At 43.6% G+C, this 121,896-nt stretch overlaps 4 protein-coding genes across 5 annotated transcripts; 1 reads left to right on the top strand and 3 right to left on the bottom strand.

The window, feature by feature from the left end:
- The first annotated feature begins 1,594 nt into the window (after positions 1-1,594).
- On the top strand, positions 1,595-45,956 carry LOC310632639 (GRAM domain-containing protein 2A-like). Its single transcript, XM_083349953.1, has 14 exons — positions 1,595-1,906; positions 11,115-11,243; positions 12,157-12,238; positions 16,116-16,185; positions 19,269-19,372; positions 20,676-20,774; positions 21,057-21,128; positions 22,010-22,078; positions 22,809-22,854; positions 24,027-24,098; positions 25,182-25,266; positions 25,886-25,993; positions 35,622-35,687; positions 44,190-45,956. The coding sequence occupies exons 1-14, from the start codon at positions 1,851-1,853 to the stop codon at positions 44,203-44,205; spliced, it is 1,074 nt and encodes a 357-aa protein (XP_083206079.1). The 5' UTR covers positions 1,595-1,850; the 3' UTR covers positions 44,206-45,956.
- A 1,737-nt stretch (positions 45,957-47,693) lies between these two features.
- TEKTIP1 (tektin bundle interacting protein 1) lies at positions 47,694-56,198 on the bottom strand. The gene is made up of 4 exons (XM_083350153.1): positions 56,088-56,198; positions 53,425-53,654; positions 50,117-50,242; positions 47,694-48,305 (listed from the first exon to the last, which is right to left on the bottom strand). Exons 1-4 carry the CDS (start codon positions 56,183-56,185, stop codon positions 48,160-48,162), a joined length of 600 nt encoding a protein of 199 aa, XP_083206279.1. The 5' UTR covers positions 56,186-56,198; the 3' UTR covers positions 47,694-48,159.
- Positions 56,199-66,753: 10,555 nt separating this feature from the next.
- Positions 66,754-93,002, bottom strand: FZR1 (fizzy and cell division cycle 20 related 1). Of its 2 annotated transcripts, none has more exons than XM_083349827.1 (14): positions 92,944-93,002; positions 90,029-90,195; positions 87,838-87,963; positions 86,540-86,603; positions 85,763-85,890; positions 84,369-84,451; positions 81,927-82,110; positions 81,519-81,584; positions 80,364-80,466; positions 78,875-79,059; positions 75,393-75,626; positions 73,566-73,670; positions 72,160-72,252; positions 66,754-66,890 (listed from the first exon to the last, which is right to left on the bottom strand). In XM_083349827.1, the coding sequence occupies exons 2-14, from the start codon at positions 90,095-90,097 to the stop codon at positions 66,849-66,851; spliced, it is 1,482 nt and encodes a 493-aa protein (XP_083205953.1). In that variant the 5' UTR covers positions 90,098-90,195; positions 92,944-93,002; the 3' UTR covers positions 66,754-66,848. The 2 variants fall into 2 exon arrangements, with proteins under 2 accessions (XP_083205953.1, XP_083205954.1); XM_083349828.1 differs by lacking the exon at positions 92,944-93,002 and adding an exon at positions 90,610-90,627.
- Positions 93,003-98,576: 5,574 nt separating this feature from the next.
- On the bottom strand, positions 98,577-116,958 carry HMG20B (high mobility group 20B). Its single transcript, XM_083350823.1, has 10 exons — positions 116,804-116,958; positions 113,666-113,752; positions 112,266-112,371; positions 111,061-111,264; positions 109,289-109,409; positions 107,407-107,453; positions 105,422-105,500; positions 103,904-104,119; positions 101,558-101,690; positions 98,577-100,335 (listed from the first exon to the last, which is right to left on the bottom strand). Exons 2-10 carry the CDS (start codon positions 113,698-113,700, stop codon positions 100,323-100,325), a joined length of 954 nt encoding a protein of 317 aa, XP_083206949.1. The 5' UTR covers positions 113,701-113,752; positions 116,804-116,958; the 3' UTR covers positions 98,577-100,322.
- Between the last annotated feature and the right edge of the window lie 4,938 nt (positions 116,959-121,896).

The raw sequence follows: 121,896 nt of genomic DNA, 5'->3' as shown, positions 1-121,896 counted from the left end.
GTGGCATTATTACAAAGTCAGCTTATTGCCCTCAACAATCTGGGTCCTCATTTTACCTACCTCGGAAGGATGGAAGGCTGAGTCAACCTTGAGCCTGGTGGGACTCGAACCTGCACTAATTGCAGGCAGCTGGTGTTACTTAAGGAAGCATTAGCCCATTGCTCCACCAAGGCTCTTGCCTTTAGTTCGGTGTTTCTCAGCCTTGGCAACTTTAAAGTTCTGTGGACTTCAATTCCCAGAATTCCTCAGCCAGCCATCTTCAAGTTGTGAAGATTGAGAAACATTGTCAGAGTTTCTCAACCTTGGCAATTTTAAGATATACATAGCTGGCTGGGGAATTCTGGGAATTCTGGAAGTTGAAGTCCACACGTCTTAAACTTGCCAAAGTTGAGAAACACTGCTCCAGATAAGAGTTTCTTAAAATGTGGTTAGTAGGATCTTTGGAACCCCCCAATACCCTCTCAGGGATCCATGAAATCAACATTATTTGCCAGCCTATGTTGAAAAATAATATTAAAATCCCATCAAACAATTTTAAGAAGTGGTAGCAGCAGCAAATGTGTTAATTTGAATTATTAATTCAGTAAATATTGATAAATATAAAAGTGGGAGAGAGTTCTAAAAGAAAAAAGCTTAAGAGACGCTGGTTATATTGACACCTATAAAGATACTTTTCCTTGGCAGCCATATATATTTGTTTTTGTACTATGCTATAATTTTTTAAAATCGCATGGCTGGCTATAGAAATTAAATAAATGAACACATAATAAATATAAGAAAATAGAGTACTTCATCTTTTCATTTTCACAGTACCAACATTTCACAGCTCAATAGTAGAAAACCCATCACTTGAATCCACTCCAGCTGCGAAAGTCCTGCTCCCTACCTAAACTAATTTTCTCAGCTGATTCCTGGGATCTATAGAAGCAAAGCTCTTCACCAAATGCCAGATTCCTTATTTTTGGAATAGCCTGCTTCCTCATCAGATCGAACCAATCTTTCACCTTTCACGGAGCCGGATAATCACACTGATTCAGCCTAGCCTACCTCGCAGGATTATTGTTCTAGTTTGGGGGACGGGGGGGGGGAGAAGGGAAGAGAATGGGAAGAGGAAGCGCCATATGGGCCAGCCTAAGCCTTCAAAGGAAAACGCATGCTATCAATTTAATTAAGAAATAAATCAGATACCCGACTGCTAAGCTTGTAAGCCGCCCTGAGCCTTCGGAGAAGGGCGGGATATAAATGGAATTAAAAGAAATAAAAATAAATAAATATGCGTTTAGGTAGGGCGAAGCTACTAGCCTTCCTTTAAACTTCTTCTAAACCAGCGTTTCCCAACCTTTAGGAACTTGAAGATGCGTGGACTTCAACTCCCAGAATTCCCCAGCCAGCATAGCTGGCTGGGGAATTCTGGGAGTTGAAGTCCACGCATCTTCAAGTTCCTAAAGGTTGGGAAACGCTGTTCTAAACCACCAGTGGGCGTCATCGCCCTTTAGCAGCCGCCGTTTCCTTGCGGCCAATCCGGAGTCACACCTGGGGGGATTTTTCGCGTTTCCGCGTCGCGCTCCGGCTCGCCGAAGGCTGACCGGGCGAGACGCAGCCGAGCGACCGGAGTCCGTCCGTCCTCCGGCGAGCTGCGAGGGGCGCAAGATCCTCCCCGGCATTTTGGCGGAGTTCAAGAAGTTTTCCCGCCGCGGCGGCGGCGGCGCATCAGCCACGGAGGGAGGAGAAGGGGAGGAGAAGATCGGACGGTCCGGAGCAAAGCCAGAAGCTGCCCATCCGAGCCCCGCCTGTCTCCCCGGGTTACCGGCTCCGCGCGCCGGTCGCGCCCGCTGGGCCAAACATCCAGGATGGCGAAGCTGGCAATGGCCTTGCGCAGCAACAGCCTCACCTTGCCCGAAATCAGGTACCCCTCCCGCCGCGTCCCCCTTCCCGGCCATCCCGGTTCTGCGCCCTAGATGCCAGCCGGCCCTCGATCCGTCCCGTCCCGTTTCCAGTCTTCCCCGGAGATCGCCTGGCTGTCCTGGCAAGGGATCAAATGCCCCCGCCCCCTCCCCAATTTTAAGCCAACCCGACCCTGAGAAATTAAGCCAAGCTTAATTTCCTGTGCACCTGCCCCCCCCCGATAAACTAACCAGGTTTATTCCGGCTCCCCTGTAGTTTCAATCCGAACAAGGCCCCCCTTGAGGCCCTTTCGCTATAGCAGGGGTCTTCAAACTCAGCCCTTTTATGACTCATGGACTCCAACTCCCAGAATTCCTCAGCCAGTGTGCCTGGCTGAGGAATTCTGGGAGTTGAAGTGCATGAGTCATAAAAGGGCAGTTTGAAGACCCCTGCGCTATAGACTTCGGAGGAGCGCCCTCCCAACTTAAGGTAAAAGGTAAAGGTTCCCCCACACATGCGTGCTAGTCGTCTCCAACTCTAGGGGCCGGTGCTCATCTCCGTTTCAAAGCCGAAGAGCCAGCGCTTGTCCGAGGACGTCTCCGTGGTCATGTGGCCGGCATGACTAGACGCCAAAGGCGCACAGAATGCTGTTCCCACCGTAGTGGTCCCTATTTTTCTACTTGCATTTTTATGTGCTTTCAAACTGCTAGGTTGGCAGAAGCTGGGACGCGTAACAGGCACTCACTCTGCTACGCGACCCGCCAAACTGCCGACCTTCTGATCGACAAGCTGAGCGTCCTAACCCACTGAGCCACCACCACTCCCAACTTAAAGCTCCCCAATTAAAGAAACTCTTAGTGCTGAACCCCTGCGGTCCGATCCACCCATCCCAGCAAATTTATCCTATATGAAAGTTTTTTGGCACTCGCAAAGTAGGAAAGGAAAAATCCCATTTGTTTCATCCCACAAGGAGGCGCCGCTTATTATAGTTGGACTCACAATTAGAGGGTACCCCTTTTTTTAAAAAAAAAAAAACCCAGTTCAAGAGTATTTTTCCCCAGCAGGCTTTTTTGTGGGGGAGGAGGGGGCGTTTTGAGGTTATAAGTAAGTTTCCTTTTACTTTGCTAAGTGATGGTTTCATTTTCTGTTTTGTATTTGTTTTTAACTTTACTGCCTTTGAGAAGTAGTTAGATCTAGCTCCCTCTAGCGGAGATTGAAGCCTGATACCTACGTGGAGATATGCATGTAGTTCTCTTTTTTTATTGAAAAGTTTTACAATACATTTTTTTTTAAGGACAAAACACCTCCCCACCCCCTCCCCTCTCCCCAAAGCTTCCCAACTCCTCCCTCCCCTCCCCCTCCCCCCTCCCCGACTTCCCAGAGCTTAATACAGGGTATAAAAATACAAACAATCATAGTCTACCTTATGCAAATAACAATAAAATATTAAATCTATCGCACTTTAACTCCTGTAAAATAACTACAAGCAATTTAAATATCACATCAATACTCATTCAAATGCTAGATGAAACTTTCTAGTCCCATATTTATTCTGGATATAATCAATCCATCTTCTCCACTCCACAATATATCTCTGTTTTGAATGATGCTGTTTATTGCCGATTGATGGCTGATTTATGAGAGTGCCAGGATTCCGAGAATTCTCTAGTGTCTTTGGACTTGGCTTGGTCTAGGATGGTCATAGTTTCCCAGTTGAAACTGTGGTGAAGTCTGTCCATGTGTTTTGCAATTAAGAAGATGTAATTGTGCCTTCTGATTGCTAGCTGTGTTCATGGATGCTCCAACAGTCTTCTCTCTCTTTTGTCCTATATCAGGGGTGTCAAACTCAATTTCATTGAGGGCCACATCAGCATTGCGGTTGCCCTCAGGGGGCCGGGTGGGTATGGCCAGGGTGGGCGTGGTCTACTGGGTGGGCATGGCTAGAGTGCTTATGGCCTACTGAGTGGGCGTGGCCAGCTCTACATCGTTTGCATCAAGGGTGCCTATGGGGGCCTGGGACAGATCTGAGGGTCTCTGGCAGAAGGAGGGTCTCTGGGCCAGGGCCAAGGCAGCGGGGACTGTTCCCTCACTCTTTCCAGGATGGCTTCGGGGGCCACATGAAACCGCTTCGCGGGCCGGATCTGGCTCCCGGGCCTTGTGTTTGACATGTCTGTCCTATATAGTGGCTGTTACGGTCTTTACACTGTGTGTTTAGATTACCGTACTTCTATTTTTTTCTTCTCAGCACTTGGGTCTTTTGGTTTACTTAGGATGTTTTGGAGAACTATCTGTTCTCTTGACAACAGAACAGCAGGCTGTGTGTGTAATTTGCTGTCTTCTGGATTTATAACCAGAATATAAAATGTATATGCCTCCCGATTCTTAGCCACTCTGGGTAATTTATAAATGACAACAAATACAAAAACAAGGCAATAATATCAATAAGAAACAAAAAAGAGTAGAAAGGAAGCAGTGGTTTGCAATTGTCATGTTCTGGATTTTCTTTTCTTTTTTTTAAATTTCCCACTCTTGAGACCTGGGATTTCCTGGCATCCCATCCAGGTGTTAGCCAAGCCTAACCCAGCTTAGCTTTGTCAATATCAGCAATGTTTTGTGTTGTACTGCCTCTTCAGTTATTACTGTATTATAGTTATCTTCAATCTTTATTTTATGATTATTGATGGTGATGGTATCCATTCAGTCAGGTCTGATTGTTGGCGATTCTATGGGCCAGGTCTCTTCACATTTTCCGATTTTGCACTATTTCTTTGATTTTTTTCCCTATGCTCTGTCTGGTGTCAGCTTTGATAGTGTCCAGCCACTATGTTTTTTGGTTTCCCTTTACCACTAACTCTTCCAAACGTAATTGGAATTCCCAGTTGTGAGAATTAACTCCAGTGAATTCTTCCAATGTGACATGGACAAAGTAAGTGAGATAATTATTCAATATATTATAGGTCTTCTGACTCCCATTGACTTTAGGTGGTATACAAATGATTTAAAACATAAAAAAGACAATAGAGATAACAACCAACAAAAAAGGTTAGAGATGAGAGAATAACAAACTGGCTGGAATTTTGAAGTTCATAGTTAGTTGTTTGTTTGCATCGTGCCTTTATTATGTTTACAAATAGCTCAAGGTAGGGAATGTATCCAACACACTCTCCTCCTTCTATTTTCCTGACCAACAACCCTGTGTGGTGTGTTGGCCTGAGAGAAAGTGACTGGCCCAGATTCACCCAGCTGGTTTTCATGCCTAAGGCAGAACTAGAACTCACAGTCTCCTGGTTTCTAGCCTGTTGCCTTAAGCATTAGACCAAACGTATCTCTTCTGTTTTTTAAAAAAATAATTTCTAAATTGTGTTTCTTGTTTGGCCTCATGGCTGGAGGGAAAAGGCAAACAAAATGAAAGAATTGATTTCATTCACAAGTTGAATCCATCACTATTTTTTGGGGGGGGAATATAAGTATCTGTTGTAGTTAGAAAGTTTGTTAAAATTTCAAAGATAGCTCATGGCATTTTAATTTATTGGAGTTACATAAGTCAAATGAGTCTCCCTGTTCCTTGTCCAGAAGCTTCAACCCTTGACCACCTTGCCTCTGGGGCTGAGAGGGAGGGGCTGGCCCATAGTCACCCAGGGAGCTTCTGTGGCTAAGGGGAGACTCAAACCCAAGCCGTTCCGCCTGCTTTTAGCCCACCACATTCACACACACTAACTCTCACTGGATTAGATAATCCTTTTGTTTAAACCATTAGATTAGAGCAGTGTCTCTCAGTCTTTCCAAGTCTAAAATATGTGGATTTCAACTCCCAGAATTCTCCATGCTAGCTGGAGATTTCTGGGAATTTTTTTTATTTTAATTCCATTTATATCCCGCCCTTCTCCGAAGACTCAGGGCGGCTTACAAGCTTAGCAGTAGCCTTCATTCTATGTATATGCCTGCTTATTAGGGCTTTCATACACCCCCCCAAGCGGCATTATTACAAAGTCAGCTTATTGCCCCCAACAATCTGGGTCCTCATTTTACCTACCTCGGAAGGATGGAAGGCTGAGTCAACCTTGAGCCTGGTGGGATGCGAACCTGCACTAATTTGCAGGCAGCTGGTGTTACTTAAGGAGGCATTAGCCCACTGCTCCACCAAGGCTCTTGAAGACCGCGTATCATAAAGTTGAAAAACATTGCATTAGGGGTTTCCCATTCAACCACAAACCACTTTTTGCTATGCGTGTTTCAATTCTAGATCACAATAGTTATCGGTGCAATTTTACATGCATGCTTACATGCATACCTGGAGGCAATGTGCACGGGCATATAAAATCTGACTTTTTATTAGTTTCCCAGTGTGGGATGCTTGGAGCTTGCCAAAAATTGAGGAGCACTGACAAGTCAGAGCCTGTATCACCACACATAGCCCCAGATGGAAAAAAAATGTTAGCAGGTATTAAATCCCAGCTCCCAGAGTTTTCAGCTTTCACTAAAGAAAATCACTCATAACTTTGTTGTTTCCATACTTTTTTACTCTGAGAGTTATTATTTCTTCAGCACAACTGCTCTGCAGGAAATTCAGCTTACAGAATTCTATCTCATCAGGAAAGAGATGCCAGGCTGACTGAAAGAAGTGGGTTAATGTGATTTAAAATGTAGATAGTCCTCGACTTACGACCATAATTGACCCCAAACATTCTATTGCTAAGCAAGACAGTTGTTGCCTCATTTTATGTCCTTTTTTGCCATAGTTGTTAAGCAAATCTGGCTTCCCCATTGATTTTGCTTGTCAGAAGGTTGCAAAAGGGGATCACGTGATCCCAGGACACTGCAACCATCACAGATATGAGACAATTGCCATGAGGATGCTACAATGGTCATAATATTGCTAAGCACATTGGTTTGTGCTTAAATTGTAAGCCGCCCTGAGTCTTCGGAGAAGGGCGGGATATAAATGGGATTAAAATAAAAAATAAATAAAAAATAAAAATAAGTGTGAAAAATGATCATTACTTTTTTCAGTGCTGTTGGAACTTGGAACAGTCACTAAACTGTTAAGTTGAGGACTACCTGTATTGATTGATTGAATATATAACTTGAAATGTATGGATTTATTTTATATGTAGGGTTGTTTTGTTTTCTTAATAATAATAAATAATAAACCTTTATTGTAAAAGTACAACATGTGTACATTGAGATTAGCTGAGCCTCCCCCCGTGCTCTCTCCCCTCAACACACAGTGACAACAAACCCTCCATCCCACCACACTATGTGAAACAACTACACCACACACCGGCCTCCCAAGTCAATTCTGCATAAGATTATGTCCCATTTAAAAGCCTAACAGCCCACGGATAAAAGCTATTTTTCAGCCTGTTGGTACGGCTGGCTATATTCCTATATCTCCTACCGGATGGTAGGAGAGTAAAGAGATACCATCCAGGGTGTGAGTCATCCCTGAGAATCTTCCTCACTCTTCCAAGGCAGCGAGCCCTGGCGATGTCATCCAGTGGTGTCAGGGAACAGCCCACAATGTCTTGTGCTGTGCTCACTACCCTCTGTAATACTTTCCTATCCGCAGCTGTCAGACCAGCATACCAAACCACAATACCATACGAGAGGACGCTCTCTATAGTAGACCAGTAAAAGAGGGTCATTAGCTGTTGTTCTACCCTGTTCTTCCGCAAGACCCTAAGAAAGTGAAGCCTCTGTTGGGCCTTTCTAGCCACCTGGGTTGTGTTAACTTTCCAGGTCAGATCTTCACAGAGGTAGACTCCCAGAAATTTAAAGGAGGAAACTCTCTCTACACAGTCCTCCCCGATGTAAAGTGGGGCAGGTTCCTCCTTTTTTCTCCGGAAGTCTAACACCATCTCTTTCGTCTTGCCGATGTTTAGGTGCAAGTTGTTGTTACTACACCATATGGATAGTTTTTGTACCTCCGCCCTATATGCTGTCTCATCCCCACCTGTAATAAGACCCACCACAGTTGTATCATCTGCGAACTTGATTATCGCAGTGGATGGGTCAGATGATACACAATCATAAGTGTATAAAGTGTATAAGCTGGGAAACCACAAATATACATACGCTCTAGACACAGCTTAGTTTCTCCTGATAGGCTCAGAAGTAGAAAAGTCAAGACTGATGACTACATGGATATAATCATGTAAGGGTCTTTTTTTGGGGGGGGGAGGTCATTAATAAAGGAGTGAAGTGCTTCTGTCATATTTTGTGTACCGTAATATTTTTCTGTAATATTTTTTGAGTTCCTATTCTCAACGTCCAACCCAGTTTGGCCTTTCAAGATCAAACAAGATCATTTAGAAATTTTCTCCCGTTGAGCTTTGGAAATTAGAATCTGGTTACCATAAGCTTTCCCCAGTGTGGTAACCACCCCAAGGCGGCTGGGGATTATGGTGGTTGAAATCCATTATATTTTAAGGGTACCAGATTGGAGAGAGCTACTACAAACTTATTTAAGTAAACTACTCTGCTGTTTGTGTGTTTTGTGTGTCTGTGTGAGTGTGGCTTTCTCCTTTCATTTTCTTCCACAACAATAATCCTGTAAGGTAAATGGCTGAAAAAGAATGAGAGGTCAAAAGTCATTCCATTCATGAAATGGACTCCTTTGATTTGCCTATTTTTTGAAAAAAGCTTGCTATCAATTTTTAAAAATTGCATTTAAAATCAGAATCATAGAGTCCTTAGCAAAAATAATTTTCGGTTCCACAGAAAGATAGCAGCAAAAGCAATCACATCATCCCTTTTCACATTTTTTCCCCTGGAAAAATTCAGGTCCTTTTAAAAACTAAACAAGATGAGTTTTGGAACTGTAAACTTTTAAAAATGATCTTGAATGTACAAGTGGTTGAAACCCATGGTCGTTGTAGCTCAGTAAGAAGAGATCGCACTAGAGCTGACATACCCAGATTCTTTATTATACTATATTATGCTATGTTATCCTACGTGGTATCCATTTTTGGAGAGGTATGTGATGTCCCTGCATTGTTGAGCAGGGTTATCTAGCCTCCTACTGTCCTGGGTTCAGGGAAAAGGATGTTGATGCATTATTTATATTTGAGTTCCCATTTTAGCTGCTGTCGGTAATGGAAGGTTCCAACTCTTCCTGCTTATTTTGATCCTGTGATGGAAAAACACAGTTAAACCAAGATTGCCCGGATGTGTTGAGGCTGAGGTTCATTTAAATCCAGCTCTGGACAAGCTGGACCTTAACTCCCATTAGGAGCCATTTGACTGGACTAGTAGCTAGGGTAGTTGGAGATGGTAGGAATGGTTTCTTAATACTCTAGGACAGGGGTCTTCAAACTTGGCCCTTTCATGACTTGTGGACTTCAACTCCCAGAATTCCTCAGCCTGAGGAATTCTGAGAGTTGAAGTCCACCAGTCATAAAGGCCAAGTTTGAAGAGCCTTGCTCTAGGACAATGTTTCTCAATCTTGGGGACTTTAAGATGGGTGGACTTTAACTCCCAGAATTCCCCAGCCAACATGGTTTGGCTGGGGAATTCTGGGATTTGAAGTCCACCCATCGTAAAGTTGCCAAGGTTGAGAAACACTACTCTAGGAGGAGTCTAAAGTGTTTCTTTGATCAGACTTAATTGCCAACCAAGCCAGTTGGCGGAGAATGGCAGCTCCGCAAATGAAGTTGTACATCCACACCATAGCCAAACTTCCTTCGGGAACAGATCCCTTGGAGCTTGCCGGAGAATCTCAGGAATGTGAAAGCCACCCAACTGGGTGGATTTGTGTTTCAGATCCTGTTTTGTAAAGAATATCTCAAGCACTCATCCAACACTTGCAATTTCCAGTTAATAACTATTCCATCTTCCAAATTATTCAAAGGCTGGATTTCTTTTATCCCCTTTATTTGTATGGCATTGTTGATAATATTTATGCCTGTAAGCATGATGTGGTCTTTTTATTTTTAAAAGACAACTTTTTAACATTTCATATTGATCTTTGCACCATGAATATCTAATTGGGAAGTTCCAGCACAGGTTGTTCTTAACTTCATCAAAATTTGTACTCTTGGCAACTGGCATATATTTACAAGGGTTGCAGCATCCTGGGGTCATGTGATCATCATTTATAACTTTCCCAGCTGGCTTCCAACAAGCAAAGTCAATGGAGGAAGCTGGAGTTGCTTAACGACTGCTCAGTTCACTTAAGGGCAGTGATTCGCTTAACAGACATGGGGAAAAAAGATTGTAAAATCAGGCGCAACCTACTTAAAAACCACTTGGTTATCAACGGAAATTCTGTTCCTAGTTGTGTTCGTAAGCTCCATGCAGAGAGATTCCATTTGGCTACTATGCTTATTTAGCTATCATAGTTTAACAAAAATAGCAGTTTTGCTTCATACGCTCTGTTGACATTGACAATTTCAGCAGTTTTGGCCTTCATGAGAATATGTAACTTAATAAAGGTAAAGGTTTCCCCTGTCCAGTCATATCCGGGAGTGTTCCATAGGCCAGATGAAAAATTCATCTAAACCTGATTAAAAGCAAGACCAAAGGAAAGGAACATTCCTTTTGTGTTTAATCCCAAACAACTGGTATTCAGAGGTAGACTATTCCTGGGCATGGAAGTTCCCTAAGCTAATTGCTGTTTTATACTTTATTGAGAGCTAAAGGCCATGCCAAGTTGCACCCAGAAGTAGTTTTCTGTTCTTGTCATCGGCTCGGCAGCCAAGATCTCAGGGTTTGTATTGGGGCAAGGCAACCTATAAATACACAGTTAATTGATGGAAAGATAATTGCTTTGAGTTAATGACAGGCCAATGAGAAACTGCTTGATGCAGAGGATCAAAAGCTAAGCAAAACAAAACTGAACAAGGGCAGAGAAAAGGTGCTTCTTTTTCACAGCCGTAGAACTTTTCACTTTGCTATTTCAGCAGCACCGTGCAATTCGGGTTTTTTTAATAACTACCCAGGTAATGGCCTTTTAAGACTCAGTTAGGAATTCTGCTCTCTCCTTATTTAACTCGTTTTATCGTATTTCTACAGCCCTTCCCCCTTTCCTGGAGGCTCTTGTTCACAATAACAACTGAGCCTTAGGGGATCATCTGTGTAATGGGCGCAGTGGAAGCGGCTCTCTTTGAGATGATGGTGACGGGCAGTTACTCACCAGGATGACTCCGGATGAGGAATGCCAGTATCCACCTGTGTCTGGAGGTGAGGGAGGACTGAATGACACAACTGACCAAATGTTGTTGTTCTCCCAGCTGCATCCCTGACATGTCTGGAAAAAACCGAAAGAGCAAAAGGAAGATGTCAGAGCAGAAAAAATCCTACAGCTTGGAAGAATTTGTTGCCGAGGGGCTCCAAACTGAACACAATGCACTTTTGACTCGGTGAGTCTGAGTAGTCCTTCCAGAGAAGATCCCTGCCAATTGAATCAGATTATAACACCCATTAATGCCAGCTACTCCTTTCTGGCTGGAGAAAAATGGGCATTGTAGTCCAGCAGTGGGTTACTGCACTGGGGGTGGGGAACGTAGGATGAGTAGCACGGATGATCTCTCTAGTCCAACTTGGAGAAATCTAAGTGACTGTTCACATAGCTCACTTAATCCGGTTATTAGATTAATCCTTGCTGGATTTATGTGAGACACAGAAAATATACTAATCAAAAGGCCTGAGATCACAGTCTAGATAAGCCACAGAAAAACTAATAGGGAGAAATTTCCTGGCAGTGAGAACAACTAGTCAGTAGAACGACTTGCCTTCAGAAATTGTGGGTGCTTTATCACTGGAGGTCTATGGAGATTCTCAATCATCCCAAAGGTGCTTTTTCAAATGGCAACTGGACTTTGTTTTTCCTTGAAGACATTTCCCTTCTCATCCAGGAAGTTTCAGAATGGAAGAAACTTGTAGGATGAGAAGGGAAACGTCTTCAAGGAAAAACTAAGTCCAGTTGCCTTTTGAAACAGCACCTTTGGGACATCCATGGCTGGAGGTTTTTAAGAAGAGATTGGACCGTCATTTGTCCAGAATCGTACAGGATCTCCTACTTGAACAGGGGGCTGGACTAGAAGACCTCCAAGGTTCCTCCCAACTCTGTTGTTCTGTTAAAATCAGCCAAGCTTAGTGTGTTATGTGAGTGTAACCATTGGACCTGTCTAAAGGTATTGCGTGAACAAAGCTGGTTTGTTGAAACCTGCTTGGCACCTTCCACTTTTAACATTTATTCTGAAGAATTAGGGATTTGATAGGTACCGTAAATAAATATCTATTGATCCGTTTGGTTTCTACCTCTGCTTTTAGATCCAAAACATATGATGCATCTGTCTCCAAAGAGGATGAGAAGGAAACAGTTTCTGTTCAGAGAAAGGCTTCTGTCTCTAATGTAAGTTTGGGCTAGGTGACTTTCCTAGGGCCAGCCCCAATGATGATGTAACTGTTGTGATTCTACCTTTGCTTAGAGGCTTTGATTTCCCTGCCCAGATTTTCCAATCCACATGGGCCAGTTTTGTGCATCTGTAATGGAGAATAGAGGCTGGATCTGGAGGGGCAGATGTGCTGTATCCCTAGTAGCTTTCTCAGCTGTCGTTGAGGTTGGTGATATTCAAGATGCTGCAGACTTAAGTCTTGGGGACTTCCAACTTTCACACTAAGGCGGTTTTATCTACTGCTTACCACTGAATTACTTCTGGTTTGCCTGTAAATAGTCCTTCTGGTTTGCCTGTAAGTAGGACTACTTACAGGCCTGGAATTTTGGTTGTAAGTCATTGCAGTCATTAAGTGGGTCGCCATGTGCCCTGACTCAGTTTTACAACTGTTTTTATAACTGTGATAAAGTGAGCCATCATGGTTGTTAAGCAAATAATGGTGACGTAAACCACGTGGTCATTAAGTACGTTTTTGCCTGAAACTGCCAGAAACCAGCAAAATAAATGTTGCAAACCATGTGACCATGGGATGTTGCAACCAGTTGTAAATGTGAGCCAGTTGTCAAGCATTCAAAATGTGATCATGGGATTGTGGGGAGTGTGGCAGTCATAACTTCAGGGACATGTCATAAATAACTTTTTTGACTCCATCGTAACTTTGAATGATGATTAAATGATTGGTCATTAAGTGAAAACTGCCTGTATTTGGAAGACCCTACATTCTGCTTAAGACCAACCTAAAAAAACCTAGCAGGCAACTATCCTTGGATTCTTTGTCTGTGCTAGAGTAAACTCATTCCCCTGGAAATTTTCATGGTCATGGAATTTTAATCCTTTCTTTCAGCCCCCTTTTTTCTGGAGATTTATAACTTTATCAGTGCCTTAAAACGTTCAGTGGATATTCCTTAAATCTTTCTTGCTATATGGAAATGAATTTTGCAATTCAAGGGGTTTCAGAGTAGGAATACATTTGAATCTGGGCTGCACAAATCCAGATGACCACTAGATGGCTACGAAAATACACCCAACTCTTAGTGGGCATTTTGGATTGTGCTGGCTGTAATGGAACCTTGGCTTCCTCAGGCTTATTAGAGTTGCTATACTTTGCAGGTTGCCTGTGGTAAAAAATGTTTCCAAAAGCTGTTGAAAACTTGCTGCTTAGTGTGCTTTTACAGTAGCTTTAACCTAGTGTTTCTCAAACTCAGCTTCAGCCCCTAGAATTTTCTAGCCAGCTGGAGAATTGTGGGAGTTGAAGTCCATACATCTAAATTTGCCAAGTTCAAGCAATGCTGCTTTAACCTGTTGTTTTCAGAACTGATATAGCAATAGAAATCTATATCCAGCTTTTTCAAACTACATTCTATGGACTTCCAGGATTCTGTGTAAACTAAGAGATTCCACAGCTTGAAAATGTTTGACAACCCTTGACCCATAGAGTGAAAACCCCACACTGAACCTGTCTTTTAACCAGATTTATTTGATTAGCTTGGGACTCTGTAATCCCATTTGGAGGAAGGACAACTGATAGGGGTTGAGTGATCTACGTTATGCACAGTTCTCAAATCATGCTTTCATTGTACATGCTCAGACCAAATTTAAAGAATAAAAAATTATGTTGGTTTTGCTCATACATTTTCCCCAGACATACACATTCCTTTTAAAAAATGTGTAAATTATTATCATTATTGTAAATTAGAGTAATCTGGGAACAGAATATCCATAAAAATATTTTTAAGAGCATGGATTAGTAGGATGGAAGAGCTTGCCAAGTAATTTGTGGTCAATGTTTTCTGTGTTTGTGTATGAAAAGTTGATTAAGGCCAGAGTTGAGTTTCCACAGAAAATCTGAAGCAGAAGCACAAGCAGCTTTAATAAGAAACTTTTAATTGTTATGAGAATAGATCGATGAAGATTCTCAGTCTCCCCCTCTATTGAGGGAAGGATTTTCCACTTTAGTATAAATGGATTCTTCCCTCCTCTCTCTAGCCATCTCTCTTCCCTGTCCAAAATGTGAATATTATGGTCCTTAAAAGAGTGTGCTTTTTCTTTTAAATGAAGGTATATGTCATTAAGGGGTGCGATGGCTCAGTGGTTAAAGATGCCAAATTTACCAGCTGGAAAGCTGATAGTCAGGGTTTGAGACCCAAGCGCCACACGACAGGGTGAGCTTCTGTTATTTGCCCCAGCTCATGCCCACCTAGCAGTTTGAAAGCATGCGAATGCGAGTAGATAAATAGGTACCACTTTGGTGGGAAGGTAACAGCTGTCATGGTTCCAATAGATAGAGCCAAATTAATCAGAACCCCAAGCTAGAGTTTTCCTCAAATAACAGGTTTATTTGATACAAATATCGGTATGGTCAAAAGTGAAACCAAATCTAAAATTTCCTCCAAAGAGTTTCACTATTACAAAGTCAAACTTCCCACCCCAGTGTTATGCAATCAGTTTCCCAATAGAATACTTTGGCGGGCTTTCTAACATCTCGCCGAAACCCGTAGCATAACCAACAGAATGACCTTGGTTCCCACGGGACACAGAATTGTTTAGACTTGCAAAAATCCTCCACACTCCCTCCCATTCATGTGGCAACCTAGAACAAACAAGATGGCTTCAGCCAGGTTCATTGTAGAGTTTACAACAGCATTCCATGTGCCCTCTGCCTATAGTCATGCTGGCCCTATTATCATGGGGTTTGGGGCAATGCTGGCTCTCTCTTGGCTAAAGAAATGGAGATGAGCACCACCCCCTAGAGTCAGACACAACTGGACAGGGGAAACCTTTATCTTTGTCTTTATATGTCATTATGAGAATACCATCACTCATCTTGGAGAATATCTACTATGTGGTCACTAAGAGTTGACACCAACTTAATCAGTGTATCACACATTTGAACAGTAGGAAAGTTCAGAGCAAATTTAGTTTCCTTAAAAGGTCAATGGAATGTTTCTGAAATACTAAGTGTATATCAAAGAACAGCCCCAAAGATGCTTTTTCACGAGACAACTGGACTTTCTTGGTTTTTTTTGAAGATGTTTTGCTTCTCATCCAAGCTTCTTCTTCAGCTCTGACTGGAGGGTGGAGAATGGAAGGATTTATATTCCTTGAAGACAGCTGGTCATTTGCATTCTATTGAGGCCACCCATCAGGGTCACTTGAGTAGTACAAATGGATGTGGAGCCTTCTTGGAACTGTTGCAAGGACTGTGTTGTAGACTGGAGATAGATAATATCATATCTCTCCCTCTCTATGGAGAGGGGGCTGTTTAATTTTGACATAGATGGCCTCTTTGATCCTGACGACACAGATAAACATCCAGGTGGCCTCATTGTCTATCTAAAAGAATGCAAATGACCAGCTGTCTGCAAGGAGTATAAATCCTTCCATTCCCCACCATCCAGTTAGAGCTATTTTTCCCTGTTTGGGGTGTTTTGATTTTGATTTTTTTTAACAGACAAAAAGTTCAGGAATGGCAGAATTGGAAGGTGCCCCATGGAATTATTTTCACCCGTTTTCACAATTTAGCCCTGCTTCAATTTAGGAGTAAATAAATAATTAAGTAATTGGCAAGATTTGTAAATGTTGCAGAGGGTGTGAGGTACATTGAAATGAGTGGAAGGGACTCAGGAGTGAGTTAGCAATATTGTCACCTCCATGATAAGATAATTTGTTCAGTCTGATAGATCAGCATAAACATTGATGTTTTATCAAACCCTTCCTTTGCTATTGTTGAATTTTGCAAAATTGACCAGTTGCTTGGCAGACAGCATTCGTTTTGGTTTGCTTTTTTAAAAAAAGTTAAGCTCTGAACATTTAATTGCTTTCTCCCCTCTCAAGCTGGCAAAGCATGCTGTGAATTTCCACCGTGTCTTCAAAGATTTCTCTGAAGAGGGGAACCTCCTGGGAAGTAAGTGATTCCTGCAGGATGCCATCCCATCTCTGTGGTTCTTAAGTCTTGTCGTGGAAAAACCCAATGAAAAAGACAAGAGACAGCAGCACAAAACAATAATTCTTACTTTAAGATTCAGAGGTTTATTTTGCTAATAATTTGGAACATAGCAAGCATAATAACACAACATCACTTACATTACTAACCCATTGCAATGAGGACCATATGGCATAGCAGATTCCAAAAGGACAGCTATAGGCCAATGGCAAATCAATCAGCTTCAGTCCCAACCCTTTGTACCCTTTCTTGTTCCAATACTATAGTCAGATGGTCTGCTGACTTTTGCTGACTTCTGCTGACTTCTGCTGACTTTTTACTGACCTGCTGACCTTCTGCTGAACATAACTTTCCACATATACCCGTGTACAGGGCTTTTTTTCTCATAGAACGCTCAGAACGGAGTTCCGGCACCTTTTTTGGATGGAACCTTGTAGGGTAGGCAAGGCGGGTTGTATGACGTGTGAGTTCTGGCACCTTTTTCTTATACAAAAAAAGCACTGCCCGTGTACATTGGAACCCACATCCATCAGCTACTTTCAGTTCCCTATTTCTTACTGTTCCAGTCCTTATGTTCTAAACACATTTGAAACAAGCAAGCTCAGCAAAATCATATTAAATAAAATACAATTGCGAGCTGCAAAATTAAGCATACCACAGACTTTGGTTCAATGCTTTGTCCATGAGGCCTGATTCAGTTTACCTGGGCCTAAACCTTGCATAAAAGAACAATAGCCAATATTTTCATTTTCCACAGTCTCTTATATTGAGAAAGACCCTATACAGGTAGTCCTCGACTTATGACTACAATTGGGACCAGATTTTCCCAATGCTAAGCCAGGGAGCCGTGCCTGATTTTATGACCTTTTTCCCATGGCTGTTAAGCGAATCACTGCAGTTAAGTGAATTACAAGTTCATTAAGCGAGGGAAATTTTGCTGACTTCCCTCATTGACTTTGCTTGTCAGTGTTGTGATTCAGGGTCAGCCTGTGGGTTCGGCAGTTGGGTCGGACAACTCAGAGGAGGAGGAGGGTGTGTTGAAGAGCTTGCTGATGATGGCCTTGAGGCTCCGCAGAGCCCTCAGCCGGGCCCCTCCCACCTGGTCACGATGGAGACCCAGCTGTGTGAGCCTGACAGCGTGGATGAAGATGACCCACAGCTGGCCCTGTTCAAGGACGCCCGACGCAGGAGGCAATCAATCACGAGTAAACAGAGGAAGGCAATGGGGCACCTTGGAAGGAGGCAGAGAGAGGCCACGCCCTGAACTGTATTTAAGGGGAATGTGTGGGAGGGCTGGTTTGCTGAAGGCAACCGCTTGGATAGTTCCTGTTTCATAGCTCCTGTTTCATGGTTGGTGTCTTGTCTTGCTCTGTTTTATGTTAATAAATTTGGCAGGTTTTATTCCAGCCTCTTGCCGTTTGTAAAGGGGTTGTCCCTGCTTTTGCTGCAGGGCTGGTAGCAGGCTGGTACAGAACAGTCGGATGCTGGCTGGGAAGTTTGCAAATGGCGATCATGTGATCCCAGGACACTGCAACTAATGTAAATAAATTCTGTTTGCCAAGTGCCCAAATTTTGACCATGTGACTATGGGGATGCTGTGACTGTTTTAAGTGCAAGGACCAGTCATAAGTCACTATTATCAGTGCTGTTGTAACTTTGAACTAAACCAGGGTGGGCAACCACGGCTCTTTTATGACTCATGGACTTCAACTCCCAGCTGACTCAGGAATTCTGGGAGTTGAAGTCCATGAGTCATAAAAGAGTTGAGGTTGCCTACCCCTGAACTAAACAAATGATTGTAAGCAGTGGTGGGATTCAAATATGTGGAACAACCGGTTCTCTGTGTGGATGCCGCTTCCGGAAGTCCGTTCTGGGCCTGGGCAACAAAAAATTAGTTACCGGTTCTGCTGAAGTGCCAGCCGGCTAAATCCCACCACTGATTGTAAGTCAAGAATTACCTGTGACACATGGTGGACTGACTTCTCCAAGAACTGTTTCATCCACTCTACAAACACCTTCACAGAACATGTTAAAAGGAAGACATTGGTGTAAAATGGGAGGGGCTCTTTTCCAGATCTGCATTTGCTGTTTTTTTATTAAGATGGGACAGTGTGAACTGTGGATCTCTCTCTGTCTTTTTTTTTACATTAATCCAGATTAGTTCTTTCACTACAGCAAGAATCTCAACCTTTTCAGGTAGTGGATACTGATTTTTAGGCATTATAAAAATTGCATAAACTATTTTTTTTAAAAAAAATAGATTGCCTGAGATCTCATTTTAGCTCTCTCATAAGTTATCAGCCCTTTTTTAACTTTTATCAGTTTTAAAGGGTTACCAGTTTTTTAAAGCTTAAAAAAGAGCTGTGCTGGCGCCGTAGTTAGAGTGCAGTATTGCAGGCTAACTCTGCCGGCTGCCAGGAGTTCGATCCTAACCGCCTCAAGGTTGACTCTGCCTTCCATCCTTCCAAGGTTGGTAAAATGAGGACCCAGATTGTTGCTGAGTCTAAAACGCTTAGAGAGGGCTGTAAAACTCTTATGTAGCGGTATATATGTCTAAGTGCCATTGCTAAATGTTCTGGCTATATTTTCCTTTGGAAATAAACACGTGGAATTTAGCGATGCGACCAATATACTACATTGCCAATTCTCTCATAGTAGTTTTCATAGGCTTCCCACGTCAGAATGATGGAAGGTGTGTCTCACTGTTCTTTCTGATGTGGAATTTTTGAAATCAGTCTTTTTTATCCTAGCTACCAATCCATTGGAGGAAACAAAGTGCCTGTCCTTCTGTTGGCTCATTGTGTCCCCAAAATAAAGCATATTGTACGTTACAGTACATGTACGACACAGTGAATTTTAAGAAAGCAGCTAGGGAAGAGAGTGGAAACTTTGGGACCCGTATCATGGATTTTATGAATGAAACAGTCATCACACTGATGGAATATAATGTTCTGGTAGGTCCCTCCCTAGGCTAGGACAGCTTCCTATGTTCCTGAATTCCCCACCACCCTCATTAATCCCTAATTCCTTCTCTTATTTCGCAGCGTTTTCATGTGCCTGGCAACGGGAGATGCCTTATTATGGCCGCCTGTACATCGCTAACACTCATATCTGCTTCTACTGTAGTGTGCTTCGACGGGAAGTTAAGGTAAGTTTTTTCTGGGTTTTAGCAGATTAACAATAGTAGCACTGCCTCCAAATTTTAAGCTAATACAAGTAGTCCTTGATTTACAGCCCAAATTTACAATGGCTGCAATGAAAAAAAAAATGACTTGCAACCAGTTCTTACCCTTACAACCGTCAAAGCATCCCCATGATCACATTATGATCTAAATTCAGGTTCTTGGCAAACCGTGTGTACAGGTAGTCCTCGACTTACAAGAGTTCATTTACTGACCATTCAAAGTTACAACAGCCCTGGGAAAAGTGACTTGTGACCGGTTTTCACGCTTTCGACCTTTGCAGCATCTCCATGGTCACATGATCAAAATTCAGACGCTTGGCAACTGACTCGTACTTGACAAGCAAAGTCAATGGGGAAGCCAGATTCACTTAACAACTTCATGACTAACTTAATAACTGCACCGATTCGTTTAGCGACTTAATAACTGCACTGATTCGTTTAACAACTGTGGCAAAAAAGGTCGTAAAATGGGACAAAACAAATGTCTCATTCAGCAACAGAAATTTTGGGTTCAGTTGTGGCCGTGAGTTGAAGACTAACTACCTGTGCTTATGACAGTTGCAGCATCCTGAGGTCACATGATCACCATTTGCATCCTTCCCAGCCAATTACCGGCAAGCCAAGTTACCTTGTTAAAGATTTATCTTTAGTTTGCGTTAAAGAATTTCCACACTCGAGGCAGATTTGATCCTGGCTCCCACTCCAGCCCTTTCACCAGATAGTATGCAGGCTCTCTGCTTAGCCACGATGGCTTTGTGCAGGGTATAAAGGTAGTCCTCGACTTAAGAATACGAGTCCAAAATTTCTGTTGTTAAGCAAAACAGTTGTTGCTGTAAGTGGGGCTTGCCCCATTTTTTGACCTTTCTTGCCACAGTTGTTAAGTTAATCACTACAGTTAATTAAGTTAGTAATACGATTGTTAAGTGAATCCGGCTTCCCCATTGGCTTTGCTTGTCAGAAGGTTGCAAAAAGGGATCACATGACTCCGGCACGCTGCAACCGCCATAAATATGAGCCAGTTGCCAAGCATCTGAATTTTGATCGCATGACTATGGGAACGTTGCAAGTGTGTTGTAAGTGTGGAAGATGGCCGTAAGTCACTTTTGTCAGTGCCATTATAACATCGGACAGTCAATAAAGGAATGGTTGTAAGTCAAGGACTACTTGTAAACTCAATCACAGTCATTTCTCCCAAAGTCTGATGGGGAACAATAAAAAGCCGATCTATGCCACTGACTTCCTCCTCCCTCCCTTTTTCTCCGGACAGGTTATCATTCCAGTGGCAAATATCAGTGTCCTAAAGAAGGCCAACACGGCCTTGTTGGTACCCAATGCCATTTGCATCCGTACGTCTGAAGGCGAGAAGGTAGGAGACCTCTGTTCGCAAGATTACCTTGCCTGAATGGTAAAGCTAAAGACCAGTCAAACTTAGTTGTGGGTCAGGCCTTCTTTGGAAGAGACAATGGACTAAAAGTTGCTGAGACCCTGGAAATTGTTTTATCCCAGTTCAGACTATTTTTCCTGACTACTTCCATCAGGGCCTGCTGCATAAAACAGATGATCCCTCCCCCATCAGGAAGCAAGCTGTATTGTCTCTGAATTTCCTTTGTGCTGTAACGTCCTGTTTGTCTTCTACTCTCTATTGCAGTTTCTGTTTGGCTCCATCCGGCCCCGGGAGAGTGCCTACCAGCTCCTGCTCTCTGTTTGTAAACATCTCAAGGTAATTAAGCTCCAGACTGGAAATGTTGCTGAATAGCTGTCGCAGATGATTTTTGCAATCCTTCCCCATCCATCCATCCATCCATCCATCCCTCCCCACCCATCTAATCTGAATAGGCTTAGGGCTGTCAAGTATGGCTTAATTAACTTCCTGCACATCACAAGATGTTGGATTACGTGATCTTAGTGGTCCCTTCCCATGTCACAGTTCTAGGATTCTGTGATCTAAGTCCAGTTTATTTTAGCTCTGCTGTTGGGCACAGCAGGGAATTTGCTTTTTCAGCTGATTTTGGGTGGCCAATTATTCTACTTATTATTCTAACATTTTTTTAAATACAGGCAGTCCTTGACTCATGACCACAACAGAGCCCAAAATTTCCATTGCTAAGCAAGACAGTTGTTCAGTGAATTTTGTCCTGTGTTATGACCTTTCTTGTCACGGTTGTTAAGTGAATCGCTGCAGTTGTTAAGTTAGTAACATGGGTGTTAAGGGAATATGCCTTTCCCATTGACTTTGCTTGTCAAAAGGTGATCACATGACCCTGGGACAGGGCAGCTCTGATAAATACATGCCAGTTGCCAAGCATCTGGATTTTGGTCAAGTGACCACGGGGATGCTGCAATGGTCCTAGGTCACTTTTTTCAGTGCCATTGTAACTTCATTCACTTAATGAGTGGTTGTAACCTGTGATTCACACAGAGATGCTTGTGGTGATTTTTGCCTTGCTTTTCAAAATTATTAGGTAGTCTTAGATACCACAAACTGAGATGGGAGACTTTTATAATACCCCAAGATGTAAAGTCAAAGGTTGCTTCTGATATCTCAGGTCCACTTTGTTGGACCAGACTAATATTTCCTCTTTCTCTTTGTGCTGCTTCCAGGACAGCAGTCAGACTAGCAGTCCAAATGCACCTTCTATCAGCTCAGAGCATCTCCTGAAGGTACCCCTGGTGCGTATGTTCAAGGGCAAGGAAGTCACAAATAATATAAACATCCTCTTTCATACACTTTTATTATTATGAAATAAATGGTCATGCTGATAATACTTTATGGGATGATAAAGTATCAGGGGTGGAGAATTGTCGTTCTTTCAAGCACTACATTGCTTCCAATTTATCTTGGAGAGCCCATCTTACCTGGGCTGCAAAACTCTAGGTGGCCATGGGGTGGCAGCAAAGTGTTCATAAAAATCGTCTACACATCTTTGCTTCCATCTAGTTGCAGGGCGGAGGGGGGGAAAAGGCATTGACTTCCGATTTCTTTTTGAGAGAGTAGAATATGGTAGTAACTTAAGATCTCAACTTTTTTCTTTTATATAATAATATAAACTCGGCATTTCTACAACATCAAACCTTATCTAATCAGCAAAACCCAAAGTCAAAGTTTTGGTTTTTTCCACCACAAGCACAAAGTCCAAAAGCGGTTTCCAAGCAGAAACAAAATTAGTTGTGTTCTTTCTTTAATCAAAACAGTCGATTTGGCCATCTCCGCTAACTTGATTGGCTTATAAACACCCCCAGGGAGGTTCATTATAACTTCAAATGGTTGCTAAGCAACTCATCGTAAATTGAGGATTACCTGTGTAGATATTCCTAGTACAGTCCAATCTTTGAACAAAAAGCTACTGGATTATTCTGAACACGCTTCCCCCGATCAATCCCCATTCTTCTTTCTTTGTAGAACTCTAAGGAATTAGATGCAAATTACAACTTTCCAGAGAAAACAGGTGAGATTGCAGTTTTCTATTATTATTATTTTGCCACGTTTTCAGGCTGAATGAATAGATGGGAAGGAATGGCAAAAGTGTTTCCACCTAAAGGCCAGGTCACCTTTCGAAGCTTCTCTGAGTAGCTTTGTGAGACACACCAAAATCCCAGTCTGCCCCCAGCCTGTTGGTGGTTGATTGTGTCATCAAACTGGAATCAACTCATTGAGTCAGAACTGAAGAAGCTTCTTGGATGAAAAGTGAAACATCTTTAAGAAAAAAACAAAATCTAGTTGTTGTTGTTGTTGTTGTTATTATTATTATTATTATTATTATTATTAATAATAATAATAATAATAATAATAATAATAATAATTTTATTTATATACCGCCCTTCTCCCGAAGGACTCAGGGCGGTGAACAGGGCAGATGTATAAAATACAAAAAATACAAAAGTTAAAAAGAATTAAACATAATGCCCGAGGTAAAAAACAATAAATACAAATATTAAGAACAATAAAAAACCCAACCCACCCCCCATCAGGCCAAGCCGGCTTGTTCAAACAAATGCGTTTTCAGATCGCGTCGGAAGGAGCGGAGGTCGGGCGCCATCCGGAGCTCAACCGGCAACCGATTCCATAGCTCCGGGGCGTCCACAGAGAAGGACCTCCCCCTGGGGGCCACCAATCGACATTCTCTGATCGGTGGCACCCTGAGGAGGCTCTCTCTGTGGGAATGCACAGGGCGAAGGGAAGTTGATGCCGGCAGCAGGTGTTCCCTAAGGTACTCCGGACCCATGCCATGTAGGGCCTTGAACACCATTACTAGTTGCCTTTTGAAAAGCACTTTTGGGATAAGCAGGAGCTGGATGACTGAGAATCTCCATAGACACTAAAATTCAAAGGCATCAATGCTCTCTCTGTTCTGCTTTTCCAGAGTCCAACTTTTGCTTTCCTAGATTGTCGCAGGGAAAATTGAATAATGTCATAGACATATCATAGCATCTGAATGATCTTTTCCAAGCCTTTCATTGCTACCCTACCAAATGCTGGCCTGTAGCATTTTTTTTGGAGCATCGGTTCCTTTACTGCTGATCAGTGATTCTTAAAAAAAACAGAAAGTATCGACCGCTTTCATTGACAATTCTTAGGCTGTGTGCTGACTAGGACTTGGGTTTGCTTCTTATTTAACAGACGTGGCAGACAGGATCCAGATACCCTATGAAGCGTCTTGCGAACAGGAACAGCAGGTGACCAATCCGCAAAGTAAGTAGTAACCGATTCTTTCAGTTTTGAGCATTGTGGATGGGCAAATCTGGTCTGGATTTCTCGGTACAGTGGAAAATATTTGGGAAGTAGGGGGAACGGTCCTTAAAAAAAAAAAATCTGCCTCCAAGAGCCGCACAGGGTATAGTCATGGCTACATGATAGGGGTGGGCTAAATTGGGGGCAAAGGCAAAAGAAATTTACCAGAAGAAACTCTAGTAAATTGGGTTGCAGGGAACTAAGAGAAATAATAAAGATGGAAGATGCCTATTTTAGCTTGTATTTTAAAACCAAAACATTGGCCCACCAAAAACCAGTGGTTTGCTATAGAATTTCAGACACGTATCTTGGGAGATACAGCGCTGTAAAAATGGATCTTGGCTGCCCTAAATTGAACAAGTTTTTCCCAAGTGAACAATAACAACAATGGAGGGAAAAGACCAGCTGCCTTTAGATTAGTAGTAGCCAAAGACCTGCAAACTGGAGTAATTCTTAGATAGAGTTTAATCCTTATGATCAGAACTGGGACCAGAATTTCCATTGCTAAGCAAGGTGGTTGTTAAATGAGTCATGCTTGATGTTACAACCTTTTTGCCATAGTTAAGCGAATCAGCACAATTGTTAAAGTGAATCATGAGGTCATTAAGTTACTCTGGCTTCTCCCATTGACTTTGCCTGTCAGAAGCTGGCTGGGAAGATCACAAGTAACAATCACACAGCCCAGGATGCTGCAACCATTGTGAATACGTGCTGGTTGCCAAGCACACACATTTGGGTCAAATGACTGGGGGAACACGGCCGTGGTTGTAAATGAGAGGATTGGTCATAAGTCACTTTTTTCAGGGCAGTTGAACGGTTGCTAAACAAATGTTTGTTAATTGAGGACGAGCTGTATGCTTTGGTAAATTAATTCCTCTTGTGGTATTTAGCTCTATTCCTTGAGATGCTGTTTTCAGCCCGCTTGCTGGGTGTTGTCTTCCAAAATTAAGTAAAAATTGCCAGTCGTGCTGGTGTTGCTATTGTGTTGTAAACAAGGATCTGATTATCTTTGTCACCATCTTGTGATGAACTTTCCTTTGGCAGAGGCAGGGCAGACGATGAAGTCAGAAAGAAACCAGAGGACTCAACGGTGCCGTTTCAACACAATTATCATTATCTACCTCTTTTTGTGAGTAAACTTTGAAACTGTTTTTGAAGGGGCTATGGAGGCCATATGGTCCATCCATCTGCTTGGTGCAGAAATCCAAATTTTCAGATAGAAAACTACCTAACCTCTTTCTGAACATCCAGCAAAGAAAAACTCCCTGCCTTATTGCTTCATCAGGTTGAACTGTTGCATATAACTAGGAAGCAGTTTGTAACATTTAGCTGGAATTTGTTTCCCTGTACTTTAAAACTGACCTCTGGAATGCTAGGAACAGATTCCCGGACAATCTTTCCTATTTTTTTTTTTAAATTGTGGGTAAAGGAATGAAGGAAAATCGTTCAAATTTTATTTAATTTTTTTATGCCTCCCTTTTCACTGATTGCACTGAGTCTGGACAGCTTACAATATAATAAAAAGTAAAAAAAGGAACACAAAATGATTAAAATTAAGAGAATTTAAAATAGAACGCTAAAAAACAAATTGCTCTAGTCACTGTCGTTCAAGCTGTTTTGGAATCTGGATCTTGTACCTCTTTAGAAGTCAATACAAGGGGTTTCAGGGCTGAGCTAGGAATATCTTCAGAGGTTACTGCTTTTCCCAATGCTGACTTTTTAACTAGCTTGGTTTGCATCTCCCGTAGGGTCGTTCTCCTACTTTGTTCTTCAGGCTACATTGGTCTGCGTATCATCCAGCTGGAAGAACAGCTGACTTCCATGGGGGCTTGGCCTGAACTGGACCTTCAACATCAGTGAGTGTTTTGTTTCTTAATTTGTACAGAGATAGACAACGTATACAGCAGTCCCCCAACCCTTTTGGCTCCACGGACTGGCTGCAGAGGCGATGGTGGCAAGGAGGGGATGGTTTCACGCGTGCAACCTAAATCCCATGCATGCACAGATGAAGCTTTGTGCTCTGACCTGCCGTTTGCATGGCCCAGTTCCCAACAGGCTACAGAGCAATACCAGTACATGGACCAGGGTTTGGGGACCCCTGATTTATATCAAAGTAAAATTCTGACTAGTGACTAAAAAACACAAGTACTGTAGTTTCAAAAAAATGGAATGAGGCGGATGGTGTATCTAATGCATAAACATCATAAGTCTCCTTCCATAGAAGGGATATTTGCTGCCCCAAAGATTGCTTAGAACGGCCAATTTAATACAGTGATTAAGGAATCAGACCATAATTTGGGAGACCTTGAGTTTTAGTCCTGAATGGGCATGGAAACCAGTTGGGTGACCTTGAGCCAGTCCCTCTTTCTCAGCCCCAGGAAGAAAGCAATGACGAATCACTTCAAAAAAAAAATCTTGCCATGAAAATTGTAGGGACTAGTTCAGGTAGTTGCTGACTCAAAAGCATGCCTCACTCCCAAAGTCTTCAGAGATCATCTATACTAGCCCATGTTAGATAATAGGACCTGCTAAACCTTCATGCGACAGGTAGTATATGACTGACGACTGATCATTTAATGATTGTTCAAAGTTACGATGGGCTTTAATAAAAGCTGCTTATAATCTGTCCTTGAAGTTATGACTGCCCCTCCCCCGTGGTCATAGGATCACATTTTGGATGCTTGGAACTGGCTCACATTTACGACCAATTGCAGCATTCCATATCGCAGAAAACAGCACAAACTCCATTGGATATGCTGGATTCACTTCTTAATGACCACGTGATTTACTTAGCAACCAGGTGATCCACTTTATGATCATGGTGACTCACTTTATGACCAGTTGTAAAGTTGAGGCCGGTCACAAGGTAACTTGACTTACAATGGCAACAACCTATGACTGAAATTCCGGTTTCCATTGTGGTTGTAAGTTGAGGGCTAGCTGTAATTTTAACTTCTGTTTGAGGATCTCCAGAGAAGAGGAACATATCCTCTCATAAGGCAACCGATTTTACTAATTGGCAGCTCTTAAACTCACAGTCGGTATCTTCTCATATTTTTTCAGACTTTATTTCCCTGCGGTTATTGTCCTGAGTTCTGAACAGCAAAAAATAAGTCCACTCCTTCCTCCCCAAATGAGCCCCTTAAATATTTGAAGACTGCTATTGTATTTCCCCTCAGTTTTTCCTCCTGCAGATTAAACATTCCCTATGTCACATCCTCATGAACTTGGATTTCCCCCCCTCTGAACTTCCATTAATTTGTAACTGCCCCTTTTGAATTGTGCAATCCAAAACTGGGCATGGTCCATGAAGTAGGATCTGACCAAGGCAGAATATAATAGGATAACTCCTTTCTATAATCTGGATTCAATGCTCCCAAAATAGTATTTGCCCTTTTAGCAGCTCTGCATCACACTCCGGGCTTATATTCAGTTTGTGATTTGTTGAAACACCCAGATCCTTTTCATGTGTATTTTGTATGATCAGGTCTCTGCTATTGAATACTTGAACAGAACAGATTAGTAGAGTTGGAAGGGACCTTGGAGGTCTTCTAGTCCAGCCCCTGCTCAAGCAGGAGAACCTACACCATTTCAGACAAATGGTTGTCCAGTCTCCTCTTAAAAACCTCCAGTGATGGAGCACCTACAACTTCTGGAGGCAAGTTGTTCCATTGATTAATAGTTCTCACTGTCAGGAAATTTCTCCTTAGTTCTAGGTTGCTTCTATTCTTGATGAGCTTTGTTGTTGTTAGCTGCGAAGTCGTGTCCGACTCATCGCGACCCCATGGACAACGTTCCTGCAGGCCTTCCTATCCTCTATCATCTTCTGGAGTCCATTTAAGCTCACGCCTACTGTTTCAGTGACTTCATCCAGCCACCTCATTCTCTGTCGTCCCATTCTTCTATTGCCCTCAATCTTTCCCAGCATTAGGCTCTTCTCCAGTGAGTCCTTCCTTCTCATTAGGTGGCCAAAGTATTTGAGTTTTAACTTCAGGATCTGGCCTTCTAAAGAGCAGTCAGGGTTGATCTCCTCTAGGACTGACCGGTTTGATCGCCTTGCAGTCCAAGGGACTCGCAGGAGTCTTCTCCAACACTATAGTTCAAAGGCCTCAATTCTTTGGTGCTCAACCTTTCTTATGGTCCAACTTTCACTGCCATACATTGCAATTGGAAAGACCATAGCCTTCACTATACGCACTTTTGTTGACAGGGTGATGTCTCTGCTTTTTTAGTGTGCTGTCTAGATTTGCCATGGCTTTCCTCCTGAGGAGCAAGCGTCTTAATTTCTTGTCTACAGTCCCCATCTGCAGTGATTTGATGAGATTACTTGAAATTTTTCTTTTCTTTCCAACATTTCTCCCAATTAAATTTTATCCTGTTCATTTTGTCCCACGGTTCAGTCCTGCGTAGATCTTTTTGAACCTTCTCTTTCCCTTCTAAAATGGCAGCCACTCCTAGTTTTGTGTCATCTCTAAATAATGATCCTCTTAATTCCATTATTCAGATCATTAGCAAATATTTTGGAAGCTAAGACAGAATCCTGTGCCATCTTTCTTGACTGATTTCCAATCTGATGTGGAAGCATTTGTACCATTTCTCTGGGTGTGGTCATTAGCCAGCTATGAATCAATAGGAACCTCAGTCTAGCCTATATTTTACCATTGTATTTATCAAAGCAACATAAGACACTTTGTTAAATGCTTTGCTGAATTCAAGGTACACTGTGCCCACAGCATTCTTCCTATTAACCTAATACTATTGCAAAAAGGGAGATAAGATTAATCTGGCATAACTTGTTTGTGACAAAACCATGCTGGCCCTTGTTAATTGGTGAGTTCCTCTACAAATGTTCGCAAATATCCTTGTCTAGTGTAGACATCCAATCTACTGGTCTATAATTTCCCAAATCCTCCATCTTGTCTAGTTTGAAGCCAAGAACATCATCTCCAGTCTTCTGGCACATTGCCAATTTATCAGAGCTTACAGCTGGTAATTCAATTATTATCTTCAACAGATCCTTCAACACCTTAGACCAGAGATCTAAAACCTTGACAACTTTAAGACTTGTGGACTTCAGCTCCCAGAATTCCTCAGCCAACATAGCTGGCTGAGGAATTCTGGGAGCTGAAGTCCACAAGTCTTAAAGTTGTCAAGGTTGCAGACTCCTGCCCTAGACAATGTTTGTTTATATACTGGATGGTTCTGAGTTTCTGAACTTACGTGTACAGGTATAGTCCTTGACTTACAGTCTCCATTGAGTCCAACATTTCTCTTAATAAGCAAGATGGTTGTTAAGTGAGTTTTGCCCCATTTTACGACCTTTCTTGCCACAGCTGTTAAGTGAATCCCTGTAGTTCTTAAGTCAGCAACATGGCTATTAGGAGAATCTGCCTTCCCCATTGACTTTGCTTGTCAGAAGGTCGCAAAAGGTAATCGCATGACCCCAGGAGACTGCAACCATCATTAAAAAAATGCCAGTTGCCAAGCATTTGAATTTTAATCACATGACCACGGGGATGCTGCAACAGTTCTAAGTGTGAAAAACGATCATAAGTCATTTTATAAAATTTGTAATTTCAAACGGTCACTAAATTAATGGTTGTAAGTCGAGGACTATCTGTGTTGTCGATGATCCCAGAAGCCATTTTGAAATAGCTCTTTGTGTTAACAGGAAGATGCTGCTACTGCTTGCTCCCTATTCCTGTAATTGTTGGATGGTTACCTCAAGGAAAATTGTCTTATTTCTCTAAAGGAAGAATTAACTGTCTTAATTCTTCCTTTAAAGAAATCAGATCCCCGTAAGTTGTGTGGGTGGTAACACCTTCTCTTAATCAACTTTAACATAGTTTCTATCACCTTTAGCTAGATCTTTCTTGTTATATAACTATTGGCAGAGAGGCCTCTTCTCCTCCGGTTTGTGTGGCAAGGAGAGATTAAGATGGCCTGGAATGAGGACAATCTCCATCTTACATAAACTTGGCAGAGGAGAACAAAACCATCTTCTCTCATTTCGAAATGTGCCTCTCTCTATCACCATTCATCTCCCACATAAGAACAAATATCTTTATCCTTAAGCCGTCCCTATGGTTAAAGTGGGACGTGGTGGCTCAGTGGGTTAGGACTTGTCGATCAGATGGTCGGCAGTTTGGTTTGTTGAATCCCAAGTGCCGCGTAACAGAGTGAGCGCCTGTTACTCGTCCCAGCTTCTGCCAACCTAGCAGTTCGAAAGCACGTAAAAATGCAAGTAGAAAAATAGGGACCACTACGGTGGGAAGGTAACAGCGTTCCATGTGCCGTTGGCGTCTAGTCATGCTGGCCACATGACCACGGAGACGTCCTCGGACAAGTGCTGGCTCTTTGGCTTTGAAACGGAGATGAGCACCAGCCCCTAGAGTTGGAAACGACTAGCACGCATGTGCGGGGGAATCTTTACCTTTACCTTTTATGGTTAAAGTTTCTTTTCCAATGGGTTTGTACACCAGTTCCTCTTTCAAATCTGAGGCAATTACAGGCAGTCCTCAATTTAAAAGCATTTGTTTAGCAACTGCTAGAAGTTATTTTTTTTTTATTGAAAAGTTTTACAATACAGTTTTCCTTTAAAGAACCCCCCCTTCCCCCACCCTCCTCCCCCCCTACCTCCCCCCTACCTCCCCCCCTCCCCCCTCCCTCCTCGCCACCCTCCCTCCCCCCCTCCCCCCCTCCCCCCCCGACTTCCCAGAGCTAAATACAAGGTATATATATATAAGAAAGCAATCATAAACAACCATATACTAACAATTACAAGTTCTAAAATCCATTACTCTCTAGCTTGTATAGGATAAAACAAGCCTTAGCAATATTAAATATATATAAGAAACTAAAATAGAAAAAAGAAAAAACAAAGCGAAGGAAGACTTATTCGAATGCTACATAAAACTTCTTAACCCTATACTTGTTCTGGATAAACTCAATCCATTTTCTCCATTGCATAATATAATGTTCTTGCGAATGATCTTTCAAATAGGCCGAAATCTTCGCCATCTCTGCCAGGTCGGAAACCTTTAAAATCCACTCTTGTATAGTCGGCAGTTCCTCTTTCTTCCAATATTGACCTATCAAAAGTCTTGCTGCCGTAACTAAGTTCAGCATCAGCTTGGAGTCCACAACTGTATCGTCAACAATTATTCCCAACAAAAAAAATTGTGGGCAAAACTTTATCCTCCGTTTAAAAACCTTCTGCATATTCCACCAGACTTTTATCCAAAAAGCCTTAACCTTTTTACAAGTACACCATATGTGAAAATATGTTGCATCTTCATCACCGCACCTCCAACATTTAGGCTGATAATTCGGATACATACTTGCAAGCTTTTGAGCTTGTGTAAATTTTACATTCCTCACCCAAATCTTTTCCCAGGTGTCCATTGTAATAACTTCCTGAATGTTTTGGGCCCATTTTATCATGCAATCCTTAACCAGCTCTGTTTCTGAATCGATCTCTATCAATGCAAGATATATCCGTTTAATATGTGCTGGTCCCTGATTTCTAATTTGCTTTATCAAATTTTCATCAGTCATTACAAATCCATTTTTCTGGTCTTCTTTCCACCTGGCCCGTAACTGAATATATTGAAACCAAGTTTGAACAACCTTCTCTTCTCGCAAGAAATTATATGATTTCAGGCACCAAACATTCCTTTCCAAACTTAAAATTTCCTTGTAAGTAGTCTCATCGTGTTTGAAACCAGCATGTATATTTTCTATTGCGTGTTTTGGAATTGCCCACAATGGTATCTTGCTGCTTAACTTGTATCTGTACTTCTTCCAAACTCTCAGCAATGCCTGTCTTAAAATATGCATCCTAAACACGGAATCTACCTTCTTATCATACAACAAATATGCATGCCAGCCAAACAACAAATCATGGCCCTCAAGATTTAATAACCTCGGTTGCGTCAAGTTAATCCAATCGCTTATTCCTACTAATGCAGCAGCTTCATAATATAATTTAAGATTAGGCAATTTAAGGCCACCTCTCTCACGAGTATCCTGCATAATCTTAAGTTTAACTCGTGGCTTTTTCCCTGCCCAGACAAATTTATTGATACCACGCTGCCATTCCTCCAAATTAGAATCTTTCTTAAGAATCGGTATCATTTGAAATAAGAATAAAAATTTGGGCAGGACATTCATTTTCACTGCTGCAATCCGTCCCAACAAAGACAATTGCAATTTTTCCCAACTCTCCAATTCTTTTTGAATTTTCCCCCATAGTCTTTCATAATTATTTTTATATAGCTTTGTATTAGAGGGCGACAAAGTCACCCCCAAATATTTAACCCTTTTAACAATCTCAAATCCAGTTAATCCTTCTAAGAGAGCCTTCTGTGAAACTGTCATATTTCTAGCCAAAATTTTAGTTTTCTGTATGTTTACTTTAAATCCAGAAACCTTCCCATATTGTGTTATTATCTCCATCAGGTCCACAACAGAGTTCTCTGGCTGGGTCACTGTAACAACCAGATCATCTGCAAATGCTCTCAATCTATAGTCCTGATCTCCGACTTGTATCCCCTTAATTTTTTCCGAATTCCGAATCTTAACCAATAATATCTCTAATGTTAACACAAATAACAAGGGCGATAGCGGACACCCTTGCCTTGTGCCCTTCTCAATATTACATGCTGTTGTCAGGCTATTGTTAACTATAATACGGGCAGTTTGTTTTTGATATAATGCCCTAATCGGTTGTAGAAATTTTTCCCCAAAATCCATTTTGTCTAAAACTTTCAACAAAAATTGCCAATTCAATTGATCAAAAGCCTTTTCAGCATCTAAAAAGATTAGCGCTGCAGAGATCTGGTTGTGCCTTTCCAAAAACTCTAACACATCAACTATATGTCTCACGTTATTTTTCATTTGTCTACCACTAATAAACCCCGTTTGATCCCCATGAACCACCTGTTGTAGAACCCTCATCAATCTATTAGCCAAAACCTTAGCAAATATCTTATAATCTGTATTTAAAAGCGATATCGGTCTATAATTTTTAACTAAAGTAGCATCCTGGTCTTCCTTCGCAATCAAAGAAATAAAAGCTGTTCTCCAAGACGGTGGCTCCTTTCCCCCCTTCTGGATTGTCTGGAACAGTTCCTTTAACGGTTTTATCATCTCTAATTGTAAGTTTTTATAATAGGCCGCAGTCAAGCCATCCGTACCTGGTGCTTTATCCACCTTCAGTTCCTTAATAGCTGTAAAAATTTCTTCTTCTGTAATCAGCTGATTAATCCCCTCTTTTTGTACTTGCGTAAGAACCGGGATGCTAGCATTCTCCAAGTACGTATCAATATCTTTTGCATTAATGTCCTCTTTAGCATATAATTTCGAATAAAAATCCACAAAAGCATCCTTAATAAGATTCTGTTGAAACACGACCCTTCCTTTATACTCAATCTTATCTATATTAGATGCCCTTTGTTTTTTCCTCAGTCTATAAGCTAACCATCTGCCTGGTTTATTGGCATTGCAAAAAGTATTATGCCTAGCAAACCGCAGATTGGTCGCCACTTGATCAGCCATTAATTTATCAAATTGTCCTCTTAACAATCTAATAGCCTCCTTGATCTTCACATCCTCTGGGTTCAAAATCAAAGCCTTTTCTTTTTCCTTTATTTCATTCTCCAGTTCTTTCCTTCTATTCTCCACTACACGTCTATGTCTATTATTCATATGTATCAACACCCCTCTCATATAGGCCTTGCTAGCATCCCAAACCATATCCATAGAGGTACCCTTGTTCATATTAATCTCAAAAAAATCCTTCATCCGCTGTTTGCATTCTTCCACATTTCTCTGGTTTCTAAACAAATTCTCATTCACACGCCATGAGCGCCTGTCTCTTTTTTCCTTATCAATCTCCAACCAAACTGGACTGTGGTCAGAGATAGTTCCAATGGGTTTGTACACCAGTTCCTCTTTCAAATCTGAGGCAATTACAGGCAGTCCTCAATTTAAAAGCATTTGTTTAGCAACTGCTAGAAGTTATTTTTTTTACACTTAAAAAAATTAGTTACATCCCAGTCTACTCTCTCAGGAAAGTAAGACCCGTGACTCCAATTGGTTGAAGCAGAGGAACTATTACTGAGAAAAACTGGTTGCAATAAAGCCAGGCAGAATCTGGTGTTCCTGCGCAAAATACAAAACTGTTCTTTTCCTTTCCCACTCACTCCCCCCATGACCGGTCCCCCAGCCAGCCAATGTGGTGCCGGTAAGATGTTTTGAGAAACTCTGAAGTGTCAAACTGGTAACATTCCATTCTCACGGCAAACGGCCTTGAAGATTCTGGTACAAGCCGGTTTAGTGGAGAACTGCTCTTCTTCCATTGTCACTTCCCCCCTCCCTATTTCCCACATTTGAAGCAACAGCACCCAAGAAACCCCCTCCCTCCCCCCTTCTTAATGGCAGGACTCCAGCAAGGTGCAATCCGGTGATGGTGGACCTGACAATGACTGGTCCTTGCACTTATGACCATGGCAGCATCCCCAGGATCATGTGATTAAAGTTCAGACACTTGGCAACCAGCCTTTATTTACCGTGGCTTGTGGCATCCTGGGATCATGACCCTTCCAGCTGGCTTCTGACAAGCAAAGTCAATGGGGGAAATCCAGATTTGGGTAACAAAAGCGTGAATCACCTAGCAGTTGCAGCTATTCAGTTAACAACCATGACAATAAAGGTTGTAAAATCAGGTGTGGCTCACTTAACAACCCCCTTGCTTAGCAACAGAAATTCTGATCTCAATTGCGGTTACAACTCTCCACAGCCAACTCACTGCAGCCAAGTCGCCACAGGACAGCTGACCATGGGACAATTCAATGCTGCATTAATCATTTCATTCAAGCACTTTTATTGTTGGTGACCACATTTTTGTCAAAATTATTGTAACTCTTATATTTCTGGATTAACCTTTTTATTTTATTGATGGCTACCGTTCCATCAAAATTGATTTTACTTTTGTATTTGTTGAATTGTCCCATAGCGAACTGGCTGTGGCAAGTTGTCCTATTCCAGTTGTAAGTCGAGGACAACCTATATACTCTGAAGTAAGTCCCATTGAAGTCAGCAACTTTTTCCCAGTGCTGAACTTATGTGTAATTCTAAATTTCAACTCTTTACATTCCTCAGCACTAAAGATGCCAGTTTAAGTTCTTGGAAGCTGTTTTTTAGCAACATGTAAGAGGGCTGCATCTGAGATGGGTCTGCAGTCCAATGCTTAACAATGCTATTCTACCAAAAGCAGAGAGTTAATATATTATAATATAATGTTATAATATAATGTTATAATATGTCCAGCAAGGGCATCAAAGCATCCATAATGGGAGGGGGTGTTCAAAAAAGTCAAGATGGCAGCTGTGACCGCCTGACCGATGCCCCCTCCTTTCGTCTGATACATGTTTAAAAGATGTGGGCCTTTATAGTTGTGGTTACTATCTTGATTTTTTTCAGCCTCCCTAACCCCAACCATGAGAAGTATACAACTGTTTTGCGATCAAGGACCAGACTACAAAAAATGTTATGTACATTTAAGTGTTTTTTTAAATGAAGTGACATTAATTGATGAATGGTTAATTAGGTTGCTTTCCATGAATTTAATAACTTTTGTGTGCTTTATATCAGCCTAAACCTTTGGAGCAATTCGTGTCTCTCTCTCTCTCTCTCTCTCTCTCTCTCTGTGTGTGTGTGTGTGTGTGTGTGTGTGTGTGTGTGTGTTTGGCAGAATTATCTGGCTGCAGTTTTTGCAACTGATTTTAAAGAGCTTATACCCAAATGACAGCTGACGTGCAAATGTTTAGGAGAATATTTATCTGTTGGCCTCACTAGATAAACCAGTCCACGAAATCAACTCCACAAGATGGATAAACCTACCTTTATTGAGTAGCACTATAATAATAGCATGTTGAAAGTCTGATGGTGCTTTATCTGTTCCTCTTATAGTTCAGTGAATTAGGGTGTTGATGGTCTGAGCTGGTTTTGAACATTACAAAAGGCCTTAGCCTCTTCTCCCTAGGCAACCAAGCCTGCATATCTCTGTCAGGTCATCTTGCTTACTCTCTGCGTCAGTGTTTCTCAACCTTAACAACTTTAAGATGTCTGGACTTCAACTCCCAGAATTCCTCAGCCAGCACTATATAAAAGCAACGTCCCATGGTTCTTTTTAAAATCTGTTTATAAAATCTAGAAGAAAACCTTTGGTTTCAATTGTACAGTTTTAAAGAATTCGTTGAAGTAAAGTACAAATCTGTTCCTAATATTTATTAGCTTTCTTACATGTCCACCAAAGATGATAAAAGTAATTCCAGATTGATTAAATTTCCAACAAATATTTGACATAACCTTATATGACAATTTATCAACAGTTAAAATACAGGTAGTCCTTGACTTACAACCATAGGTTGGGCACACAGCAACCAGGCTGCTTTTAGGGCTGTTTGCAGTGTGCCATGATCACCTGACTGCATTTTACAACAGTTTTCAGCAAAGCCAGCTCATAGTGAACCATGAGTTTGCTTAATGACCATGACATTCACTTAATGACTGTTAAAAAAAGGTCATAAAATCAGGTGAGTTATGATCATCACAAGTTATGACCATGATGGGCAGAATCCATTATGGTTGTAACTGGAGGATTACCTGTACCAATGGTATATATATCTTACAAAAAAAACTTTAAAATTGTATTTCAGTGTCAGGAACAAACCCTTTCTCTGCTTATTCTTCCATTGCTGAAGCTTTAAGCTGTAGGCCCATTAAGTCATAGTAGAGTAGAGTAGAGTAGAGTAGAGTAGAGTAGAGTAGAGTAGAGTAGAGTAGAATAGAATAGAATAGAATAGAATAGAATAGAATAGAATAGAATAGAATAGAATAGAATAGAACAGAACAGAACCTTGGAGGTCTTCTAGTCCAGCCCCCTGCTCAATCAGGAGAACCTATACCATTTCAGACAAGTGACTGTCTAGCCTCCTCTTAAAAACCTCCAGTGATGGAGTGCCCATGATTTCTGAAGGCAAGTTGTTCCACTGTTAATTGCCCTCATTGTATTCATCTTTGTTAGTACATATTCTCATTCATAAAGACAAAATACTTCTCATCCAGTTTGAATCTCTGTCAACTGCACATAAGTAAACCATTGACAAATACGACCTTTCTGGTTCTTAATTTAGAGATGTCTAGACATCTTAAAGCTAAGAAACATTGCTCTGTAATATCAGAATAAATACCAACAGCCATCACTCGGTCATAGCTTTTTTCAGACACCTGTGGGTTTGAAAAGGTGTTTTAGAAGTCAGCCTTCCTCAAACTGGGGGGCAAAAACAGAAAATAAGGGAAACTGGGACATCAAAGGCTTGATTTTCCATCTTCACCAATTACCTTAAGGCAGAATTACATCACAGAGAAAGAATGCAGAGGCTGACTCTTGTGCAATCTGACTCTTGTGCAAAAGTATCTGTTTGCACACGTACCACTTTCTAGTTTTGCTTGAACCCATGCCATCTTCTCCCAGTTGGCAGCTGCATTAGTTAGCTGGGAAGAACATCCAAGCTGCAACAGTTTGGCTATTTCAGGAAACAAGACTTTGTTATATTCTACTTCACCTACCTTGCTAAAGCATCTCAGTTCTTTAAGTCCCCACTGTTGGTCTAGACTCAAATAGGAGGGTTCAAAATCCACTTAAGACTGTTGAGTGTCTATGTGTGGGTCCTGGGTCCTGGGGCAAAGTCTGCAGTTTTACAAGCATTAACAGGTAGATGGTGGAAAGATTAAGAGGGACTAGACTGCACCAAAGATGTTTGGCAAAACCTGTAGCCAAATCCACCCTTCTTGGGAAGTGAGCTTACCTGGCCATGTGGAGGCTTCTCCCCTGAATGTAGCAGAGCCTCTCCTTTCTACAGCAGTCTTTCTTGCAGAAATAACAAAACACTGGGCAAAGGACAGGTTGGGATGGATACTGTGACTGAGGAGGGAGAACAGTTATATACAGGTAGTTCTGGCTTATGACCACAATTGAACCCAACTTTTTCATTGCTTAGCAAGGTGGTTGTTAAGTGAGTTTTGATCCTTTTTATGACTTTCCTACCACAGTTGTTAAGCCTATCACTGCAGTTGTTAACTTGGTTAACATGGTTGTTAAGTGAATCTGGCTTCCCCATTGACTTGGCTGGTCAGAAGGTCGCAAAAAGTGACAAGATGAAATCGTCATAAATGTGAAAAACGGTCATAAATGACTTTTTTCAGTGCACTGTAACTGAACAGTCACTAAACAAATGGTTATAAGTCAAGGACTACCTGTAGTTCATTGTAGCAGAGAATATTTGCAGGGTTGAACTATGGAGTTCTTGGTGCTCTCTGAACTTGTTTGCTTGCAGATGTTTTTTCAATGCATCGATCAAGTTACCTAGTCAGGCAGTGAAATGTCTGCAAGTACAGTAAATAACAAAGCTCAGAGAGCACTATGGACTCCATAATTCATTTTTTGAACACTGTTTATATTTGGGTGGCAAGGAGGAAGTTGAATGCTGTGGAAATAAAGTGGCTAAGTACACGTGAGATGAAAAGAAGAAATAAGAATAAATGGGTGCTCAATCAATACAGACTAAAGAGGATAGAGGGACGCGGTGGCTCAGTGGGTTAGGACGCTGAGCTTGTCGATCAGAAGATTGGCAGTTTGGCAGGTCGAATCCTGAGTGCCGCGTAGCAGAGTGAGCGCCTGTTACTCGTCCCAGCTTCTGCCAACCTAGCAGTTCAAAAGCACGTAAAAATACAAGTAGAAAAATAGGGACCACTACGGTGGAAAGGTAACCGCGTTCCGTGCGCCTTTGGCGTCTAGTCATGACGGCCACATGACCACAGATCCTTGTGCGGTATTTGGTGGAGGGTGAGCATGCGGACCTGGCTTGTATTACCGAAACCTGGTTGGGCCCAGAGGGTGGGGTCCCTTTGGTTGATCTTTGCCCACCAGGTTTCCGAGCGTTACACCGGCCCCGGGCTCATGGTAGGGGCGGGGGAGTGGCGGTAGTTATCAGGGAGACCTTATGTCCGCGGGAGACCACCGTCCCTCAGATAGTCGGGTGTGAGTCTCTCTTTTTGAGGTTTGGTTCGGGGGCGCAGTTGGGCTTGCTGCTGGTGTACGTTTCGCCTAGTCACACAGCGGCAGCCCTGCCTGAGCTACTCGATGTCCTCTCCGGTTTGGTGATTGAGTTCCCCAAACTTTTAGTTTTGGGTGACTTCAATCTACCATCCCTGGGAGGGTCATCTGAGTTGGCTCGGGAGTTCATGGCTTCCATGACGGCCATGGACCTGACGCAGGTAATTTCTGAACCAACTCATGAGGGAGGCCACACCCTGGACCTAGTTTTTTTATCTGGACGATGGCAGGATGATCTTGGTGGGGGCTCTCCATTTATCATGCCCCTGTCATGGACGGATCATCACCTCCTGCGGCTGGTCTTCCGTTTTACCACCCCCCGCCGTGGGGATACGGAACCAATTAGATGGTACCGCCCCAGGCGCTTAATGGACCCTGATGGGTTCCAGGCAGTGCTGGGATCCCCACCTGCTTCCGTCGCTCACAACTCGGCGGATGCTTTAGTGGAAGCCTGGGAAAGGGCAGCCACTGAGGCACTGGACCGAGTTGTACCCTTGCGGCCCCTGACCCGGCGCAGATCCCAACGAGCTCCATGGTTCTCCGCGGAGCTCCGGGAGATGAAGCGTCGGAAACGGGGCCTAGAGAGCTGCTGGAGGTCCAGCCGATCTGAATCCGACCGATTGCGGTTAAGAACCTATATTAGGTCTTATCTCGCTGCGATGAGGGTGGCGAGGTGTAATTACTTCTCCACCCTCATCGCGTCCGCAGATAATCGCCCGGCCGCCCTGTTTAGGGTGACTCGCTCACTTCTTAATCAGGAGGTGAGGGGGGATCCCTTACAGGGTCGTGCCGAGGAGTTTGGTCAGCATCTGTCGGACAAAATCGCTCGGATTCGGACCGGTTTGGACTCCAGCTGGGCAGAGTCTGACGATCAGGACACGGGCGGTCTTGTCAATGTTATCTGGGAGGAGTTTGATTCTGTGACCCCTGATGAAGTGGACAGGATTATGGGGAGGCTGAGCTCCACCACATGTTTATTGGACCCGTGCCCTTCCTGGCTGGTTTATGCAGCTAGGGAGAGGACACGAGGCTGGTTCCAGGCGGTGATATCTGCTTCTTTGAGTGAGGGTAATTTCCCCACCGTCTTGAAGGAGGCGGTGGTGAGACCCCTCCTCAAGAAGCCTGCCTTGGACCCAGCTGTGTTGAACAACTTTCGTCCAGTCTCCAACCTTCGCTTTCTTGCGAAGGTTGTTGAGAGTGTGGTGGCGCATCAGCTCCCTCTGGTCCTGGATGAAGCGGATTATCTGGACCCGTACCAATCAGGTTTCAGGCCCGGGTACAGCACGGAGACGGCATTGGTCGCTCTGGTGAATGATCTCTGGAGGGCTCGGGATAGGGGATGTTCCTCTGTCCTAGTCCTATTAGACCTCTCAGCGGCTTTCGATACCATCGACCATGGTATCCTGCTGCGGCGTCTCAGGGGATTGGGAGTGGGAGGCACAGTTCTTCGGTGGTTCTCCTCCTATCTCCTGGGACGTTCGCAGTCGGTGTTGGCAGGGGGGCAGAGATCGGCCCCTAGGTCTCTCGTTTGTGGAGTTCCTCAGGGGTCGGTTCTCTCGCCTCTCCTGTTCAACATCTACATGAAACCGCTGGGTGAGATCATTCGTGGTTTTGGAGTTGGGTATCATCAATATGCTGATGATACCCAACTTTTTATTTCTACCCCAAACCACCCCAGTGATGCCCTCGCTGTGATGTCCCGTTGCCTGGAGGCGGTTCGGGTCTGGATGGGGAGGAACAGACTTCAACTCAACCCGGACAAGACTGAGTGGCTGTACATTCCGGCATCCCGGGACATTCAAATTGTTCCATCCCTTTCTATGGGGGGTGAGCTGTTACCCCCCGTGGATAGGGCTCGCAACTTGGGAGTCCTCCTAGATTCACGACTTACCTTGGAAGATCATGTAGCAGCTGTGACTAGGGGGGCTTTCGCCCAGGTTCGCCTGGTGCGCCAGTTGCGGCCCTATCTGGACCGGGATGCCCTGTGTACGGTCACTCATGCGCTCGTGACCTCTCGCCTTGACTACTGTAATGCTCTCTACATGGGGCTTCCCTTGAAGACCACTCGGAAGCTCCAACTGGTACAGAATGCGGCCGCGAGAGTTGTCTTGGGAGTTTCCCGGTACTCCCATGTTACACCTTTGCTCCGCGAGCTACATTGGTTACCAGTTGTCTTCCGGGTGAGGTTCAAGGTCTTAGTGATGGTTTTTAAGTCCCTACATGGCATGGGTCCGGAATACCTCGGGGACCACCTGCTGCCGGCGTCAACCCCCCTCCGCCCTGTGCGTTCCCACAGAGAGGGCCTCCTCAGGGTGCCTCCAGTCAGAGAATGCCGGCTGGTGGCCCCCAGGGGGAGGGCCTTCTCTGTGGGCGCCCCGGCCTTATGGAATGAACTGCCGGTGGAGCTCCGGATGGCACCGGATCTCCGCTCCTTCCGGCGCGGGTTAAAGACCCACCTGTTTGAACAAGCTGGCCTGGCCTGATGGGGAGTTAATTTGGGTTTTTAAATATTTGTATATTTTACTGTTTTATCTTGGGCATTAATTTAATTCTATTTTAACTTTTGTAGTTTTGTACTTTTATTATCTGCCCTGTTCACCGCCCTGAGTCCCTAGGGAGAAGGGCGGTATAAAAATTTAATAAAACTAAACTAAACCACAGAGACGTCCTCAGACAAGCGCTGGCTCTTCGGCTTTGAAACGGAGATGAGCACCAGCCCCTAGAGTTGGAAACGACTAGCACGCATGTGCGGGGGAACCTTTACCTTTACCTAAAGAGGAGGATGAGCATTAAAGAAATATGTTGAGACAGTTGGGTCATCTAGATATAATGAATGATGGTTAGATTGCAAACCTACATGAAGAAAAGGAACTATATGGGTGGGGAGAAAGGAGAACATCGAGTAAGTTGTGCTTGGACGGAGTTGATGAAATCCTCAGAGGTGTGAAAAAGAGCCAACGGAATAACGTGTGGACACTTTAAGGAAACAGGAAACACATTCCACTGCGGCTTTTGAGTGGCACCACAAGGAAGAATCTTTTTATGTAGAAGCGGCTTTCCGCTCTTTGGGGAAGTTGATTTCACATAGTGGCTTAGATGGGAAATTTATTTATTTATATTTGTGTTGTTAAAGAGCTTACAAAATCCACGTTGCTTCTGGTTGTTTTAATGCTGTTATTCTTGCTTCAAGTTGGATAGTGACAGCTCGATCTCTCAATGACTCAGTAGCTGTGGTTCTTTTCTTAATGCCTGATGCCCGAGAGTGTCTAAAGTCTCTAGACACACACTCCTGGTTCCTTTGAGCAAAGACTGCAGCATTCAAAGGATGCAGCTAAGTCTTTTCCTCCCTAATCACATATCCCCAAAATAAAAGAACAACAAAGTGCAAGGATTCATTTAGTGCTGTTGAAGATGGATGGCTAAAAGCGTTACTTGAATCTGGTATTGGACAGTAGGGAAAGTGGGCTTGTGGTGTGCATTTAATGACTGAGAATACATTTCGTTCTGTGTTCATCTGTGTAAAGGACTGACTTGGTATTATTTACACAACATGTTTAACTGAGTCAATTGTGGGTATTGCATTGCTCAAATCTAATCCAATTAATTAACTTTGGCAACTAGTCTGAGATAGCTTTGTTTGGGCCTGAATATCTGGGACTAAACTACTTCAGCTCAGCAAACAAAATGTTAAAATGTATACATGTACACACACACACAGAGAGAGAGAGCAGCTGTGAAGTGGCTGCCTGTCCTTTTTGCTTGAATCCCATCCTGAAATTCAGCCACACAAAAAGATGCTAGGTCTCTGAAATGTTTTAAACAATTTTTTTAAAAAAAGTATGCCAAAAAACCAGCTCTCTCTTGTTCCATGCATTTTGACTTCTAACGTTTCCCTGTACAAGAAGATGGTAAAGATGAAACATCTCTCTTTTAAGGGGGGATTGTGTGAAAAAAAAACCACCCACCTTTTCCTTTTCCTTTGACTTTTTTTTAAAAAGCCAGGGAATGTAGCCTTTATCACCTTGCACCTAGGTCAGGGGTCCCCCACCCCTGGTCCATGACACCAAGCCGTGGCATGCCATAAACTGAGCCACACAAACAAATGAGTCCCATTCGTGGAATGCAGACAGCATGTGAAAACGCGCCCCCCCCTCCCCCGGTCCATGGAAAAACCTCTCTCCACAGAACCGGTCCCTGGTGCCCAAAAGGTTGGGTCCTCTGACCTAGGTAATATTTTTGCGTGCATATATATGTGATATCACTATCCTATCCTGGATGTCTTGTCATACAAATATAAGAATTTTTAAGTCTTATCACTTGACACAATATGTTACCCTTAGTCTGCAAGATCTCACCACACTTCTTGAACTGGCAAGGTGCTTATTCTGGATCAGACTGTCGTTTAATGATTTATCCCCTTGCTAAGACCCCTGTGCTCGGCCTGTATAGGCGAATATTATCACTGTTAACAGCCCTTGCCAGATAGCAGAACTCATGAAAGTACCTTTTATCATCCAGAAGGACGTTTATTTGCATGCAGAAAAGATTACAGCAGACAAGGTGTGGTAGATGATAAACGCACGGTATTTCCTAGGTCAAAAGACAGTAATGACCCACAGTGTCTGCACATGTATCTGCCGGTTATGGAGGAGGAGAATCACACAGGGAGAAGAAGGAGGAAGTCCATCCCAGAAAGGGGAGGGGTGAAGGCACAGAGTCAGGAGAAGGAGGAAGCACGTCACAGAGTAGAAGGGGTTAGCTGACCAGGTCAAGATAGCATATTATAATTTCCCCAAACAACCACATGGTGGCAGCACAGTGCTCATGGTCTTTAGTAACTGTTGTTCTTATATATTTTCTTCCCCATTTAGATATAAGGCAAGCTGAGAAATAATCATGTTCCGGGCATCTATGCAAGGTGAAGCTGAAACTGAAATTCGGGTGACTGTTGCTCTTGCTGATCAAAACTTAAAGGAGACACAGAACTTTCCTTAGCTCTCAGTAATCAAGATCAACCACGCAAGACCTACATCGCTTCTGTTCGAGATTATTTTTTTCCCCAACTTCTCCAGAAATAGAAGGTTTCCCCCACAAGAAGTAGAGAATATAGAAATATGACTTTTAAAAGATGCCTGTGCACCAGGCAAATTTGGAGACTGACCCACTGTGGATCTATAGTGTGCCTTAAAAGGCCAAAATTTAGAAACTTTTTTACTCCCAACATTTTCCTGTAAAAGAAGGAGGTAAAGGTGAAACACCTCTCTTTTAAGGGGACTATGTGGGAAAACAGCAAATTTGTTGGAAAGACCATTTTCGCCATCACCACTACCGTCACTTAAAGGGAAAGTGAGAAAGGATATTAAAAGTTGCAACACAGTATTAGGATTTCTTTATGTTTCTCTATAAGCCCATCCACTCCATCTTCCACTATTGGGGAAGTGTTTGAGGTGTAGGTTATGACTTTTAAAGGCCTACGTGGCATGAGCTCAGGATACCATGCTCCTATAGGTTACCTATGGAACTCTTTACCCCATGACTTCAGCCTCTCTTACATGGACAGCCATCGAAAATATGTTGTGGACCCCATCAGCTAAAGAATTTTGACTGGTGGGGTCATCATCATCATAATGTTGGAAGGGACCTTGGAGGTCGTCTAGTCCAACCCCCTGTTCAGGCAGGAAACCCTATACCAGATATGTCAAACACAAGGCCCGGGGGCCAGATTCGGCCTGCGAAGTGGTTTCATGCGGCCCGCGAAGCCATCCTGGAAACAGTGAGGGAACGGCCCCCACTGCCTTGGCCCTGGCCCAGAGACCCTCCTTCTGCCAGAGACCCTCAGATCTGCCCCACTCCTGCCCAGGCCCCCATTGGCACCCTTGATGCGAACAATGTAGAGCTGGCCATGCCCACCCAGTAGGCCATACGCATTCTAGCCACGCCCACCCAGTAGGTCACGCCCACCCAGACCATACCCACCCGGCCCCCTGAGGGCAACCGCAATGCTGATGCGGCCCTCAATGAAATTGAGTTTGACACCCCTGCCCTATACCATTTCAGACGAATAGCTACCTTTCCCCCTTTGATTTTTTTTTAAAGGCCAGGGAAGATATGCTCTATCGCCTTGCACATGTGTAATATTTTTGTAACTAGTATAAAGGGGTGGTTTAAGAGGCTTGTGATTTCACCGACAGCTTTAATGTTGACTCTACCTCCAAAGTTCAGAATATTGGGGTGTTATTAATTTTTAAACAAAGCAATTGTGGAGCCTCCATGTTCAAACGTGATCTACCACAAAGTAAAAACTGTTAGAGCTGAGCAGGGAAAAGGCTGGCCCTTCAAATCCTGCTTGAGGTAACCTGTTAGCATTTCAGATAGAGAAGAATGGTCGTGGACCTCTGAGTTCTAGATTTAGTTGCAAATCTGTTAAAGATTGTTTTAAAACATCAAGGATTTTCCCCTTTCCTGTTCCCTGCCCTCCCCCCACCCCCATCCCCCTGACCAGCATTTTCAGGGATAAGTTGGATTTTGATTCATGTCAGATATCTTATTTTTAAAATATTAGCCGTTTGGGCATAAATTAAATCCAGTTATTTATAATGCAGAATAGCATTTCTCTTTTATTAAACTTTGCTGGAATACATTGTGTGAATAGCCTTATGTTAAACAGACCAGATTGACACCCTTAATGCATGTTATTGCTATCATTTTACATCAGTGTCTATATTGTGGAGCCGAAGTCATTACTGATATATTTCTGTTGGTTTTTTTAAAATCTAAATGTGGTTTAGAATTACTCTTAAGACACTTACAGTTTCAGGCAGAGAGATAAAGTGCCACTTATTTTAACATATAAAATAATAAATATGACATACGTATAGATCAGTATTTTAAAAACTTTTGTAGCTTTAAGGTGTGTGGACTTCAACTCCCAGAATTCCCCAGCTTGGCTGGAGAATTCTTGGAGTTGAAGTCCACACATCTTGAGGTACCAAATTTGAAAAACACTGTTATAGATCAAGTGGAAACATATAAGAAGTATACATATAATCATATAGTAAGCACCATGACAAAAGAGGAGTGATTATTTTAACATTATTATCCATTTTTTCTTTTGTCCTTTTTATCCTGGCTCCTTAACAAAGAATAGCTCTTGCTACGGTTTTAATCAGGATTGCAATCCCTGGTCTGAAACACTCTTGCTGCAGAAAGTCAAGTCGGATGTTTGAAAGGGGTAATAATCAGTGAGCATTAAAATGTTTAGAGCAGATCATCGTTTCCTTTGTGACTGTACTGCAAACTGCAAATATCATGATTCTTGGTTAAGTTTTAAGGAACCAAAACAACCCCTCCCCCAAAAAATCTAAATTGTGTCTTAAACTGTTTTCCTCCTAAAAACTGGCAAAAGTGGGGGGAAAATCAGTTCCATTAGGAAGGTTAGGATTGGTAAAATAGATTAAGATGCTTAAAAGAATCACAATGGGCTGGAAAGGCTGGTAAAAACCTATCTCAATCCATTCAAAAGACCAAAGTAGTCTTAAAATGGGCCACCAACATTCTTGCAATTTCACAGGATTTGCATTATTTTCATACCAATTACCAATACCAAAATATTACTAGTTTTTAAGCTGCCATATGACACAGAGTTCAGCATTCTCTGGGGATCTCAATGCAAACCTTATGAGCTTTGACTGAGATTTCAGCTATATGTATATTAGTGTGTGGGACGGTAGTTAATTACCTCTCTTGGCATTGTATACTATGTTGAACCCTGATCTAAAAGGTAGGGCAATGTTGCCAAGAGTCACTGAATCATAGTGTTGACATCCTAGAAAGTTCAACTGCCAGCCCACACTCAGCCCAAGAATCTTAATTAATGCTTCTCCCACTGATGGCTCCCAGGCCATCATTAGGACACAGCCAATTAAGGTGAGTTACTGAAAATGTCTTAATTATCCTAACCAGCATTCACTTTATGCACAGGCTTACTTGCCATGATTTACTCAAAAGGGAGTCTGTAAAGGCACTCTATTTGCACTTTTCAACCGTAGCTATATCACATCACATGTATGTGCCTTCATGTCTTCTACTATCTTTCCTTAGTTTCTCTCGTCTCTTTTTTTAAAAACAACAACATTGAAGTAGAGCAGGGATCTTCAAACTCCGCCCTTTTATGACTCATGGGCTTCAACTCCCAGAATTGCCCAACCAGGCACGGTGGCTGAGGAATTCTGGGAGTTGAAGTCCATGAGTCATAAAAGGGCCGAGTTTGAAGACCCCTGAAGTAGAGAGTCATCCTAAAGAGTTACGTGGCCGCAATGCTTAGAATGCAATATTGTAGGCTAATTCTGCCAACTGCCAGCAGTTTGATTCTCCCCTGCTCAAAATTGACTCAGCCTTCCAACCTTCTGAGGTCGGCAAACTGAGGACCCAGATTGTTGGGGGCAATATGCTGACTCTGTAAACCACTTATAGAGGGCTGTAAAGCACTGTGAAGCAGTATATAAATCTAAGTGCCATTGCTATCCCATAATGATAGAGAGTCCCACCGGTTATTTCTGCATTGCATAAAGAAGTACATGAAGAATTGTCTGCCCAACAATTTCATTAGAAAACAAACACACAGGTAAAAAGACGAAGCGTTTTCAGCTCCCTCCTTTTACAGCACTGTCGCAACAAATTGGCCACATCCACATATTCCAGGCTGTGGGGTATGCTGCCCTGCCACATCACTTCAAGGCTCTGGGCCTAGGACATGGGCCCTGTGCAGAAAGGGGAGATGCTGTTCCCCACCTTGCACCACGAAGGAGGATTATCACATCACGTCAAGCAGCTGAAGAAGCTTTACTGGTTGTTGGTCGAAGGCTGGTGGCTGAACATCCTCCAGGTGCGGTAGTCCTTTGCTGTGAAGACCGGGGTGTGGAGAGAAAGGTGGGGCACATAGCCTGGTTTTCCCTTCAGTTCCTCAGCACAGCGATTGCGGTTGACAACTGGGGGGAAAAAGAAAAAGGGAGGTTGTGATTAAAAAGAGGCCTGGGAAAAATTAAGGTGGACTTCCTTGCTTTCATATGCATCACTGGAGGTTTTTAAGAAGAGGTTGAATGGAATGGAATGGTATGTGGTCTGCTTGAGCAGAGGGTTGGACTAGAAGACCTCCAAGGTCCCTTCCAGCTCTGTTATTCTATATTCTGTATATACCTCTTCATGACCTGGGAATTGGGGGAGCTGTTGTCTCAAAGCATCTAGAAGTGTCTCTCGAGGGAGGCAAACATGACGCCCTCCTGTTGCATGTGTAGGAAGTCATTCCCCCCCCCAGAAAAAGAAATATTAAAAGGGCAGAATATTACATTTCCTCAAAATACAATCACTTAAATATGAGCCAGCAGTGTGCTGCAGCTGCCAAAAAACCAACACAGTGCTAGGCTGCATTAACAGAGGGATAGAATCAAGATCAAGTGAAGTACTAATACCACTTTACAATGCCTTGGTAAGGCCACACCTGGAATACTGCATCCAGTTTTGGTCACCACGATGTAAAAAAGATGTCGAGACCCTAGAAAGGGTACAGAGAAGAGCAACAAAGATGATTGGGGAACTGGAGGCTAAAACATATAGGGAACGGTTGCTGGAATTGGGTATGTGTAGTTTAATGAAGAGAAGGACGAGGGGTGACATGATAGCAGTGTTCCAATATCTCAGGGGCTGCCACAAAGAAGAGGGAGTCTTCAAAGCACCTGAAAGTAGGACAAGAAGCAACAGATGGAAACTAGTCAAGGAGAGAAGCAACCTAGAACTAAGGAGAAACTTCCTGACAGTTAGAACAATTAACCAGTGGAACAACCTGCCTCCAGAAGTGGTGAATGCTCCAACACTGGAAGTTTTTAAGAAGAGACTGGCCAGCCATTTGTCTGAAATGGTATAGGGTTTCCTGCCTGAGCAGGGGGTTGGACTAGATGACCTCCAAGGTCCCTTCCAACTTATTATTATTATAAAAGATCTTAAAAAGGCAGAAAAGCATGCCCAGTTTTTCTTAATAGCCTCAAGTCTCCCTCCCCCAAGCAGAAACAAGCTCTGTAGAAATGTAGATGTAAATAATCCATTCAGGAAGGTTGGAGCCTCCAGCTAGAAGCTTAGGAAGACAAAGACACCCAAAATCTACATACCCCACCCAAACTCTAAGATAGGACATAATAGGATTAACCCACAGATGCCAAAGAGGCACACTCAGACTCAGGACAAAGTACATGACACAGGAAATACAAAGCCTCAAACAGGAACAGGAAACAACCTCAAGAGCCCCGGAGGGTATAAAAACCCACTCCCTACATGTGCTCTGCCTCTTTTTCTTCCAGATCCATCTTCCTGTCTGGCTCTCCTCTTCAATAAACTGCAACCTTCTTTCTAAAGCAGTCGCCATGTTGTTTATTCCCGGCTTGAACACTGATGAAAACTTTTCATTCTACACATGCAAGCTTCAAGACCAGCAAGTCAAAGGAAAAAAAACCCATCAAGATGGCAGGTGATAGGAAAAGGGGCCGTTCTTAACCTGAGAATGTATAGGTAGCCCTCGACTTACAGAAAGTTGGGACTCAATTGTGGTTGTACATCAAGGCCTATCTGTAGTATGAGAAATATTTTTTTTATCCAGATCCATTTCACTGGATGATCAATTTTTCTAGAATTGAGGGAAAAGGCAGGTAGGATGGGGATTGTACACTCAAGAACCATATTACAAGTCTTTGATAAAGCCCACCTGCCTGAGTTTTTCCCCATGTTTCTTCACCCCCATCCTGCTTCTTACCATATTCTTTGCCAGGAATACTCTTATCCTTCCATAGAAAAGCACCCCATCGTGTGTTAGGATCCGAATACTGAGGAGGGATGATTGGATCATACCAGCTGCTCTCTCGCAAATGCTGGGCGTAACCTGAGGATAAAAGAGAGCAGAAGCACAGATGTGAGCCCGCATTGTGTTGCTACAGCTGAAAAGGCCAATACTTTATTTCAAGCGTGGGGAGCCATGGCCCTTTTATGGCTTGTGGACCTCCCAACATGGCGGGCTCAGGAATTCTGGGAGTTGAAGTCCGCAAGTCATAAAAGGGCCATGGTTCCCCACCCCTGCTTGAATTGGTTATGTCAGGTTTTTTTTAGCTCCTAGCTTAATGGATTTCAAACTTTTTACCTTCCTTATCGATCTTCCCTACCAAAGATCAGAGTGCTATCATTTAAAGTTGATTCCTCCCTTAGGATATGGTGCATTTAAAGCTAAGCAAAGATCCTTGTGGCTTTTGTTTCAAACAAACATACTCATTTCAATGTATGGAGGCTACTGTATGCCAGAAAACCCAAATATATGGACAGAACTAGTCATATAGTGCCTCCTACTGGCCAGCAAGTACAGGTTGTCCTCAACTTACACTGACCCCACCATTTAGTCTTAGAACATGGTGGCCGTAAAGCGGATCACCATGTGACTGTGACCAACTTTACAACCTTTTCTGTGGTGGTCATTAAGCAAATACCGCAGTTGTTAAATGAACTTATTGTTTGCTTTGGGGTGGTTTTAACATCATAAATTGCATTCACGTGAATGAGAGACCCTTCAAACAGCTGTAAATGTGGGCTGGTTGCCATACCCCCAAAATGCGAGAGTGGGGGAGAGATTACAATTTCAGAACTGGGACATGATAGCAGTCTTCCAATATCTCAGGGGTTGCCACAAAGAAGAGGGAGTCAAGCTATTCTCCAAAGCACCTGAAGGCAGGAGAAGAAGCAACGGATGGAAACTAACCAAAGAGAGAAGCAACCTAGAACTAAGGAGAAACTTCCTGATAGAATAATTAACCAGTGGAACAACCTGCCTCCAGAAACTGCTAATGCTCCAACACTGGAAGTCTTTAAGAAGAGATTGCACAGCCATTTGTCTGAAATGGTATAGGGTTTCCTGCCTGAGCAGGGGGTTGGACTAAATGAAAAAGTTGAAAACTTGAAAAAGTTTGAAAACCCTGACTTAAGCTACCAGGTCAAGCAGTGACATTCAGACAATCATTAAATGGTTAGTCTGTGTGGTCAAAGTTTCATGCTGGGTTTAAAAACTCAGCTGTTTTTATAATAATCATAATCGTAATCGTAATAGTAATAGTAATAGTAATAATAATAGTAATAATAATAATAATTTGGAAGGGATCTTGGAGGTCATCTAGTCCAACCCCCTGCTCAGGCAGGAAACCCTCTACCATTTCAGACAAATGGCTGGCCAGTCTCTTCTTAAAAACTCCCAGTGTTGGAGCATTCACCACTTCTGGAGGCAGGTTGTTCCACTGATTAATTGTTCTGTCAGGAAGTTTCTCCTTAGTTCTGTATGTATTAAGGTATTTGTGTCATTTGTCTTTTTTTTCTGCTTGTCTTTTTTCTGTGTTACATTGCAGGTCACCCCACAACGAAAGGAATGGAATTGGGGAAGTTCAGAAGGCATTGCTGTTTTAAAAAAAACCTAATATGCCCACTCAGAGGATAACACAGCCATTTTCATTTCTTTCTGCTTCCATTGGAAAAGTTAAGCTTAAGGGAAAATGCCTTTATTCATATTTCTTAGTAGTGTTGGAGAAGAGAGGAAATTTTAGAACTGCATTTGGGAGAAATGTCAGCAAGCAGCACGAAATGACTGCGGTGTCACCTTGTATGGTCTGGATCGGATAGGCAACCTTGGCTCTTTTATGACTCGTGGACTTCAAGTCCCAGAATTCCTGAGTCAGCTGGCTCAGGAATTCTGAGACTTGAAGTCCATGAGTCATAAAAGAGCCAAGGTTGCCTACCCCTGATCTGGATGAAAGATGCTTCGGTGTAAGGGTGAAGGTGCTGAAGGAGGAGGAGGAGGAGGAGGAGGAGGAGGAGGAGGAGGAGGAGGAGGAGGAGGAGGAGGAGGAGGAGGAGGAGGAGGAAAGAATGCAGCTTCCGTCCCTCATTGATCACAGAGGTTCTCTGGGTAGAGAGACCCGGGTTCCAATCCTTCAGCTACGGAAGCTACCTGGAAGCTTTGGGGCCAGTTCCCTCCAGCCCAGCCCTGCCTATCCCACAGGGGATCATTACAGGCAAAAGTAGATTTTGGACTACTCTTAAATAGCAATATAATCGTACTTAGATTTATATACCACTTCATAGGCCTTTACGACACTCTCTGGGAAGTTTACACCATCAGCATATCGCTCCCCAAAATCTGGGTCCTCATTTTACCAACCTCGGAAGGATGGGAGTCTGAGTCAACTTTGAGCCCATCAGGATTGACCTCCTAGCTGCGGGCAGAATTTGCTTGCAATGCTGCATTCTAACCACTGCATCAACAGGGCTGCTGGTAAATATACTGTTAGCAACTAATATAAGCTAAGTAATACTTTATTATCAAATCATATTCACATTCAGTTAATAACTATTTTTGATTAAATAATAGCTGGTTTGGTCTAATGGCTAAGACAGGGGTAGGCAACCTCGGCTCTTTTATGACTCATGGACTTCAACTCCCAGAATTCCTGAGTCAGCACTGACTCAGGAATTCTGGGAGTTGAAGTCCATGAGTCATAAAAGAGCCGAGGTTGCCTACCCGTGGGCTAAGACTAGGGCTAAGGTTAGAAAGTGGGAAAGTGTGAGTTCAAGTCCCGCCTCAGCCATGAAAGACAGCAAGGTAACTTTGAGACAATCACTCTCTCTTAGCCCAACCTACCTCACAGGGTTGTTGTGGGGAAAAGAGGAGGAGGAAGGCATGTTGGATATGTTTGCCGTCTTGAGTTATTTGCAAAAATAATAAAGGCGGGGTAAAAATAAATTTAAAAATAACAATTCTAGCAATAATACTATTTGGTCAGAGTGGGCTAAAAGAAGACTTGGGTGGGCAGGGACAGGTTGCCCACCTCTGCTACTGAAGCTTAATGGGAGAATAGTCTGGACTCTCCGAGGTCCCTAAACCAGGAGTGAGCAACCCTGGCAACCTTACGACCTGTGGATTTCAACTCCCAGAATTCCTGAGGCAGCCATGCTGCCTGAGGAATTCTGGGAGTTGAAACCCACAGGTCATAAAGTTGCCATAATTGCCCATGCCTTGCCCTAAACACTTACCAGGTGGTAGAGTCTTCTCCTGTTTAGCACTGGACCTCAGCCGGCGGTGGTAGGTCTCTCGGCCCACGGGCTCAGTGATGGTGTACCAGGCATCACGGTTGTGGCTGTTTGTCAGACCGGTATACCAGGTTTGAGGGATGGCATCCCACCCCATAGGGGTGAATTTCCAGCGTACAGCCTCTTTTATAACAGGGGCATTCCGGGGTCCCCTCAGAGAAACGTACTGATCACTGTCAAAGGGATGGAAAAAAAAACTATTACGCAGATGCATCAAGGCTGGCCAAGAAAAGACAGAGGGATATGGATTGGGAGTGACCAGCATGCCCAGGAGTAAACCGAGATGAAGTTCAGTTCAATCTAAACTTACATTAAATGTAAGTTAAATGTCTCTCAGAAGGAAGGCTCTCTATTAAATTATCACTACTGTATTAAGTGCCAATCAAATTGGAGCAGTGGTTGAACTAAGCTGTCATTCAGCTGAAGTAAAATATAAAGAGATCTTGACTTTCCATACATACTGATGAGGTCAGAGCTATCAACACATAATCAGACAGGCAATATTCAGATATAGTGAAGGATGGAGTGGATTTGTTGAATTGGAAAAGTCTAGGGAATCGTAAGGAAAGGCTGAACATAGAATTGACAGCCCCAGTAATGAACCTAGACAAATCTACATTATGTTCATATTAGTAATACTACGTACAGTTCTGATCAAAACATTTAGAAAAGGACACAAGCCACCTAGAGGAGGGGTCCTCAACCTTGGCAACTTTAAGACTCGTGGACTTCAATTCCCAGAATTCCTCAGCCAGCTATGCTGGCTGAGGAATTCTGGGAGCTGAAGTCCACGAGTCTTAAAGTTGTCAAGGTTTTAGATCTCTGGTCTAAGGTGTTGAAGGATCTGTTGAAGATAATCATTGAACTACCAGCTGTAAGCTCTGATAAATTGGCCATTTGCCAGAAGACTGGAGATGATGTTCTTGGCTTCAAACTAGAGAAGATGGAGGATTTGGGAAATTATAGACCAGTAGATTGGATGTCTACACTAGTTGAAGTCCACGAGTCTTAAAGTTGCCAAGTTTGAGCACCCCTAACCTATAGTCCCCTTCAACAAGATGGGCAGTGTACAAATGTGATGACAAGAGGTAAAACAGACAAAAGAAAACCCGTCCTATGACGAAATCTCAAGATGTAGAGTTGCCCAAAAGATAAAGGAATTTATCAATCCACAAATGACAGGTCTATTGGGGGTTAGTCTTACTTCTGGGTTGTGGGACAGCAGTCTGTGGAAAACAATATTAGGAGAGGGAGATGTTTCCATCTCCTATGAGCATCCCAAAGGCATCTAACTGGCCACTGAGGGACACCAAATGTTGGGTAGGAGGTCTACTCTGGCCCAGAAGGGCCATTCTTAGCTTCAAAAATCTACCTCCTCAAGCTTGTTGTGGGAATAATTTAATGGCTTATAATGGGACCACGGCGGTTCACATGCTTAGGATGCTGGCTTGATGATTAGTGCTGCTGTGTGGCAGGGTGAGCTCCTGTCATTTGCTCCAGGTCCTGCTAACCTAGCAGTACAAGCAAGCATTCACAAGTAGATAGATAGGTCCCACTTTCAGGGGTACATTAACAGGGACAAGAAAGGAGCCCCCAACTGGGTGTCCCCCTGGGCAATGGTGATGTCACCAGCTTAGCCTTTCAACCCAGAAGCATGACAGGTGCTTCCAACAGGAATGCAAGCGAATGGCTTATAATCCAGAATTCCCTAAAGCGTTGCATAAAGAGTAAAAAAACAAATGTGATGAAAAGAGAAGGAGCCAACTGTTTTTCCTTTGTGTTCCACCTGTTATTTATTCTTTGGAAAGAATGATTCATCTGGCCACTGGCTTTTCGAAGCTGAATAGCCAAATCAACCGTTCTGAGCATGAACTGTGGCAAAATGAAATAAATTTATAGATATCCATTCACCTCCTGCAAGTTTCCAGGCCCGCATTTTGTAGAAAGGCTCCTTTTAAAGAATGGGACTTTGGAGGGGAAAATGAGCTTATTTAATCCACTGTTTGGAATAAAAATGTTGTTCTGCATCTGGAAAGAGAGGTTTGCAACATGACCTTAACGACCTGACGCACTCCCTGAGCCCTGGAAATATGTCCGCAGAAGGGAAACAACCCTGTTGAGAGTGGAAGAGAAAGCACTGGGCAGAGAGCAAAGGCACGGTGGAGAGGTTTGTAAATTTGCAAGATCTAAAGTCCAAACTATAGGTATCAGGAGTGTCTAAAAAGTGGCTGCCACAGTTGGACCGAATCTTTGCTGGATGAACATAACAAAGAGGTGGAGCTTTTATTACTCCCGCTACCACCATTTTGGCTTTTCTGACCACATCTTGCAGTGATCCCCTGGTAAGAAAGTATTCCTGCAATAAGCTAAGAAGGAAGGAAGGAAGGGAGGGAGGGAGGAAGGAAGGAAGGGAGGAAGGAAGGAAGGAAGGAAGGAAGGAAGGAAGGAAGGAAGGAAGGAAGGATTCTGGGAGTTGAAGTCCACATATTTTCAAGTTGCCAAAACTGAAATCATTGCCATGATTTAATGATGTAAGGAAGACATTTTTCCCTCTCAAATAGAGCCCAGGATGTGGTAGTGGTTTGCACCATCGTGAAGGCACTCACCTGTAGAGCGGAGTGGGGAAATCTGTCTCTAAGGTGTTAAGCGGGACATATGGACGATTTAATACCAAATCCCGGTAGGACAGGTTACGGAAATCCATAGCAAGCCTGTGATGTCCCCTCCTGCAGCCCAGGCCAGCTTAAGAGAGTTTCCCTTTGGCTGGAGGTAAGAGCAAGATGAGTCAGTCATTGTTTGACTTACATACCTCCTGGCAACCATCCCCTTAGCAACCAGTGCAGCAACAGGGAGACAATGAATGATGGAGTAGGTTAGATCCAAAAGACTGGAAGAGCGAGGAAAGGTTTTCTGTAGTAAAAGATCCTGATCATGAAAAGTCCCCAATTTTTATAGAAGAGAAGAAGGGGCAACGTCCTCCCCACCCATTTCTCCCTCCTGGCACTGCTTGCAATTGTGTTGGCTGCATTCATACATCTTTTTTTTGGGGGGGGGGGCTTGGAATGATGTTATGAGAAATTGTGGGAAGCTGGGAAAGGAATGGAAGAGAACACAGGACAACAGCCAGGACAAGAGATGCTCTGGGTGCAAAGGCTGCATCTCTAAAAAACCTGTTGGCAAGCAATGCCACCATCACCCACTTCATAGAAAATAAACCAATTTGCATTGCTTGCGATGCTTCTCCTTATGGAGTGGGGGCTGTGTTGAGCCACCTAGAGGAGGATGGCAGACAAATTCCCATTGCATATTACTCCAGGACTTTGTCAGCAGCAAGCGGAACTACGCACAGATAGACAAGGAAGCCCTGGCAATAGTTGCTGGAGTAAAGAAATTCCATGATTATTTGTATGGGAGGAATTTCACCATCTTTACAGACCATAAACCCTTGCTAGGTCTGTTTACCACAGATAAGCAAACCCCACAGATCTTGTCACCCAGAATGCTCCGTTGGTCCATCTTCCTTTCGGCTTATTCTTGTAAACTAGTGCACAAGCCAGGAAAGGAAATGGGCCATGCAGACAGGTTAAGCAGACTTCCTCTTAACAACACGGAACCAGATCCAGCACCAGCAGCCCAAATATTAGCCATTCAAGATCTGCCAGAATGTCTTCTCAGTGCCTGAGACATCGCACCAGGAACCACAAAGGATAGGATTTTGAGTAGGGTACAGACGTGGGTTAACACAGGTTGGCAAGACAAATCACCAGGGCCTAAATTCACGGCATTTTTCACAAGAAGACACGAGTTATACTCACACAAGGGTTGCCTATTGTGGGGATGCAGGGTCATCATAACACAAACATTGAGAAACAGAGTAATCCACTCACTACACGAGGGGCAACCAGGGGTCATACGGATGAAGGCATTGGCAAGGAGCTATCTGTGGTGGCCGGGCCTTGACAAAGATATTGAACAAGTAGCTGGCTGTTACATTTGCCAAAAATCTCGGCCACCACAGCCACATGCCCCTGTTCACAAGTGGGAGGAGAGACACACACCCTGGTCCCGGATACACATTGACTACGCAGGCCCCCTGCACAACCAATCATTCTTGATAGTAGTAGACAGCCACTCCAATTGGTTGGAGGTGGTGCCAGTCAGTATCTTAACCACATCAGGGACTGTCCAGGCACTCATGGGACTCTTTGCCACTCACGGCCTTCCTGATGTATTGGTCTCTGATAATGGTCCACAATTTACCTCCTCAGAATTCCAGGCGTTTTTGAAGACCAATGGGATTAGACACGTCACCTCGGCTCCCTTCCACCCCTCCAGTAATGGCTTGGCTGAATGGGCAGTGTGTACCACAAAGGACACATTGAAGCGCATCATCCATGGAAATTGGAAACGTTTGGCCAAATTCCTGTTGCACCAACACACCACTCCCTGCACCACAACCGGGAAGAGCCCAGCGGAAATTCGTTGGGGAAGGCGCCTCATAACCACTCTTGACAGACTACACCCAGACAGAGTGGTGGCAGATGTGGAACACCCAAAGGTTCCCAGGGATTTTACAATGGGGGACCTCATCTGGGCTAGGAACTATAGCTCCAGGGATACATGGGTGCAAGGGAAAGTAGTTGAGCGGACGGGACCAGTATCTTACATCGTTAGGGTGGAGGGGGGGTTACTGTGGAGGAGACATGTTGACCAACTCAGGCGTCGAGCACCTGAGCGGGGCCCAGCTAATAATGGGCAAGAGGCCTCACTCCAACCTATAGTGACTCAGAGTAACCAAAGAGACACCCAACCTGTAGTGATTCAGAGACACAGCAATCAGGCAGATAGTTCCCAAATCAGAGGGGTTGCAACTGCTCCGACCTCATCAACAGCTGGATCAGAGTGAGGGACTGACGTCACCTGGGGCCAGTCAAAGGAGGCCACATAACCCAGGGGCGACCACACCTGAAACCCCATCATCTTTTTCACCAGCACCGGGGGAGCATAACCAAAGAAGCATAAGCTCAAAGGACAATATCAAGCCTGTGGGGGGGGGGATCCCCTAGGCGGTCTGGCCGAGCCCATAGGCCTCCAGCCTACCTCTCAGATTATGTACGTACTTGAGGGGGATGTGGGTAAGTTGTGTTGATAGTGTGTTCCCGCCATGGGGGAAGGGGTGTAGTGTATGCAGGTTCTGAATACACGTGAGGGGTCAGTGAATTAAGGAGGCGCAGAGCTGGATAGCTCCGCACAGGAACAGCAAGCAGGAACAGCGTTTGGCAGGAAGCCAGAACAAAGAGACAGCGTTTGGCAGGAGAGCCGGATTTAAAGGGATTGGCTGACCAGCTGACAGGACGCTTGGATTTTAACCCATTGGCCAGGCAGTTACCTGGCCCGGTATAAATGAGGGCTGAAATCCTTTGTTCCCCAGTTCGGCCATGTTCCTCAATAAAGCAAGGTAACTCCTGAACTCTTGAACCCTACTTAACAGGCAACTTTTAAGATACCCAAACTTCAACTCCCAGAATTCCCCAGCCAGCCTTGTTGGCTGGGGAATTAGTCCATACATCCTAAAGTTGCTGAGGTTCAGGAAACACTGGTCTAGGGCTTCAGACAAAGAGGAGGATCCCTTTCCAATCTCAATCCCTGCCAATGAAGCAAATATTGTTCAAATTTAAATTATTTAAATGTATTTACTCCAGTTGATTCTGAAGCTTTCTGAAGGAAATTCTTTAGCACGGCAATTAAGTTCATACATCTAAAAATGTTGCCCAAAAGCTTGAAGTGGCCTTACAATTTGCCAAGATTCTGCATCTACCTCAGACAAACATTAAAGCTGCTTACTGCAATCTGTGTCGTTCTTGGGTTTTTTTGATATTGGGGCTTGACAGGTCTCTGAATCCAAGTGGGCAATTTGTAAACCATGGCTTCTAGCTTGATTTGTTGTGTGGAAATATAGATAATTGTGGCTTATGCAGTAAGCCACAGATAAGCAATCAACAGCATACCCTCCTTTGTGACTCCATTTGTTATTTCAGCAATACAGTAGATTTTGCAATTTTCCACAATTAAAAAAGATTTGAGTCTATGTTCCAAGGATTTTGTTTTCTCTTATTTAAGCACTGCTTGAACATTTTTATCTCTCTCCACAGTAGCTGGCAAAAAAGTCAATATAGTTATAATACTAACTGCTGATGTTGTCAGTCACTCTCTATTAAAATAAAGAGACAAGACTCATAGGATGTAATATTTGATAAAGTCCACGTAGTTGGTTAGTACTTCCATTCCATTTTTTTAACGTGTTCTCCAGCCTGTTGCTCTCCAGATGATTTGGATTACAACACATCTGGAAAAGGGCCAGAGTGATGAACAGCTTTCTTACATGCAGAACTGATGGCAGTCTTATGAATGAAGTGTATTAAGATTGTAGAAGTACATAAGGTTCTTTGTGCCTTCTTTGATTGGAATGTACCTGTGACCCCCAATCCCAGCTAGGGGCATGCTGGGAGTTGCAGGCTTAACAATATATGCAGGGCACCCAGGTCAGCATTCTAGATGTAGTTTCTCCATTACTTTACATATTTTTTTTCATTGTGAAACAAATTGACACATGTTGACTATAAATACAGTTGTGGTCAATTGTATTTATAGGCACAATTTAGCATAACAAGGAAGGACTCTAGCTTGGCTTGGGAGTTTACCTTTTTTGGCATATTCACATGTTTGGAAATATCAGCTGACAGCTGACAGCCTGGGTTGGTGACACGAATATCATGCGATGGGGTAAATTCAAAAGCATGCAAATGCAAGTAAATAAATAGGTACCACTTTAGTGAGAAGGTAAGTGTTCCGTGTGCCTCTGCATATAGTCATGCTGGCCACATGGCCACAGAAATGTGGTCAATGCTTGCTTCCCTTGGCTAAGAAAAGGAGATGAATTTCCCCACCCCAACCAGACTTGACTGGACAGGGGAAAACCTTTACCTTTTTAAAAATAATAATAATAAAGTTGGAAAGGATCTTGGGGATCATCTACTCCAACCCCCTGCTCAGGCAGGAAACCCTATACCATTTCAGACAAATAGCTGTCCAGTCTTTTCTTAAAAACGTCCAGTGTTGGAGCATTTAGTACACAGATCATTCTAAATTCTAATAAAGTTCTAGTTTGGGGATAGTAACAGTAGCAAAAGATATATCATTGGAAGATTCAAGCACTGGTTGGGGACAGATGTTTCTGAAGAAAATCTTACATGGTTGTTGAGAACCCACAATGATTGATGGTAGATTAGCAATAAATCAACATGTTTTGGCATAATATGTTATGAGCCTGGCTATAGCTGCATGTGTACTGTGGTTTATGATTTATTGTTGTACAAACCCAGACATTTAAGGCTTATTCAACAACTTATGGTTAAAGCATTTGTGGATGTTGATATCCAGCCTGGTTAACACATTGGGCTAAATGAGTTAACTATGGTTAAAAACTACAGTGACTAAGAATAAACACAGCCTGAAAAACCAACAGCAAACAGATGATATTATGGCATGAATACAACGTGTGAAATCAGTGTCTGTGAGGCTACCCAAAGGTTCCATGACAGATTGCTTGCTTCTATTAATGGAGGCTTGAACTGGTTTCTGTAGCAACTAAAAACAATCTGGTGTATGTTTAACATTTTGAGATGATTAGAACAAATGAAGAGCTTTTCATTTCCCATGTTAATAGAATCGTTTGTAATTATCTCATCTATTATTTTCAACTGTGGTTTTATCAAATTTTAAATAATTTTTTTCACTAGAGTTTGCCAAATCTCAATGGCTGAATACAGACAATACAGTAAGTCATAAACTATGGATTGTGAGCTAACATTCAAAGGCACAGATATTGTATGAGGATATAATGCAGTTTGGTTTGGGCTGTTTTGTGTGAACAGAGGCACCATAACTAAAAATCAGAAAGCCTGGTCTATCTAAAAACGTACAGTATCTAAAACAAGGAAATTCTTTGGGATTATGCCCCTCAGCACTAAGGTCAGAATAAAATATAATAACAGGGATGGAAGGAACCTTTGAGGTCTTCTAGTCCAACCCGTTCAAGCTGGAAACCCTACACCACTTCAGACAAATGGTTGTCCAATCTCTTTAAAAACCTCCAGTGTTGGAGCACCCACAACTTCTGAAGGCAAGCCATTCTGTCAGAGAATTTTTCCTTAGTTCTAGATTGCTTCTCTCTTTGACTAGTTTCCATCCATTGCTTCTGGTCCTGCCTTCAGGTGCTTTGGAGAATAGCTTGACTCGCTCTTCTTTGTGGCAGCTCCTGAGATATTGGAACACTGCTATCGTGTTACCCCTTGTCCTTCTCTTCATTAAAACTAGACATACCCAATTCCAGCAACTGTTCCTCATAGGTTTTAGCCTCCAGTTCCCTAATCGGAATGGGAGGAAAATTTAATGAAAACACTTCTATGTCATATGTTCATTAATGAGCTTAAGCTAAACCCTAGAGACGATCCAGCAGTTCTGATTCATATCTAAGTGAGAAATAGATCTAGTAAGTAGTGAAAGTGAAATTGGAAGTGAAAGTGAAATTGTAATATGGGTACTCCTTGACTTGCAACCATTCATTCAGTGACCATTCAGTTACAACACTGAAAAAAGTGAGTTATGATGGGTCCCCGAACTTACAACCATTACAGCATTGCCAGTCACCCGATTAAAATTCAGGTGCTGGGCAACTAGCATATATTTATGATGGTTACAGTATCCTGGGGTCCTGTGATAGCCAGTTGCGACCTTCCAGCTTGCTTCCAACGAGCGAAGTCAACGGTGCAAGTTTGATTTGCTTAACAACTGTGTGATTCACTTAACTGCAGTGATTCATTTAACTGTGGAAAAAAAGTCATATCATTTAGGTACAACTTACTGAACAATCATCTTGTTTAGCGCCAGAAATTCTGGTCCCAATTGTGGTCATAAGCCGAGGGCAACCTTTACTTAAAGCGAAAAAGTCACATTCCAAAATCTGTAAATAATGCAGTGTTTGGGTTCCCAAAACTGATTAATACAGCAACAAGCTGGGGGCTGTTTTTCAGTATAATAAAATGTAAAGGCAAGAAGCTAATATTAAACTTTCCTTAAATAATGAATATTAGTTATTTACCTTTTAACAGCACTTCAATTTTCAGCATTAAATACAAATAAAATAAGCATAATTCTCCAAGGCATTAGAAAAAAAAATTACAATGCAAATAATTGCCAAAAAGATGGGGGTTTTCTAACCCCCCCTGGCCCCAATCAAAATTTCTAGGAAACCACAACATAAGGCGCTATGCAGCTCTTTTCTATATTGGTGAGACTCAATAGGAAGAGCCAATGCGATGCAACACAGAATGCTCTAATTTAGTGTTTCTCAACGTTTGGCCCCTTGGAAGACAGAATTCTGGGAGCTGAAGTCCTCACAGGTTGAGAAACACTGCACTAGTTAAACATTGCCCTCCATGATAAAGGGAGAAAAGTGACTCTTCTCTAAGTAATGACAAGCATTCGAATTCCAGGATATGGATGGAATGCAACACCAGCCATCTTGTTTTTTTTGTGGAGCTACTCTTTTGTATTATAAAGATCCATTCAAACAGCCCAGGCCTCACCGTCTATCTAATCTTGTGGGTAGCCTTTTTAGTCATTTGGAAGGACAGGAAAAAAAAATCCTGCAGGTAAATTGAAACAGAATTTAATTGCCTGGTCCTAAAACTGTTGCCACAAACAGCTGTCCACACAGGTCTTTCAAGAAAAGAAAAGCATTTGTCCTGGTTCCTTCCTACTGGAATAGACTGCAGTATCAGTTACCCTTGGATTTTAGCATGCTTAGTTTTTGATAACATCTTGGAGAATTTAAAATTTAAAAACTTCCCTTCTTTTGCTTATTATTAATAAATGTACAACCCGACAAAGAACAGTGCATTTTAAAATGTAACCCGGTTTTGAAAAATACCACACTTGACAAAGTAAATTGTTCCATTCACAAGTCTTTAATGCCAGATACATTAATATATGTACTTTACATATGAAGCTATGTTTTTTTTTAACCATACCCCACACATCCTACAGCCCCTTATGTGACGCACTGCATACATAAGAATGCCACACATTCAAACAAAACAGAACACAGAAACACCCCATTCCAAAAAAATTTGTTTCAGATACTTCTGGTCAAAAAGATAATACATATAGAAATACAAATCACGGGACTTGTGTATTCTTTTTTTAATCCCTTTGCACGGATATTTTGCCTTAAACATGACTAGTCAACATGCATCGGTATAATCAATTCCTGCAACCCATATGAGAACTTTTGAGACAACACACACACACACACACAATACTTATTTGGAGGCAGCTAATCCTCCCACAAGCTCCCCATTTGCAGCATCTGCTCCAGATGGAAAGCAAGAGGCGGGGATTCAAATTATTCTCTTCTCCAGGAACGTGATCTCAAGATGGCACATTGTGAATGGAAGTAAACAAGAGGGACCCTCCTTCAGATGCTGGCAGACCATGGACAACTTTTTCTAAAAAATTAACTGCTGGATCTGTCATGTTAGATACCCCATGAAGGCAAGGCTGGTTGTTCAAACACCAAAACAGAAAGGGTGCCACTGTGTAGAGCGGGGCAGGCAACCTCGGCTCTTTTATGACTCATGGACTTCAACTCCCAGAATTCTTGAGTCAGCACAGGTCAGCTTGGAAACCTCTCCCTTTCCCCTCAGCATGGCTGGCTCAGGAATTCTGGGAGTTGAAGTCCATGAGTCATAAAAGAGCCGAGGTTGCCTACCCCTGGTGTAGACCACATGGACATTAAAAAGCTGACAGGGACTCGGATGGAACTGAAAGAATTTTTCCAAGAAAGTACTTCACATTCTTGTCACCCAGGTGAACCCTCTCCTTTCTCTGTGGAAACCGAAGAGTTCCATTCATCCCTTTCTTTCAAGAATATTCCGGTAGGTTGTAACATACTCTTAAGAAGTAGAAAATTTTGCCTCCACATTAATATTTCCCCCCGACAGGTGCTATGTGAATGTGTTGGACTACAATCAGTGTACTCTGAAGCCATCTTGGTCAAAAGGGCTAAAGATGATAGCAAACGGAGTTCCCACCTCAACAGAAGGTGGAGGGAGGAATGAAACATACACACAATGCATGAAGGGCGACACGTTGATTCCTACATACTCACAGACAGAACTGGACTTTTGCAAATATTCTATTAAGTGCAAAGAGACTTCAAACAAGCAACAGTTTGTACAGCTGGGGTAGTTCTTCACAAAGAGGAATGAGGGCAGCTAAAATACAAAATACACTGATTTTAAAAGCAACACATAGAACTCAAGTGCTGTGGTCTTCATTTCTCAGACCTTCCTGGCATTTCTGACTGGGCTTCAAATAAATATCAATGTGTCCTATTCAATCAAAAAAAATTTTTTTTAAAAAAAAGTATCACTGAATTACAGGACTTCATGTAACCCAAAATGTTCCATTTATTTACTTCTTTCTAACACTAGACATAAATCCATCAAACCTATGGCTCCTTCAGGGTGAATCATGACTTATTAGATCTAAACACTTGCATTCTCAATTTGGTCCCCTATTTCTCATTCTGGACAAGCCATAAGAAGTCCGATTTTTAATATTAGGATACAAAGAAGGGAGTGTACCGGTCTAACATTCCATCCTAAGAGCCCAAATTACAATTTGTCATTTTAAGTACAGTATGAACTCAACGTATACGCTTTCCTCCTTTTGAAAAGCAACATTTCCCCCCCCCAACATACCAAAACACAAGCCAACCAGCCTCAGCTTTCCAGTCTCTGGAATGGCAACTCTTTAACATTTGCCGCCCGCCCCCCCGCAAGTCAAACTTAAAAGCCAACACTTCTGTGTTCTCGTCTGGCAATTTGTGCTTATCTGCTTATTGGAAACGCTTCAAAATCAATGAAATGTTCAGCGTAAAAACATTGCTGTGCTGTTTGGGGACAAGTCACTTTATTTTGGTGTACTTAAGGCAGGGATGAGTAATTATTTTTTTCTTCCAACCAAGGACTGTTCTTTGTTCTAAAAGATATGTTTCTCCCAGGGACTGCAGGGTTCTGGCTGGTGAAATGTCAGCGCTAAGAAGGTGGAGTCAACACGTTTAGCCCCTTTTTCTGCCTGGAAAAGGGGGGGAGGAGGAGGGGTTGAGGCTTCGGATGGCTCTTACAAGCCTTGCTTTCCCGTCAGCAGAAGGGAAAAAAGCAGCCCTTTAGGAAACAAGATGGCAGAATTGACCCCACCCCATCTTGTTCCTTAACTATTGTTCCTCCCAACTATTAAAAAAAACCCCCACAAATAATGGGCTAAAAGTTTGGCTTTGCCCACCGCGAAGGTGTTCTGAGGGCAATAAAAAAAAAGGATGCCGGGCCCAAGTGTGGTCTGCAAAATGCTGCCTTGAAGGTTTAGATTAGCCTTCCCAAAGCTGGATACTCCCAAAGAATTACACTCACCCCTGCTATCTGAGCAGCCAAGCTCGGCGTCCTGTTTTTTTCAGGCCCCAGCCATGCTGAGACTGGCAGGAAGTCTGCGCTCAGCACAACTATAAAGAGGGCAGGAGGATCGAGGCTTAAATAAAAAGTACTCTTCCCACGAACTAAGTCACCGTGCGCTCAGGGGCCATGCAAATGCCACTGAACTGATGCCTCCAGACTCTGTGCACCTTGGAAAATAAATCCTGCCAAGTTGCCTTTCCTCCTTTGCCACTTACCGCATTGGCAATACTTCCATCAGAGCTGGCTTTCTTTCTATAGGTACCCGAAATCCATTTTCTTTTATTATTCATCTTCGTGGCCAGGGCCTAAATTCTCCTCCTCAGAATTGTCCGATTCAGCTGCCGTACCCACAGGCTGACACTGAATCACAACACAAAATGACCCCTGCTCCTTTATCTTTTTTCTAATTTGTCCAACAGGCAGGCACACTTGGGCGCTCTCTCTCTCTCTCTCTCTCTCTCTCACACACACACACACACACACTTCAAGATTCTCCTCTCTGAAGCCCTTCCCCACTTGTCCCCTGTCCTGGAGGACAAGAAAATATTTCTCTTCTTCCTTCTTTTTTTTTTGCCAGCTTCCCTTCCCTTCCCACCCATCCCACCTCCCCCCCAAAATAATGCTCAGTAGCATTTATACTCAGATATTTAATAGGCATCTCTGAGTCCCCTCTAAACAGATTGACACCTTGCCCCCCATTTCCCACCCACCCCCTCTCCCAAACCCAGGCTTCTGGCTCCATGCATGCCGGTTAGTGGTCTTGATCCCAAAAATACAGTCCGTGGGTTGATTTTACCGTATCCTGGTGAAGAGGTTAAGAACTGAAACAGACTCCTAGGATTGAAGAGACAGAGAAGGAACCATTAGCGTTACATTTATTAGACACGTTTTAACAGAAGATCTCCGAGCGGGTGGTAATATTACCTGGAAATAGAAACGTAATAAAGCGAAATAATGAATATGCGAAATCCCTCACACTCACCGCCCCGCCCCGCCCCCACCCCCACCGTGTAAAGCAGGCACTTGAAATCAGTTTAAAAAAAATACCCATACGAATCTGTAGGAGCATTTCTACTACAGGTGGCCCTTGTTTAATGACCACTTGTTCCAATGACCCGAACTTAACAATGCCGCTGAATGAGTGGTAGTTACAACTTACCATCATCACATCGTTGCCCTGTAGTCGTTAGATAAGTGATTTATGACCTTCCTTACCAGCTTCCCAGAAGCAAAGTCAGTGCGGAAGCTGGCAGGAGGTTGCAGCCAGGCGAGATCCTTGCTTAATGACTTGCACGGTTCTCACTTAAATTATGGCAAGCAGAGCTGCTGAAACTGCCACCGTTAAGCAGCACAGCCATGTGGTTCTTAGGCTTATGACCAGGGAGCTTAATGACAAGTCTCTGGTCTCCACTAGCATCATCAAGCAAGGGCTACCTGTATTCCAATCAGCTGGTTATTAATATAGGTTCTTTCATTTATTTATTTGATTTGTATACCGCCCTTCTCCCTAAGGACTCAGGGCGGTGAACAGTGACATAAATGTCAAAATGCACAAATACAGAAAATTGAAAATAAATTAAGCCCTACTGCCCAAATGTAGAAGATAAGTTAAAACCACAATTAAAATTAAACCCGTCAGACCAGACCGGATTGCTTAAATAGATATGTTTTTAGATCGCGTCGGAAGGAGCGAAGGTCAGGAGCCATCCGGAGCTCAACCGGTAAATGGTTCCATAGGTCAGGCGCGCCCACAGAGAACGCTCTCCCCCTGGGAGCCACCAAGCGGCATTCTCCGAACGGTGGCACCCTTAGGAGGCCCTCTCTGTGGGAGCGTACCGGGCGGAGGGAAGTTGATGCCAGCAGCAGGTGATTCCCAAGATACTCCGGACCCATGCCATGTAGGGCTTTGAAAACCATTACAAGCACCTTGAATCTCACCCGGAGGATAACTGGGAGCAAATGCAGCTCACGGAGTAGAGGTATAACATGGGAGTATAGGGAGGCTCCCAATACAACTCTCACAGCTGCATTCTGTACCAGTTGGAGCCTCCGAGTGGTCCTCAAGGGCAGCCCCATGTATAGAGCATTGCAGTAATCTAAACGAGAGGTCACGAGTGCATGAGTGACTGTACACAAAGCATCCCGGTCCAGATAGGCACACCAGGCGAACCTGGGCAAAGGCTCCCCTAGTCACAGCTATTATGTGGTCTTCCAAAGAAAGCTGTGAGTCTAGGAGGACTCCCAAGTTACGGGCCCTATCTACGGGGGGTAATAACTTACCCCCTATAGAAAGAGATGGAATGTTCTGAATATGCCGAGATGCCGGTACGTAAAGCCACTCAGTCTTGTCAGGGTTGAGTTGAAGCCTGTTCTTCCCCATCCAGACCCGAACTGCTTCCAGGCAATGGGACATCACATCGAGGGCATCACTGAGTTGGTTTGGGGTCGAAATAAAAAGCTGGGTATCATCAGCGTATTGATGATACCCAACTCCAAAACCACAAATGATCTCTCCCAGCGGTTTCATGTAGATGTTGAACAGGAAAGGCGAGAGGACCGACCCCTGAGGAACTCCACAAGTCAGAGGTCTCAAGCTCGACCTCTGCCCCCATCAATACCGACTGCGAACGTCCCATGAGATAGGAGGAGAACCACTCAAGAACCGTGCCTCCCACTCCCAATCCTCTGAGACGCTGCAGCAAGATACCATGGTCGATGGTATCGAAAGCCGCTGAGAGATCTAGTAGGACTAGGACAGAGGAACAACCTCTGTCCCGAGCTCTCCAGAGATCATTTACCAGAGCGACCAATGCCGTCTCCGTGCTGTGTCCGGGCCTGAAACCCGATTGGTACGGGTCCAGATAGTCATTTTCTTCCAGAACCGAAGGGAGCTGATGCGCCACCACACTCTCAACAACCTTGGCAAGGAAGCGAAGGTTGGAGACCGGATGAAAGTTGTTTAATATAGCTGGGTCCAAGGTAGGTTTCTTAAGGAGGGGTCTCACCACCGCTTCTTTCAATGTGGAGGGGAAACAACCTTCACTTAAGGAGGCAGATATCACTGCCTGGAGCCAGCTTCGTGTTCCCTCTTGAGCCGAGTAAACCAGCCAAGAAGGGCACGGGTCTAATAAACAAGTGGTGGAGCTCAGCTTCCTCATAATTCTGTCCAATTCCTTTGGGGTCACAGGGTCGAACTCCTCCCAGATAACATCGACAAGACCACCCATGTCCTGATCGTCAGACTCTGCCCAGTTGGAGTCCAAACCGGTCCGAATCCGAGTGATTTTGTCCGACAGATGTTGGCAAAACTCTTCGGCACGATCCTGTAAGGGATCCTCCCTCACCTCTTGATTAAGGAGGGAGCGAGTTACCCTAAACAGGGCGGCCGGGCAGTTATCTGCGGACGCAATGAGTGTAGCAAAGTAGTTAGACCTCGCTATCCTCATTGCTGCGAGATAAGATCTAGTAAAGGATCTTAATCGTGATCGGTCGTATTCAGATCGGGTGGATCTCCAACGGCTCTCTAGGCCCTGTCTCCGACGTTTCATCTCCCAGAGCTCCACGGAAAACCATGGAGCGAACTGGGATCTGAATCGGGTCAGGGGCCGCAAGGGAACAACTTGGTTAAGTGCATCCGTGGCAGCCTTTGCCCAGGCTTCAACTAAGGCATCAACCGAGCTGTGAGCAAAAGAGGCAGGTGGAGACCCCAGTGCTTCCTGGAACTTCTTAGGGTCCATTAAGCGCCTGGGACGGAACAATCTTGATGGTTCAACAACTCCACAACGGGGGGTGGCATAGTAGAAGACCAGCCTCAGGAGATGATGATCGGTCCATGACAGGGGTATAATAATTGGAGAACCCCCACCAGATCATCTAACCACCGTCTAGAAAGAAAAACCAAATCAAGTGTGTGGCCCCCCACATTACTTGTATCAGGTCCATGGCCATCATGGAGGCCATGAACTCTCGGGATAACTCAGATGATCCTCCCAGGGATGATAGATTGAAATCACCCAAAACTATAAGCTTGGGGAGTTCAACCACCAGCCCCGAGAGGATATCGAGAAGCTCAGGCAGGGCCGCTGCTGTGCGACTAGGTGGAAGGTTTACCAGCAGTAAGCCCAATTGCGCCTTAGGGCCACATCTCAGGAGGAGTGATTCACATCTGGATATTTGGACGATGGTGGACTCCTGAGGACAGAGAGTCTTCCTCATAACTACTGCCACTCCCCCGCCCCTGCCCTGAGCCCGAGGTCGGTGAAGCACTCGGAAATCTGGTGGGCAGAGATCATGCAGGCACGAAGGGCTGTAATACAACAAAAATCTCTTTCCTAATCCAGAACAATTGAGCACTGAATTTCTAACACTGGATGTCTCCAAAAAGCCAGCCAGCTAGCCAGCCAGCCAGATGTGGGAAAATCAGTCCTTATTTACTACTAGTCCCAAATTCTAGTATCCAGAGATATCCTGAATTTGAACCTGCAGCCTCTACCTAGCCATCTGGACTAATAATAATGGTACCCTCTCCGAAGGTATCTGCCTGCACCACTAGTCTGAAAGGATGGGCACGCTCCGGGTCCCTTCCTTAAATGTTGCCATAGAGTGTGTGGGTGGGGTGGGGGGTAGGCAGATGTCTTCTCAGTGGTGGCCCCAGAGTTCTATTGTCATGGCCTTCTGAAAAGCCTGGAAAGCCTGCCTTTTCCTACAAGCACTGGGGTAGTGTAAATTTGGAGCCCAGTAATGTTCTTCATGGATATGTGGGAATGGTTTGGGGCACTGGGGATTTCTGTGCTGGATTGTAGGTATTTTTTAAATTCTGTTTTCATTATTTTTACTGTCATTTGTGAGCCACCGGAGGTTATGCTGCCTAGGATGGGCAGCTCCACAAACCTTTAAAACCAACAAACAAATTATTGACTGCTCTGCTCCACCTTTCATCTCTTAGCCCAGTGGTCCCCAGCTTTTCTGGCTGGGGGGAGGGAAGGAAGAGGGGATGGTTCTGTGTGAGTGGCAGGTGCACTCACAGCTCAATCTGCATCACACGCAAGAGCACGCATAGCTCAATTATGTGTGAGCGGCTGACCGGCGTGGACCATGGCCCGGGGGTCAGGGAGTCCTGACTTCACCCCTTTAACTCTACACAGGGTGGCAGTAAAATCAATTGCTTTTAAAGCAGAAAAATAGCCGTATTAGATCATAGAGGACACCTCACTCTATGTTCCCTTCTGTCCTTAAAACCAGCCATATACCTATGGAAGAGCCTTGATGGAACAGTGGGCTAATGCCTCCTTAAGTAACACCAGCTGCCTGCAATTAGTGCAGGTTCGAGTCCCACCAGGCTCAAGGTTGACTCAGCCTTCCATCCTTCCGAGGTAGGTAAAATGAGGACCCAGATTGTTGGGGGCAATTAAGCTGACTTTGTAATAATGCCGCTTGGGAGGGGGGGGCGAAAGCCCTAATAAGCAGGCATATACATAGAATGAAGGCTATTGCTAAGCACATTGGTTTGTGCTTAGATTGTAAGCCGCCCTGAGTCTTCGGAGAAGGGCGGGATATAAATGGGATTTTATTTTTTTTTTAAAAGTCCCTAGCACCCTTTTGAGAGGTAACAGACATTGAGGATGATATTTTCCAATAAAATCCACTCGTTCTTTCCTGGAAGAGAAGCTTGATTTCTTTACAGCCTACTTTTCAAAATGGGCATTTCCCCCCCCCCCCAGGTAACCTTCAAACATGTGCAGAATACAACAATGATGGTGAGCCACCTATTCGAACTTCTCAACCGGCACCAGATTGGAATGGAACTCATAAATCCACAGAGGTACATATCTAGCCACTTACATGGCAGTAGATAAAAGATTTTATCTGCTGCCGCCCAAAGTTACCCTATGGCAAGATGGGCAGCCAATACATCTTATAAATAATTTTAATAAATAAATATTTTTTAAAGACAAACAGCAGCTCAGTTTGCGGCTGTGGCTTTCTCAGCCTCCGTTAACGGGGCCCATTTCTTACGAGGCTCATCTCATCACGCACCACTGGAATTCAGCATTAACTTCAAAGATGATTGCTCAAGTACATGAACAAAACATAAAGATTTTACCTTGGTAGAGCGTGTTTTACTGAAGACATTCCAAAACCTCAATGTCTCATCCCCGGCTCCAGTCACAATGGCTTCTCCATCTGGTGACATTGCCTACAGGAGGAAAGGAGGTGAATATTTGATTTATATGGCAACCCATCTCATCTATGTGACTTTGGGCAATTTGCAACAATAATTCAGTAAAATTAGGTTAAAAACCATAGGCAAATATTTAAAAAGTATCCATAATCATTTAAAAAAAACAACAGAAAATCGTGATCAGCAACAGAATTCATCCTATACCAGTTCAAGGCATCCTTTGTAGGAGCTCAACACCGTTACTGAACCACCAGGCGTGGCGGCAGCTATGTTTCCAGGGCCTTCTTCAAAGGCAGAAGGGCCAATCTAAATCAGAGGGGACGGTGTTCCACGGGGTGTGTGTGTGTATGGCTGCCGTGGAAGAAAAGGCTCCCTTTCTGGGTCTCACCAGACCCATAACATGCCTCTCATGATGGAATGGGTAGACGTGACTGGAAAGAGGTGCTCAAATAACCTAGTCATACGCTATATAGGACTTTACATGTCACAACAAGCACCCTCAGAAGCATACCGGGAACCAAAGCAGCTCAGGCAGCATAAAGATAATTTGTGTTGATTGAAGTGCACGTAACTGCCTGTGTTGCCGTATTCTGTGACCAGTTGCAGCTTTGGGATGCTCTGCAAGGGCAGCCCCATGTGGGGCACGCTATAGTAATCCAGTCAGGAGATGACCAGGGCGTGAGTAACAGTGAGCAGAGCCTCCTGGTCCAGGAATGGGCACAACTGGCACATAACACGGAGTTGGCCCCAACTGCCACCTGCTCTTCAAGCAGGCCCACGAGTCCGGGAGAACCCTGCACACAGTAGGTCTGTTTGGGGAAGGACCAGCCCCATCCAGAACCAAAGGTGGTAAGTTCTGGGAATCAGCAGGCCCCCAAATCCAATGCCATTCAGTCTTGCTAGGATGAGCCAAGGCCTGTGGTTCCCATTCAGACCTATCGTTCCAGATTTCACAGAACGGGAAAGACTCCAACAACATCACTTCATTCGCCACGGGCAGAGATATAAAGCTGGGTATCACAAGCAGAGAGGTGACAACTCCATGCGGAGGTCACGAGAGTGGGGAGTCTACCAAACCCTGCAGAATCTCATAAAGCGGTGGCTGAGGACCACTTGCTCCTCGTCAACCTTGTCCGGAACTGACCCCAGGGGAAGGAGGAGAACCAACACGAGACAGGGTTACTCTCCAGCAGCACCAGCACAAGACACTGCCAATCTCAACTGCTGGAACCAGAGCAGAAGATACCACGGCTGATGATATTGAAGGCAATCAAAAGGTCAAGACGAGCAAGGATGGATGCACTAACCCCCACCCCCGCCATACTCACCAAGTAAAGGACTCTGTAGGAATGCCCAGTTAGCTTTGCAACCTGAGTTAAGGATGGGTACTTCCAAACGAGGATCTGGTTCTGTGAGTATCCGTGGGTGCTCACCTACAGAGAGAGAATACTCCTCAGGTCTTAGCTATAGACAAAAACGCAAGCAAGAAGGCTGAGGAAGGGATCCCAATTATAATTTGACTCTTGAGGGTATTGACGGCAATTTCTAAATAGGTTTTCCATAGAAATCCTTATCAGTTAAGGTAGTTAAGAACTATGACAGGGGTAGGCAACCTTGACTCATTTATGACTCATGGACTTCAACTCCCAGAATGCCTGAGACAGCATGGCTCAGCTTGGAAACCTCTCCCTTTCCCCTCAGCATGGCTGGCTCAGGAATTCTGGGAGTTGAAGTCCAAGAGCAGACATGTCAAACACAAGGCCCGGGGGCCGGATCCGGCCTGCAAAGTGGTTTCATGCGGCCTGCGAAGCCATCCTGGAAACAGTGAGGGAATGGCCCCCACTGCCTTGGCCCTGGCCCAGAGACCCTCCTTCTGCCAGAGACCCCCAGATCTGTCCCACTCCTGCCCAGGCCCCCATAGGCACCCTTGATGCGAACGATGTAGAGCTGGCTATGCTCACCCAGTAGGCCATAGGCACTCTAGCCACGCCCACCCAGTAGGCCACGCCTACCCTGGCCATACCCACCCGGCCCCCTGAGGGCAACCGCAATGCTGATGCGGCCCTCAATGAAATTGAGTTTGACACCCCTGTCCAAGAGTCATAAAGGAGCCAACATTGCCTACCCCTGACCTATGAATTGACTCAGTATTGTTCAGTTGCCAAGTCATGCCCGACTCTCTGGGATCCCATGGACTATAGCACACCAACAACCTGTCTCCCCCAAACCCTGCCCAAACCCATGTTCACCATGCCGGTGACACTATCTAACCATGTCAACCTCTGCCATCCGCTTCTCCTTTTGCCTTCAATTGTCTCACCCAAGGAATTATTTGATCTAGTTTCACGATGGGAGAGAGATCCAAGAGATAGAAAACATCCCTTACAAGCTGCTGAAGGAAACGTTTATACAAGTGGGAACTTTGAGGACCCAAAATAAAAGCAAAAACCCCCCCAGTATTTTCATTCAGTTCCACTTTTAGTTCAGAATTATGTTATGTCGCTTCTCCCACAAACTGAGGCATTATTCACAAAAGCCCTGCAAGGTAGCTTGGAATTGAGAGGACAGTGTTCAAATTATCAGGACGTGTAGCAGAACATAGACGTGCCTTTATTAAAAATGCATAAACTCTGCCCTAAGCCCACTCATAGCAGCTAAGGGCCCCCCTGCTCTCAAAGAGAGGAACAGCCCCGCTCTAGCAGAATGATTGCTACTGTAGCATTCAGTATCTTCTGCACTGGTCACAGCTAAAGAAAAGAATAGAATATTTTAATTTGGCCAAGTGCGATGAGACACACAAGGAACTTGTCTCCAGTCCAGTAGCCCTCAGTGTACATGCAAAGCAACGTTACCACCGCCACCACCACCACCATCATCCCAATAAGGGGTGGGGGTGGGGTAGTAAGGAAGATAATAAGAAGGATAATAGTAATACCACAGCCAGACTACATGGTTAAGTATTCACAGACATAAAAGCCCACCTGAAGAGAATTATGTCTCAGAGCTTCCAAGTTCAACATAATATTCCCTGTGTCACACTGAACTCTGCTACAACAAACCAACCAACCAGCAGCCAAACTGGGAATCCTTCTGCTATTCCTCAATCGAGGAAGGCAGGTCACTTTGCCATTCCCGTACCGTCTGCTGGTCCTTACCAGTTCGTTGGCATGCTTGGACCAAGCAAGGTTGCACACTTGTGACCCGGTGTCAATGCACTGCAAAGGCTGTCCAGTTAAGGTGTTCCAGAAACGTATACAACGGTCAGCCGTCCCACCTCCAGAAGCCAGGAGGCCATGCTGATGAGGGGACCAAGCAATAGCTTTGACGGCTGCAAGGTGCTCTGTGTACTGCTGGACGGGGCTGAGGCTGGAATGGTTCCAGACAAGGAGCTGGAAAGGAAGGGGAGAGGCTGGTGAGTATCGTGCTTTCAGAGCAAAGGGGGGGTGTCTGCTGGCGCTCGGGCCAGAGGCTCAAGAGAGTTACCGCTTGCGTGCTTTGCTCCAGGACTGTGTTTTGCCCACTGGGAGGGAAGGGGAATAATAACTAGAAAAACAGTCTTTCTTTCAACGGCCCAGTTTGGATTACGGTAGCCCACTGAGTTCTAGACTGTATTTTCTTGAATCAAAAATCAATACCATCGATAATCAAACAGCTTGCACTGACTTGTGGACTGAAGTGTTCTACTCAGTGTTAAGAGTAACACGTCATGACGTACATGGAATTAGTCAGATTTAAGAGAGTTGGGCTGTCTCCATTTAGATTTTGAACATTTCCATTCTCGCATTTCCAAGTTTTTATATTTTCTATAGCTGTTTATTTGTTTTTATTTAATTAAAACATGTACAATGTAGTCCTCGTCTCATGACCCTAATTGAGTTTGGAATTATCGTAATGGCGGTCGTTAAGCGGGTCACCTCTCGACTGTGCCTGATTTTACAAGCTGTTTTTGCAGCAAGCGTTCGGCAAACCCCTTTTCACCAGTGGGCAGTTTTCATTGGAAACTGGCCAAAATAAGCTGAAGATCACGGACATATGACCGTAGGACACTATGCACAGCTGTAAATGTGAGGTGGTTGCCAAGCACCCAAAATGCGATCATGTAACTGGTGTGTCTGTGTGTGTGGGGGGGAAACATCAGAACCTTGAAAATGGGTTGTGAATGGCTCTAGGGAGGACCCTCAGCCCTCCAAGCAGCAGCTAAGCGAGGATTAAATGCATGTTATATTGCACCCCTCAAAAGGACCATCAAAGCAATATCTAACAATAAAGACAAACCGGAAATGAACATTAAAAATTGAACGTTATTTCAGAAAGGAATGGGAAAAGATAAAATCAGGATCAACAGCCTCTACAGAAAACCACATCCTCAAAAAGGAGCCGGATGGACTTTCCTCACTAATATTGCCAGCCATAACTAGTGGTGAGGGGCTGAGGGCCAAAATGAGGGTCTCCCCACACCCTCAATAAGAGAACAGATGAAATATAAAATCTTATATAGCAGTGGGGGCGAACCTATGGCACGCGAGCCAGAGGTGGCACTCAGAGCCCTCTGCAGGCACACGCACCATTGCCCCAGCCCCGCTTCCCCCCACGTCCCCCTCAACAGCAGCCCCCCCGGAGGAGAGTCGCCCCTGAGCATGGCCCGCACGGAGGAGTGCAGCCATGGCAGCCGAGCAGAAGGGACATGACTTCGCCCTCACGCGTTGATGCTGCGGGGTGCAGGTGGAAGGCGTGGCTGCCATAGCACTGCTGGGCCATCTGGGTGATCTGTGGCAGGCTGTACAGGCGGTGGGTGGCCCTGCGGCCATGGGCGGAGCAGGGGTGGAGTGGGCAGGGGCGGCCAGTTTTTGTGTACTCAGTCTCTAAAAGGTTTGCCATTACAGTTATATAGTGTTTTAGAGAACAGCTCTTTGTCATCTCAGAAACCTTACCGTGAACATATTGTTCAGACATATTTAAATTTAAAATAAAAAACAGTGAAATATTCTGTGTCAAGGTCAACTACTATGGTATGCTTCTAAAGGTAAAGGTAAAGGTAAAGGTTCCCCCGCACCTGCGTGCTAGTCGTTTCCGACTCTAGGGGCCGGTGCTCATCTCCGTTTCAAAGCTGAAGAGCCAGCGCTTGTCCGAGGACGTCTCCGTGGTTGTGTGGCCGGCATGACTAGACGCCAAAGGCACACGGAACGCTGTTACCTTCCCAACGGAGTGGTCCCTATTTTTCTACTTGCATTTTTACGTGCTTTCGAAATGCTAGGTTGGCAGAAGCTGGGACGAGTAACAGGCGCTCATTCTGTTACGCGGCACTCGGGATTCAACCCGCCAAACTGCCGACCTTCTGATCGACAAGCTCAGCGTCCTAACCCACTGAGCCACCGTGTCCCTTTTATGGTATGCTTCTAGCAGTCTCTCGCCTCTCCTGTTCAACATCTATATGAAGCCGCTGGGTGAGATCATTCGTGGTTTTGGAGTTGGGTATCATCAATATGCTGATGATACCCAACTTTTTATTTCGACCCCAAACCACCCCAGTGATGCCCTCGCTGTGATGTCCCGTTGCCTGGAGGCGGTTCGGGTCTGGATGGGGAGGAACAGACTTCAACTCAACCCTGACAAGACTGAGTGGCTGTACATTCCGGCTTCCCGAGACACCTGGGATGTTCCACCTCTTTCTATGGGGGGTGAGCTTTTACCCCCTGTGGATAGGGCTCGCAACTTGGGAGTCCTCCTAGATTCACGACTCACTTTGGAGGATCACATAGTGGCCGTGACTAGGGGGGCTTTTGCCCAGGTTCGCCTGGTGCGCCAGTTGCGGCCCTATCTGGATCGGGAGGCCTTGTGTACGGTTACTCATGCGCTCGTGACCTCTCGCCTAGACTACTGTAACGCTCTCTACATGGGACTTCCCTTGAAGACTACTCGGAGGCTCCAACTGGTACAGAATGCGGCCGCGAGAGTTGTCTTGGGAGTTTCCCGGTACTCCCATGTTACACCTTTGCTCCGTGAGCTGCATTGGTTGCCAGTTGTCTTCCGGGTAAGGTTCAAGGTTTTGGTTATGATCTTTAAGTCCCTACATGGCATGGGTCCGCGATACCTCGAGGACCACCTGCTGCCGGCGTCGACTCCCCTCCGCCCTGTGCGCGCCCACAGAGAGGGCCTCCTCAGGGTGCCTCCTGTCAAGGAATGTCGACTGGTGGCCCCCAGGGGGAGGGCCTTCTCTGTGGGTGCTCCGGCGTTATGGAATCAACTGCCGGTCGAGCTCCGGATGGCATCAGACCTCCGATCCTTCCGTCGCGGGTTGAAGACCCATTTATTTGAACTAGCGGGTCTGGCCTGATGGGGGTACTTGGGTTTTTTATTGGTTTGTTTTAGTATTCTGGTTTTAACTTGGGCATTAATTTAATTATTTTTTAATGTTTGTATTGGTGTTTATATTTATGCCCTGTGAACCGCCCTGAGTCCCTTTGGGAGAAGGGCGGTATAAAAATCTCAATAAATTAAATTAAATTAAATTAAATTAATTCAGGGTCCAGTCTTCCACTCTCCTGCTACAGGCTGTCACAGAAATGCAGCAACTACAGATTGTGCAACCACAGCCACCCTGGATCAGCAGAGGTTAAGGCAAGGCCAGTCACTGTACCTTGTTGTCATTCCCACCAGATGCCAGGAGCTGGTGATCTGTGGACCATTTCAGCCCACACACTTCCTGCCTATGGCCTTGAAGGCGCCGTTCAGACTGCAAGGGAGGTGTTCGGATGTCTCTCTGGAGGATCATCCGGTCCCGACTGCCAGAAGATAGCTGGTCTGCATTCCATGCCAGAGCACCTAGAACAGAGGAGTGCAGTGAAGACCACGAAAAACCGTCTAGGTGGGGAAAAATCCTTTATGAAGAGACGTTCTGTGTGTCACTTCTACAGCAGCTCCTGCCACCGTTGGGGAAATGTCATGCTCGGAGCCATTCTAATCACTGAAAAAACCAGCCATTTGCCAGAGGAAAGTAATGTCAGAAATGGTTGGAATTAATACTATTTTTAAAGATAAGAACTACAATTGGCATTCTCAAAACAATTCTCTTCCAGTGCAACGTCCAGCGTACGATGCCAGATTTCATAATTTCATCTTTAATAATGAAAGGAAGCTTAAAAAAAACTGCCCCAAGACTATGAAGGAATTACACTCTTGAAAAAAACCTGAATATCCCTGTTGTTTAAAGCCAAGAAGTGATTAGATTTTGTATATGTCACCTCTTCCGAAGCATATTTCAATAACTGTTGCCTTGTTTATCCAGAAAGCTGTTGCTCACCTATTCCAATACTTGTTTTGACTAGCAACAGCAACTTTACAGGTCTCAGGAAGGTTTTTTGTTTTGTTTTTTTCAATTGCAGCTTGAGTGGCCCTTTTCCATTTAGTTACCAGGTGTGATTCTAGCCACTGGGTTAGATGCAACATTAGCTAATTGCTCATAGAGAATAAAACCCGATAGCTACACAACACGATATCTTATTTTTATTTTCTAAAAAAAGAATTACGCCTAACTAAAATAACACAAAGGTATGAATAATCTTCTGCGTTCTCAACACTCAGATTGAAAATGATCTACGTCCTTAAAATTTTAACATGTCTCCTAAAAAAGTAAAGAGCATCTACCCCGTTAATCAAATTAAAAAGCAGCTTAACAATAAAAACAGCCACAGTCAAAGCGTGAGTCCCTCCACAGAAAACAGCTAAACACAAAGCCATTCAAATCCTAACCTCGGTGGAACAAAATCATTTTCACTTAGCATCTGAAAATTAAGGGAGAACACGTGGGAAGTAACATCCCAAAACTTGCAGCAACCAGCGATGTCCCATTCCAGGTAACAATATTCTAGCTTTCCAACAGAACATGAAGTAGGGTTACCAAAGATGATCTCGGCACGTGGACAGGTTCACAGACAGGTAGAAGATGGCTTAGGAAGCATTCAAGTCCCAGATAATTTAACCTAGGATTATGGAAGAATGGGGCTGTATCATCCACTGCAATGTTCTCACAATGACCAAGAGTTGTCTACAATGCTAAGTATAACGAGAATTCATTACTGAGCAAGGCGGAAAAAAATCAACGTTCAAGATGGGATAGCTTTTCTTACCCACTCTGGCTGTGTGACCTTCCAACATTGAGAGTTTCTTTCCTGCTGCAGCATCCCAGATCTGTACAAAACCTTTGTGGGTCCCAACTGCCACCAAATTGCCCTAAGCAGAAAAAAAAAGATATCAAACATATAGCTGCAAGAACTATCACTGTTCTGGGAAAACACTGCTCCAAATACTATCGCAGCTCTACAGCAATTTTGAAGAATGTATTCTCTCTCTCTTGCTACCAACTGAACACCTAAACATTTGCTCTTGTTTATTTTGCAGGCATGTGTGTGCATATTCACTGGTACAAGATTTCTGCTGGATTGCACTCTTTATGATAAAAGTATTTGTATGTTTTTTTTTTTTGCAAAATAAGTCTGTGTAGAATAACATGTGGTGTGCAAATATGTAATGTGGATAAGTATATGAAAGAAATAATTTTGTATCAATAGGGCATAGGAGATTACTGGATCACCTGATCTGGAATTGCCCAGTATGCTCTAGGGCAGAGGCATCTCTGCAAAATTTCTCTATCGATTAATATCCTTTAACAGATTTCAGAGATAAAACCTAGAATCTTCTGTCTACAAAGCACTGCTGAGCTACAGCTCGGTTGGCAACACAGTATATAGGTTTAAACAGTGGTCCACCTGTCTTGGTTTTAGCCCTTTATTTAGCCCTTTTTTACTGTTTCAATTTAAAAGGGCATTTTAATTCTATAGCCTTTACTGCATTATCCATTTTTCTTGTTTCCTCATTTTATCCCATCATATGGTAAAGGTTCCCCCGCACATGCATGCTAGTCGTTTCCAACTCTAGGGGCCGGTGCTCATCTCCGTTTCAAAGCTGAAGAGCCAGCGCTTGTCCGAGGACGTCTCCGTGGTCATGATCGCCAAAGGCACACGGAACGCTGTTACCTTCCCACCGTAGTGGTCCCTATTTTTCTACTTGCATTTTTCTGTGCTTTTGAACTGCTAGGTTGGCAGAAGCTGGGACGAGTAACAGGCGCTCACTCTGTTACGCGGCACTCGGGATTCGACCTGCCAAACTGCCGACCTTCGTCAGGCCTAGGGGAGGCCTAGAACCCACACTGTCCTGATTTCTACGCCAGCACCTTAGCTACTACAGCAAACTGGCTCTCAGGCCTGCAGTGTCCACATACTGACCCGTTCCGACCATCCTACAGAGGTCACAGAATCACCTTCCACAGATAGATCACACAGCCGCGTCACCTTGGGGAGAAAAAAAAAGTAAAGCAGAAATCTGTATGAAGGCAATGAAAAAAACCCCCGAGAATTCATACACTTGGGGTTTCAGAAACCTCTCTTGTACTTTTGGAGTCCGAAAGTCAAGTGGTAAGAAAATTCTGTCCTTAACAAAAATTTCAAACCAGGGGCTTCCAAACTCCTAGTAGCTGAGAGATACTGTTTTTCAAATTTAAATGTGGAGCATGCTCAGGGCAAACTACTCAAAAGAGAGACTTCTTCAAGCGGCAAAATAATATTCTGACTCTCTATTGGGAGAAATGTCCAAGGACAGGAATGTAAACACTTGTCCCAAACAACAGGCTTTACCTGGCTAGTGCAAGCACTCCAAAGGTAGACACACGTCCCAAGACCAACACTAAGGACGTTGAGGGATGACCAATCGACTAGGTTCAAGTAGAAATCATCCTGAAGCTCTGGAGCATCCAAAACTTTGAATGGAATCTTGGATATCTTCCTTGTGGGTTTTCGAGGTGATCGAAGTAACTTTTGACTATTGAAAGGAAGAAGTACATAAAAGTTGAGGAAAGTTGAGAAGGAATATCCATTCTCCCACAGATATACCCTAGTTGGTGACCTACTTCCTACAAATACATTAAAAAAATGAATTTTAAAAAACATGAAAAGAAATCTGGCTGTTCTACTATGTTCTGAAGCCATTTCAGGAATTCCAGATTCTTTAAAGGACCACCTCTCCTGTATTACATCCACCCAGCCCACAAGGATGGGAAGGCAGGGTATGTTGCAGTCTTGTCTATTAGGGATGTATATTTGGTGGGACCATGAAAAAGGGCTTCTCAACGGAACATCATTCCCCCAAGGTATGACTGAACCTCCACTATGGTTTTTCCCCGAAAGGCCCTGAAGACATGTTTTTTTCAGTTTGCCTAGGGACCATGGAGAATGGTTCATTTGATTATGTTGCTGCTGCCATGGGGGTGGGGGAGGAGGTTTTTATGTTGTGGAATTTTAATGTGACGAGCTGCCTGGAGTCACCTGTATGAGCGCTGGACAGCCATATAAATAACCATCAGCGGCAGTTACATTCTTCTGGCAGAACTGGAAATAACACGCAAGTTGGGTGACGGTATTGCCCTTCTTCCCAATTTAGGGCTTTTCACATTTTGAGAAATGAGTGCTAGACAAATTAATTTTTATTTAACCCAGCACTACTCCTCTTGTGTTCTGAAAAAGATATTTCTTTTATATTCTTCCTCTCTAGGCCAGGGGTAAGCAACCTCGGCTCTTTTATGACTCATGGACTTCAACTCCCAGAATTCCTGAGTCAGCATAGCTGACTCAGGAATTCTGGGAGTTGAAGTCCATGAGTCATAAAAGAGCCGAGGTTGCCTACCCCGGGTCTAGGCAAACAGCTAGAGGTCAAGTAGGGGCTGGTTGTGCAAGTGCTCAGGAGATGCTTTGAGGTTGTGTACTGAACAATGGTCAAGACCTAATGTTCCAAATCCCAAACTTTCCTCCCTGTTTATTCACGTGGATATTGTTACTTGGCTGGCTGGGGTATTCTTGGGGTTGAAGTCCATACATTTTTAAGTGGTAACACTGAGAAACACTGCTGTAGAGGGCTGCCCTGTAAAATTCCTAGAAATAATACATCCATCAACTAATAGGCCAAGAAACAACCTTAAAGGAAGAGAAGACATATGGAAACTCCTACCCACCCCAAATCCAATACAATTCATGGGAATTTCACCTTTCCATTTCTAAAACCAGTGCAAGAGAAAAGCTCAACCATGAGGGAAGGGGATCAGCAGCTTATCTTAAGGGGGATTTATCCTACCAGCCCCACTGTATTCCATCCATAATAGTAGCCGCAACAATTTCTTAGTTCAACTTCTAGTTCCCAAACCACAACGGTGGTATTAGTTCCAGGATTATTGTTCTGCATGGATTACCCCCCGTTGATAGGGCTCGTAACTTGGGCGTCCTCCTGGATTCACGGCTCAGTTTTGAAGACCACATAGGAGCCGTGACCAGGGGGGCTTTTACTCAGGTTCACCTGGTGCGCCAGTTGCGACCCTACCTGGACCGAGATGCCCTACGCACAGTCACTCATGCGCTCGTGACCTCCCGTTTAGACTACTGCAACGCTCTCTACATGGGGCTGCCCTTGAGGACCACTCGGAGGCTTCAACTGGTGCAGAATGCGGCCGTGCGAGTTGTGATGGGGGTTTCCCGATACTCCCATGTAACACCTCTACTCCGCGAGCTGCATTGGCTCCCGGTTGCCCTTCGGGTGAGATTCAAGGTGCTGGTGATGACCTATAAAGCCCTAAATGGCTTGGGTCCGGGTTATCTGAGGGAACACCTGCTGCCGGCATCAAGCTCCCTTCGTCCAGTGCGCTCCCACTGGGAGGGCCTTCTCAGGATAGCGCCGGTTAAGGAATGCCGGCGGGTTATTCCCAGGGGAAGAGCGTTCTCTGTGGGTGCGCCGGCCCTATGGAACCAACTCCCCACGGAACTTAGGACTGCCCCCGACCTTCGCTCATTTCGCCGGGACCTGAAAACTTGGCTCTTTGAGCTGTCTGGCCCAGGCTGAGGGGTTTTGATTTTTATTGGGTTTTAGTTTAAATTCCGGGGTCTTGATTTAATTTTTAATGTGATTTTAATTTTTGTATGTTATGTTTTAACCTTCGCTGTAAACCGCCCTGAGTCGGGAATAGGGTGGTATATAAATTTAATAAAATAAAATAAATAAAATAACCCATCACCCCATTTCAAATGGTAGCCAACCTTTTGTTGCTGACAGGGGAGAGGGAGTATGGAGAGACCTCATTGCCATCATCAGGACTGGAACGTTTTGTGGTGAGGGAATACTACATTTAACAAGGAGAAAACAATTACCCCAAAATTAGCAAACTGAGTTTTCTGCCAAGGAACAACCACTTGATTTCTCAATCCATTCAGACTTCACATATTGCACTAAGGCAGGGGTGTCAAACTGCTGGCCTGAAGGCCGGGTGCATCATGGCGAAACCGCGCCCACCCCATTGCCGGCAATGGGAAAAAAAGTCATGACACGTCATGTGACATTGCGAGTTTGACACCCCTGCAGTAAGGTATCATATCTGTTTAATTTTGGCTTAATATGCTCTCTGAACCCCAGCCATTGCGACTATTCAACAAGATCCTAGCTTAGTGAGATGCATCTATGAAGTCAGTCTTGCCTTCCTATCTTACAACAGCCTGTTTAGTCTTCTTTGTCTACAGCCTTCCTTCAACAGGCAACAAGATAAGGAACAGAGTGACTCAGTCTGCTCCAGCCACATCTTTTTCAGCTGTAATTAAAAAATAAAACTAAAATAGCCTGCCCAAAATGGTTTATCTTTGCTTGCTTTCAGACAAGCAACATATTAGATAGACAATAAATAATTTCACATTGCTTCATGATGTAATTCTTTTCAATTTGTTTCAAGATTTTTTTCACCATTATCCTAATGCTTCTTCTGCTGTATTTTAAAGTTCCTTTTTTAATGTTAGTGGGAGGTGAGTCAGCAACTTTAACAAGGGTCAGATGTTAAGACTATGCAAAGGATTCAAAATAACTGCTTTATAAACATGTTAGGGCATGTGTCGCAATTCTGTTCCAAGACAGCAGTTTTGCTCTGGCTAACACGCTTTCTGACATACCTTTTCAAAATGTTTTGCATACTTAAGACATAATGGAAATACTATCTCTGAATACTCATTTCTAAAAATCTGGGAGAATATTACTGCACTAATGGGACTCCAATAACCATCAGATTAATTTGAGGAGAACAGGAAGCTGAATTAGATTCCACTTTGGTCCGATACAGGCAGCCTTGATTTTTCTTATAAATTTGCATTTAAATTAATAGCTGTACCACCATGTGATCTAGCAATCCTAAATTCTTTTGTTTTAAATAGTTAATGAAATATAACAGATCAAGGTCCCCCCCCCACCCCAAACAACTGGAACTTCCAAATCCAGAAACAATCTAAATTCCAGCTATGAAATTGGCCACTTTACAAAACACAATGCTCAACCAAACAGATCTAATTGAATTTAACCCCTCCTAAATTATTAATACTTCTTGCTTTTTATTGTAGGTCACAGTTGATTATTTTTACAAAAAGGCAATACAATTTGCAGAGGAGAAGAATACCGTGAAAAGACTCTTCTTCTCTGGTGTGGAGGGCTGCAGCCTCCTGTCCTCTGTCTGTGGATCCTGCACTTTCTCAATCCCAGCTCCAAGGAGTTCATTTTTTAGCAAGGCGGAGTAGGCAAGGCCATCTGCACAAACAAAAATCTTGTCAAGCTGATTGGCCATTTCTTAAAATCTGTTTTAATACAAAGAGCTAATACATTTAATTATAAACATGAAAGATGAGCATAAGTAATGCTGAGATCTTATTTAAGGATAAAGTTAGGGATCCCTTAAGGATCCCTTATTCTTCCTCAAAACCTACACTCATTTTGGCAATAGCCTCAGACCCTGCTAAATATCTTTTACATGATTATTAGTGCTCTCCCCCCCCCCACCAGGTTGGCATAGACTACAGCAAACCAGATAACATGGTAAACCAGCCAACCTAAATCTCTTCAGAGGGTCTAAGACACAGGTCTGCAACCCGCGGCTCCGAAGCCGCATGCGGCTCTTTCAGCCGTCTCCTGTGGCTCCCAGTCCACTGCCATGTGCAGTCCAAAAAAAAAAGTGGGACTAAAAAAGTTCAACCAATCAATTCAAATATGCAGGGTAGGTGCATATCTCGCCTTGGCTCCACTCTTCAGTCAAACCCTGTTCTGCACATGCACGCACATTTTTTGCAGCTCCCAGTTTTTCCTTTTGTGAGGGAACCGGTTCCGAGTGGCTCTTTCACTGTTTCAGGTTGCTGACCCCTGGTCTAAGACATGCAAGCAGTAGGCAAGATTTGGTCTCTACCTTTGCCATTGTCTGAAGTGGCATCTTTTGCTTTTCTATTTTGACTTGGAGACTTTTCATTTTCCTAAAAATGCAGATAAAACAATTAGCATGCACCCACGTTTAGAATTTCCAAACTTTATAGTGGATCTCTTTTTGTTTGCAAAAGTCAATATAATTGTTGTAAAGCTTTCTAAGCAGCCTCACTGCAGAAGATCCTGAGTCACATATTAGAGGTTCTATTTTGACCACTTGCCAAATTTGGCACAACTTACACTTATTTCCCTAAATTTAAGAATTGTTCCAGAATCTATCTTGTCCTCTTCAGTGCTTAGACATTTTTGAGGAATATGGAGTTCGAGGAACATTATCTTTTCACCCAGAAATTCTGGTATTTTTTTTAAATGCCAAAAGTTTTCAAAATACCTCTTCAATAAACATTGCCATCCCTTCACTCAGTTTGGGAGTTTTATCATTTGCTTTGCTGCTCCACTCCTTATTACTTTCTGCTTTCAAAGGTTAAATAGGCTGCATCAGGGAGACTATTCAATTGCTAAAATGTATGATCAGCTGGACCCCATTCCTTTTTCATTCAAACAAGCTTTTTTATTTACAGCAGGGGTGTCAAACTGCTGTCCTTGCCCACCCCATTGCCAGCAATGGATAAAAAGCTCCGATACATCGTGTGATGTCACATGACATCGCAAGTTTGACATGTCTGATTTATAGTCTTTCAATATCTATCAAACAATCCCTGCATGTATTGTTTTCCATTAATTTTAGAATGTGATTTGCTGGTATATATTTATAATCAATTATTAAGAAAAAAATCTTATTTACAAAAATTGGATATTTTTAAATAACTAAACCCATCTTTAAGTAGTCAGTTGAAGTTCCTCAGCATTTTTAAGTCCCAAAAGCCTTGCATCACAACTCCTGACACTCTGAAACAGCTGGACAAACCCCTGCTTTATACATAAACATTTCTCAAATTTGACCATCACTTCCATCTCGGGGGTAAGTAGCTCAAATTACCAGATTTCCTTCTAAAAATTTGGGAGAGGCCTGTCAGCCTGAGTTGACATGCTAGGCTGGATGACCTGCTTCCTGACAATCTTGGCCATGACAGGCCTAAGCCACCTTCCATATGATTTAAAACCACAACTTCAATCACTGACCATGTTATTTTGTTTTGGATACCATCAAATGTTTAATGATTGCAAAATAAACATTTAAAACAAAACACGCGAACGGGATGACCAACAGGAAGGAAGAAAACATGACGTTAACCAACTAAATGGCCTTTCTGCAAAGCTCACATTTATTCTGTGAAAGCTGATGCTCCAATTTGCTCCTGCTCGGGAAGGAATGAATCTGTCACCGTGTTTACTAGGGGAGGAGATGGGTGAATTAGAAGGCGTCAAGGTTCTCCTCATATCTGTAACCTGGAATTGTGAAAGAGCGAGAATGGGAGGGAAGGAAAGATCAGGAAACCAGCCACTGGAAATCCACAAGAAAGACCAGTGACCAAACGGAATACAACTGCATTAAAAATGAAACTCAGCAAAAATGAAACTTAGAAAAATGGGATTCCACAATCTGTATTTATGATATGAGCTGGGCATTTTTGTATAGCTTACCTCATTTTGCATTGTTGTGTTTATATTTTTTTTAACATTTAATTCCAAACTACGGTAAGTTAATTTAGGACCACTAACAAACACAACGTCTTTCTAGGCAGAGACATAACCTTATGTATACCTAATTAGGAGTACAGACCATCAATCAATAAACAAGCAAACTCTAGAGGGAATTACATTTCAGCAGGCGCAAGTACAACTGAACCACATTTGAGTAAAATAGTCTTATAATCTGAACATCATTAGAAGAGATAAAACAGTAAAACCTCTCCAATCATGGCAAACCATAAGTCCAAAGTGTTAACTTCTAGAAATGCTGATTGTGTCCATTAATTAACTTGTGTTTATCAACATTCTTTACCATGTGAATATTGCAGACATACACTTTTAGTGTGTATCATTCAGTGCACACCGATCACTTTTTAATACAGTATAACTTTTTTCCATCAGAAACCATTTAACATTCCTAGCATTCTAAAATTATAAGAGTGAAGTAAGGGTACCTCATTTGTAGCATTAGCAAGGATTACGCAAGCTACCTACAGAATTATTGGAAAGGAGAACAAAGTCTTCACATTTAAAAGCTATTTCAACGGTACAAAAATCTTGTTATTTTTTATCTGCTTGGGCTGTTTTGCTTTTTTAATTCTCAGAGCCAAAATCTATTATTGAGTTAAGTACAGTTTAAGTATATTAACGCAGGGGAGTACAGAATGTTCTGAGTTTAAAATCACCCATTCCAACTCAGGAAGGTCCATTCTGAATAATCCAGAAAGGATTCAACCTGTCACTTCCAGAACTGTGATTCTCACAGGCTGAATCCTTTCTGGATCATTCACTTATGGTAAAGGTAAAGGTTCCCCCGCACATGCGTGCTAGTCGTTTCCAACCTTAGGGGGCAGTGCTCATCTCCGTTTCAAAGCCGAAGAGCCAGCACTTGTCCAAGGACGTCTCCATGGTCATGTGACCGGCATGACTAGACACCAAAGCCGCACGGAACGCTGTTACCTTCCCACTGGAGTGGTCCCTATTTTTCTACTTGCATTTTTCCATGCTTTTGAACTGCTAGGTTGGCAGAAGCTGGAACGAGTAACAAGCGCTCACTCTGTTACGCGGCACTCAGGATTCGACTCGCCAAACTGCCGACCTTCGTCAGGCCTAGGGGAGGCCTAGAACCCACACTGTCCTGATTTCTAGGCCAGCACCTTAGCTACTACAGCAAACTGGCCCGCCAAACTGCTGACCTTCTGATCAACAAGCTCAGCGTCCTAACCCACTGAGCCACCGTGTCCCTTAAATATGCATTATATAATTTTAATGAGACCTTTTATATTTCTCCAAACCAACAAAATAGGATTCTTCTGAATCTAACAAATTGAACGTCTGAAAATACATGTTTCTTCTAATACAAGTTCAAATTATGTCTGTTGTCACCTTCATCACCTGCCTTAAGCAGATACCCAAAAGCTGTTTTCCCAGGGCCTCACATAGCCTCTCAAAACAGAGATGCAACCCTGAAAGATCCTGAAGTTTCCTAAGTTACCTAACCCTTAACAGGTTACCACCAAATTATTACTTTAGGGTCAGGGTTAAATTAAAATTGAAAGGTAGTTTCAATTTCAATTAAGTTTAAATTGAATGCATTTTTCTACCACCCATTTTTTAAAATAACCACTCTCTTAAGATATACTTTGATCACAAATACAACTAGATGATGATCATTTGTAACTTAATCATATACACAACCCAGCATGTGTTTGGTCTTTAATATCTCTTGTATAATATGAATCTCTTTAGAGATGTATGGCACAACAGAAGGATTTTATTTCTTGTACAATATATATGAAAATTTTAAATGCTTAATATTTACAGAAGGCATCATGTTTTCATTCTGGATGTTGATCTGGCGGAGAAGGCGCCTTTCATAGTCTTGATCCATGATGGACAGGTGAAGGACAGGTGGGAAAAGAGCCAAGATGTCTTATAATAGTCTCACACAATTGTTTTGTGCATGGAGACCAGGGGGTGACCAATAGGCTGTGAAGAAACAGGCAGAACCAGTACATCAAATTCCAAGCAGTTAAAATGTTAAAACCTAATTGTGAGTTCTAATTCCTCTTTTATTATTTTCACTTAGTTACAATGGATTTACGCACTGTGCAAATCACTCATTTATAGACATGATCAAGCCGAAATCATCCTATATAGAAATTAGAAATGTTTCCCTCTGCCTACAAGCAAAAAGGTTGTGTAGCCAAAGTCTTCTTATATGTTAAAATCAGGTGATTGGCATCATTCTTTTATTAGCTGAGGGAATTGGCTGGCACCAATTCTAAGAATTCACTGTTCTCCATACAATTAAACTTAGCAACTTGTAATTTAAACAATTACACATTTCTTCTGTGAGACTTCATTTGCATGATTTTAGACAGTGAACTCCTCAGAGCTTACCTGTTTACATGTGGTAAAGCATCATGGATAGTGATAGTACTACAGAAAGACAAACAATTCAAAGTTTGCTTACTGCTATTTAAATTAGGTTTTAAAAAACCTTGAGAACTAAAGCTTACAAAGTTTTTGCCCAATTCTGCAATGTTTCTGTGCAAAGCTATGGCAGATACACTTAAGATCCTTCAAAGCCTGAGCAGACCTACCTACCAATGAAACCTTGTATTACCAGAAGTCAATTTGACTATGAGGAAAATGAAGAAAATGAAGCATAATTCTCATTTATGTGTAGAAATATCAAAAGCCATAAATATGGTATTCTTTTTCCCCACCTGAATTACTAGAAATTTGTGAAAGTTATAGAAAATACTCTTATTTTTGATTTTCCATATTATTTTTTATTATTTTTTATTTTTATTACATTTAATATCCCGCCCTTCTCCGAAGACTCAGGGCGGCTTACAAGCTTAGCAGTAGCCTTCATTCTATGTATATGCCTGCTTGTTAGGGCTTTCACACACACCCCAAGCAGCATTATTACAAAGTCAGCTTATTGCCCCCAACAATCTGGGTCCTCATTTTACCTACCTCGGAAGGATGGAAGGCTGAGTCAACCTTCAGCCTGGTGGGATGCGAACCTGCACTAATTGCAGGCAGCTGGTGTTACTTAAGGAGGCATCAGCCCACTGCTCCACCAAGGCTCTATTAAAAATACGTACTGCTTAAAATGCATTTCTACACCTCAGCTGCAATAAAGGTCTTCCTTGCCCCTCTGAATGATCTATGATCTTGTAGGGAGATGAACTTCGATGAACTTTTCATTTCAATCTGTCTCTCTGTCTGGTTTACCTGACACATAGCTGGAAGTTATCTGTAAGCTCCATCAACCAGCAATTGGCATCTGAGTTAATTCACTCAAGACTTTCTCTACATTCCATAAATGTGCCAATTCTAGGCCTCCTTTAGGCATGAAAGCCAGCTGGGTGACTTTGGGCCACTCTCTCTCAGACCAAACCACTTCGCAGATTTGTTGTTGTGGGGAAAATAGGAGGCAGGAATATCAAGTATATTCGCCACCCTGAATTGACCAAAGTATATAAAATGCAGGATAAAAATATTATATAGATAACAATGTGAAATCATAGTTGCCAGTTCTTTAGCTGGTGTTGGCCTTCATACACATCAGGTTCTTCCCAAGAAACCAGGATGTAATGTATTACCAAAGCATATGTGTGAATCCTTTTGTGACCGACTGACAGAAACATTGTCAATGCAGAGATTTTCTAGGTGCTGTCCAAGATTTTTTGGTACAGCACTTACTGTGCTGATAACCACTGGGATAATTATTATTCTACTATCTGACTTTTTAAATCAGCAATATCACATTTGTGACCTCAATCTTTGTTGTACTGACATTCCCAGCAGGTAATATTTGCCTAATAAAGTTTTGGGCAAGGATAATACAAAAAGACAAATTAAGTTATAACTTTACATTTTACATTATCATAACAACGAATTGACCAAAAATGCACGCTGTGTATCCTCTCTATAATTTTTCCTGATGAAAAAAAAAAAAGAAAATAGGAATGGGGGCTTTTTCTTCTGTGGCTTCAAAATTCCAAAAAAAAAAAAAAAAAGAAAAAGAAAAGACTATCCAGTCAATCCTAACCATCATCCATCGAGGGCACCCCTGCTTAAAGCCCTCACTCAAGCTTCTTTTACAGCACCCAAATCTCGACTTCTTCAATTGACACCGCGCCTGCCCATCCCTAGCCAGAGACGATCGGGTTCAAACCCAAGTTCGATGAAATTAAGACATTTCCACATATTAACACGAAACGTGTTTTTTTTAAAAAAATGCAATTCAGAAGTTGGCAGTGTTAAATAAATGCAGGTAAATATAATTCCTCTCCCAGGTTTCCTCTATTCTATGCTGTACATGGAGCGGCGAGCGGGCATCTATCACTGGACTAAGGATGGAGATCACCAGCAGGGATTAGAGAAAAATTGGGAATTAACCCCCAGCCTCCCCTGAGGAACTCTGCAAATCGCTTTGATTACCGAGAACAAGAGATCCTCCGGAAGAAGGGAGGGGTCCCCCGAGTTGCCTCCCTCTCCTCATTCACCCACCGCTTTAAATCCCGGTGAGCCTTGAACGCTCCCGTAACAAGACAGCCCTCCCGCCGCATCCAACCCCAGGCGGCCCCGTCGCAGCATCACATGGGGATGCAAACTGAGCCTTGCTCCCGAAGCCCCGCGCCCATTTTCACCTGGGCGCAAAAGAGAAAAAAAGAAGGGACCCGCTGGTAGGAAAACATGAACCCTCCTCCCTCTCACCTGCCCTCGGCGAGAGCCATCCAATATGGCGCCGCTCCGACTCTCCGCCCTCCCTCTTGCCCCGCCCACTCTTCCTTCCTCATCAGCCGCGCGCAAGGCGTCACGGGAAGCGAAGGCCCCCCAATCCGCCGCTCCCTTCTCAGCCTCGCGCTCTGATTCGCCCCGTTCGAATCAATACAACTCAAAGAGGGAGCGTAGCCCTAGCAACGGTCCCGAGGCCTAGCTGAGATCCGCCGAGCCTGCTTTGCGCGACGTACCGAAGCATAGAAGTACGGGTTGGGTGGTGTAGCAAATTGGGTCACGGAACTGGCTTTTGCCCATCTTCCTCCATAATAGAAATCCCATGAATAACAAAGCAATGGAGGTGAGAAGGGGTGGGGAGTTCCTAACCTTGGGATGGTTTCTAAAGGAAATGGGGAGGGACAAGCGGCTCTGAAAATGTGACATGATTACTGAACAGTTTGTTCGTTCGTACGTTGCACTTAAAATCATCAAATAAAAACAGAACGAAATTTGAGAGAATCTGATGTAGCAGTAAATAGCAGATCTTTAAACGGCCTTCTGTAAAAACTTTGGATGTTTGCCTCTTTCTCAGTCTATTTTATCGCAAAAATTGGAAGGAGGAAATTGAAAAGAGGAAGTAGGGACAGGATGACGAACAGGGTTTATAATCACAATTTTTGAGGTACTGTTGTGAAAAGGTTTTTAATGTTGATCATTAAGCCTCTGGATAGGTGCAGGCTCAGCCATTGACAGGTTTATTAGCAAGGCATCACCTGTATAGTAGATGGCATTTACAAATTATAAAGTGCAGTTCCTTACTGAAAGGATAAGATAAAAAACCATGTAACTTTTATAGAGAACATAGCTAATACAATATAATTTCATGCCATAAGGAGACAGATTAACACTGCGTAGAACAGTCATGAAGGTCTTGGAAAGAATGACCATCCTCTAAAATTCCAAGTAACAAGATGTTGCATGTGTCTACAAAAGATCAGTGAAGCAGTAGGTGTGAGCTTAAATGGACTCCAGAAGATGGCAGAGGACAGGAAGGCCTGGAGGAACATTGTCCATAGGGTCGCGATGGGTCGGACACGACTTTGCAACTAACAACAACAACAAAAGATCAGAATTGTGCAAGCCATGGTATATTCCCTGTGACACTTTATGGAAGGGAAAGTTGGACTTTAAAGATGCAGGATAGAATATTGATGCTTTTGCGTTGCAGGAGACCCTGAAAATATTGTGTACAACCAAGAAAACAAACTGATGGATCATTAAATCAATCAATCTAGAGATCTCATATGAGGCAGAAATGGCCAGGCTCAAATATCCTACTTTGGACAGACCCCACTCTCTGGAAAAGGCTCTGTTAGAAAAAGTGGAAAGAAAAGAAAAGACGATGACCAGCAGCATGGGGAATGGACTCAGTTACAATGGTGATGGGAGGACCATTGGGAGGCCTGAAAGAGGGAGGGTTATGGACTGTTTAGGTTGATGTCACAAGGAGTTGAAAACGTTCTGTACTTGTACAGATTTATTGTACCGAATCAATAAATCCTGAGGAGATAACAGTGAAGGGAAGAGTTGAGACAGAGTAAACAAGAATGTTTCTTTGAATTGTGTAAAAGGTCTATTTGCTTATTACATATTTATGTTTAATATACTCTCTTGGACATATATCATACTGTTTGGTAACCAAGCTGTTGCAACATTAATCTGGGAATAAATCCCACTGAACATTAGAATATTTATTTGTCAATAAGTCCACTAGAAGTGGCTACAGGCAAAACTATTCCTGTTGAAGTTGGCCACATACAGTATTTGTCATCTTAGTTGTTTCAGTTTGAACTGGAAAGTGGCCCACATAATGCCCAGAGGGCAAAGATCAGGAGGGGAACAGAGAGAAGAAATTGAGATGATATCTAGGTAAATTACAAGTTGGTTAGGTTAATAATTGTTCTGGGATCACTGTTAACTTGTTAAATGGCTTTGATATGCGCCTAAAGCACCTCTGCTGTGTGAGTTCTATACTGATGGTCTTCCAGGTGAAATTCAGGGATCATAGTGGACTCAGGAGACATACCTTCTCTATCATTATTCCTGTGCTTTGGAATAGAATCCCCCTCACCCAGGTTCATATAGCCCCAGTCCTGCTGTCTATCTGTTCTAACAGGCACTGGGCCATGACACAGTGCAAATAGATAGGAAAGAAATGGAGGTAGTGACATTTTATTTTCCTGGGCTCCAAGATCACCAGAGATGGGGACTGTAGCCAAGAAATTAAAAGACGCTTACTCCTGGGGGGGGGGGGGAAAGCTATGGCAAATCTAGACAGCATATTAAAAAGCAGAGACGTCACTCTGCCAACAAAAGTGCGTATAGTCAAGGCTATGGTCTTCCTAGTTGCAATGTATGGCTGTGAAAGCTGGACCATAAGAAAGGCTGAGTACCAAAGAATTGAGGCCTTTGAACTATGGTGTTGGAGAAGACTCCTGTGAGTCCCTTGGACTGCAAGGCGAATCAAACTGGTCAGTCCTAGATAAGATCAACCCTGACTGCTCAAATCCTTTGGCCACCTAATGAGAAGGAAGGACTCACTAGAGAAGAGCCTAATGCTGGGAAAGGTTGAGGGCAAGAGAAGAAGGGGATGACAGAGAATGAGGTGGCTGGATGGAGTCACTGAAGCAGTAGGCGTGAGCTTAAGGGGACTCCAGAAGATGGTAGAGGAACGTTCCTGGAGGAACGTTGTCCATGGGGTCGCGATGGGTCAGACACGATTTTGCAACTAACAACAAGAAGGTCAGTTGCACTTAAGTTTCAGTATTATCTTGAGAAGGCCCAAAAGTGATTTGATAAGATATTGTAGATGCAAAAGCCTATCTAGAATCTACAAACTTTGTAATCATGGGATAACAAATGACAATAGGAAGTAACTGACAATTTAGCAGAGTGATGGCATTTCATGGAACTAGTGCTTTCAACTTATTTGTAAGTGATTCGGAATGCAAAAAAAAACTCTCCAATGTCACTTCCTTTGTTGAAAAGATAAGCTTTAAAAGTGCAAGATAGGAATCAATCCAAACAATATAAAGAGTTACAGTTTTGTGTAGTGGTTAAGGTGCTGGCCTAGAAACCAGGAATTCTAGCCCTTTGTTAGGCACAAAAACTAGCTGTTGACTTTGGGCCAGTCATTTTCTCAGCCCAACCTATCTTACAGCATACTGTACTTGTGGGGAGAATAGGAGGCAGGAATTTAGGAAAAGTCCCTTCTTAAATGTTTCCCACACCTTCTGTAGGTTGGGACATCATCTACTGGTTGTCCTGTGTGCAGCTTTCCTTCCTGTCTCCCATTACATATTATGCTGTGATAGACAACAGCCACCATACTTGGAATCCTGCATACAGAAGGCCTGTCTTATCTGAGCTGCAGAAATCCAGATGACTGTAAGATGGCAGCATAAAGACGTGTTTCTCTCTTTGCTGTCATCTTGCTGAATTTTTGCAGCCAAGATTTGAAAGCTCTATAGACAACACTGGGCGTAGTGCCCAGTGTTGTCTATAGAGCTTTCAAATCTTGGCTGCAAAAATTCAGCAAGATGACAGCAAAGAGAGAAACACGCAAAAAGAGCATGTTAGAACTGGAGAAGAAAAAAGAGCATGCCAATCTGGAGTCTTAAGAGAAAAAATTTGTGAAGAACACTCTTACAAGGAAAAAAATTATAAATATTAACACTTTACTAAAAACCTTGCACATATGCCACCTACAGCATTTACTGCTAATGGCAAGGAAATTCCAGTCATTTTTATCCTGTTTTGATCAGTATGGCATACTGTATGCACAATTAGTTTATATTTTGCTCAAAGCATGTGTATGCTATTTGATGCAAACTAGGATGTTTTAAGAGACTGCTTTGCAACTCCTCATACTTGGCAAACATCCAACAAATCAGGGCCTTATACAGTAGTCATTTGAAATATATTCAGAATGATTTTTTTTAATTTATTGTCTTTTTCTTTTCTGCACTCAGCATAAAAGTGCTTGCCCTAAATAGGAGCAGTGATATAAATACACATATATTTATTTCCTATTCCTATTCCACTTTTCTGCCCATAGCATTTGTTTAAATGATTAATTCATAGAGCAAGTAGAATGAATATTAACCATATGTATATGTGGAGAAGTAAGGAACTCAAGGAATCAAGTTATTTTTATTGCAAGAAATGTTTTCTGAAAAGAGATTGTAAAGTGACAATTTAACGTGAGCCTGGTTTTAATTTTAGATTTTAATTTTACTGTGAATTGACAAGTATAAATGTCTGAATAATTAAGTTATAATGGATGGCTTCTTCTAATTAATCTAATTTGCAATTTGATTCACTTAGATTAATAAATTTGTTTTATACAACAATCTCATCTTAACATCTTCTGCTCACATAATATCTCATTATACCTATATATTTTACTTTAAGAAACCCTTTCTCAATCTCCTGCATTCTATATATTTATCCTTTGAATAGCACTGAATACACATGTATTTGCCAATTAGCACAGTGAACCTCTGATATATTTTTATTTATACAGCTGCTAATCTCACATTCATGACTCAGAAATTATTCTGAGATAATTCACGTGCATTTGCTTCATTTTCATCCCCAAGTAATATTTGCAACAAAAAGATTAGTCAAGTAAGTTTGTACACTTATGTATTTTATTTATTTTTTTAAAAAGAACACCTGCCCTCACCAGAGCAGCATAACTCTTTCCCATACTGGTTTTTTTTTTTTTGCAAGGGGGGGAGGAGGAAAAGGTTGAAAATACAATTTTAAATGCAAGTGTTAAAAAAAACCATCCTAATGCATTAAGAAAATACAAAACTTAAGTAAGAATTAATTCACAATAATAATCAGCAGGAATTTATTCTGTTATGAGAAAGAGGTGCAACATTATGTAATAAATAAAGCCATTATTTTATGCCAAGGTAAGGTTTTGCATTGTTAAATTGCTTCTAGCAACTAACTATCATTATTTTAGATGAAGTAAACTTAATCTACATATGCAATTTTCTTCATAGAATCTTGCAGCCATTCATTTCAAGGAGAAGGAACAATGACTTTGAAAATTCCTTGCATACAAGATGGGTATCTGTCTTCAGAATCCTAGTTTGGTTTCAGAGATTCTACCAACCCTGTATATGTATCTTCGATTCAAAATACAAGAACCTCAAAACTTTCATGCTACATTCCTGAGGGATTGATTTCTGTGTCCCATCTGCAAAACTTTTCATGATGTACAGCATAAATGTCAACAAATGCACAACAAATGCACACTGTCATGGGAGGGGTATTCACCCTGGAAAAATATTAGTTGGCTCTTAAGTCACAGTATTTAAAATAATATAAGGCAGCAAATCTAAGAAAAACTCCACCTTTTGAAAGTTAACTGTACACAATAAAAACTTGCCTGGAATCTCTAATATAAAATAGATTACTCAACATGATTTAAAATAATATGTGCACTCATCATCTAGCTTGGAGAAATGACACCAGCTTTAAGCTAGGTCAATTTTATGGCAATATTTGAAAGTCAGTCTCCTGAGCTGAAATCCATATTTGTGTGTGTGTGTGGGGGGGGGGGGGGCAGGGGATGGAAGTTCAAGGCTCCCAAAAGGAATTCCTTCCTATCTTCACCTTAAAACTGCTCTAGAAGATGAAAAGGGATTGAAATCAATATGCTTGTGTTCTGCATGTCATAAATTGCCCATTCTTGAGACAGGTAGAAATGACATGTGGACTGTTGAAATGACACGTGGATTGTTTTTGCAGAATCCAAAACAACCAGCTAGGTTTCAGCCAAGTGTGAACTCAGTCTGCATTGTTAGCGTATGTTTATGTAGATCATGCAACTGCAGAAAATTGGGCAAACTGAGTAAACTAAGGTTGGGTAATTATGAACAAGCCTGCCATGCAACCACAACCTTTGTCAATATTCCCACATCTCTCTAACTCAGAGGTCCCCAACTTTTGGGGCACCAGGGACCGGTTCCGTGGACTGGAGGGGGCGTGGTTTTGTGTGCTGCCTGCATCCTGAAGATGAGGCTTCGCTTGTTTGCACGGATCAGTTCTGGCATGCCGATTATAGTTGTCTCAAAGGTGCTTTTCCAAAGGCAACTTTAATTCTTTTTTTCCTTGAGGAAGAAGAAAACATTTTGGATGAGAAGCGAAATATCACCTTCAAGGGGGAAAAATAGTGCAGGTGACTTGAAAAAGCACCTTTGAGTCACCAGGAGAATTTTTTTTTAATTTGACATTTGTTCATACCATGGTTAAGCAAGCCATGATTTAGCATATACGAATTCAGTCAAACAACTCATTAGAGATGATTAACACATCCTGGTGAGAATTAACCAGGTAAACATTCTGTGGATGGATATCTGGATTGAAATATCTCTTGGATTTTCCCTTGTTCAAGTTTTGCAATGCATTTCTCAATTCCAAAAAGCATTCCAAAACACTTGTCGATAAAACTTTCCATTAAAATAATTATAATAATAAGTTGGAAGGGACCTTGGAGGTCATCTAATTAAAATGACAATACAAACTATATTAATAGTAAGTAAAAGCATGTTTTGCTCTGATTTTAAAAACGCAAGTGGGATAGAATTCATTGAAATTATCTGCTCGTTTGTACCTCTTATCAGAGGGAAGGGCAGTTTTTAGACTTGGATCTATTCTGCTTTTTCTCAATCCACCAATTGGATTGAGGCATATGCTGAAAATTAAAGAAGGATCGAGGATCAGCATTTAAAAGCCTCTCACACAACCCCATCTTTCATAATCTCAGTAGTATAATTTAGAGTTAGAGGTGGCCTTGTGTAGCTGCTATTGTTAATTGGGAGTCAAAAATCCTTATTGATCTACTTCTAACCATTCTAACCATATTGGCCTTGGTCTGCTTTTGATATTCCTGTGTGTGACCTGTTAGTAGCCACAGTAGTCAGCCACGTAGCCCAGCAACTGCAGTACTCATTTCTGTGGCAAAATTAGCCTGGAAATCTGTAGTTTGGAGGAGAAAACAGTTCCAGAACCCAACAATCATGGACAAGTCTCATTGATTTTCTGTCATTACCATTTGCTGTCCTGCCAGCAACTTCCGAAAGAGCCAAGAGAGGACAAAGCTCAGAAAGAACAGAGGTTTTCCTACATATTTCAGGAGCAGAGAAGGCAACTTAAGGCTCTTTGAAAAGAGGAGAGGCACTGGAGAAGATCTGCTACATAAAGGCAGCTGCATCAGAAGGAGCGTATGGCAGTGTAGTCCATCAACCTGGCAAACTGTAGTTGAGATGTTTTCAAGTTGTGCCCAGCATCCCAGTTACTTACAAATGCTCGCTGAAGAGAGAAACAGAGTTACCCACAACACGCTCAGTTGTCTGTGTCGACATTTGATGCCTTGGAAATGACAACATTAAACAAATCTTAAATCCAACACAACCCTCATTTTAGTTCCAATAAGCAGCTAGCTTTGTTTTCAGTTTGCACACCAAATTAGCAAATGAACTTCAATGAACTAAAAATAAATAACCCGTGGCCCGCAGACCCCCTGGAGCCCTGGACAGCTAGTAGTACCAGCCAAAAGACCCATGCTTTAGAGCAGCGTTTCTCAACCTTAGCAAGCTGATGATGGGTGGACTTCAACTCCCAGAATTCCCCAGCCAGCTACAGTGGGAGTTGAAGTCCAATCATCATCAAGTTGCCAAAGTTGAGAAACACTGCTTTAGAGTACGCTATATTCTGGATTCACATCTTTCCCTTACACCAAGAGCACATGTCTGAAGAGAAGCCTCCAGCGTCACAGCGGGGCTGTTTTGTGGGCAAAAGATCTCTGGATCCTTTAAGGAGACAGGAGGAAATGATGGGGGAAACCTAGTGCTTTCCAAACCCTGGACAAGCAGATAACTCAAGGCAGAGATGTGTAGTGTTTAGATCTGAAGTGGGCAACCTTCGTGGCTGATGTATCAGCCTAAAGAGGTGAGAATGTTTGCCAGGAAAGTTGCCCACTTCAGATCCAAACACTCCACATCCCTGCCTTGAGTTATCTGCTTGTGTAAAGGGTCAGAGTTGGCTTCTATTTCATCCCTGCTTACAAGCAGTCCTTGACTTACAACTCATCAATGGTGAACTTTTGAAGTTCCAACGGACCTCCCAAAAGGTGCTTACAAACCAGTTCCAAAGTTCTGGTGGATTCCCACTCCCCCGCAGTATTGCGACTGCATTTCGCATGTTCAGCAACTGGCCTGCTTTTATGGCCTTTTGAAGCATCCTGGGTCAGATGACCTCAGTTTACGTTTTGGTACAAAACCGGTGTTTTTACTTGCAGTTTTCGGCAAATAGGCCCCTGGCGAACAATAAAATCAATTAACGACTGTGGCGTTTGCTTAAGGACTGCAGGTTCACTTAATGAGCATGGTGATTCGCTTCACCACCACACACACACACACACACACACACACACACACACACACACACAAAGTAAAATTGGATAGGTCACTATCCATTATGGTCATACGTCGAGGAGTCCCTGTACTACAGAAGCATATATGTTCATGCTTACTTGGCAACGCGGGACAAAATCTCCTTGACTCGGACAACCAGCCTTTCGTGTTGTATAGGATTGCTCTCAATGGTGCTGTGAAGCTTTGCCATGTAGAAATCAAGTGTTTTCAATGTGGGGGTTTCCCCTGTGCCTGTTGGAAAGACTCTCATTAGCTGCTTGAGCAACAATTAGCATCCTTGCCGATGAACATTTTGTAGGATACGCTGAAGCTAGCAGAGAACAAACCTCGCCCTCTGAATTCTGGAAATCTTATCTGGACATAACTTTCAGACAACTAAAGAGTTAAAAGTTTGCCTTTTTAACAAAGTAAAACATGCCATTCAGAATGTTTTCTCAATAACATATTCTGTATTCATACTGCATAGTTCCAGAACACATTGACCCGATTCAGAGTGATGACAATGCATAAATTCGCTTTTTTTTTCCAATTTTCCATTTTAACTCTTAAAATGTACAGCCAGAATCTAGCAAGTATCTAATTGGAAGAAATTAAAAAGTTTTCCAGTTCAGCTTGGATTTAGAAACTTTAGAAACTTTCTTAGCACCCATAAGCTGGTTTTGCTGCTGCTTGCTTCTATTCCCCTTCCCCCCCCCCCAATTTCCTGTGGCCTTTTTTCAGTAGCATTCAGCTTTCCTCCATTCATTCAGCGGTTGTTCAAAGTTCAGCAGCACTGAAAAAGCAGACACATGACTGACTGGTCGTTAATGTTTCAGCTGTCACAACACCCCCGCAGCAATGTGATTGTGCCCGGCTTGCGATTACAACCTCAGGGTCACATTATTACAACTTGCAGTTTTCTCAGACAACTTCCCACAAGCAACCTCAATTGGGAAGCCGGCAGCAAAGTTTGCAAGTTGCTCTAGTACAGTGATGGCAAACCTTTTAGAGACCGAGGGCCCAAACTGCAAAACAAAACTCATTCATTTATTGCCAGGTGCCAGGTGGAATGTGGCCCACTGGGTGGGCGTGGCTGTGGTGGTCATGGCAGACTCGGTGGGTGTGGCCAAAGTGGGCATGGTCACCTCGATGTTGCTCGTGGGGAGGGATGCCTGTGGGGGCTGGGCAGGGTTGGGGGAGATCCAGGGGGTCTCTGGCAGGTGGGGCGGTGGGCAGGAGGCTCGTTCTGCGGGGTGAGGCAAGGCAGGGTGGGGGTGCCATTGCCACGTGGCAAGGTGAGGCAGGGGCGGAGCAGCTGCTGCCTGACACCATCAGCCCCTGCACACAGAGGCCAGCGAGCACATGGGGGCCGACGGTGTCCATCAGCAGCCACAGCCTGCCGACTCCTTGACCAGAGCATTCTGAGGCTCCGCAGCCCGCCGCCAGCAGTTCAGAGAAGCCGCCTCTGAGCTGGACAGCTGGCCAACAGCTGAGGAGGCGATGCAGTGGGTCATGCCCAGTAAAAGGAGAGCATGCAAGGCCAGGAGGGACGGGACGGGGGCAGAGGGAAACCAGCTGTGCCGGCCACATGGGATCTCGGGTGGCTGGTTGAAGAGGGATGGCTGCCATCTCCGGGGCATAGCGTGCGTGCCCACAAAGAGGGCTCTGATTGCTGCCTCTGGCACGCGTGCCATAGGTTCACCACCACCGCTCTAGTAAGTCACTCCTGCTTTTTCTCCATCCACAGCACAATAGCATTTATCTTGATCTACAACTTAAGTACAGTGGTACCTCGGTACTCAGGGTTAATTGGTTCGGGGAGGTGCAATGAGTGCAAAAAACGATGAGTACCAAATCAGTCTTTTCCCCTAAGGAATAATGTAGTGAGTCACAGGGCAGCCAACACCAACATGTTCTAGCTTGTGGGTTGAGTACCAAACAAACTATATGCATCGGGACAAAATTTTCATGTGAGTACCAAATTCAATGAGTTTCAAAGCAGTTGAGTATCAAGGTCCACTGTATAAATAACAGGCCTGTCTAAATCCAAACCCAAAGTGGTTTTTCCTTTCACCAATAATCTTGGTGGAAGTTGCCAAGCAGAGGTTGGATGGTCATCTGTCCATTCCTATGTTGAAGAAGGGACTGGACTAGATGAAATCAAAGATCTTTCTCAACTCTCATGTTTCTGTGATGGCAGTGTTTTCTATGCAGGCACAAACCTCCTGGAAGGACCCTGAAGAGTTGGCCCAGACCTTCCGGTAAACATAACCAACTTAACACTCTTGCATTTTTAACAAAGTAAAACTTGAGATTGAGAATGGGGCAGTGTTTTGCTTGTAGCCCTGTCACGATCTGTGCATCCCTAAAAGATAGATGACTGCTACACACAAGTATTTGCAAAGCATGCAGACTTTCGTGTCTCCTGAGTTGGCAAGCACTGTCAAACTAAAACTCTCCAGTACCTGGAATGGGAAGGCTGGCAAAGCTGGCTGTCAGAGCTTGGCGCACGGTCTGGAGCTGTTGCTGCAGTGCCACTGTCTGCCTCTCCTCCAGTGCAAGCTCCTGCTCCAGGCGCTCCTTGGCGCAGCTCATGCTCTCCGTGTGCTTCTGCAGGATGGCATTCTGCTCCTCAAACTCCGTGTTCATCTTACGCAGCCTCCGCAGCTCTGCTTCCCGTGCTGCTCCAGCAAAGAGAAAGGGAAAGCAAGAGGACCAGGATTAAAAAAAACCCACAGATCACAATCGACACCATTCAGATGTGTTAAGTTACAGCTCTCAGAATTTCCCAGACTTTGACTGTATTGGTTGAGAATTTTTAGAGGCACCAGAGAGAAATTGGTTTTCAGGACAGTCTATTTGTCTTCCATAATGTCCTAGAAAATAAGTAGACTCAGCTCTAATGGCCTTGTACGAATGTAGCCAGTTGGGTTTATCTATGTAATTTGAACTGTTCTTATGTGTACTGTTTGTCTTCTCCTATAATTCCTAGAGAAATGATTCTGGAAGGTTTAGTATCTAATGAGAAATCACAATTTGAACACTGAGGAAGGATCTCCCAGGTGTTTTTATGAAGAGAGCCAAAATGAAAAGTGAGCTGGTTCAGACACTGTACAAAGCCAAGACATCAAGAAGCCAAGATGATTTATTTTTTGCTTTTATGTTTTACCTCTATTTGAGAACTGAACCAACCGTGATTTAATAAACTTGCTAACTGAAGAATAACTTAATAAAGACTGTCAATCTAGCCATTTTCTTTAGTTAGTTCTTAGAGCAGACATGTCAAACACAAGGCCCGGGGGCCGGATCCGGCCCGTGAAGTGGTTTCATGTGGCCCGCGAAGCCATCCTGGAAACAGTGAGGGAACGGCCCCCACTGCCTTGGCCCAGAGACCCTCCTTCTGCCAGGGACCCTCAGATCTGTCCCACTCCTGCCCAGGCCCCTATAGACACCCTTCATGCAAACGATGTAGAGCTGGCCATGCCCACCCAGTAGGCCATACGCACTCTAGCCACGCCCAGCCAGTAGGCCACGCCCACCCTGGCCATACTCACCTGGCCCCCTGAGGGTAACCGCAATGCTGATGTGGCCCTCAATGAAATTGAGTTTGACACCCCTGTCTTAGAGCTTGCTACTTGTGCCAATATCCATCTCTAGTATTAAATGCAAATAAAGATTTCCATTCTTTTAGTGATTAATACTGCAATCTCTCTTCCATCTCAACTGAAGGCAAAAAAAGCTCAATTTCAGATTTTCTAGCCATTTTAAGCCAAGTTGGTCCCCTTTTTAATAAAGCCACAACTTTTCTTGAAAATATGGGCATATTTACTTTCAAACCTATCTTCCTCATTTGTTTTGCTTCTTTGTGAGACATCTGAGATATTGCTTGTGGCTTTTGGAAGGCAGGGCATGGAGAAGAAATGTTATTTGGTAGGCTCCACCCTATCAGAATACTAAGTACATTTCAACAGTTGCATTTGTACCTTTGTTCTGGTCTAAGAATTCCTCTGTAAAAATAGGGACATCAAATGTTGAGAAGCCATCACTGCTGCTTTCTCCAGTCTGCAAGAAAAGATAGATAAAAAAGCTAGGCAAAAAGCATTAATAACTGAAAAGATTACATATTTTTCTCAGTGCAGCATGGAAATCCTGAAAATGTGGGAACAGACTATGTTACCACAGTCTCTCGGAAGATAATAGCCTTTCTTTTTCAGAATTAGCAAAGAAATGTTGAGTATTGCAGTGGAGCTACGGTATACATTAATGTGCCACAAGTCTGCTGTCAATGCTCCAGAACAAAGCTAATGGGTTAAAATGAAGCTTATATCTATGATTCTTCTTATAGCTGAGAAGAATAAACAGTAACAAGAAGTTAATAAAAAGAACACAACCACCATTAAGTTAATGCTCGAGGGATTAAATGGTATTATCTAAATAAAGGTAAAGGTTCCCCTGCACATGCGTGCTAGTCGTTTCCGACTCTAGGGGCCGGTGCTCATCTCCGTTTCAAAGCCGAAGAGCCAGCGCTTGTCCGAGGACGTCTCCGCGGTCATGTGGCCAGCATGGCTAGATGCCAAAGGAGCACAGAATGCTGTTACCTTCCCACCGTAGTGGTCCCTATTTTCCTACTTGCATTTTTACATGCTTTCGAACTGCTAGGTTGGCAGAAGCTGGGATGAGTAACAGGCGCTCACTCTGCTACGCGGCACTCAGGATTTGACCCGCCAAACTGTTGACCTTCTGATCGACAAGCTCAGCGTCCTAACCCACTGAGCCACCGCGTCCCTAGTGTTATTATCTAGGCCAGGGGTCGGCAACTGGAAAAAGGAAAAGAGCCACTCAGAACCGGTTCCATCATACAAACAAAAAAGTGGGAGCCGCAAAAAGTGTGCGCGTGTGTCCACTCACGCGCATGCGCAAAAACATTTTGCGCATGTGCAAAATGGGAGGCACCTGTGCGGCGACGGGTCTCCCCTTTGGAGAGGTGCGCGTCTTCCCGTTCGGAGACCTGCCGCGTTCGTCAAACATGGACAAACGCAGCAGCTGTGCAAACGGGACGGCGGCGGTTTGGTAGAGGTGCGCGCGCACCTCTCCCAAGCCGCCGCCATCCCTTTCGGAGACCTGCCGCGTTCGTCAAACATGGACGAACGCGGCAGCTGTGCAAACGGGACGGCGGCGGTTTGGGAGAGGTCCGCGCGCACCTCCGCCCTTCGGAAAGGTGCGCGCGCACCTCTCGGAACGGGTGGTGCCACTCTCCATTTGGAGAGGTGCGCACGCACCACTGCCCGTTCGAAGAGGTGTGCGCGCACCGGGTGACTGGGAGCCACAGGAGACGGCTCAAAGAGCCCCAGGCGGCTCCGGAGCCGCAGGTTGCCGACCCATGATCTAGGCAGTGCCAAATGGATTTTCCTTAGAAGTGAACTTATCTTTAATTGTTCTCCTAATTTTCATATTAGTAGGAAGTTCTTAAGACTGCAACAGAAAGCTTCCATGCAAATTCTAAATCTAACTTCTAGATCAAAAGCTACATCAACATAACTGTCTGTAGGTAGTTTTTAGGCTCAAATTATTCATTTTTCATTATTATTTTTGCTTTTGACATTCAGATACAAATGTTGTGAAATGGCAGCTCAGTTGCAATAACTACTGCCTAGGCCAGGGGTAGGCAACCTCAGCTCTTTTATGACTCATGGACTTCAACTCCCAGAATTCCTGAGTCAGCTGACTCAGGAATTCTGGGAGTTTGAAGTCCATGAGTCATAAAAGAGCCGAGGTTGCCTACCCCTGGCCTAGGGGGAAAAAAACCCAGAGAAAATATACTCTTTCCACATTCAGCATGCTACTGTAGATAAAAGGCAAAGCTGATGGATGGTGAAATATCGAAATGACTAGTAACTAGGAAATACATATAATCACAATTTCTCACTTTCAAGTTTGACATTCCTAAAAGCAAAATCTGACAAATTACCTTGCATCCATTTAGCAATGTGTTCATAGTTCCAGTACCAGCGTCCTCTAAAATAATATTTTTCAAAGAAAATTTAGTTAATCAAAGCAGGTATCAAGGAGCTGATAATGCCGTCATGATTTGAATTAAATCTCTCCAAAGAAACTGCCTATCCTACCTGATAGACCATCCTAGGGCTTTTACCTTTAACGGGCAGAGGAGAGGGAAGGGAACATGGAAGGAAAATAAAGAGACCGATATTCACTTGGATCAAGAATGCCTACAGTTGGTGATGCCATGGTAAATAAGACTTTACAGCTGGAAATTTAACTAGTCAGGAGTATCTGATTGCGGGCAAAATTGGTTTACCCCTTTGGAGATCAGGGAAAAAGAAGAAGAAATCCAAGAAGGAACAAATTGCCTTTGGAAGTTGTGGATGTCTCATCACTGGAGGCTTTTAAGAAGAGACTGGACAGCCATTTATCAGAAACAGTATAGGTCAGGGGTAGGCAACCTCGGCTCTTTTATGACTCATGGACTCATGGACTTCAACTCCCAGAATTCCTGAGTCAGCTATGCTGACTCAGGAATTCTGGGAGTTGAAGTCCATGAGTCATAAAAGAGCCGAGGTTGCCTACCCCTGGTATAGGTCTCCTGCAAGAGCAAGGGGTTGAACTAGATGACCTCAAGGTCCCTCCCAACTCTGTTACTGCTACTATTACTGTTGTTACTGGAGCCTCTTCCCCCCCTCCCCCCCAAATGAGGCATCAAATCAAAATGGCAGGGAGACCCCCATCAAGTCTTCATGGGATCTTATCTAAAAAGACTAGTCTCCAAGTAGGGCAGAAAGTTCTCATTCCTACAATCTTGTCTTAGGTAAGCTCATTTGAAACTAGGCTTCTCTATGATGTACACATCAAAGGAATGGTTAGCTAATTCTTATGTCGCCATCAGCCTGCTTTGAAATATAAGCAGGAGGTATTCTTGTAGACAAATTTCCGCTGCTTCGTTTCCATGGAGTTATTTTTAAAGAGCAATTACAAAGAAGGCTGAGAAATTAGCTGGAGGGGAAGAGGGACAGCAAACTATATATATATCCCAGTTGCCAAGCATTTGAATTTTTATCATGTGACTACGGGGATCCTGCAACGGTGGTAAGTGCGAAAAATGTTCCTAATCTCTTTTTGTGCCATAGACCAGAGGCCCCCAATCTGTGGGCCGCGGCCCGGTAGTGGGCCATGGGCTGCTGGCCACCGGGCTGCAGGACAGGCTGGCCAGTGCGCGCACACATGCCCAATTGTGCTAGTGCCACAGCTGTCAAATATGAAAACAGGACGCAGCACCATGTGAAAATGGGCTGCTGCCGTGGCTCGGGGCATGAAAATGCACTGATATCACACTGTGATGCACAAAAACAGGCCACTGCACTGCATGAAATTTGGCCAATGCTGTACCTCAGGGCGCGAAAATGGGATGCCGTCACACCTTGGTGCACGAAAATGGGCCGATGCCACGCTTTGCAGCACAGAAACAGAAGAATGGTGCAGCGCTAGCCCTGCCCCGTTTATGTCAAGCGCATGTTCGTGGGCCCGTGCGCACACGTAAAATGCTTCCCCCTCCCTTTCCCTCTGGTCCACCAACCAAGAAAGGTTGGTGACCTCTGCCATAGACCTTTTAAGAGAGTCTGGTGAAACCTACAGACCTCTTTTTAGAAAAAAAATGCATTTAAATACATAAAAACGTAGATACAAATTGTATTACAAAGTTAACAAGGCTTTTTTGGGAGTCCGTTAATTACTTTGTTACATACCACAATATGAGGAAGAAATACAGTAATCCCTAAGGAATTATACAATTCCACTGTGCTGGATTTTCAAGTATCAGATGCGAGTGCAAAACTGACCTTTCTTGATTTTCTTCTCTTGCATCTTCTCAGCACACAGCTTGTAAGCTTCTGACTGCTGGTATTCCCTCAGCTCCTTCATGTATTGCTGCTTCTCCCGTTCAGCCTCATCCAGATAGCGCTGAAAACACAGGAAATGTTACAACAATCCACAAGCTCCAACTCTCTTCATCCCATGCTTATTTAACATGCTTATAATATAATAGTATGCCTACATGGATAGTCCTCGACCATTCGGTTAATGGCTGTTTGAAGTTACAGTGGCACATTTTTCGCACTTACAACCACTGCAGGATCCCCGTAGTCACATGATAAAAATTCAAATGCTTGGCAACTGGGATATATTTACGATCATCGTAGTATCCTGGGTCAACATGAACACTTTTTGTGACCTTCTGGCAAACAAAATCAATGGGGAAGCCATTGCTGTTAATTGCAGTCATTCACTTAACAAGAAAGGGCATAAAATGGGGCAACTGTCTTGTTTAGCGAAGGAAATATTGAGCTCAATTGTGGCCTAATTTGAGCACTACCAGTAACTGGCAACGGGCTTCAGATTTTGAAGAAATAGGATGGAAAAGCATTGGTTATTTAACTCTGGTGTTGGAGAAGACTTCTAAGAATACTACAGAGAGTCAAGAAAACAAACAAATAGATTACTGAATATCCAGACTTCTAAATAAGAGCCTTGGTGGAGCAGTGGGCTAATGCCTCCTTAAGTAACACCAGCTGCCTGCAATTAGTGCAGGTTCGCATCCCACCAGGCTCAAGGTTGACTCAGCCTTCCATCCTTCCGAGGTAGGTAAAATGAGGAGCCAGATTGTTGGGGGCAATAACCTGACTTTGTAATAATGCCGCTTGGGGAGGGGTGTATGAAAGCCCTAATAAGCAGGCATATACATAGAATGAAGGCTACTGCTAAGCTGCCCTGAGTCTTTGGAGAAGGGCGGGCTATAAATGGAATTAAAATAAATAAATAAATAAATAAAGGCCCAAATGGTCAGGCCCAAATTATCTTATTTCAGATAGACTATATGAAGACCTAGATCTCTGAAGAAGGCTGGAAAACTGGAAGAAAAGAGAAGTCCTGCAGCATAGTGCATTAATTCAATTATAACAATAATGGGTCACTGATGGAAGACCCAGAAGAAAATCCAGCTATATGGTCACTAGGAAACAACCTGATGGCCTCAGATACCTGGGTTGATGTACAGTAAAAACAGAAATCAAACTTGCAGAACCAAAACTCAAATAGTAACTTCTAAATTAACATTAGATAGGGACAAAATGCCGGTAGTCTTCCACTTATAATCATAATGGAAGACATAATTAAGGCTGTAGGTTGTGCTGGCCATTAAGCAGATCATGTAACCATGTCCAATTTTATGACCTTTTTTGTGGTACTCATCATGCTAATATTGCAGTCATAAAGCAAACCTACTGTTCACAGTGAGCATTTTTTTACTGGAAACTGGAAATAAACTCTGGTTTCTAGTAAAAACAAAAACCCTCCATACAATGCAGTCCCAGGCTGCTGCTGCAGATGCTCATAAATGCAGGCTGGTTGCCTAAAAAAAATGCAGTCATGTGACCCTGGGGGAGGAGGGGGGCATCGGAACTTGGAATCCAGATTATATCTTTTTTGGGTCCATTGTAACTTTGAATGGTCGTTAAGGAATTGATTATAAGTTGAGGGAGCCTGGAAGTAAGATTCGACACTTATTCATTGCTGAAAATCACAGAAAACCTTTCTTATTTCCATGTTCTCTCACCTGCTTTTCTGTGGGCTGTAGTTTACTCCACTCTGCTCCCAACATTTTTGTGATTTCAGGGAAGGGCAAATCCGGGCGCTGCATGCGAATTTGCTCCCGTCGTTCATTCAGAAAGCGGACGTAGCCCGTCACGGGGGCCTTCGGTCCATTTGGAAGGATTTTCTTCCTCTTCTTGCCTTTCGGCCAGCCCCGCTTTTTCACCGGCTGCCCACAGTGGAAACATGAAAGTTTGGGTTACTCTGCTCTGCCTGGCATTTCTGGAGGCCTGTGTTCAGGGCTGCCACCACATATCTGTGGCAGCCCCACACAATCAAAAGGAAAAACCCTGAAGTACGATCCTGGTTGTGGGATTCAGTACAGGTGGAATCTCTGGCTACACTCTAAAATGAAAGTTTCTAGTCCTCAGAAATGTAGAGACATCCATGAAAGGATGGAGCCCAGTAGAGTTGGGGCAATTGGACGGAGCTGAGCGTTTACTGGCCAGATGCCCTTCCTAACACCTATGTGGAGTTCTCAGCAATTTTTTTTCTTTGTGCCCTAAGAAACATCTGCCACTGCTTAGGATTGAACTCTCAACCTTCCAAGTGGGAGGCAAGCATCTTCACCACTAGGCCACCAATACGCTCAAAAAAAAAGCATAATTATATTAATCTAGCAAAAATATAAAATCACTTGCAAGACTCCTAGCTATTTTGTCCATTTAGCTTTCTTTGCAACAAGGTAGAAACTGTTTGCTATTTTTTTTCTGGATGTTTAAAACTCCCAGCCCAGCCAATAATTCTGATACAGTGTTTCTGGTGATTTCTCATCCAAATACACTGAAATACGACCTTGCTTAGCATTATGAAATACAAATACAGGTTTGATTGAAGTTGTCACTGGGTTGTGTGATCTAATCTATACATCACCAAATTCAACGCTAAAACCTTTTGTATGCCAAGGTTGGCCATTGTTATTTCGATATTTTTAAAATGCTATAAACACATTCCTATTATATCACCCATAGGCCCCAAGTCACTAGATTTCCTGCTGACTGCTCTTTTTTTTTTTTGCAACACTTCCTATGACAGCTAGTCAAAATTTTGCAGCAGAATCAGGAAAATGCTAAGTTGATTTACTAAGGGCATTTCCCTTCTCAGGTGAGCTATTTTTTTAAAAAAATCAAAATTGACAGCCTGTTTATATAGACGCACCAGGGGGCTCACCTCTTCTTCGCCATGGGGCTTCTCCCCAATTAACCGAGGGGCCTCGCCTTTCTCCTGCTTAATAGCCACTAGGAAGTTCCCATGTTGAGTTTTACTTGCAGCATTCCTGTAATCCAAAGTTACAAGCAAAGATTTCCACAACAGCAATGGAGAACTTGAAAACATTCCAAAGCTACCATCAAAACTAAAAACAGATTTAGGGATATAGCTAAAGAGTTAAATGACTCAATAAGAACAGTAGAGAAAAATAAAGGTGTAGGATTATTTGTTTAGAAAAAAGCCCTATGAAACACAATCAGACTTTTCATTAGTTTTGAAATCTTTAAAAAAAACATTATATTTAAGCTTAAATACATAAAGCGATTCCTACCATTAATCGAAAAACAAGTCATCCTAGTTGAAAAAACTGTTTTAATATACAATGACTCACTGGGCATGTCCAATTTGTTTTCAGTTAAGAATTGTAGCATGAATATTAAACCACTATAAAATCAAGTATGCTAATTTGCTTGTGCAGTAGAGTAGAGCTTATCTGCTCTACTCATTCACTCAGAAAGTGAAGAAACAGAATGCAGAATACTTTATTGAACCTAAACAGCTGAGATAATAAGCAATCAACATACAGGTTTAAATTGGTACCCGAGTCATCTCTGCAAGTTGGACCACTGTACAATTTGTTTAATAAAAAAATGATCCTACCTTATTTGGGCACACGCACAAAATGCAAGTTCAGTCATCAGTGTAAGTTACATGTCTAATTTGCTTCCTTGTTGATGCAAAGAGGAAGAATCAATAGGCAACATCCACTAGGATGAAGCACACTCATGTGATGGGTTAATAAGGCCGTTTGGTATGGTGGGTAAAGTGCAGGTCTAAAAACCAGGAGACTCTGAGTTCCAGTTCTTCCTTAAGCATGAAAGCTGACTGGGTCACTTTAGAGCAGTCCTTCTTTCTCAGTCCAAGCCACCTCACAGGATTGTTGTGAGGGGGGGAAAAAAGGTAAAAGCAAGATGCACCCCCCTTTAGTTGTAGAAAAAGAGATAGGATATAAATATGTAGATAAACAAACCTATGTGTAAGACGGTGCCATGCAAATATAACCAGGACTGTTAAATTTCAAAAATGAAAGTGGAGGCTGAATAGGATTTTAGAAGCTGGCCAAGAAAAGGGGATAAGTGGATTTTGCATGTACTCAAGATGTAGGATTTCATGTTTTGAGAATTTAAAGATTTAATAGCATTTGTGACAATTCAAAATAGGTTTAGGAAAGTTTTACATAACAAGTTGGATTTTTTTTAGAAAGATCATATACATAACTCATAGTGTTTGTTCATCTCCCATACACAGCACACACAATCCAAAGTTCCCTCTCTCCAAAATAAAAAGTGTTCATCACTTACAGGAGTCCAGTAGATTGCTTAGAGCTCTGCGACATTCCTTTTCCTTGAATTCAAAAAAGTCGTAGACATCCACTTAAACTAAGGGACCTAAAGAAGACATGTGGAAATTATTAGTGTAAATTACAATTAGCTTGGGCAGGAAATAATTTACACAGATGATTAAATGGCTCTTTGTGTCTCTGAACTCCTTTTCTGAATGCCTAAATGAGGAATCTGGCAGCTTAATTTAATTTAGTTTTAATTTAATAACATTTATATACCGCCCTTCTCCCTGAGGACTCAGGGCGGTTCACAGGGCAGAATAAAATAACCAATACAAACATTAAAAACAGATTAAACAATTGCCCTAGTTAAAAACAATATGATACAACGCTAAAAACCCCCAGAAAAATTAAAAAACAAAAAATAAAACAACCCCAACACTCCCCCTCAGGCTAGGCCGGCTTGTACAAACAAAAATGTCTTAAGATCGCGGCGAAAGGAGCGAAGATCGGGCGCCATCCGGAGCTCTACCGGTAGCTGATTCCACAGCTCCGGAGCGCCCACAGAGAAGGATCTCCCCCTGGGGGCCACCAATCGACATTCTCTGATCGGTGGCACCCTGAGGAGGCCCTCTCTGTGGGAACGCACAGGGCGCAGGGAGCTTGATGCCGGCAGCAGATGTTCCCTGAGGTACTCCGGCCCCATGCCATGGAGTGCTTTGAATACCGTTACCAGTACCTTGAATCTCACCCGGAAGACAACTGGCAACCAATGCAGCTCACGGAGCAGAGGTGTAACGTGGGAGTATCGGGAGACTCCCAACACCACTCTCGCGGCTGCATTCTGTACCAGTTGGAGCTTCCGAGTGGTCCTCAAGGGCAGCCCCATGTAGAGAGCGTTGCAGTAGTCCAGACGAGAGGACACGAGCGCATGAGTGACCGTGCACAGATCATCCCGGCTAAGATAGGGCCGCAACTGACGCACCAGGCGAACCTGTGCAAAGGCCCCCCTAGTCACGGCTCCTATATGATCTTCCAAGGTGAGCCGTGAATCTAGGAGGACCCCCAAGTTGCGAGCCCTATCTACGGGGGGTAATAATTCACCCCCCATAGTTAGAGGTGGAATGTCCGAATAAACCCGGGATGAAGATATGCAAAGCCACTCAGTCTTGTCGGGGTTGAGCTGGAGTCTGTTCCTCCCCATCCAGACCCGAACCGCCTCCAGGCAACGGGACATCACGTCGAGGGCATCACTGGGGTGGTTTGGGGTCGAAAAGAAAAGTTGGGTATCATCAGCGTACTGATGATACCCAACTCCAAAGCCACGAATGATCTCACCCAGCGGCTTCATATAGATGTTGAACAGGAGAGGCGAGAGGACCGACCCCTGAGGAACTCCACAAATGAGAGACCTCGCGGTCGACCTCTGCCCCCCTGCCAACACCGACTGCGAACGTCCCAAGAGATAGGAGGAGAACCACCGTAAAACTGTGCCTCCCACTCCCAATCCCCTGAGACGCCGCAGCAAGATACCATGGTCGATGGTATCGAAAGCCGCCGAGAGGTCTAATAGGACTAGGACAGAGGAATGCCCCCTGTCCCGAGCCCTCCAGAGATCATTCACCAGCGCGACCAATGCCGTCTCCGTGCTGTGCCCGGGCCTGAAACCCGATTGGTACGGGTCTAGATAATCCGCTTCATCCAGGACCAGAGGGAGCTGATGCGCCACCACACTCTCAACAACCTTCGCAAGAAAGCGAAGGTTGGAGACAGGACGAAAGTTATTCAATACAGCAGGGTCCAGGGCAGGCTTCTTGAGGAGAGGCCTCACCACCGCCTCCTTCAAGACGGCGGGGAAGATACCCTCACTCAAAGAAGCCGATATAACTGCCTGGAACCAGCTGCGTGTCCTCTCCCGGGCTGCATAAACCAGCCAGGAAGGGCACGGGTCCAATAAACATGTGGTGGTGCTCAGCCTCCCCATGATCCTGTCCACTTCCTCCGGAGTCACAGAATCAAACTCCTCCCAGATGATATCGACAAGACCACCCGTGTCCTGATCGTCAGACTCTGCCCAGTCAGAGTCCAGACCGGTCCGAATCCGAGCGATTTTGTCCGACAGATGTTGGTTAAACTCCTCGGCACGGCCCTGCAAGGGATCCTCCCTCACCTCCTGATTTAGGAGGGAGCGAGTCACCCTAAACAGGGCGGCCGGGCGATTATCTGCGGACGCGATAAGGGTGGCGAAGTGGTTAGACCTCGCCTCCCTTATCGCAGCGAGATAAGACCTAATGTAGGCTCTTAGTCGCAATCGGTCGGATTCGGATCGGCTGGACCTCCAACCGCTCTCTAGGCCCCGTCTCCGACGCTTCATCTCCCGAAGCTCCGCAGAGAACCATGGAGCTCGACGGGATCTGCACCGGGTCAGGGGCCGCAGGGGTACAACTCGATCAAGAGCCTCAGTGGCCGTCCTTTCCCAGGCTTCCACTAAGGCATCTGCCGAGCTGTGAGCAAGGGAGGCAGGTGGGGACCCCAGAGCTGTCTGGAACCTCTGGGGATCCATTAAGCGTCTGGGGCGGTACCATTTAATTGGTTCCAAACACCCACGGCGGGGGGTGGCAAAACGGAAGACCAGTCGCAGGAGATGATGATCGGTCCATGACAGGGGCATAATAATTGGAGAGCCCCCACCAAGATCATCTAACCACTGTCCAGATAAAAAAACTAGGTCAAGGGTGTGGCCTCCCTCATGAGTCGGTCCCGAAATTACCTGCGTCAGGTCCATGGCCGTCATGGAAGCCATGAACTCCCGGGCCAACTCAGATGATCCTCCCAGCGATGGTAGGTTGAAATCCCCCAAAACTATAAGTTTCGGGAACTCAACCACCAGCGCAGAGAGGACATCGAGCAGCTCAGGCAGGGCTGCTGCTGCATGACTAGGCGAAAAGTACACCAGCAGCAAGCCCAACTGCGCACCAGGGCCGCATCTCAAAAAGAGAGACTCACACCCGACTATCTGAGGAACAGTGGCCTCCCGCGGACACAAGGTCTCCCTCATAACAACAGCCACACCCCCACCCCTACCCTGAGCCCGAGGCCGGTGCAGCTTAGCCCTTACAATGGCTGAGCAAAAGTTCTTGCAAAGAAGACAAAATACCTCTTTTTTTCTTATTCAATAATTGTGTTTCAGAAGTAAGCTGACCCTGCAAGAGAGGTTCCATTTGCATAGATTAAGAAGTAAAGGCACTGCAGGATCAATCTATATTATGTCCAAAAGCTTTTAACCAGAAAATTTCAATAGAATAGGAAGGCAACTACAACAGAAAGTCTCCTCAAGACTATAACAATGGCCATCTTAGGTAAACTAACAGAATGGCCATTGCTACATTCTTCCTCAATGGAAGCTCTTCAGCTATGCTGGAGTGCTACCCCCATCATCCCCAGTCAGCATGGCCAATGGGAACTAGGAGAATTGCAGTTGTATAGTAAATTAGCTGCCAGATAATGAATTACAATGCTAATCTATGTACAGTAGCTTTGTGTGTTTCAACCTTGATAATTTTAAAACCTGTGGACTTCAGCTTTCAGAATTCTTCAGTCAGCTTGCTGGTTGGGGAATTCTGAGAGTTGAAGTCCACAGGTCTTAAAGTTGCCAAGACTGAGAAACACTGTAGCTCAATAGGCTGAGAAGCTAAAGCTAAAGGTAAAGGTTCCCCCGCACATGTGTGCTAGTCGTTTCTGACTCTAGGAGCCGGTGCTCATCTTCATTTCAAAGCCGAAGAGCCAGCGCTTGTCCGAGGACGTCTCCGTGGTCATGTGGCCGGTATGACTAGACGCCAAAGGTGCACGGAACGCTGTTACCTTCCCTCCGTAGTGGTCCCTATTTGCATTTTTACGTGATTTCGAACTGCTAGGTTGGCAGAAGCTGGGACGAGTAACAGGCGCTCACTCTGCTATGCGACACTCGGGATTCGACCCGCCAAACTGCCGACCTTCTGATCGACAAGCTCAGTGTCCTAACCCACTGAGCCACCGTGTCCTTAAACTAGTGATGGGGAATTTAGGATCCTCCAAATGCTGCTTGCAACATCAACAGCTGCTCCTGTGGCTAGTGGGGACTGCTACCCAACATCTGGAGTTTTACAGGTTCCCCTGTCTGTAGATAATTAGCGACATGGTAAAGAGTATTTTAATTTGGAAGATAAACCAACTACATTTTATGTCCTAAGGTGGATAAATAAATGCCTCTGCTTGTTCGTACAATATGCTCACAATTAATGGAACCATGGTTTTCTCAACCCTGTCTTCTGAATTTATATGGCACACTGTACCATTAACCACATGGCCCAGATTTACCAAACATTTGTATGGCCAGTCTGTATTATGCAAACATAGCCGTTGCAGTATATGCAGAATCAAACACCAATTTGAACAATAACATTAATCGGCGCTCCATTCATATTGCTGACATTCCATATTAAAATTTCTATGACAATGAAATGGATGGATGGCAAATTTGGAGCAGATACCTCCCCTCCCCTCAATCCTGCCTCACTTTTAAACGCTCACTGCACAATATTAATTTCTGGAATTCGTTGTTCAGGATGCAAGGCCGGCTGCTGAAACACACAACTTGGAAGAAACAACAGTATACCAATTTCTGGAGAGGAGTAGGGTGAGACAGGTAAGAGAGCCTCCATTTTCAAAGGCATTGTACCAACGCTAATGGGAGAGTTGTTGCCCTTAGGCTTTTTTTTTGGGGGGGGGGGAAGCCATTTGACCGGCTGCAGCATTTTGCAGCCAAGGGATTACCATAGAAGAACTCCAATCGGCCAGGCTGGCTTGGAGGTTTATGGGTTTTGCAATCCGGGACGTTTGAAAAGCGTGTTAGTTGAGGCTCCTCTTAATTTAAACTAGGAACACGGAAGATCTCGACATGTGGAGGAAGACACCATTAAATTAACATAAATGCTCTCGGATAAGTGGCGTGGGAAAAGAGGTAGCTAGACCGCCCGCCCCCCCCTCCCTCCATCTTTCCCTCCCCGGATCTCCCCAAATAATTCTTGGGTCCTTGCGGAATCATCCACCTTGCGCAGCCCCACATCCCAGCCCCGCCTCCGTCTTTGGTATGGCCGATCTCCCCGCTCCCTCTCATCGCAACCATTACTGCACAACATTGTTTCCCAAAACTTTCCTGGTCCTTTTTTCTCTTTCTCGTCTCTTTCACCAGCAGAAGCGCCTCCTCCTCCTCCTCCTCCTCTCCTTCCCCCGCCCAGCTGTACCATTATGTTAAAACAGCTCCGCTCTCGAGGCCCTGATTGGAGAAGAGCGGCTTCCACTCTCTCAGGATAGGCCAGCTTCTTTATTTCTCCCCGCCCGCCCGCCCGCGTGTAATGAATACGTCATGACTTTCCAAGCCTATGGGTTGGTTGGAATTGTGGCCGGAGCCAATGAGAGCTCTTAAAATGCTCTTAAAAATAGCAGCAGTGTTCATCATAGGAGTTCTAATTAAATACTTAGGAGGCATTTTTCTCGCCCTTCTCCATATTTATCATTGAGTTCCTTTTGTTATAATCGATCCACTCATGCTTAGTGTTTTAAGTAAGGTGATAAAATCGCACAGCATTGGACTATCAGGTCCTAAAAAACAAAAGTTGTTGCCCAACGCAACAACTGTGGAAAGGAACTGTGACTCCACTACCGGAAGTCTTAAAAGTCCCGGACCGGTTTCTCTGTCTTGGTCAAAAAGATAGTGTAGCCATAGGCAAGGAGTCAGTAAATCAGCATCCGCAAGACAGGCAGAAATTTAACAGGAGAAACTTCCTTTGTGAGAAAGAAAGAAAGAAAGAAAGAAAGAAAGAAAGAAAGAAAGAAAGAAGGAAGGAAGGAAGGAAGGAAGGAAGAAAGAAAGAAAGAAAGAAAGAAAGAAAGAAAGAAAGAAAGAAAGAAAGAAAGAAAGAAAGAAAGAAAGAAAGAAAGAAAGAAAGAAAGAAAGAAAGAAAGAGAAAGAAATCAGCTCCCCAGAGAAGGAAATATTAAAAGGGCAGAATATATACTGCTCCAAAAAATAAAGGGAACACAAAATAAGACATCCTACTATTAAATACAGTACATGGTGTTGTTTAAGTGTTCCCTTTATTTTTTTTTTGAGCAGTATATTTCCTTAAAGGATTTTAAAAGCAGAAACCAACTTTGCCCCCAAGTCCCTCTGTCCCAAGCACAAACCAACTCTATAGAAATGCAGATGTGATAATCTTGTCAGGAAACTGGGATTAGGAAGAAAGATCTCTAGAGTCAACATCAGCCACAGCCCCAGGGAAGCAGGGGACATAATAGGACATACCCACAACCATCAAGAATCCTAGAGGGGCACACCTAGGCTAAGGACAGAATACGTGACAAAGGAAATATAAAGCTTGAAACAGGAAATAACTCCAGACAATAGAGTCCAGGGGGTATAAAAACCCACTACCCACATGTGCTCAGCCATTCTTTTTCTGTTGGATCCATCTTTCTGTTTGGCTTTCCTCTGCAATAAACTACAACCTTCTTCCCAAAGCAGTTGCCATGTTTATTCCCCGCTTGGAGGAACCATGACGAAGACTTTTCTTCCTACAAAAGAAAGAAAGAAAGATTACATTATGCCTTCATGCCCAGGAGGATTTTTCCCCGATTCTGCCTGATGAAACTATGTGGAGTGGATTTGCGATGCTGGTATCTATTGTTCGGTAATCAGCTCATCGCTTCAAGAAAATATGGGTCATTCACTCCCATTGTTAATTTCCTCAGAATATTTTCAGATTTGGGGCTAGCAAAATACAATTCCTGTACTCCCCGACATATTACAGGCTGGGCTGTCAATGTTCTTATTTATTTGATTTGTATGGCAGTACCTCTCATCTAAGCAATTCTGGGTGGCTAAGAACAGGTAAAAAGAGGAAAGCAAGTTAAACTGTCAATCAGTTTAAAAAATAAAATCTTGATCACTAGCAGAATTCATTATGTCAGTTTTTCAATTCAATATAACCACTATAAGAAGCCCTTCATCTTTGCCAGACCCCCAGACACAGTGGTAGCGCTGTGTCTTCAGGGCCTTCTTAAAAGGCAGGAGGATTGGGGCCAATTTAAGATGTGTATACTGTATATAATATTCCACAGGACAGACACCACAGCAGAAAAGGCTCTCTTCCTGGGTCCTGCAAAATGAAACTCCAATTTCAGCACACTGTAAATAACCCTGACTATCATTTTCTCTTCTACAATTCTCAGCTTCCCTTGAAGCAATAGCTCTGAACCATACCCTACTTTCTCCCAGCTATAATCTCTGCATCATTTGTAAACTCTTAAAGTGGCACAAGCTTATTTGTAATCCTTCGGAAACTATCCAAATTCTATGTTTCTTCTATTCTTTATAGAATAGAATAGAATTCTTTATTGGCCAAGTGTGATTGGACAAACAAGGAATTTGTCTCTGGAGCATAAGCTCTCAGCATGGTAAATACAAGCAACAAGTGATAAATCATGATCATAATCATAAAATACAATCATAAATCATAAGATACCATACTCAATGATAGTCACTAAAAACATCAACTTAAATCATAATAGGGTACTAATAAAAGCAATCAACATAAATCATGAGATACAAACAAGAAAATTATAGTCATAAGAAGTTAAGGAAATAGTTAATAGGGAAGATGAGAAGGATAATAGGTAATATAGCCCAGCTAGGTGGTTTGACATCCCAGGGCATAAGACAGTGTTGTTGGAATTAGTAGTTTAGCAGAGTGATAGCATGGGGCAAAAAAACTCTCTTTGGATTTGGTTCTTTTGGGATGTAATGCCCTATAGCAGGGGTTCCCAACCCCTGGTCCTTGGACCAGTACTGGGCCGCAGGATGCCAGCAACCAGTCTGCACAAACAAGCAAAGCCCCATCTGCGGGATGCAGGCAGCACACAAAACCATGCTCCGTCTGGTCTGTGGAAAAACCTCTCTCCACACAACTGGTCCCGAGTGCCCAAAAGGTTTATTTATTTATTTATTTATTTAGATTTATATACCGCCCTTTCCCGAAGGACTCAGGGCGGTTTACAGGGCATTTAAAAAACAGTCAATACAAATGTTAAAACAAATTAAAAGAGATTAAATAGAACCCTGAGAAAATTAAAACCCAGTTAAAATTAGAATTAAAAATATTCTCAGCCTGGGCCCGAGAGCTCGAAGAGCCAGGTCTTCAGGTCCCGGCGGAA

The sequence above is a fragment of the Vipera ursinii genome (genome assembly GCF_947247035.1).
Source record: "Vipera ursinii genome assembly, chromosome: 1".
In the NCBI taxonomy this organism is placed as follows: Eukaryota; Metazoa; Chordata; class Lepidosauria; order Squamata; family Viperidae; genus Vipera; species Vipera ursinii.
Note: the sequence above shows the minus strand (reverse complement) of the source record. Positions and strands in the feature narration are given on the sequence as shown.

Excerpts from the sequence above, each read along its gene's own strand:
- HMG20B (XM_083350823.1), bottom strand. The coding sequence starts at position 113,700 with ATGTCGCAGAGCTCTAAGCAATCTACTGGACTCCT. Across the intron at positions 105,501-107,406 it reads CATTGCTAAATGGATGCAAG|ACTGGAGAAAGCAGCAGTGA; the intron begins GTAATTTGTCAG and ends CTTTTCTTGCAG. Across the intron at positions 101,691-103,903 it reads TGCCAGCCTTCCCATTCCAG|GCACAGGGGAAACCCCCACA; the intron begins GTACTGGAGAGT and ends TCTTTCCAACAG.
- LOC310632639 (XM_083349953.1), top strand. The coding sequence starts at position 1,851 with ATGGCGAAGCTGGCAATGGCCTTGCGCAGCAACAGCCTCACCTTGCCC. Across the intron at positions 12,239-16,115 it reads GAAAGGCTTCTGTCTCTAAT|CTGGCAAAGCATGCTGTGAA; the intron begins GTAAGTTTGGGC and ends TCCCCTCTCAAG. Across the intron at positions 16,186-19,268 it reads AGAGGGGAACCTCCTGGGAA|CGTTTTCATGTGCCTGGCAA; the intron begins GTAAGTGATTCC and ends CTTATTTCGCAG.
- FZR1 (XM_083349827.1), bottom strand. The coding sequence starts at position 90,097 with ATGGATCAAGACTATGAAAGGCGCCTTCTCCGCCAGATCAACATCCAG. Across the intron at positions 84,452-85,762 it reads AGAAGAAGAGTCTTTTCACG|TATTCCCTCACCACAAAACG; the intron begins GTATTCTTCTCC and ends TGTTAAATGTAG. Across the intron at positions 75,627-78,874 it reads CTGGTGGGAATGACAACAAG|CTCCTTGTCTGGAACCATTC; the intron begins GTACAGTGACTG and ends CTTCCTTTCCAG.
- TEKTIP1 (XM_083350153.1), bottom strand. The coding sequence starts at position 56,185 with ATGGATTTCCGTAACCTGTCCTACCGGGATTTGGTATTAAATCGTCCA. Across the intron at positions 50,243-53,424 it reads GGAGAAGACTCTACCACCTG|GTTACGCCCAGCATTTGCGA; the intron begins GTAAGTGTTTAG and ends TTTTATCCTCAG. Across the intron at positions 48,306-50,116 it reads TATTCCTGGCAAAGAATATG|TTGTCAACCGCAATCGCTGT; the intron begins GTAAGAAGCAGG and ends TTTTCCCCCCAG.